Source organism: Apteryx mantelli, chromosome 3, assembly GCF_036417845.1.
Source record: "Apteryx mantelli isolate bAptMan1 chromosome 3, bAptMan1.hap1, whole genome shotgun sequence".
Lineage (NCBI taxonomy): Eukaryota > Metazoa > Chordata > Aves > Apterygiformes > Apterygidae > Apteryx > Apteryx mantelli.
The window spans coordinates 23,581,293-23,725,471 of NC_089980.1; the positions used below are offsets into that span (position 1 = coordinate 23,581,293).

The following is a 144,179-nucleotide window of genomic DNA, read 5'->3' on the forward strand; positions in this document are numbered from 1 at the left end:
ATCAGTAAATGACAATTTACATGGTCTGCATGACATGCTGAAGTGGGCGAGCTGTAGATTTGGTGACCTCATCTCCACAAACTTTTCAAAAAATATAAGCAATAGCTCCATTAAAGTTTTCAGTGCCTACACAGGCAAAAACAGTTTTCGGTCTTGAAGGGCGCCCTCTCGTGGCCTCAAATGAGACCGACATTGCGGGATGGTCCCAGGCAAGCGAGCCCTCAAGGCGCAATGGCGCCAGGAAAGGGGCTGCTCCGGCTTCGCCAGTGCGAGGTGCTCTGCTCTCTCCAAAGCTCTCAGGCTGCATTTTAGAAGTTCCCTCCGCAGCCTAACAACGAGGTCCTGCGCAACAAGAAGCCGTTTCAAAGAAGAGCTGGCCCATCAACCAACCACATCCATTCTGTTTTCCGTTGCTTGACACAATTAGGGAATTGAGAAAAAGGACCAAATTCCACCTGTGGTCTAACACTGCTCAAGATCAGTAGCAAAACTTTGTCCTTGTTCACTTACAAAATGAAGGAAACCGAGGTGCCACGAGAGCGTGGCACGCCGTGGCTTTGGGGAAGGCGTGCTAAGCTGACCCAGCCATGAGGAGGACCCAGTCCTTCCGTACGAGCAGCCCAAGCTGTGTCTATGATGCGATACCGTCTTCCGGATGAGGTCAGCCAACCTCTGCCCTCCGCTCTGATTTAAATTTCTAAAGTCACTACTGACTTCATACTAGCAGGCACCTTCTAGCTTAACTGGTAGCATGCCTTAGACCTACTGGTTTATTCTTTGCAGCTGACCTAAACAGGGCTTTGTTACAACTAGCTATGCTGTTTCTAACTCCTAGCCAACAGTTTGCTCAGAGCCAAGAGAAAAGCAGTCTGAACTCCCAATCCCCAGCGCTCTGATGTTACCTCAAGCACTCACTGTGATTTCAAGTCCCAGCTGCTGCAAGAAAAACAACCTATGAGTTCAGTGTGGCAGCACTGGAATGACCTTCATAATTAATTGCTATTGCAATCTACCCAGAAATTAATTTGAATAGCAGTATTTTTATGTTCTTATTTTGGTTAAAATTGAGTTGCACCTTTGGTAGCATGGGCAAATAGATTTTAAGAAAATTTAACTTACATGATGAATATTCATGAGAAAGGGTGTAAAAGCCTAAAAGTTCACATATGAAGGAAAGTATCTTCTACATTTAGCATTTAACCAAGGATCCAGAGGCATAAGGTAGGAATATTAAGGTTTTCTTCAGGGTGATTTTTGTCCACCCATAATTCCCACACTACTATCAATACCAGACTAGCTAGCAGAAACAACGTAATAAAAATAAATAAATAAATAAGATAGAGAAACTAAAATGCCTTGTTCTTGCCTCAACATACAGATCAATCACTGCTATGCCAGGCCAAGCCCAGGTAGGTTCTCTGGGCAGAGAGACTTAGAAGAAAGGCTCCTAGTCTGCTGTCCCACTTCTCCTGGAGCAAGATGGGAGAGAAAAGGCAATTGAGTATTCCCGTTCTTCCTTCCAGGCTTCCCAAATCCCTTTTGACTCGGCAACCTCTCATTTGCTGGTGGTCTCAAGGTTGTCCTCTCCTACCACAGTATCGCATAACATAGTCCTGGTCTGTTAAGCTCTCCATGTAAAAGGCAAGACCAATGTGAGCTTGCCATATCCCAGGTCCCAGGAGCAAAGTCTCTTCACAGGAACACTGAGATGCCATATTTGTGTGTCCACATTTAAAGCTAAATTTAAGCCTAAAAAGACTGTCTTTTCTGAAGCTATTTTGAGACCAAAAAACATCCAGAGAAAGTCATTATCCAGATTTTGAAGGAAACAGTTCAATTAATAGTTCAGTGACACTTCAACTGCACTGTAAAGTCTCTAGGCCAAAACTACAATTACTGTAAAACAGACCTGGTTTGATTTTCCTCATGGTTCTACATTTTGAGCATCTAAACCCTTTTGTTAAAAGCAAACCATCACACAGATTAGAAACTTTTCCTGTTCCTGCCCCCTGCCAAGCACTTGAATTTCCTTTCCATAGCACAGATAATCGATCCCCCATACAACCCATCTTATATTCATCTCAAATAATCAGCATTTATTTCAAAGAGAAAACTGATACTGAGCTGTATCAAAACAGAGCCTCTGAAAACCAGCAAAGCATGGTTATGAGGAGCAAAAGGAAAGAAAACTTAGTTATCCCCAAGACAAATGTCATGCAATATTACCTTCTTTTCCAAGTTAACATATTTTCAAGAGGAAAGATTGAAAGTAATGGAAACATGAAATCTGCATGCAGTTCATGTAATATAAAGGGACCATTTTTAAGGCACTGTTTTTGCACATAGATGCTCAAAACAGCTCTGATGCATCTTCACAACACTGCAATTAAGTTTTCCTTTGTGAGCATTAGTTTTGGCAGCCAGATTACACCTAAAAACCTTCCGACATAGCCACATTATTGGAGCAGTCTCTTTTTATTAATTTTAAAGCACCATCAAGCCATTTCTGAATTATTAGTGAGAAAATTCTCCATTAAAAGTTGTATTTTCCTTACCTCCGCTAACCAAATTTAGTACTATTGACGTGGTAACAAAGATCACAAATACTGTAACAGTTGTGCTATTCTTCGACAACTGCTCCAAGCTGTACTATTTACAAATGCTACGTTTCCTTACTCAAAAAGGATAAAAGTTACCATGCCAGCAATTGCTATTTACTTCACAATCATGACCTATATTTGCAATAATTAGCAATCAATTTTAGTTTAGAAATACTATCAAATATCTTTATTGTCTACTCATAGCATACTACAGTTGCTATATTATAGCAATATTCATAGTATTTGAAGTTATTAGGACACTTGTAACATGCAACACTGTACATAAAAAGCATGCAAGTCCAGAGCATATTGATTGTAATTAACCAAGTGAAAACATTTTGAGTCATTATATCTCACCCCAAGGGTATTAGAAGCAGGGTACCCAACTTTCAGTAAAAACACAGTTTTCTGTAATTCAAGTTATATTTTATTGCTTACATTTTTTCATAGATGCATAAAAACAAGAGATGCAGTATTTACTTGATTGTATAAATACAAGACCACTAACATTGAAAGACAGTTACATCTGATGGCCAGAAACATTTCAGGCTAATAATCAAATTATGTAATACAATGCATACCAACTTCAGAGAAGCTGAGAAGATTCAGGGTTTGAAGATGCAACACTTTTTATTCATTGTAGCTGAAAACATATATAGGAACACTGATGATCTGGGTTCCATTAAACACACCATGAAATCTATTGCCTTTATGACACTGTAAAGGCTTGATGACCTATTTGCTCTAAAGGTTGCAGACTGAACTAATCTCACTAAAAAGGCAATTGTTTTTCCCCCCTGAATACTGGTGACTTCATGGCAAATAAAGTCAAACTTCAGCAGATATAAAATGTAATTATTACACAATGTTATTACACAATGAAAAATCCAAAACTTCACCACTAGAGCAGTCCCTACTTGTGCAAGCACATCCATATAGTCTCCACATAGTCTCCCTATGAATTCTCGACCACAAGATTCAAACCTTAAACTGTAATACTGAAAGGCTCTGCAGTTAGGTAACTAGGTTTTGGAATTTAACTCCTTTTCCTTTATATTAGTCAAATATATAAAATGCAAGGCCTAGGACCCTACATTCCTATGCTGTAAGTGAAAAATAAAAGCATACAAGTGAAAAGTAACATAGGAAGAAATTTCGGTATTTTATGAAGTGCTCATCTCCTGCTTGAGGGTGTCTAGAAGAATGTCAAAACTGTATCTGCCCAGAAAGGGAAATACGCCACTTTTGAGATTTTTCCTACTTTTTTGCTCATTCTCCTCCTCTCCTGTTATTAATATAGTCTTCTCTGGCTTCCATAACACAATGCTTGAGAACACACGAAATGCAGATGCTCCCAGGACATTCATTATTTTGAACATGCTAAATGGGCAACCATCTTCAAAGCCTTTTACAACTCTTCCAAGCTTTGCATTTGCAGCTGTCAGAAACCTTCTATTCTGAAGTCCTTACATGTGCCTACCACTGCAATAGACTCCTATCTTCTTTACCTGTTTTCCCTGAAGGTACACTACCCAATTCCCATTCCTGAGCTCATTTATAAGATCTCCACGGTATACCTTTAAACTGCTTTTGGACACACTTCCATTACACTAAGTCAAATAGTTTACACATGCATTTTTTCTTTACAACTACCCTGTGCAGCTAACAGCAAGTGTTACTGAACCCAACCATTTAACAGAACTTAAAGATACTGAGGGGACATTTTTGTCCTTACACTTTGAGTATCACGCTATGAGCCATTCTTTCTCGAATGAAAACACAGGGCACCTTGTCTTTTCTACTGTAAATTATTATAGCAATTAGAAGGTCATCAACTATTATGCAAGTGAAACAAAGATGAAAACACATTTGAAAAGCAATACAAACAATTAGATTGAGTAAAGGACTGAAAACTATCATTTTAGCAGTTGGTTCTATCAGCAAATAATAAAACACTATGACTCAAAATACAACAAAACTCCAAATACAGAAACTGAATATTTTCAGCTTGCAAATTAACATTTAAAAAAAAATCCTCTTTTAAGAATGCTTTACTTTTCTCCTTTTTCTTTTTATTTAAAGAGAACTTGAAAGCTGTTGCTAGTGTACAACCCTTATGTTCATCTTTCACGTCGTTTGAACTCTGCATCACATTTGCAGGAATGTGACCTTGTGAAGACTAGGTATGCCAATTTGTCATTGGATCACAACTACTTGCTTGACTGCAGAATATTTGAGAACAGGACTCCAATTTTTTAAGGAATTTTTATCCAGGAACAAAGACTAAAGCAGACCTGGGGGCACAGTCACACTGCCTCTCAGAACAACTCAATCACACATTAACTGGCCATGTTAGAGAGATACGCTGTTCTCCTACTTTGCCATAGTGTTTTGACTCTTTTTAATATAAAGAATTAAAACAAAGAAAAAAAAAAGAAAGCATTTTATCTCCTTTTACTGTTGGAATAAGGCCTCCCAGTAATCAGACAAAAGCTGAACCTATGCATCCGTAGCTAATTATAGCCTCCCTTTGGGTGCACAGTATTTAGGTACAGCAGCTCTGTTGCATCTGAATTTCGAGTGACCGACAGGATTGCATTCATCAGCAAGCATAATCCCCACTGCTACTGAGCGCTGTGGTCATCTCATCCCTGTGCACACTCAAATCACATTAACAGTGTTAATTTCAAATTTCTAAGTGACTGATTCCTACTTAAAAGGTAACACGTTTGGCAGGAGGAACAAACAAACTGGCTTCTGCTCATCTTCCACAGCTAAGAAATATAATTCTACAACAACTAACAACAAATAGCAAAGGTTCTTACCTTTTTATATCCTAGTGTTACCTTTGACAAACCAAAAACTCTGGCAAATATTTGAGTTAAAGAAATACAGTTTAAGCCAAATCCTCTTGAAGACTTAACACACTTTTTTTTCCCCCCTCTTCTGAACAGTTCACAACACCAGCTCACAGACACCAACCGACAAAAGCTTGGATTTACACATACAGCTGAAGACTTAGATAGCAGGTTAAGAGTTGAAGAACTGAATCCAGATGATGGCTAGCACATAGTCCCAAAGCCTTACCGACCAGATTCTCTATCACCACAAGGAACCAAAGACATTCCTCACTCACTCACATTTCTTTCTAAATTTAAAAGTTTTCTACTTTCACTGGCAAAAAACTAAAGATTTCCCACAAAGATAGGTAGTTTTGATGAATAATGCTGAAAGACTAAGCTTTGCCCTTCAGGTCAGGCCAATAGGAGAGTTGCACTAAAGCAGATTGTTCTAGTAACTTAAAGATAATCTGTTAACAAAACCAGCGTATGTGCTAACAGCCCTTTAGGATTGCCAATGTCTTTCTAGCATCACTGGCGTCCTGCACTACCAGCTAGTCCTTAGGACTATAATTCTGTAATCAGAAATCATTCTGAAGAACGGAAAGGATTTTCACTTACCCCATGAAATCCCATGACGGAAGAACTTCATAGGGACTGGAGTCCTCCTGAGCCCCTCTGTGCTTCTTACACTTTAGCATGTTGTCAGCCTGTGGGACTGAGAGGGGTGGAAAGCTTTTTTCATTAGTAAAGCAAAGGTTACTGGGCAGAGATTAAGGCACGTTCTTGGCCACCTTTGTCTCAAATACAAGCATCATTCACCGGCAGAGATAAACTTCCCAGCCTAAGAGCCAAATACAATTGTGTTTCTCATCTGCTGCAGCCTCAGAGCTTCATGGTAGCGAGAGACTTCTCTAGATCCAAGGTCCCAGCAAAAGGAGAGAAGGAAAATAAGAGCATTGCACAAACCCCAAGACACTAGAGAACCTCTGTAAATATTCTTTTTGCAGAGAAGAGAAGGCAAAAAAGGTATTCCATCCCTCAAATTAACAAAATATATCATTACCTTTCAAAGGTGACTTAAGTCTTCATTTTTTTGGGACAGATGTTTGGAATATTTATCCATGATTTACATCAGGAGGAGGAGTGCCTGCATTCCTCCTTTCCTCAGGGATTCATTTCAGTACCTGGGACTGGGGAGAGACACGAAGAAAGGCCTTTCATGAAGTTTTGTCTGCTGGTCCTGCAGCATCACAGAACTTACTCCTGAAACATGTAGAGTCTCACTGGTTTCACACAGCAGTCCAGTGTGCTACCAACTGGGGAAAAAAAGTGTCAGGGAGGACAACCCTCAACAATCAGGTCATGCTTGTCTGCACTAGGCCTACAGTATTGGACAAGCAGCCTAAAGATCTCCCAGAGGGCCACCTCTGCTGACCATTTAAATTTGCAAATTACAAGTGTCCTGCCTCAGTCTGAAAGCTCTGCTGACTGCGAGTTTCCAGGACTCTTATGGGACTGCTCAGCTCTAGCTGCATCCTTCCCCTGTGGGCATCTCCTACAGGGAGACTCTGAATTTCAAACATAACAAAACTCCCTTCTAATTTGAGTCTTGTACCCTCTTCCTCACTAGTGTTTTCTCTGGCTGTGTCAGTAGCTTGCAGACTAATTCCTAGAGCCTCTGTAAAGAAAACCAGGATATAATTCAGCACATTGATAGTATAGTTAGCATGGATTACTTTTATTGCTAAATTGGCAGTTACTCAAGGAGTAGGGGCTTAGGTGGGTCCAGTTGACTGATGATACTGATAAAAAAATTACTCTTAGGATTTAAGATGGTAAACATAGGATTATCATGGGATATCACTTCCAGTTCCACATGCTCGAGTATTTGCAGAAGAGACCTGCGGTAGTAAAGGCAAGAGAAAGTATCACACTGACAACAGCTCTAATATAGATTAGGAAGGGAGGAGGAGGAGAAGCTCTACATAACAAAAATGATGGTAAAAATAAGCATATCAACAGAAGAAACTACCAGCTTGTTGCATTTTAGGAAGATCATCAGTCCTTAACTGAGAGGCAAAGCTTATTCTCAGAGTCTTCAATAACATTGGCCTATCTCCAAATTTCACTAGTTTACTAGCAATAAAGAGCCAGAGCAGCAACACAATTCATCCCCAGCAGTTGCTCAGTATTTTTGTCCCATAACAGTTTATCAAGATGGGGCACCAGCTGCAGAATATTCAGTGAGTAAGATTCAGGACATCGGTCATCAAAACAAACCTTGGAAAAGACATTTCTGTAAGGACCAGGAGTACTGCCAGTATCCATAAACAAAATGGAGGTTATTTACAAAGCTCCTTGACTTTTCAGCATCACTGTGATGACCAACCATCTGCAGAAAAATGAACGAAGGTGCTGATTACCAGATAACATGCAGATACTGTTTCTGCGACTTTAAGGTTTTGCTGAGCTTTCCTAAGATGTGGGACTACACAACCATTTCCATACCTGAGACAGTTACACCAAGTTATATTAATATGTTTTTATTATGATTTTAAACCCAAATCAAGACTAATATATTTCCTGATACTACATATCAGTTTCAACAGTCTTAGATGACCTTTGCCAAAGAATTAAAGTGATTACTTAATTCCTGTCAGGCATTCATATGGACTGATTTAAAGAAATACTCTTTAATATGTAAGAGCAATGCATATTGTGGCTGTTGTTTTAACACTCACTTCTCTCTTCATTAAGGCTCTCCTGGATTGTATGTAAATTAAGATTACTTAATCCTCAGTGATTCCCCTCAAGACAAATGATTTGCATGAAATTTAGTTTGTTCTTTAAGTACTGTGCACTGGCCCCAGTTCCACTGAATTTATTTGCTCTTTTCCTTTTCACCTACTCTGTCAAAACAAAAAAACACCCAAACCAACCAACAACAACAACAAAAAACCCAACCAAACCCAAACCACAAACAAGAACAAGCAAAAAAACCCCAACACCAAACCAAAACCAAAACAGACCCCAAAACACCACAACAATGACAGACTACATTTAAAATAATGGCCAGGAAGATGAAGTCCCCCAAAGAACTGTCAGTCTCAGGTGCACAGCCAGTGTTTTAAACTTTCTACTTGCTCCCCACAGCCTGGTTTTGTTCACCTTCTGAAAACAGAGAACATCATCTCTTGATTTTGCAAGCTTTTTATGTGCTTAGTTGTAAAAGACACCCTGGCAGGCAATATTTAGCACAGCAGTTGAGACTATTTAAACATTTTCAGAAGAGAGTATTTAATGTTTTGATATTCACAAGTTTGATCAGCCATAGATGCCACTTTCCTACTTTTATAATACACAATTTGAAAAAATAGATATCCTACCTCTTGACACTGATGCACAGATTTCGTAACACTGCTCAGAAATTTAAATCAACAATCGTTATACTTGCCACCGAAATACTATCCCAGTGATAGGAACCCATTTGGAATCTAGCGACAATTTTATTTAAGAAGAAGAAGAAAAAAAAGAAAACTTTATAACTCATTATGGTTGGTGCCAAACTTGGCACTGGTGTGAATGGTTTGCCAAAACTGAATTATTCAATTAATTCTGAAAAAAGTCAGTTTGAGGGGTCTTCAGACAAGATTGCATAAAACAGATAAATGATATAGAAGGTTGTATTATATACTCAGTTTTTTGGGGTTTTTTTCAAATCTTGATTTTCCCAACAGCCAAAAAAATGCTTAACATTCTCCATGTATATCTGAAACCTTCAGAACATATGCTTTACCAATACTGTCTTGGAACTGCATTTTGATTTCAATTCATGGTCAAAAAAGATGACATAAAAACTAACATAAAGAACAAAAAAAAAAAATTGAGCAACTGAAATAGCTTTGTAACCTGAACTCCAAAAAAATTAAATCCCTCCTATAGAGTAACTAGCCCTTGAATTATTAGAGGCAGAACAACCAAGACCTAACACTGTATAACCTTACCTTCAGGAAAGGTATTCTAGACTTTTCACTGAAGAAAAAATTGAAATGGCCAAAGCTCACCTGGAAGAAACTGTTAAAAAAAAAAGTAGTGCCCTTTTTGTAGACAGGAGAGAAGTTCCTTTCCTTGTTAATGACTTAAAAGACTTCTCTATAGCTATAGAAACTAAATACATGCTTTAGTATTGCACATTAGCATCACTGTAAAATTAAGTCTCATTTCTCCTGCAAGACCGGCTTCGAAACACCAAGAGACAGACCCTGGCTCCCCCAGAGCCAGGGAACAGGCAGCAAAGTTCAGCAGCAGCAGAGAGGCTAGGCATCTTCCTGGGCGGTTTGAAGCACAGCTTCAAGCACTGCTCTGGACGTGGGCCAAATGCTCTGAACTGATACTTGGTCACTTTGGCTGGAGTCAGAAATGATTCAGTATGGTGCTGGTCCACATCATTACTTTGCAGGCTACAGAAACGGGCATGCGTTACTCATACTAGTCTGGTTGGTTACACTGACATTGCTGGCTGCAGTAACAGTTTTTGATAGCCACTGGTTAAGAGCTGCCACAGTTTATATGTGATCATGCAATAGTTGTACGCTGAAGCGCAAGAACCTGTCCTAGGGAACACAAGCTGACTCATCTTCAGGGACAGGGCAGAAATATCAAGCCTATAAAGCAAGGCAAGAGAGCAAGAAATGGGAGTACAAAGCAACACAGATTGAGACGTACTGGGCAAATTAGAAGAGGATTAAAAAAAGTGTCTTCTAAATAAAAAAGCAATAGTAGGGAAGTACAGCTTTCTGGATTCTAATGTCAAGAATATTTAAATTGCTACTTTCCATATTCTGCTTGAAAATAAACTGAGCAAAACTGTTCTTGGTGTACAGAAAGCTACATTCATCTCTCATGGTAGGTTTTATTACTAGCATTGAAAATAGGTTATTAACATAGAGGCAGCAAGAAGAAAAGCTGGACTAACTGTAATTATTCCCCACCCCCACCCCACTCTTTCCCTCACTTCTAAATTCTCCATGGACACACAGACCAAAGTGTATGACACATTAGAAAGTAAACAAAATCATACATTTAAAATGTATTTGAATTTATGTACAGTAGTTAGCGTTCATGACTGTTTCATACTCCCTGCAATTATGTTCTTTGTAAGGTGAGCATTTAATTTTTTCTACCAAATCTTCCAAAGAAAAACCAAAAAATGAGTGGTGGAATCAAGGATTAAGAAGTTATCACATTCATTAAAACTTTGAGAGTTTTAGTAGTAAACCTAGGAGATTCTTCTATGAAGTTCCATAAATAAATGGTGGCAACATGTATATATTGCAATTTTATTTCATTCGCTCAAACAAAACGTTAGCATGTAAGAAATTTAAAAGGACAATATGGTAAAAATAGCAGAGAATGAACTGAGAAACTAAAAAGAAGGTAAACCTAAATGCATGAAAATTCAACATTCATTAGTGATCATCTTCAGTTTTGATTGACACTTGATGCTTGATAACTTTTCAAAACAATGAACTGGAAATCATTATGACTATCTGAAGAGATTTCAGCACCAGCACTAAGATTTTTACATTCAGTTTGTTTGCAGTTGACTTGTTAGCCACTTGTGTATAGTACAGGTTTATCACAGATCAGATCACAGTGTTGAGGAAAGCAGTGCCTTCCTGGAATTAGAAAGGATCCCCTAGACTGTACTCAGCTTAAGACATCCGTTGTACAAAAGCACAGAACCACCACGATATGGTTTTTAAAGAACTTAGTTACCAGTAAGCAAAATAATCTTAGCTTCTGTAGTTCATTTTAAATACTGAAATCTCTGGAAATGGTGCAACTGTCAGTATGACAGGAAATGTTTACCGTAATCTTTAATTCAATCAGATATTCTGGAAAGAACCAATTCAGCAATTTGGGATTACAGAAAGTATGTATGTAGAAGCAGCACAAAAGAAGACATCTGATCCGTTTTCTTTTAAACAGAAATCATGTTAATTTTAGACCAAGGCACGAAACGTTTAGTGCATAAGCCAGTTCCTTGCACAATCTAGTAGTTCATCATTTAATTTTGGACCACTGATACCCATCACACTATTCCACTATACTACTCCTGAACTTTCCTAACAAACAAATGAAACATGATTTCTGACAAGGGTAAACTTCCTTAATGTTGAAAATGTCCTTGTAAAACAAAACGTTATATCAACAAAGATGAAAATGCCTCCTCTTATTTTGAGAAAAACAGTACTTTACAAGCTTACTACAGATTTTTTTTAATGCCTTCAACAAATGCATGCAGAAAAGTGGTTTTTTTGTTTTTTGTTTTTAAAAAAGGATTAATAAATTGAGTTAGGCAATATTTCCACTGTAGTCTTGTCTTAGAATTTGAATCTATAGAAACAGGAAATATTTGAACTGGAGAAAAAATTCTGATTCAAGCCTTTTCGAAGCAGTAAGTGCTGTTTTGCTTTGGTGTTCAGCACTTAAGAGGGTATGTTATTGAAAGCATTTGTTCTAGTGGAGCTGCATATACTTTTAAGCTGAAACATTAATCTCCAAAAGTCGTAAGTAAACTTTTCTTTTGGATCAGCACAGATCACAAAGCAAACATGGCACTGTTACAGCTCAGAAAAATTGACAGTGCAAAGGAAAAGGGAAGATTTACCTCCGCATTTTTTTTTTCCAAAGCACTACAGATCCAGTTTACCGGATTTCTATCTACTGAACTGTACCACATCAAAAAAATTTCTACAAGTGTTAAATATGAAAACCCTGGGAAGAAGAAGGGTTTCATCTCCCCTGAAAATGATTCTCAAATTATTGACTGAAGCCAATGGCAGACCACTGTTATTTTTCAGGGTTTGGGTTATGCGTGGGGTTGGGGCTTTTTTGTTTATTTATTTATTTTGAAAGGAGGGTGGCAGATTGGTTGGAGGGAAAAGGGGACAATTACTGTGACCTGATGCTCCATTGTTCTAATGTAACTGCTGTCCTGTTTCATCAGGCAATCAAAAAAGGACTCTCAGAAAACAGTGAAGCAAGGGGGCATGGCAAAAAGGTAGTGGACAGTGCACTTACACAGGTGCATCCTTAGTAATTTAAAGGTCCAAATGTTTGTTTTCTCACCTAGAAATGAGTTAGATTCACATGGGAGTTCCAGAACCTTTATGGAAGTATTAGTGAATTTCAAATATAAAACTGAAAAAAATGATACAAAAAGGATTAAGTACCTGGTTCCATTAACATGGTTACTGATAAAAGTCACGTTTTCCTCATTACTACACATGCATGTAATATGAAGAAAAAGTGTAGAAAGTAATAAAAATGTGTCACCTTCCCCCTCCCTTACCCCGCATTTTTCTGGGCATAAATTAAGCCTTAAAAATGAAAAGGCTACTTAATATTTGTGACATGCAATTTTTCTTTTAATTAAAAAGCTGACTCTGTTGTGTTACATTACAAAAATGTCCACATGCATAAATCTAAAAAAAGCCCAAAAATCTACTGTAAATCTACAACATACTAATGATTTACATTTGACTGCTGATTCGCATTATGTAGAAGTCTTAGATTTGGTAAAGCATTGTAACAATGTAGGAAGGCATCTACATCTTTAATCTCTGAACTGTATTTGCTTTTTTTTTTTCCTATAAAATTGCATGAAGGCTAACTAGAGAGGCTTCCTATCATAAATTCCAAAATCTTGATATGTCATCACTGTCTAGGTCATTCACTTACAAATATTGCCCTTTAAAAGCACACATTTCTAATTGTTCCATATTTTTTGATCTGAACTTATACATGTCTGATCTTTCAAATTGTTCACAGAAATACCAGATATGATAGGAAGACAAACCTGAGATACACTTGAAGTACAACAGTATAACTTGCTAAATCCTTCATTAATAAAGAAAACCTCTCTGAAAAGCCTTCCCAAGCTTTTCCCTGTTTTTTTTTTTAAACAACAAATTCTGAAACATGTGCAATTTTATCTTGACATGAGAATATTTCAAAGCACTGTGATCTTGTCTGATAGGTGTAGGAATTTCTGCATATTCGTTACAGTAACTTTAAGACTCTTTTCCACCCTGCTGTAAAGGTCAGAAAAAAGCTGCAAACTAGGAGGGAAATAGCATGTCATCAGAGTGATGCGTCTGAAGCTTTTCAGAATATGTTGTTTCTCCCTCCTTCCAAGTGTCTGTCTCCATTTTCTTTTAACAGCTCACAAAATGTAGTCGGTTTTATACCAAGTTAAAGAGTCACATCAGCTTAGTACTAGTCTTTCTATGCGGTATTCGACTTGCTCAGTTCCTGCCTGATAGCTGGAGAGAAAGAGAGATAAAATAATAAATCAAACATCCTAAGTCAAGGAAGAAAGCCAGAATACACAGTAACCTTTTAAAGAAAACTCATCTTGCTAAAAACTATCTCATAAAAGGAATAAGCTATATGTAAAATAGCTTGATGTGATTTAACACAGTGTCATTCTCAACCAGGCAGAACCTCTTTTCCTACAGTAAAGTTTTTGTTTTTAGTTCTGCATCTCCAACAAAGCCAGTATCTTACTTGATGACAATCATTACTCATTGAGATATCGTCATTTTTGTTTTTTGTTGGTGTGGGTCTTTTTCTTTTTTAAAGAGAGCCTCAGGGCCCTATGTTGTTTGCATCATGATGTTCTAAAGGGCTGTGGTACACAGCACAGTCCAAATATTAATAAAAAAGAAACCGCTTATATTAAACATACAGTTATTGATCAAAGTATGGGAAAAAAGCACTGTATTCTCTGTAATGCAAGACCAGTCGGCTCTTTCTACCGTATCAGTTGATCACATCAGCTATTTTACCAGTAGCAGTAAGTTTCAACATGGCCTTTTTTCATACTTCATTTTGGCCTCTTCCATAAAGACAAAAAAACCCACACACGTCATCTTGGCTTCTTCCACAGGGACCAAAAAAACCCCAAACAAAAAACATCACCACACCAAGGTAGCGGTAAACAAAACAAACAGCTCTACACACACATTATATATAGATGTATGTATGTATGTATGTATGTATAGCGTGTTTTATTTACTTCCTTTTATGTTAAAATGAAGAAAATTATATTGTGTTAAGAATTGTGGAAAATCTTTTTCTGTGAATCTTATGCTTGAGACCAAATATGAGAAGACCGAAAGCTGGAAGCAACAAGCATAGTCTGAACATTAATAGTTTAGAAATATGCATCCTAACAACTCTGGATTAATTACAAAAACAACCCACCTACAACCCCATGATATTAAGGATAACTGTAAATCACTCAACCAGCATACAGCCAACCACTTGTAGAAGACACTACTCAGTGTCAGTGTGCTACTAAAAAAAACCCCAAACCAAAAAAAAACCAAACAAAAACACCCCAAACACACCCCCCCACCACCACCACACACAACACAAGAGAGGAAGTAAAACATACTTACACAAGCACACCAATTAGAATGGATTTGGCACAAATGAAAATATGCTGACAAGCAAAACTACTTTTACCAGTCTATCATTCTCAGACTAGAAATATTAAGTTTACATTTTTTGTGCAACTTTAGCTACTTTAAAAACTACTTATTCTAAGACTCAACAACAGCAAACAAATTTATACTTACCATCAATGAGTTCTTCCTTTAATTTCGTTAACTCCTTTCTCATTTCATCTAAAATATCCTATGGTGTCAGAGTGCAAGTAATAAATTAGTTTTGCAACATCTAGTTTTCATCTAAGAGAAATCCAAAATTACTCCAACTTTTAAATAACTTTTAACCCTTCTGAAATTTATAACCCACTCTATCTTCAAAATTAATCCTCAAGATCTAAAACATCCTTACTGCAGGCACAATTTAAAAAAGATAAATATCCTGTAGAAGTCCTATAAATTGATTCCTGCAGTATTTATTACAGGCGAAGAGACATACTTAAGTTAGAATATCGCACTAATGCAATTGTTAAATACAGAGGACAGAGCCACACAGACAAGTAAGTGAAATTTGACCTAATGAAAATGACCAAGTTAAATGCTATCACACACATACTGTTTTCTACAGCCTTTCCTATCACTGATTTGGTATTTTAGATAATTATTTTCTAAAAATGTATTTAAAATCAGAGTGGGGAAAAGTACTGTCTGTTCCTGAAAAGTACACTGTCACATCCTAGCACAATTGCAATCAGTGAAAGCAATAAACTCAGCCAGAAGATTGCACTCTTGATAAAGACATTTAGCTTTTTTAGCTTTTCAGTTCAATTGCTATTAGAACATTAATGTGCAGGTTATCTACTCTACTATTAGATTTCCACACACCCCCTTTTTTTTTTTGGTAAGAGCATCTGTGAAAGCTTAAGCGTCCTCTCCCAAATTATATTCCTGCTTGACAGAGCAGGAACAGATGCGATGCTCCCCTCAGAGCACAGACATGCAAGAAGTCCCTGTGAAACACACCAACCATGAACTTGCGGCATGTCACATACTTCACAGCAGCTGCCCGTTTTGTCCTAAGACAAGACCATCCACACAGAGGGCTAGACTCAGCTTGCTGGAAACTTGGAACTGCCAAGTTTTGTGTGCTTATAGGAGCTACGCAGACTTCAATTCAAAAGGACCACAAACAACATAGTAAAATCATCCAAACAGGCATCTGCGAGCTGTAGCATCACTACCAAAAAACCTTCCAAGATCACAAAAAGTGAGGAGTACCTGCTGTATCTCCTCAATAGATACTAGAATCGCACACTCAGGGTCTGAGCTGGCAGGCAAAGCCCAGGTCTGCAGGTTAGCTGCTCAACCCCAGCAAGCACTATGCTTTCTTGCAGAATTCAAGTACTTGCCCAGTTTTTAAATAGGCAAAGGGTATTGTAGAGACTTTGGAAGTCAGTGGAAAAGATACAGTTCATCCAATGAGCAAGAATACACTGCATTATCTATGTTGATATTCTCTGCAATAAAGTAACTGGGACATTGAAATGGCCAAATGTATGCCCAAAACAGTATGTAGAAGCCAAATATATCTTTCTGCGTAACAGCACAAATCAAAGAATGCACTGAGTGTGTGCAGGCCTTTTTCCCCTCTGAAAGGAATAGAGACAGGAAAATAGAGAACTGGATTACTTTGCAGAGCATTCAAAAATTGTCAGGGCAATAATCAGGAATAGTTTTTCTGACCCAGAAAGAATATATGTAGTAAACCATCAGAAACAGTTATTGTAATGAGACAAAACACAAGTATCAGTGATATCAGTATTGCTTTTGGCTGTAATACTTTCTTGGTGCAAGTTTCCCTCTCATTTCCTGAGCACCCTAAATATTAGTAGAGGCGGTATGAAGCATGATAGGAAGCAAAAATATCCCACAGTATTATCTGAGATGGAGAACATAAGAACACCTTACACAAACGTTCTGGGATCAACACCATCTCAATGTCCCAGGTATCAACTACTCTCAAAAGCACACCTTGAGAGACTAAAATCACCTAGATTCAGCATCAAGATCCTATCAGAGCCTCACCAAAGGCAGACTTTTTAGTAGCCTGGGAGAGAACAATGAATTATATCCATTTGCTAATGAGAGGCTCCTTCCCTTCTCACAAAGAAGGTCAGGTTCCTAAATATCAGTGATGCTGTTAACTGAAATCTCCTGCCTCGATACAAGTGACAGGAGATCTGTTCCTGAGCCTGTTGGCACACAGATTATGGCACACTTGCCAACTGCCAGTCATGTATAGGTAATTGTTACCAAAAAAAAAAAAGTTCCAAAGCATCCTGTAACATTTTTTTCTACTCTAACAGGAGAAGGCTTCCTAATTCACAAAAATCTCTACCGATAGCCAGGGTCATCTCCAGAAAAGGTGGCATCACCAGATGCTGTTTTGCCACCAAACTCATGACCGCAAGTGTCCAAGTCTGATATAAAAAAATAGTGATTCTTATTCTGCTCAAACTGTTCTGTTGGATATTTATTTGTTTTGGGAGAGAAGGAAAGGCTTTCCAAACGAAATAATTTCCCAAATCATTTCATGGTACCATCTTTTGCATGTTGTGTAATACAAAAGCAGGAACAAGCATCTGGGAGAAAGTAATAGGGCAGTGTAGGCAGAATACAGTTACAGCTCCTAAGAATATTGAAATAACTTTGAGGAAAAATTACTAATAACTACTAAATAATAATCTAAATTTAGAACTAGTTAATAAAACAGTTCAAAACTCGTATTTAACAGCTACAAGTCCTAATGCCCAGGTTTTCTATTCAAAGTATATATGTACCTGCTTCAATCTGTCATAATCTAGACCTTCTGACTGTACTCCGTTGGCACTGGGTTGCCCCGTTGGTGTAGATTTTGGTCTGCAGTACAAAAACAAATCAATGAATTACTGGTCACTTGTTATTACAGCACACACAGACTTCTCCAAACTTGCTACTATTCATCAAAACTATATTAAAGAATCAGAATGATAATAAAAAAACTGAAAAAAAAATCAGTCAGATCCCAAATACCACACAGAATGGAAACCAACAACCAAGAACATTTTCCACACATGTAAAATATTAATTACCATGAGTTATTAGTTCAAAACAAGAACTATTCAGCTAGCAGACATATTTCAGTCAGTGGTTTCTACTATTTTTCATAAAGTTCACAGAAAACTAAACTCCTTCAAATGTCAAATATTTTCCCTCTTAAACTACTTGCTCATTTTAAAAGAGGTTCTCTCAAAGAATCACTCCCTCTGACTAATGACTACACTCATCCTGCAACTAAAAAGAATGCTGAAGAATCATCCTGGGAGATTTTCAAAATTTGACAGGACAAGACTAAGTAACCCTCCCTAACTCCTGCTTTGAGACGGAGGTTGGAATAGACTGCCCCCAGAGGTCCCTTCCAATGCAAATTATTCCATGAATTGTTTCCTAAACCTACTGAAAGCATAAATACTGTAACAATAGAAAGATTTATAGGTAACACTTGAGTGGAAGTTCTACTGTTTTGGACCACGTAGTGTCCAATGTTCTGGTTACGGAATACTCTAAGACACCTAAGATGTGCTTACGAATAGGTTGTCTTGTATTTCTTAAAAACTTCCCAGAATAAGCAGGTTTTCAACCTTCTCGTTTCTCTTTTCTGACCTTTGCTATTTATTTAATGCATAACTCTGTCTCATATATTTACTGCACTTCCACAGAGCCTTACATATGCACCGCTATAAGCACAGAGAGAAGCTAAACACTAACAACAGGAAGGCAAAAACGCAGGGAAGGATGGGCGGTGTGGAACAACGAGTAAAAGGGGATAGTAAGTTATATGAAAAATATTTTGGAGAATGAAACTCTTGAGAGCATCCATGCCAGTTACGTGGCACCTACGTTAGTTATGCATCTAACTTACAAAACTCCATGCACATTGGAGCCTTGAAGATAACTGCGAGGTAACAACATACCTCATACTGCAAGCTCTGCAGGCCCTGAAATAAAGTTGGTTCACAGAGGCCTTCAAATACATCATATCATTTCAAAGGGCTCTAAGAGGAGGCTGACACTCATAAGGATTTGTCTGATCACCTGGTTCTAAGTCTTTACGCTTATCCACCATAGTTCAAATATCCACACTGTGTTCTTAATTACTTTGCATATCTTGCCTAACATTCTCTCTCGATGTTTCAACAAAATGTTAAAACAACAAAAAAATTGTTTATAAAATTGCTGACAGTTAATTTCAAGATGAATTCCTCTTACATAAGAATTTCTAACTGAGAAACTAAATTTTGGCCAGGCTTTTTGTTGAGTGATGCCACACGCAGGAACAAAGAAGTAGGACCCAGTTTATTCTACTGCTACCCTACCCTTCCTTAAAGTTAACGTACCGCAATAATTCTAACATAGGGGAAACACTGCATTTTTTCTAGATTTTTTTTACCTTAAGGTGTGCAATCTTACTTATTAAGATGGGAGGTGACCAGGAACGGGAAAAGGGTAAATCAGCTGGAAAGGCACAGCTCTGCAGTTTATGTTCTGTCATATATATATCTCATAAAACTGTCTTTGTTCAGAATAAAGCAGAATATGTGAGGGACATGGTTAAGTCTATCACTTGAATTTTTCCGTTTATTTAGATATTTTCAATTTAGCTAACCCGAGCTGTGTTTTCACTCACAAGAATAATGACCCCCCCCTTTTTAAAAAAAACAAGAACCACTATCTTCAGATTTAATCCATCTTTCCTTACGAGATAGCAGTTCATCCATGAAGAAACTAAGATTTGTCTGATTCAGCTAGTACTGAACAAATAGTGTAATGAGCCTCATACTTCATTGTCCTGAAGGAGTTTATAAATTGACGGAACTATTTTCTTATTTTCTAACTGAGGGGAAAAAACACCTGAAATGTGCATCCCCTTTCCTGTTGAGAGTCACATTAAACTGTCTTTTTGATACTACAAAAAAAATTTCTTAGGTTTGTACTCTCAGGCAGCTACTTCTACCTATTTCTCAGTGTGAAAAATGTTATTAAGAAACAGCATGGGACACAAAATTTGCATATTTTTCCACCCAACCTGCACAGGCCACGTTTGTCTCACTTGAAAGCCTGCAGCATTCTAATACACATTTACAGCTACCAAGTAATTCTGGTGACAAAACATTTTAATTGATACGCCTGAATCCAGTCCTCTTTTTTAAAAGGCAAGAACTCCAGTGTAGGTGGTAGAAGCCATTCTTTTTAATATCTCACAATTATTTCTGGGCACAGACAAGTTAATTCTGCAAGTCTAGCTGCAGCAATTTCGGAAAAACTGCCAGCAGTTAAGTATGCAAAACAGAGTCAGCCGACAGGAACGTATAATTGAGCCTTTGCTGCTGGACTTTGCATCAGAGCAGGCAGGTGCAGGAGCATCCTGTATTCTAGCAGCTCTGTTACTCGCATGGGATCAGAAGGACAGTGCTGCTACAGCTGGTTAGACAAGCTAAATACAAGTTCTGAAAGTGACATTTCTAACATTATTTGACCTGAAACACACTGAAATGAAATATATGATCCATTGATTTTAAGACAGAACATGAAATATTGAATAGCTTCATAGTGGAAGCAGCTGGAAAATAGAGTTCACCTTGTAACCCACAGAAGAACTATAGTATGCGCTCATGCTATGAAGACAAACCACAATTTGGGATCCTCTGTAAAAACCTTTAGATACTGATCTACTAAGTTCTAGTACTAAGTTTCTTATGAAAGAATTCTTTGCTCAAAAACGTATCAAGCTGTGATCTTCAACAATTACTGCTTCATCAAATATCTGATATTAAAAAATGCTGTTTGCAGTTCTCACCTTAAAGTATAAACACTGACTTCTTTCCAAGCAAAGCAGCAAGAGGTTTTCCAGAGTCTCCATACACAGTTTCATTCTGATCTCTTCCATTAACTATCACTTTGGTCCCATATACCACAGCATTATGGCATTTACCCAACGTGACTGAAAAAAAGGGATCGATCTCCCAAATGTGATTGCTAACAAGTTATAAGAGGAACCAACTATATGCTGTAATGGAAGAACTCAAACAAGTATATACTTACATGTCTTAATAAAAGAACTTACATTTTAAAGAACTGATCCCTACAAACAACCTACTTCTTGCTTCTTTTGTTTCAGATCTTTAAAATAAGAAGACAGCACTGCCAATCATATGCTATACTCTCCACCAGTATAATTATCTGTCAAAGTTCAATAGGAAAGCCTCTTTATGAACTCTCCCACTTGGTCTTAAGAACGTATTCAACTTTTTCTTTCAGAAATGTCTTGCAAGAAATGCTTCTTTCAGCCAAATCCAAAACACCATAATTTGCAGAGGGGGCAATGTCTTATCTCAGTCAAATCTAGCTTTCTCCCCTCCTAAATTGTCCTTTTTTCCTTTTTCAGTTTGCTCAGAAAAAAGATTAAAGGTGACTGCAGTTGCCATTAAAGAGATTAGCTATTGAAAAAACAGCCAGTAAAACAACCCAGCCGTTAGGGGTCCTGAGATGGCTACAGAGCTCTCCCATGTGGTTTTTCATAGCATTGCCTACTAGGACAGTGAGGCAACGTTGATACTCCCATAAAGAGCTTAAATCAAACATGCAATATAAAGATTTTATTCGTGCCAACATGCAAAATACACCACCCAAGATAAGTAGCTAATAGGGGAACTTTTTATACAAAAGAATAAGTAGTCACCACAGTGAGTGCTTTGATGAAAAATAAAGCTGGAATTTGAAAGCCCTTTTAAAACCTGAAGGCTTTGAATGTCAGTATTTTATGACTACTGCTACAGAGTGAAACTGAAACCTGCAGCTTAAAATACAGTGTTAATCCTGAATTTGCAAATTTGTCCAACAAAAACATTAATTTTTGTGTTTAACAAGTCCTTTTTTTTTTCTTTTGCATGTTTAAGTCAGGCAAAATCTACTTGTTATCTTGTGGCAAAAGTGAAAACTCAGCTGGACAGATAATTGCTATTCCTATGTGTCTAAACTTACACCTTCGAAGGACTGCTTCTCAAGACACTGCAGATAGTTCAGTAAATCCTGGCAGATCCAAGGGGAATTTGTACCTTTGCAGGTGATGATTATCAAAAATCCAGTATTTAATATCAATTCAAAGCTGGTTCTTTAACCATCTCAGTTTGCCAGTGGAACCATATGCTCTTAACCGTTCCAAAAACGGGCTCAACTGGACAAATAAAATGTTATGAGGAACCTGATCATCTGTGTGTGGTGATTACTAATCCATGTAGAAAAAGTCCAACCCTGAACTGGTCAAAATGGTTATTACAAAGTCTCAAATTCCAACAGGATGATACCTGTTTAATGAATCATAGAACCTGTTTTCAGAAACAATCAGATTTTTCCATGGAGATTCCCGTCTATGAAGGGGAGGAAACACTACCTTAACAAGCTACAATAGAGCTTAATTATATTCAGTTTTAGAACCTTAAATACATTAGTTTCACTAATTCTGTTCCAAGAGTTTTATTAGTGAGCCTATCAGGAAATACTAAAAGCAAGGAGCTCAAGTCTTTTAAAGTCTATGCTGTACAAGAAAGATCTTTTAAATAGGACAGTAGTTATCTTAAAATATTTTTTGAACTTCATTCTGAACAACACATCCTTTATTGTGTCCTTGTCTGGAAGCTCTAAAGAGTTCTGCTTACTTGCTTACATGCTTTTCTACAGCATGCTTTGTTTAATTCCTGTAAGTGACTCACATCCTCTCTGCACAGGTCAGAGGCAGGTTCTCCAGGCTTAGCAGATGAAAGATCTCCTCTGACTGATGAATAATGAGCAAGTCTCAATGTCTGCACCTTTTAGAAAATCTTTTTTAAACACACCTCAGTAACCTCTGAATTTACCTAGTTGAAACAGTATCAGTGAAGAAGTATGTTTAAGAGGAATCATGGGTGCAGAGACAGACAGAACCAAGACTTAAGGACAACCTAGATGCCACAAAGGAGTCTGATAAGCAAAGCTGCCCATTATTTATCCCTTCATTTTTCCTTCTATATCCAAAGGGCCAATTCAGTGAATATGAAATCTGAAGCTCACTTTAGGATTCCCCGTATAAATTATTTCTGTGAGAAGTTTCCCCTCAATGCCATGTATTAATACCTTGATCTGCCTGAAAACAAGAGACTGCTGTTAAAGCATGTAAGATCTACTTGGGGGAGGAGGTAAAGAAGGAGGGGAAGGAAAAACAAAAAAGAAAAAAAAATTCAAGTCAAGACTGGCAAAGCAGTATTTTCCTAAAAACTTTGTGACACTGACAATATTGCAGAGAGGACATGACCACCGATGTCACTAGGTTTTTGATGGGGTGGGGGGGAGTGGGAAGCAGTCAGAATCCAAGCTAGAGAAATTTTAAGCTATTGACCTGGTTATTTTTGAAAGTAAGACAAGGATATCAATAGGCTGATGGTGTTCAGTGCTACATTTTAAGACTGAAAGACCTCAACAACCACCACAACCACAAGTAATGCCACTTGCAGAATGGTTTTCTTCTTCTCTAATCAAACCTCACATAGCTGTTTCGAAAATGCCAGAATTTTAATGAAAAATCAGTTACTTCAAACAAAATATTCTCTTTTTTTTTTGTCTTTCAAGAAATTAGATAACTTTTTCAGATTATCACAGGTCAGAATCCCTTAAACTCTGTACGCAGAATATACAGGAACTCTAAAATGAGCCACAAGCCTTCTCCTTAATATAAACGGTAATTAAATATACCTCAAAATGAAAAAAACTGATAAAGCAGCCATTTTGCTCCTTTGTATTATCTACTGAAATTCTGGCTGGCAAGTTACACATCTTGCACTGCACTAACCAATCTTTGGTGTAATGTTTCTATACTTCTTTAGGATGGACTTCTTTGGATTGGTTGGAAAACTGTCACAGAATCAAGTTTCACCAAGATGGCTTAAATATCTACAAATACATTCTGTAATTAGCATAGTAATACAATGGAGAAGAGACTTCTAAATTTAGAGAAATACGTATTGAGAGAATTAAATCCTGCTGTAGCCAAAAATACACAACAATTATTTAAGTTATACACAAACAATTGTTAAGGAATCTTTTTGCTTTGTACTTTTAGTATCAAAATTTCATTTATTAGTCCCCTTCAAAAAACAAAAATTCATTCTTAATAAAATCTGCCAAAAACAGTTTCACAACAGCACTTAAAAGAACAAAGTTAAAATTTTGCTTTTACAACTGTTTAGATAATTTTGCTATTTTAGGCCAATATCTTTAGCAGCATGAGGAACAGCAGCAAACATTTGGCAAAGAAAGTTAATAGTACTAAAGGGAGTACCTGGAGATAACAGGTGATTTGCTTCCATTCACTGTATTTGTTCTTTCCCAAGGCTTTCTCGTTAGTTCTGTCAAACATAACAAAAAGATTAAAACCTTTCCTTTTCTATTCATTGTATAATTACGTGAGGAAACTTCAAGTAGCTGGGAACTTAAGTCAGCTATTTTTTCACTACCTTGCATTAGGCTCTTTCATAGTAAACCACCTCTTGTAGTGTTCATCTTATTTTTAGTCATGCAATCATTTATGTTGTGATAGCATCTAAAAGTCTCAGGTTTTCATAAATGCCATTCTATTCTTAAACCAGCCGGGAAAAGGTCTGCCTATACCTTAGGTATTTTATTCCTTCAGTTGTGAACTACAGAATTCTGAAACCAGAGAGTCAACTTCAAATAGCGGGGGATATGTTTTTAAGCTGTTAAAGAATTACGTAAAAATAATTTGATGTCAATTTTCATGAAGCAACAGTAGGGACGACATGACTTCACACAACTAAAATATTTTTCAGCAACAAAACATTTGTCTTCCAAAGTTCTTTCCCCTAAAAGATGCTTCTAAAGCTGCCAAATATCTCTTCCCCTTTCAAAACAATACAGACTAAAGACTAACGGTAAATAGCATTTGGATCCAAGAGATTCTAGTTTACCTGCTACAGCATGATACTAGACAAAATTTTACCATGTGTCTCGTCTCTTCTGCTTAGTTAGCTTATAATCTGAAGGGCAAGCACTGTAGAAGGCAACTTTGGGGCCTAGCTTACACAGATAAGTTTAATTTGTATTCAAATTTAAAAATAAATCCAAACCTACCTTTATACAATGTTCATGCCTCACTTTCCATTGTGGAGCATGTTTTCAGTTCTGCTTAGAATCTCCTCCAAGCTCTGACTCAGAATCCTGAGTTTATTACAGCAATCTAAAGTAGTGAAAGCTAGCTTTATTGTGCACCTCTGTCTGTCTGCTAAAGGTAGACATAAATCATTGCCAAAACAGGGCAAACAATTCAGTTAAGGACTGTAGGTTTTGTGTTCTTGCATGGTGAATGAATTTTTTCCTCTTGTGGTCTCTCCTAGCCCTTCCTCATGACATACCTATCGCCACAAAGTTTTCATTCCTTACGGGTCAAATTTTCATTCCTTACAACCTGCACAAGTTAAAATATTCTTTTTATACTGCAAATTGTTATTGTTACTCACTTTTCCCCTCAGGACTTACTTTATTTATGAGTGATCTTATTTGCTTTTATTTCTGTGTTTTGGTTTTGTTCCCTTTTTATTGCCCAACTCTGAGCTGGGTAAGCTGAGAGGCAGAAATGTTCTTCCAGACCCTCACAGTAACCAGGAAGTTCTATGACATGCAGCAAGATACCGAGATGAACCTGTGAATTCCAGGAGTTTACTAGTATGGCCTATGACCCAGCCAATTTCATGTTGCCAGTGCTAGTAACAGGTCTCAGCTTTATTACAGTAATTAGCTACACCAGGCTTCAGAACTTTTCCAGCCTTGGAGGGTTTTTTTAGCATGATTTTAGCTGTACCTGCAAAATTATTTAAGAAATTATTGCTATCGCTGCAACTTACTCAGGGATCCCATGACTATCATCTAGCTGAAACAGCAAAATCACACAAGAGTTAGGTGTCTGTTGCCTATCCTATGGTTTTGAGTATTACCTAACATGTTTTAACTTAGATTTTACTTAGCTTTATACAACTATGTATTTCTTTCCCTAAAAGGAATATACATTATACAGAGAAGGACTAATAAGTCATAAGTAATCATGGTGTAACTCTCTCTGTAAGCCAACAGGGCAGGAAAAGAGTGCAGCCCCTTAACAGAGTTGAAATACGTAAAAATAAGCCTAAGCAGACCCCAAGCCCAAGAAGGAAGAAATGCCCCCCATCGACATCATACTCCTCCTAGCAAAGAACTTGGAACACTGATGACTCACCATAATAGTACATAGGAAGGGTAAGAGCAACACCAAAGTAGAGGTACACACTAGCAAGTTTGCATAAAACAATTTAAATTATATTACTAATGAGAATTAGCCTTAATTACACAAAGTGGACTAAGTGTAATAGACTGTAACTGAGCAAAAAGTAACTGTTTAATATTTTAGCAGCTTGATCAAAATAAAACGATTAGGCAAATAAGGGAATTTACTGTTTATAAGGTGTGTTCTTTTTGTTGCCAAAATTGTGCCCATAACACTAGAAGTGCTGTCATGACAGATCCACCATCCAGATTGCTCAGCATACTTTGGACACAACCAACCACCAGAAGCCTAACCACAGAAGTAACCCTATGCAACAGCCTCTGAAAAACAGCATAGTTTGCAGCTAATCACTTCTCATTCAAATATACAGAATTCAAAAGAGAATGCCACTCCACCAAAATATCAAACAGTGCTGAGAAAGGATTCATCTTCATTTCAGTGTTTTTATATATCAGATTCACTATCTGAATCCTAACAATTCCATTATTCCTCACTTGTTAAGTTCTGACCACTACATTTTGACCAGTCCTTCTCAAGTCTCTAGAAAGTCAAACGGAAAAAACACTTTTCTTCCTTATATGTATTACCTCTTATTAAATTCCTACTTTGACAGCAACCTGGCTAGGCCTTTCCATTCCTGGTCTGTCATCACCTCAGACAACTGGTTCCTCCAAAAGGTAACTTGTAACACCATCAAGTTTGCCACTACAACATTTTCATCCCTTCATCCACTCCCAGCTCTGCTGCTCAACCCCTTTTCCAAAGGGACCTCTCCCAAGAGTAATCTACGTTGGTAGCATGACAAGCGAATGGGGACAGACAGATGACAAAGTCCTCACATTCAGGTTTATGACAGCAACAATGTATCTATCATTCTAATAGGCAGATTAATTTCTCTCTAAAAACTCAGGATTCTTACATCCGAGTATCTCATGGAAAGTTTCTGCATTTCATGCGTCTGGTATCATTAGTCTCTTCACAGTATCAGTTTCTTCTAGGTCCCTTATATAATAGCATGGTGCTTCAGAAAAAGACCACCTGCTTATCATACATGCTGCATTATATTGCTGCAAGGATTTTTAACATTTCAGCACAGGCCAGGTGAAAATATGTCAAATATTCCTCTAAAACATCTTAAAACATGTTCCAATGATGCTGCACAGCATTACTAGAGCATTTTACATCAACAAGAAACAAACTATAAGCTCTCCTCTGTTAGGAGACGGCCAATCTCTGGGTGAACTTGACATTAGAAAAAGTTCAAAGAGGCTTCTTATCATGACGACTGATTAAAGGAACCATTTCACTTTGATTGTTCCTGCTTTCCCATTTTTGGCCTACGTTATTAGGACAGGTGTTCCAAAAGCAGTCATTTCCTCGAGGTGAACATCTCTGTGGTTATGAAACCAAGCAAACTCAGAAGATAATGTAAACCAAGTTTTCCATCTTTTTTAAGCCATTTATTGCCTTGCAGTCTAGTTTCTTTAGAATACCTACTGTATCTCAATGGTAGCAGTTTTTCCATTATTTCCAACAAGACACATTGAGCTCCTATCTCTCTTTTTCATACAGTAGCCTGTGGACTGGAAATTTCATGGCACATCCTCAACCTCATACAAAAGTATGCACACAGGGTGAGGTAGCCAGGGAAGCTAAGGCTGTAAGGAAGGCACTACTAAAGATGAGGAAAAAAGTCTCTTACTCAAGTCCTTGTAATACAAGCATTTACTGCATGAATATACATACTGATAATTGCATCTTCACCAACTACAGAGCTGGTGATATGTAAGCTTTCCTTACCAACTGCAAAGAAACGTCTGTTACAGTCATATATCAGCAGAAGAACTATGCTTGAAGAATTTCTACTCCATATACTTATAAACTGAAACAGACGCTTGTATTTGAGTAAACTTTACTGAAGTACCTGCAAACGATAGCCTTGTATGTCAGCCCTGAAGGAAAACAAACTACTGTCCCAACTCATGTCCTGTAATGACTGAAAGACAACTTGTTTGCACATTCCCTGCCAATCACTTTCTGTGCATTAGCCCCACAGGTTCAACACAGGAGGTCCCCATACTATTACTATACCAATACTACGCTAGTATTCTAGTGGGAGTTCTTTTATCTGCTTTCTTCTGAGACACTTCTGAGCCAGGAACCATTGGAAAGCAAAATGCCAGGTTGTAATTACGTGATAAGAGCCAAACCCCAAAAATTCAGCACAGCTGACTGAGATTCATCATCAGATTTCAGCATTAATATAAAGGGATTTAAAGAGTCACACAGTTCAGAAACATATGCTACTTACCAGGTGTGCTTGTTGAAGAAACCTTAGAAGTTGAAGACTCTGATTCTTCCTGATTAAAAGGGAGGAAGGGAGAAAAGGGGAGAGAGGAAAAAACAAAAAAAAATAATGTATCATTTGCACCATTAGAATCATTTGCATGAGCTACTATTGAATAATTTGAAACAGATAATTTGTCAACTCACAGTTTTATCTTCTTTCTGCTCTGGTTCTGTTGATCCCTTTTCAGCAATTCTTCTCCTATAAGCAGAGGAAAAAAAAGTTACCAAGATCATGGCCTTAAGATGGAAAGCTGCTGTTCAGTGTAATTAAAGATATACTCAGCTCAATATCTGGATAATAGAAAATTAGTATTAAAAAGTGTAAAAAAAAAATTAGTGTTAAAATACACTTCCAAGGACAAAGCCCCTATTGTATCCTCTACTGCTGCACCAAGGCTTGCACAGAAGTACTCAATTATACTTTAGTGAAAATGGCTACTGATAAAACATTATCAACTTCCCAAAGCAACCACATGAGAAAGCAGATGTTTAGCTGATCTTTAGCCAGCTGCAAACAGATGCCAAAAACCATACCTCTATGACAACCATGCTGGCTATAACACAGAAATAGCTACTTACCTCCTGGCCAGCAGGGCACTCATTTCTTCCATTAATCCACTGCCTCCCAAGGGAAGCGGCCCATTTCCACGGCCACTGTCTGTTTTAGATGAAGCAGAGCTTCCACCTCCACTTGAACTGGAGGAGTCTTCACCCTTTGTAATACACAAAACAACAGTATATATGCAAATAAATTTATAACTGGCTTAAAGAAACTAGTTCACATATTAGGAAGGAAAAAAAATTATGTAAAGAATGTGGTGGGCTAGTAGTACAGTACATCCTATAATGCTTTAATAATGAATTATGTCTATGCAAAATGTCTTTTATACTGCTGTTTATCTTAAATAAAAAATTACAACCAGTTCAGGGGCACAGAATTTACAAATATGAATCAGAAAGGAAAAAAACAGCTGCATTTACCCGTGACACTTTCCTAAGTTTGGCTCCAGCAAGTGCAGCAGCTAGTCCAGTTAAAGGGCGATTTTCTTCAGACATAAATCCCACTGAAAATCCAGAGGCAGGGAGGGGTGGGGCAGGAGGTGGAAGAGGAACAGGAGGAACTTGGCTAGGAAGCGGAGGAGGTGGTGGTGGTGGCGGCGGCCCTGAGGGTGGAAGTGGAGGTGGTGGTGGTGGGCCAGGAGGAGGTGGGACTGCTACTGAAGACTGAGCTGGGCCAGGGGGCAGTGGGGGTGGGGGAGGAGGTGCAGGTGGTCCTTGGACAACACCTAATGTCAAAGAGAAAAAAAAAACAGACTACATTAATTATTTAGAATAAAAAGATCTCATTATTTCCATTTAAATACTGGCTCTTTTTTTTCAGTGTATGAGAAGTTTACTAGTATTAATGTTTGCCTTTTTATATGCAAGAAAACACTGCAGTTTTCAGCAGGGGAGAACATTCTTACTAAAAGTGTTCCACCACACACTAGGAGAGAACAGGCAATTGCAGAGATATTTGAATACAATAACCCTCCCGTCAGGTTCTGTGCTGCAACCAAGAAGGTGGTTACACAGAGGAACAGGCAAAGCTTTCAGGAAGTGTCACGTAAAGTTTGAGTATCATAGCGCATAGGAAAAAACTATTAGTCAAAACTTCGCGGAACAGAAGAGACTTCTCATTGTAAAACGAGCATTTAAAACAACAGCCAAACATTTGAACCCTTGAAATGTTTGAGTTCCAACGTCAATTTCTAAGCTTGTGTATATTAAAAAAAAAAAAAAAAAAAAAAGAGAGAGTCATCTGGAAACATTTCAGGAATCGATTTCAATAATCAAACACAAACATTAATTAGTGAGTTAGAAGACTGACATATTTAAGCTAACAGGGACAAGCTCTTCCAGCCTTTGATTTATGATTCCTTTAATTCTTTAAATTCACATTAACATGCAATATAAAGCATTTTTTGAAGAAAGAGTATTCTGATTACTGCAGCTTAGAAGTGTTTATATGATAGCAACAGTTTAAGAAATCGTGACTAAAAAACATCCCCACATATCCTTCCCCCACCCACCTGTGATTACAGATCAGCTTTAAGCTACTAAGAGTGGTGAGAAACCACCTGAAGCTCTCTCTAAAGGTCTGGACTTCACACACACGTCTTCCTGGTTTGCTACAATGCTAATGCCACTGTGTAAAGGTAAAAGCATTTTAAACTCTCTAGTGGTCATTCGGCATCCACGTGCATACTCCTGTTCCATAATAAAAATGAGGTCACTCACCCTGTTTCCACCCAGAGCAGCTCACACCTCAAAGCACCAGAAGAGCGTATACACAGGATCTGCTCTGCATGGCTTGTGCACTATGAATTCATATTCTACCTTATCCCCTACTAACCCTCTGCAAGCCCATACCCTCAGCAGAGCTAGTTCATGCTTACATACAAGGAGCTAAAACTACTAAAATCAATATAAAACAGATGATTCAGATTAGCAGACATGAACATCCCTGTAAAATACATCTATATAACACTGGTAGAGTGTCCATCAGGACTGCCATCTGTTTAACCAAACTTTTTTCCAAAACGTTTTTAACTTAACTGGTAGAATACCACAGGAAGACCCGGTCTTAAATATGTGTGCATATATCCATACACTGAAATATAAGCATTATCCAGAAAGAAATGCTGTAGTAGTTTCATACTGCTTTCTAAATTTTTAAACTACATGAGTACCAAAGTCATTCAGGTTATTCCTCACTAAGGTCATTCACACGTCCAAAGCTGCATATATGTTCTTCCACTTCTGCTGCCATTAGGAAACCATTGATGCTGCCTATTAATACAACGTTCCAAACAAATTAACAGGGCAAGATTTATCAAGCATGTATCTGACAAGCTCTGGTCTTGATAAATGAGAACTTAATAAACGAGAATTTTATTTATGACGGATTGCCATGAAAACCAACTCCTCTCCAGGGAGCTTTAAGTTTCCCTTACCATAGTTTCCAAACTGTATTTCGTTGTGGTATTAAGATCACTGCAACTTTTGAAGCATTTTATTAATTCTTCAGGGGCAGTTAAGGGGTTTGATACAAATTGGTTTTGACTGCATTCCTGATTAGTGAATTAGTAGCAATAACAGAAAGCCTTACCCTGCTGGGTCGTAGGTTCAATCGGCTGAGAGGCTGCCTGCAAGACTGGCTCAGAAGCAGAGGAGTCTCCCAGCACAGAGTTTAGAGAGTTCTCAACAGAGGCAGGGGTAGCTGCAGAGGGAGAAGGGAGAACACTAGGCTTGGATGAGGGAGTCGAGGCATTAGGGGAGTTTGGAGAAGGAGAAGCTTGAGGTCCAGAGAGTGAGAGAGGTGGAAAGGAAGGCAGTGGGGGAGGAGGGGGGGGTGGAGGCGGAGTTGGACCTGAGGTAGAAGGCGAAGGAACTGGATGAGTCACGCTTTCAGGAAGCCCATTTGGAGCAGTAGGAGACGCAGGCATTTGGGGCACTGGATTCGAAGCCGACACTGGGAGGACAGGTCTTGGACCAGTAGCTTTGCCTGGTGGACTGCTTATCATTACTGGAGGAGATGGGGGAAGGGGCGCAAAACTGGGTGCAGACCAGGCAACAGGCTTCGTATTGGGGGGCAAAGTTGCTGGGGCATTCACAGGAGAAGGGGGCCGAGAACTTTTGTTCAGCTGACGAGGAACTGTAGCATAATGGGGAAGAACAGGGTGGAAAGCTGAGCCTAAAGATGTAGCAAAACGTGATGCAGAGTGCCTTAGAGGCGGTGTAGGGGGAGTGGAAGTCGGTGGTGCAGAAGTCACTACAGCATACTCCGGTGTGGCCTCTGCCATTGGTGCTGAGACTGCTTTTGCATATGATGGAGGAGGTGCTGAAGGAGGCTGGCAACTGGAGTATTCAGGAAGTGGAGTGCTATACGGGGAGCTGTCGAAAGATGGAGCTGGACAGAAGATGGAAAGCAGCAGCAAAGGCAGGATAAAAAAAGGAGAAAGAGAAAAAGGGAGCTAATGAAGCAACAAAACCAGCATTCAAACAAAATGTATAAATGTAGACTACAGTTAGTACCAGAGGATTAGGCACAAGTGAAAATACTGTTAGGAAAGTTTTACATATTATCAACAGCTGCTTTTAATTTCACCAACTATTTTTGTGCCAACAATTGAATTTACAAGTATGTTCTGGAATAAGTTTTTTTCCAATCCCATCTATGAGATTGATTAGACAGAGGGTTGATTAATCAGTCCTTTATCAGCTTTTATCTTCTTGTTTGGTTGCAAATTGCAAGCAAGTGTAGTGATCTTAACATTTGTTTCAGTTCTACTAATAAAACTCGTAACATAGGCAGCAAGTAAATATCAACTTTCTCTTCCCCAGAAAAAGCTCCATCACAAACTGGAAAGTACGTGGAATAAAACCCTCAGCAAAATCCTTCTCTCTAAAGTGCCTGATCTTACATAGCATACCCCAACTTCTACCACATGCTGACTTCTTTTGTGCATTGAGTTTGTTACTAAAGAACAAACAGGAAGTGCTTGACTAACGTTTCATTATATTATGAAAGTGAGAAAGCTCTTGCTTATCTCTGGATGCACCTTATATACAAATACATTTGACTGAAACGTTACTACCAACAAATTAAGCAAGACTTGATACAAAAGGCATTCCTCTTGCTATGAATTTGCCTTATGTAGCTACATACCCTTTACATTTAAAGGCTCTCAAACTTAATTCTTTTTCTTTTCCAACTTACATAAACAGAATGCATCTTGTGTAATAGAGAAAACAATGATAAGGTATTAAGAAATTTTAAATCATCACATTTCAACCAATATTGGAGATGCCCAATAAGCTCCAAGTTCTTCATGCAAGCAGAAGATACAGCAGTGCAGTAAGCAAATAATTTTAAATATTTTCTTTCACAGTTAATAGAAAATTATGACAGAAAAGTCAAAGATCTCAGACTTCTTGCCATAAAAAAGGAAGTAATTCCAGCAAACTGAAGATTGAAATGCTGATTGTTGTTGCACAAGTATACTCACTGCCCATGCTTTTTCTATCCCACTCCATCGCCCAAACACATAACACAGAATCTGGTACTCGAATACACTCAGTTTTGAAATTCTTACCAGCATTTGAAATCCTTCTCTCTCTTTCCCATTCCAATTGTTCCCTTTCCAACTGTTCTTGCCGCTCTCTTTCTTGCCTTTCCCTTTCAAGTCGTTCAAGTCTTTCTCGATCCTGCCTCTCCTTTTCTTGTCTCTCCCTTTCCAGGCGTTCTTGCCGTTCCCTTTCTTGCCGTTCTCTCTCCAGTTGCTCCTGTTCTAGGCGTTCTCTTTCAAGTCTTTCCCTTTCCAGTCTCTCTCTCTCCAGCCTCTCCCGTTCCATTCGTTCACGATCCAGCCTCTCCCGTTCCAGCTCCTTCTGCCTTTGTTGCTCTTGCAACTGTCTGCAATCATGAAAACAAGGGAAAGATTAAGCTGCAAAGTGAGAACCAAAAATATATCAAATAACTGTTAGGGGAAGGAAAAAAAAGAAAGAAAGAAAGAAAATGATCAAAAATCTTTGTACCAGTGAGAACAAAAGCACAGCATTTGCACCTACATAAAATTCTTATTTCTACATGTTACTCTTCTGAGTTGGATAATAGACTTATTATGTTTACAGTAAAAAGAATCATATATCCAGTTTCCTCTTAACTAATTTAACATTCTGAGAGACAGCTTTCAAGAGGTAAAAATAGAAAGCTGCTGATAATTCACTAACTGATGTAATCTTCCGTGTTTGGGATATGGAGTTACATTTGTTCTCTGCATGGTATTTTATACTTGTATTCTTGAATACAAGAACAGTGAATTAGCATTATCACAAATGGTCATCCAAGAAAAACCACATTATGTATTCCAGATAAACTAGTTAGCTATTCTTTATCCAAATTTTACAGAAACATCCAAATGCATACTTACAGCTATGTAAAACCAGCCTGGAAGTGAATGGAACTTCAGCTAGTTCACTTCTATTCATGCTCAACAAATACTGGCAGAAATGGGAACACCAGCCCAGTTTTAATGCACTGTTACTATTCAAGTCCATTCTCTTTCAGACCAATGTTTTTCCTTAGAAAACACTGCAAAATGCTGAATAAGATTCGATAATTGCTGCAAGCAATTACCTCCCAGTTATGTACAGCAAAAGGACTTTTCCCTGCTGAAATTGTTACCCAAGGCCCTCAGAAGCTGCAGAATAATTCTGCTACTGTATCAGGTCTTCCCTCAGCTCCCGCTCTCACACACAACATTTAGCAAAGTTATAGTGGAAGTCTCTCAGACATCAGGGCTGCAATGTAACTTGTTACATACTTTATTTTTAGCCTCTAAATTCCATCAAAAAGTCTTCTAACTTATTTGGAACCAGTAGAGAATTTTTTTTTTTTTTAAGCTAAAACGTAAGAAGTATTTTCTAAATCTAACTGCTATTTGGGGATGACAAGTCCCTCAAGTATTTATGAGCATGTTCCTGAGGCCTGCTTTTCTCCTTTTCAGAGAGCTATAAAGACACAGAATGATCACGCTTATTACACAGAAGCAGCCCACTTTAAAAAAGTACCCAAATGTTCATATGCTTTAGCCTTAATCTGAAGGGACAAAGCACTTGGGTCAACAAATAATACCTAACTGTATTGGCTGTCTACTAAGATACAGATAAAAGTCAATGAGATGGATATCTGGTATTTCTAATTTCATCTAGACAGGACCTGAATAAAAAAGAGTTCTCATCATTAAATAAATACTGAGTGATCCTGTATTTAACAGGAGCATTTAACATTTTATTTTATTTTTCTAACATATTTCTCATTTGCCATTTCTTCAGCACATAAAGGAATGAATAGATTTTTTTTTTTAAATGTACAAAAAACCTTTGAACAAATTGAACACTTGGCTGATGATACAAATGCTCTACCAAGAGAGGGCAGCAAAATACCTTGCAAACATTTTCTGTCTATTTATATGAAGTTCCCATACAGTAATATATATGGGACAAAATATACCATCCTTGACAGTAACTTAACAACTTAAAATTATTCTCATTATATATCTCTGAATCCTCCCCTCCTCATTAAAACAATATCATTATTCAGTAAAATAAGTAAAAAGCTTATTCTTTGTGCTCATCTTTTTAACAAAGCACTAAGAAAAGAAATCTACATTTTTGCAGTAGCTTTAACAGTTTTTATAAACCTTTCAGACAGACAAATGGAAGTGGCACAGGACAAAAGAGCAGCATGTCCGTAATGGAATCGCATTGCTTCGGTACAACACAACGAGCAAGGATGAGTTTAGTAAACTAAGAAAAGAACTACAGTTCAAAAGTGCAGCAGTTGTAGTTAAAAAGATTAAGAACTCACTTTGACTATGTAAAAAACAGGATAAAAATGTTTTTACTAAAACTCCATATAATTGTTTAGCTATCATTTGATAACATAAAGTAAAAAGTTTGTCAGGACAGTCTACACATCAATTCAAGTACTTTCTGAAATGTAAACACTGGTTACTTCTAAAACACTGCACGAGCACCATAAAACAATGCATGAAAATTCTTCAGCCTTGGTAAGCATATTTGTCTAATTTTGTCTCCATAAAGATTATTAGCTGCTACAAGCTAAACATTGCACTTGACATGCATATGTTGAAGTACAAACTTGTGTGGACAAGGCAAGTTTAGAACAAGTCTGGAAGAAGCTAGAAGCCTGGAAAACCCCTAGAGTTTCAAGAAAAGTTCTTGTATTCTGTGCTATATTTTTATAAAAAAATAATAGTTTGCATACCATCTAAACTGTGTTTAAGTTTATAGGTCCCAAAATGCAGCCAAAGGCACAGTTTAAAGAAAAATTCTTTCCTGCCTTTAAGACAAGACAAAGTGGTCTATACAAGACAAAGTGGTCTATACTTCTCAGCAGTAAACATAGTACAATATCATTTACTAAAACATTACAATGAATAACTATTTGATAGTTACTGGATAACTGGACTATTAGCAATGAGTAGACTAGATGACAGAAATCACCATTCGATTTTGTAATTGAAATTGTCAAGTACATAACTCCGATCATGCTTCCAATTGCAAAATAGAACTTGTTCTTATTACCTGACAAATTATCAAATACTGTTATTCCAACCACCCTCTTGACTAGAAAGGTATTCTGTTCTCTGTTTCTAGGAAGAATCTTTGGCAAGGTTATTTTTACTGCAGTAATGGTCGAATCTGACTGGCTATTTCACTATTAAATAGAATACTTTACCTACTCATAAATTAGCTAGCAGGACACATCTTTAGACGAAGCTGAAGTGCTACAAATGTCCCCGAACACTATCCCATAGTGAAATGCTAATTATACTGAGGCAAAGTGATTCAAATTATTTTCAAAGCGTGAATTATTAGAAATTAAGAGATAATTTACATTGAATAGTTGAGACTGTGCTATAAAACTGAACAGCACGTCAGTCATATGCAACGTATGTAACTACACCTTGTTTTAGATTCAACGAACTAGCTTGCGAATGCCAAAATAGCTACCAGCTTTATCATGCATCCTACTCAGGATTTTTTTTTTTTTTTGGATCTTAATTAGCTTCATAACAAAAGTATCTTCGGGGAATTCAATTTTAGATGTATTTTAGTTTTTAGGTTGTTGGTTTTTTTTTTTAAATATTCTAACAGCTTTTTAAGTTTATTTAAAGCAAGTACTTCCCCTTTTTTTCTCGCCAGTATACTTTTGTCCAGTTAAGGAGATATGAGGAGGCATGGTCAGAGAATCAGAGAAGCATATTTATAACACTAATTTGCAACTTTGATCCCCTAGCAGCATTAATCCTGCAGTTCTTTGGGAAACTAAGAATCAGGGGTGGAACTACATTCTTGAAATATCACTGGGGGGGGGGAGTGTTTAGAATATTTCCTAAATGAAAACTGCAAAACAGAACTGCTGTTAATTTACCCAGGTACATCCACAACCTTCTTGGTTTGTACTGGGAAACAAAATAATAATATTATATTATAATATTATATTATATATATTATATTGATAATATTATAAATAATAAAAAATAAAACAAAAAAAATACCAGGGAACACAAATTAAGTAAGTAGTGCTACTATCTCAGCTTTTATTTTATATAAAATGAGCCAATACCTCATGTACATACACTTCGACCACTTTCTGTCATTCCTTTAGTAAGTAGCATTGCTACATTTAACGTATCATCACACATGGCAACTAGGCAGCTGTTCCAAAGAAATATTATCCACTATCTTGAGATCTGAATTTTTGACAAAAATAGGTTGTTTTCGCTTCTACTCCTAGAGGTGAACGACTGACAGGAGTCATCTGAGCCCTCTCTAGCAGAGAGCAGACTTTGCTGGGAGCACTTTCCACATTTGAGTCAATGTCTTGGTCATCTGCCAGAAGCGTTACTGAAAGCATCTCACTTTGTGGAAACACTTTCCACCAGAGGAAGCATGCCTGAGCACTAAGTGATTCGCACCCTGTCAAAACTCAGAGCTGTTGTCACAAGGGCACCAAGAGGAAAAAAAAAGCACCTGCGGTTAACAAATCCACTGCTGAAACTGTTTGTGAAGGCAAATAGCTGTCCGCTCTGCCAGCTCACCTGGTTTCCTCACACAGCAGGTTTTCTGTACATTCACATAAATCTTCATGATTCTACCACTGGCTTGTTCTGCTCTTGAACATGAGATTGAGCTATTAAAATTTTTACTAAAAAGATCATAAACTGTGCTGAGAAGACCATATATCAATCTGAATAACAGGATTCAGCCATGAACCTGAAGGGCTTCTTATCGTGAAGCCTGGGACATTAAAAGCAGAGGTATTTCCAAGAACACTACAGACAAAGAAGTATCTTTGTATTACACCCAAATTCAACAGGCACCGAGTTGACAGACATTCAAAGATGAACAGAAACTGTTTTGAAGTATTTAAAATTTTAAAACTCACTGTAGAAAACAAGGATCCAAGACAAAGTCCGCAGAAAGCAAAATACCTTGAGGAGCAGACCTGATTAAAGTAATCGTAACACTGAGAGAACAGGTCAACTGCATACAGATAATACACAGTATTTGACAGCTGTTAGTGATAATTTACGAACACAGCAATAATTTCATATTCCAATCTTCCTTGTCTGAATAACTCCTAGTGTCAAAACTGGCCATTAAATCACTCAGGAGGGTGAACAGCAATACCGTCTCCATTTGGGCTGCTTAAAGCTACAACAACAACAAAAAGGAAAACAAATAAAAATTACTAATAAAATGAAAGTATTGAAAGAGGGACCCCCCCAAAACATAGCCTGATGCATTTAAAAATGTTGTGTGAATTAAAAATCATGAAATAAGTTCTGTTGGGGGGGGGGTGTCCAGGTCTATGCCCCAGATGACTGTTTTTCATTTTTTAAGAACAGTTTCTTGCTTGTGCAATTACCTATTGTAAAACCAAAAAAAAAGGGAGGGGGTAAGGGGAAGGAGAGTAGCAGCACAAGGATGACACCCAAAAGGCAAAAATCAAGGTCGACTATATCACTAACTTTAAAACATTGCAGTACTGTATGCTGTATTTAACTATTCTGAAAGTCAGCGTTAAGACAATCTGCATAAGAATCCCAATGTGATCATACAGAAGTATTCAACCACGTATGCATCTTACACTCTGGGCCTGCCTAGTTTTGAAAAGTGTAAATTTTATAACCCAACATAAACAAGAAATCTAGGAAGAATGCTATTACGTCAGATTTCAAAAACAGTATGCAATACCAACCATAAATAACGACCAAAACTTAGATTCATCAAAGCAATGCAGTTGCTCAAAACATGTTGGTGATCTGGCTGTTAAACATCAAATACATTTATAGATGTAAAAAGTTGCACTGCAATGCCTAGCACTCTGAGGATGTCAGCAGCGCTCAGCCCTGGCGCCTCAGCCTGCCTGCGCTTTCAGGACTCTGAGCTCCCGCACTGGCTCCTCTAGCCCTGCCTCAATACACGGAGCACTGCACAAGAGACAGCAACGTTGGAGTTTTATTCTGAAATGCCGAAAGCCCAAGCACACGGGCAGGGATGCCGTTATCTAATCCAGGCAGTGCCTGCTAGAACACTCTCACATGATTGTTCTCTTCCTCCCACCGCTGAGTCACCACAGCAAATAAAGCAGCTGGCTGCAAACAGGCTCCCCAAGGCTGCGCTGAGCTGGACGCCGCTACCACCACATGCCTAAGTGACCTCAGTTGCTAACCGAAGCCTTCTGCAGTCTACAGAAAAGCACCTACCTAGCAACTAAAAATAACTGCATACAATCTACGAACATCAATGCTGACTAGATACAGATAAGCCAATTTCATCCTTATTACAACTAATCATAGAAAGGGATCAAGAAGCAAGTGCTTTAACACGTTGATTATTTTGAACTAAGCTGCTAGTTTTGAGTTTTAATAGCTTAAGCCTCTAATCTTCTTTTACACAAATCTGCAAAAGCAAAAGGTGTTTCTTCTTGCAAATTAGAATGGCCGCAGCACTTATCTGAATAATAAAAACTGAACATTAAATTTGCTTTTCCATATTTAATATTAAATACTTATTCAGCATTCCAAAATTCAGCATTTGCCCCCAGAGCTCACTCTCCAGTATGGTCAAGAGAAGCCACTGACTATGTATCTCAAGGTCTACACGTTAAAGCTTATGTACTGTGGAATGAACACACCTCACCCCCAAATTTCACACAACTCATTTACAAAGAAAAAAGATGCTCTAGATCACATCAACACAGCCTGCAAGTTTCCACCGTAAACACAGCGAGCCTCTGCCAAACCAACCGCACCGCGGTGCGCTAACAGCGGACCTTGGCACAGCAGCCGCGATCCTGACCTCTTCCCCAGCCACCTCTGCCCATCTGCCTAACCTCTCTCAGGTAAACCTCACTGTTCCCAATCTAGACTGAACTCCTGTTATACACCCTCACTAAACAAACTCCCAGCAAGTTAGCTATGGCTTTTAAGGCATTGGGTGGTTGGTTTATAGTTTTTCCAAGTGCCAGGCGGTCTGGGCAACTCTTACTCAAGTGTGCTGTACACTGTTCCAGAGGAACCCAGCCAGGGCCATGCAGAATGCTAAAGCAAGCAACGAACGGACACTCGGAAGATCTATTGCTCGGCCATGGATACTGCAAAGTTTGCCTGCTCAAAGCCAGGATGTTCATGTAGCGAGTTTATACTCATGTTCCTGGAACTGACAATTATTTCTGATTTTCAGCAGTGGTGGACCTCTAGTTCTTTAAACAGTAGTGAGAGATGAGGCTGTTTCAATGATGTATTTTAAGAGTTTGTATCAAAGAACACTTTACACTTAATTTAAAGCAAAATTAAGAAGGCATTTTAGTTGTAGGCTTGTATCCTGATTTTAAAACACTAAACAAATCTAGAGGTCATTATCCGATAGTCATTTCCTAAGTTTAAGAAGCTTTGCCCTGAAGTTGATCACCACTGTATGCAACACCGCCGCTGTCAATCTGATTTTCCTATACACTAGTATTAAGACATCTGAAACACTAATATTTGGTTTACAGTTCCCCCCCCCCCTTAAAAATGTCTAAAACAGGGTCTCAGATGTACATTATTTCGCATCCCATTTTTATTGTCCAAATCTGCAATGACATCCAATTCTTCCTCCATAAATTCACCTTTGTATTGACATATCTCAATGTGCATCATCAGCCAGGCTCCTCTGCTATCTATTTTGTTCAGCAAAACACCAAGTAAGATCTGACTGGTTCCAATCCAATCCAGGAAGAGCTGCCTGTCCTTATTATCCTTGCACTTCCATACTAATCCTCTTCTCTTCCCCCTTAACCAGTAACTTCCCGCGTGGTATCTCTCAAATTCCTCCCTAAAGGTCCAGCAACACTGGATCAACTACCTCTCTTCTTTCTTACAAGAAAACATTATCTGGCCACAGACTACTGTGCTGCATTTTATCTCACATGATTAATTATTCTTTTCTTCAAAAGTAGTTCTAAAGCTTTTCACATTACCAAGGTCAAACTAATAGGCTTTCATTTCCTTGATCAAAAGGGATTTAAGGACTAACAACAAGCTTTTATGTTACAAGCTCAAAGCGCATTAGTTGGAAATAGGAGAATAAGAGAACAAACTAGGTTTTATCAGTCAATCAAAAACTGGTAACTAACCACTGCAATAAAGACATGAAAAGGCAACTATAAACCTGAAGGTTATTAACATACAGGATTTCCAATAAAGAAAGGGATCTATTAATGCTCTTTGATCAAACCTCAGGTAGAAATATTACATATTTTTCTTGTTTTGGATGTTTTGAGTTGTATTTTTAAGCTGGAATAGGCGCAGAGAATAACCATTAGTATGATTAGAGAAATGCATAACCTCTGACTTGAAAAAAATTTGCCTTGTTCAACATACTAATATAGATTCAGAGTAGAAACAATTGTTGTCTATGAACAAGACTAGATGAAGAGGAGCTACTAAAACTAGACAATGAATGTACAAATACCAACCTGAATAAATTGCCTAGAAATTACTTTTAGGCTAAGAAAAATTGTAGAAGATTGCAGCACTGTCAAGAAATGTACCTGGACTTAAGAAAGAGCATCATAAGAGTATGTGCATAATTGTATATTTAACGGTATAGCTACCAGAGGCCTAGAGCTGACCATGACACTACTTCCAGGCCTCCATTCCAAATTCAACGCTGCCCGGCTTTTGCCTTGGAATATTAACACAAAGCCGATGGGTGCAGAGGAAACATCTAGGCATTTTTTCTTTTGGGTCTCTTGGCCTTGATCTTTTTAACCTCTTATGCAAATCAACAAGGCAACACCTGAACTTATCTGGCAGAAACAAGACTGCAGAAAGTCATCTGTGCTCTTCAGATTTTAACAAAATTAAGAATCCCAGTATTAGAAAAAATCTGCCTTTGTGGACAAGCCCCTCTCAGTGCTATTCTACTAAGTACAGTAGGGACAGAACTAATTCCATGAAATGGAACCACAATAATCAAAAATCTTGAAAAACGTAGAACTGTTTCTGATCCCAATTTTGTATTAAACAGAAAAATACACAGAACTGAAAATTCTCTAGAAAGGGTAAGATTTCAAAGAGATATTTTCAAAAAATGGCAGCTAAGATGCTTGTCAGAACCATCCTTCAAGCAACACACACATCATTAGATTGCAGCAGTCGAGGCAGCAGTTTTGCAAATGTAATGAAAAGATTGCTTAACTGAAGACAGAATGCAGTCCCACCTCTTCTCAATCTGCTAAGCATTTGTTACCCAACATCTACAGTTATTCTGTATTGTAAACACAATGAACCCATTACCTCTACATAAAGCCAGTTATTAAGTCCCTGAAAGCCAGACTTGACAGAACTAAAGAAATCTTTACTGCAAATAGAAAGTAGCCATGCATGAAAAGGAAATGAAAGAAGAGGCACAAACCCAAAACTTAGAAAAACACATTATCATACCATAACTCTTTGTTATCCAGAAACTCTAAACGGAAGAAAAAAAATATATGCAATACCGATGGGCCTTTTCCCTTTCTTCCTTTTTCCCAAAAGGAGATGTTTTGCCACACATTTTATTACGCAAGGTGGAAATCAGGAAGACTGGAGTTTCAAATGGCTATGGGCTATCTGCCGAAACTACCTCGGCAAGCTCAACCTGAAACCTAAATTATGCTGGTTTAACTCTGGCCTGATGGAAACCCCTAGATTGGGCATGAAAAACAAAACAAAAAACACACACACCCCTTTGATTCCATCTAAACCGTATCTCTGGGATGTAAACTTCATGTAGAGTTTGTAATATCCACAGCACATAATACAATCATATTACAGGATTCTACTGACCACTGCTACATCCTAACCAAAAAAGCTAACTACTGTATATTCACATGCCCACCTCAGATTATACTTATTTGCTTAGTTACAATTTAATCAATTCATACACCTTTAAAGAAATACTACTTCCTCAAAATAAGTCCTCAGATAAACAGCACAATTTCAAAAGCAAAGGAGAATCGGAAACAGCATGGCTGGCTATTGACTAGGGAAAGGTCACAGGCTCTGGTAAATCAGAAGAAAGCAGGCTACCAGAGAAAGAAAATAATGGGCAAACTTTCCTGTACACTGTAACAAAATTGCTATTGAATTGCAGGATAGGATTTTTATTTTTCTTTCACTATTTCCACAAATAGTTTTAAAACAGCTCAGGAATTATATGAAATATATACTAAGCTATTGAAAAAAATATAAATTCTTGGAAGGTAGTTATAATTTAAGATAAGCAGAAACTCAGCAAAAATACTTTTTATCATTTATTGAAAGGCTTAAAGGAATGCATTTTATTTTAAAGATTAAAAGACTGCTACCCTTCTCAGCCTCTGAACTAGCACTAACTAAAACTAAGAAGCCTCCCAAAAGATGTTATGAGAACTACGCCATATTGCAGTACTGTTTTCTAGCCTAGCCACACACCACGTCTTATTCATTCTACTACAAGTTTCAACCCAATCCATGTAAGCAAACTTGAAGCATTTAACAATGAGGGGAGGGAAAAAGAAAAGAAAAAAAAATCTACTATTGAGTTTTGAGGTCTTCTAACATTGAGTACTTACGACAGAAGTCGGTCAACTTTTGGTCCATTACGTCCCTGAAGGACAGCAGGAGGCTTATACACTTTCATTATTCCTTACAATCTACACTTTCTCTGTTTGTGGGGTTCTTGGTCTCTTTATTTATGAAGCGGTGATGATTTTGAAGTTATTTATAAACTTTAACTCAATAAATTCCTGAGTGTCATATTAGATACCAACTCAGTGACTCATATTCCTGACAACATATTTAACGTGGCTGGAAGAGAAGGTAAATTTACATGCACGAGTAGCACACAGAGGCATGCCATGAACTAATCATATATTTTAAAATGGTATTTAACATTAAGTAACTCCAAAGTTATTAGCAAATACATATGTCATCTGAAGTTGCTCATGAACAATCAGTGGAATTTAAAAACACTGCCTGACTACCACTGACAAAATGAAAAATAATCTATGTACTATAAAAACACTTAGTTTCTGAGGATCAAAATCAAAAGCTGAAGTAGTGCATTTTTTCCTTATGTTTTAAGGCTGATAACTGAAATTTTCCTTAATTTGTACTCATTTAAATATAACAGTAATCTTCAAGTACTCCACAGTTAGTTTGATAAGGAAAGCACATACCATGTATTAAGGTTTCATGAAAAAAAGGTAACAAAGTTGTCAACTGGCCAGACTAAATGATTTCATTGACCACCTGATTCATAAACATTGCCTTATAAGAAACTCAGTGTTTTGAATTGTACTTCCGGTCCTAGTGGCTTTATAGACTGTCATTCAATGCACTGTAAACAATGTAAACGGACAGCTAATAGGCTCAGCAGTAAAATGAACAAAGTAACTATTTTTACATTTACACTTCTATTCAGATTGTAAAACATCTAAATCTTTTCTAAAAGAGAGAGAAAAATCTTTGAACCAAAATAAGACACTTTTGTTGATAACAAGCTAACTCAATTCTTCAGTTCCAATTTCTCCAAGACCCTTGAACACCAGTTGTGAGAGTGAAGGAAAACTTCACATCAGTAGACATTAGCAAAGCCTGCCTTTTTATTGATGCATCACAAATCCCTCCATGGTCCTGCACACCACCAACAGCCTTTATTCCCTCCTCTTGCATTCCCTAGTCTTATTATGCTCCCCACAGGTTGTTTCTGCCCCAACTGCCTTTACCTTTTATTGAGACTGGAAATGTCATTTATTTGTAGATATATTAAAAGTAATATAAACATACATAAACCTCTTTCTTCCCAACTATTTACTACTCCCTAAATTATAGTAGTAAGATTATTATTTTCATCATGATATGGCAGTCTAGAAGTTGAAAGACAGTTGCTAAAAACACAAAAGTTCTGGCATACAGCTAACTGAACTGCATTGTAAACAATAGAGTTATAATAATAAAAAGACTGGAGAAGCATTTGACATTTTTATCAAAACTACAGGTTCTGCCTAGGCACTATGGCACAAGTGCAACATTCTTTCCCCAGACAATCCAGCGGCCAACATGAGTAAACGCTAATTCCAGTGTGTCCCCTCCCCCCCTTTTTTTTTTAAGAAAAAGGGAAAAATAGATCAAGAACAGGACCAGAGTTCAAAGAGTACATTACATTAGATGCAAACAAGTAGAGCACACTGATCAAGTGAGAAGTGAAGCCAAAAGAATGCCATCAGATAATGTGTCCTCTATGTGTAAAGGATTCCAAAAGAGACTTTCACAGCTCTTAATATGGGGCAGCACTTTTTTCTGAAGAGATATCTACAGTGTTTCTTTAAAAAGTATTTCACATGACTAATTCTGATGTTAATACTTTGTTCAACATGTATTGCTGATTTATCAAATATGTTTTATGAATTATTTTCAAATGATCAACCTGTCTCACTACTGCATAAATAGGTTAAATGTAAAATAGCAAAAAAATTTAATGCCATTGTCAATTAGACCCAGTATATTAAAATATTTTTCCAGTTTCCACAGACAACCATTAAGTGCATTTGCACTATAAATCTGGACCACTTCATATTCATTCAAGAATCTTGTTCCCTGCATCTGTGCTGTGTGTGACCTAAATTGCTCCCAGCATCCCTTCTGGAAGGGAACAGCTAATCTCTTGGGAGCATTTTGATGGGAAGCTTGCACAGGCAGTATGGTTGAGACAACCCAAGATCTTGCTCTTTTCCTTCAGCTCAGTTCTCTACCGCTATCCTAGACAACTGCGCAGTTTCATACACCCATACCCTAAACACTTCACCTACACCATTCCCCCTTATACTTTTTAGTGTGCGTGTGTGTGTATACGTGTGCGTGTGCGTGCGCATGTGTGTGTGTATGTGTGCATGGATGCGTGTGTGTATGCGTGCGTGTATGCGTGCGTGCGTGTATGCGTGCGTGTGTGGATGCGTGCATGTATGCGTGCGTGTGTATGCGTGTGTATACACGTGCATGTACGTGTGCATGTACGTGCGTGTACGTGTGCATGTACATGTGCGTGTGCATGTGATGTGTGCGTGTGTGTGCATGCGTGTGTGCGTGTGTGCGCGTGTGTGCATGTATGCATGTGCGTGTGCGTATGTGCGTGTGTGCATGCGTGTGTGTGCGTGTGTGCATGTGCGTGTGCGTGTGCACATGCGCACGCATGTGTGCGTATATGTGTGTGGGCGTGAGTGTGTGCGTGTGCGCGTTGTGCGTATATGCTTGTGTGCGTGCGTGTGTGTGCACGCGTGCGTGTGCGTATATGTGTGTGTGCGTGTGTGCATGTGTGCGCGTACATGCTTGTGTGCGCGTATATGCATGTGTGTGCGTACACACGTGTCTATGCGTGTGTGCGTGCATGTATATGCGTGTGTGCGCGTATGCATGTGTGCGCGTGTGCGTGCGCGTGTGCATATATGTGTGCATGTGCATATATGTGTGCGTGTGCATATATGTGTGTGCGTGTGTGTGCGTGCATGTGCATGCATGCGCGCGTGCGTGCGTGCGCGTGTGCATGCGGGTGCGCGCACATGTGCGCATGTCTGTGCATGTGTGCGCAAGCACATGTGCACGTATATGTGTGTGTGCGTGTATATATGTGTGTGCGTGTGAGTGCGTATGTGTGTGTGCGTATATGTGTGTGCGCGTGTGTGCGTGGGTATATGTGTGTGCGCGTGTGTGCATGCACGTGTGTGTGCATGTGTGTGTACGTGTGTGCATATGTGCGCACGTACGCACTTGCGCACGTACACACATGCGTACATGTACACATGTGTGTACACGTGCGTGTGCGTACACATGCGTGCGTGTGTACATGTGTGTGTGCGTACACGTACGTGCGTGTGTACACGTGCGTGTGTAAACGTGTGTGTAAACGTGTGTGCGCACGTGTGTGCGCACGTGTGTGCGCACGTGTGTGCGTGCGCGCGTGTAGACGTGCGTGTGTAGACGTGCGTGTGTAGACGTGCGTGTATGTACGCACACATGCGTGTACACGTGTACGCACACGTGCGTGTGTGCATACACGTGTACGCACGCATGTACACACGCATGTACGCACACAGGCACGCGTGTACGCACGCACGCACACGTGTACGTACACGCGTACACACACGCATACGTACACGCGTACACACACACGTACACACATACGTACGTGTACACACACGCGTACGTGTGTGTACGTGTACGTGTGTGTATGTGTGTACACGTGTACGTGTGTACGTGTGTGTACATGTGTATGTGTGTACACATGTATGTGTGTATACATGTGTACACATGTGCGTGTACATGTGTGTGTGTACATGTGCGCGTGTGTACGTGTGCGTGTACGTGTGCATGTGTACGTGTGTGTACATGTGTGCATGTGTACATGTACCTGTGTGTGTACGTGTACATGTGCACGTGTGTGTGCATGTGTGTACCTGTGTGTGTACGTTTGTACGTGTATGTGTGTGCGTACGCACGTGTGTACGTGTACGTGTGTGCGTACGCACGTGTGTTCGTGTACGTGTGCGTACGTACGTGTGTGTACGTGTGTACGTGTGTGTACGTGTGTACGTGTACACGTGTGTACGTGTACACGTGTGTACGTGTACACGTGTGTACGTGTACACGTGTGTACACATGTCTATGTGTGTGCATGTGTGTGTACACGTGTGTGTACACGTGTGTGTACGTGTGTGTACACGTGTGTATGTGTGTGTACATGTATGTGTGTACACGTGTGTACATGTGTGTACGTATGTGTGTGTATGTACATGTGTGTGTACATGTGTATGTGTGTGTACATATGTGTACATGTGTGTGCGTACGTGTGTGCGTACGTGTGTGTACATGTGTATGTGTGTGTACATATGTGTACATGTGTGTGCATACGTGTGTGCGTACGTGCGTGTACATGTGTACCTGTGTGTACATGTGTACCTGTGTGTACATGTGTACCTGTGTGTACATGTGTGTATACGTGTGTACGTGTGTACGTGTGTACATGTACATGTGTACCTGTGTGTGTACATGTGTACATGTATGTGCACACGTGTACGTGTGTACGTGCGCACGTGTATATGTGTACATGCGCACATGCGCACATGTATGTGTACGTGCACATGTGTACGTGTGTATGTGCACACATGCGCACATGTACATGTACGTGTGCGTGTGCATGTGTGTACGTATGTGTGCACATGTGTACGTGTACCTATGTGTACCTACGTGTACCCACGTGTGTGTATACACATGTGTGTGTGTACATGTGTATGTGTGTACATGTACGCATACATGTGCATACACGTATGTGTGTATACATGTACATGTGCATACATGTACATGTGTACGTGTGCGTGCGCATGGGTGTACGTGCGTGTGCACATGTGCATGCACACATGTGCGTGCATGTACGTGCATGTGTGTACATGTGTGCATGTGCGTGCATGTACGTGCGTGTGCGTGCATGCGCGTGCATGCGCGTGCATACATGCGCGTGCGCATGCGCGTGTGTGCACGTGTATATATATGAAAACACACACAAAAAACACCCACAGATGGAGCTTAGCCTGGAGGAGTGCCACAAAAAAGTCGTATAGCTCTAAGTGGCTTATATGAAGGCCTTTTGATGAGATCAAGCATGCTCCTGTGGCAGCCTTGTACCAGAACAGCAGAGCACACAGTGCGCTAAAGAAATCAAGCTGGATCTCTGTCAAAGCCATTGGGGGACAACTGCTCAGGGGAAGTGGGATTGCTCCCTGAGGGCCACATGTACATAACCAAAATTGCTACAACTGAAAGTTAAACTACTAAAGGTTATATGAGTTTTTATTCTGAAAATGGAGCACTTTTTTGCTAAAAGGACTAATATAATGTAAAGGAGAACAAATTTTCCCTGTACATTGTTTTCATCTAGAGCACCCACATTCAGTAATAAAAATTGTCATTCCCCTTGAAAATTCAGTTCTCTACTTTTGAAGGTGAGAAGAAAGTTCCCTCCTCGCTTGCTGCTCTGTCTTCCTTCTTTATAAGCAGCTGTCAAACTGAAGGTGCAACAGAGCAACTGGAAACCAGTTAGTCTGGTTGAAAATAACAGAACTGAAGTCTTCAAATCTTTTCATCTGATCTTCAGCTCTCATGACTGGCTGATAGCAAGAAGCCCTGCATTGTTCAAATGGGTGCAGATCAAGAGTTTACAATCAAAGTTTTTGCACAGGAAAGCTGCAATAATGAAAACTTCAAATATACAAATACTGTCCTAGTGCAAGAGAGTACATGCAAGTCCTTGAAATTTAGTTTGTCATCATTTAATGAAGAGTTACTACATTTAAGTGAATAGCTGTTCACTTACAGCACCATACCTTCTCTGGATTTCCAATTCTTCTTGTGATGGACCATTTTGTACTTGAGAGGGAAGCTGTGAATTTTGTCGAGGCAATGTTGGACCTGAAAGAAGACAGACCATAAATTAACCACTTGAACATTTACTTTGCAGAAAAGCACAAAACCAAGGAAACAGAATAGCTGTCACATGATGTTATAGAAACTGTCCATTTCTGCTTTTTAAGCCAAAAAAGCTCAACAACATAATACAGCAAATAAAAACTGCAGCAAATGTTACCTTACATATTTGCAAAATGGATTTACTTCACATGAATGAAAAGGTTTCACAGAAACGCAAAATAATTTTACATAGGACAGGACAAAAAAAAAAAAAAGGCTTTGAAAAGCACTCCCCGTTTGAGATTTTCTTAAAACAATGAACAAATACTCTTCAAGGAACAGAAAAGGCTCGAAAAATTAAAACACTCACCTAAATAGAACACTGGAAATGGAAAAGAACAGGAGAAAAAAATATATATCAGAAGCTTATCACCATACCAAGAGTAGGAAGATAGAGTCTGTTTCCACAAGTCAGGCCAAAATTTACTACAAGATTTTAGCTTGTCAACTTGTATTAAAGAATGTCTTTGAACACATTACTTGCTTATCCCACAAAGGAACGAGGCATCTAACAAATAAGGAACAAAACATGCAGAAAGGGTGCGTTCTGCTCAACACCAGAGATGTAAAAGAGAAGGACATGCAAATTAATCTTTGACTTTTTACTGATGAGCAATTCTGTACTATACATCTTCCAAATAATTGAATATGCTGGATCTTTCTTCTAAAAATAAAAAGACATTTCTATTTTACTCACCAATCTTTTTACACAAGAGAAATTATTTAAAAAGAATTAACAGAAGTGAAGGACAGAGAAATCTGGAATGGAATACTGTACATTGTGAATAGTTTGTTGTATGTAAAACTGGGCAGTAAAAAAGGAAATTTAGACTACAGCTACATGTAAGATTCTGGAATTTATGAGCAAAGACAAAGAAGTTAAAACACAAGAAAACTGTATCCAGGCCTGAAAAGGTCCCAAAGCCAAAGCAAAACAATAGTTTCTTGTCTACATTCCATCAAACTAGTTAGAGTGTGGAAGAGTTGTAATGAGATCTCACCCATCTCAAATATCAAAATGTAGATGCTTGTTGCCTGAACTTGTGAAAGTCATCCAAAACCACGAAAAGACTGTATGTGAGATATTGAGGCATCGAGGGCAGATACCTGCCTCAGATTCAGCAAACATTAGTGCCCTGTTTAAAGCTTATATAAAAATATTAATTTACTCAAAATGGCATAGTATGTTTCCACTATGGTCAAAGAGACAATGATTCCTGAAAATCATAAGAGCATATACTGACTTTCTACCCTACCCTGCAGTTAGAAAGTAACATAAGAACTTACTTCTAATAGAAGAAAAGCAGAAAGTGCATTACAAGGGTTATGCCTTTCTTGTGTGTTCTCTTCTGTAAGCATTAGGTCCTCACGTCCAAACAAGTTATGCTGCTCTGGACGTACTTTTGCTTGTAATATCTCCAAGAGATACCAACTGATAAGTTTATATTTTTAATGTAAAGATTTAACTGTGATCATAGTAAATACTAAAGTTATCAGTAAATAGAAAAATCCGTCATGAGCAGTAGCTCATCTGGAAAATTGTTCTAACTTTGGAGGTCATAAACAACTCCTTTCTCTTCTCTTTCCATGGCAGGTGTGAGGCTTTTACAGCCATTAGGCAACAACTGCAGCTCCCAAGCAGCCAGGGAAGCAGGCTGCCTCTTCGCTGCCCGAACCACGTGGCAGCCTTTCGTGGGCGTTCAGAATCAGCCACAGTCTAGGAGCAGACCTGTCCCTACTTAACGGTGCTACATACCAGTATTGTTTGCCTTGTCCAACACTCTCCATTCCCTCAGATCTCCCATTTCTCACCATGAAGCACATTTAATCTAAGCATGAAGAACCAAAAATAATCTTGTGGACATACTATGGCCATTTACCAACTAGAACCCTTTTGTACTGAAAAATCACAGTAGAAACGAAAACTTTAAACTTTCCCCCATTTAATCTGGAGGAGTAATGAACAGCCTTTTTGAACAAGATACTATCAGGAGATCTCAGGATACCATTCGGCAGCAGCTCAGTTTGAACTGCCACTCTACAGCCCTTCAGCCAATGTTCCCATTCTCTTCCTGCTGCTAACCCCAGTCCTCATTTAAATATAACTCAGTCCTCATTTAAATATACCGAGCCAATTTGTAGAATGGATCCTCCCAAAAACTAATGAAGCAGCTTCACTTGCCCTGGCTGTTCAAGCCAGCCCGTCACAGTCCCAAGCATTCTTAGAGCCTTGTGAACACCTCAAGATACTAAAGAAACATCAAGCTCCAAAATAAGTTTTCACAGATACTACCTGGAAAAAAGTCTGATCTATCTAAAGATCATTTTTATCTTCAGAGAACATTGCAAGCCAAGTAAGAGACGAGGCTGAACGGTCTATTATTCTAGGTTTTGTTTAAGAAAAAGCTAGCATCTTTCTTTTTCTAAGGAAAGTACAGACTGTGTACTCCATGTTGTACCCTGAGAGACGGAGAATGGGATATTAATTTCTTCAGCAGCCATTCCTGCTTTTCGGCTTATTCTTACTTTGCATGACCTTCTTCTATGATAGTTCAAGCAATTATATAGTAAGAGCTGGACTGGAAACCAATCTATTTAAAATACCCTCAGGGAAAAACCTCGCAAGAAGTGACTTCACCAGCTAGATCAAGCATTTGTTCTGGTTCTTCATGCAGCCACACAGACAACTATTCTGGTGTAGCACAGAACAGCAACAGGCTGCTGGAGGCTGCCTGAGCCAAATTAAGTATCCCCAACATCACATTTTTAAACCACAACTAGAGCTGTAGTTTATCAAGTTCCTGATGTTCATTTTCACCACAAATTGGCATAACTCTACAGCTCTCTCCATTCGAGAGCTGTATTCATTGATCCCAGTTACATACCTTATGAAAGTATAATTAGCAGCTGGAGAGAGAAAACACATGGCTTCTCCTCCCTCCATGCCCTTCAGTTCATTAGTTGCTTCACTCTCTGCAATACATTGTCTGCTTTGGAGTTTCACACCAAACTCTTCCCCCTCTCTTCTTTCAATGTCACCTGGCTTATATTAGCAGTGTTGACATGGCACCTGCCTGACACTGAAGACATCACATTCCTATGAGATAAAGACCCTAAAAAACCCAGAGTATCTACTGTTCAAGACGGAAACAATATATATACTATGAGTTATACAACCACCTACAACGTATATTTTCATTTAGCTTGACAGGCTTGCTTGGGAGCTGGTAATGTAATGACCAGTGAAGTGTCTTTTGGGAGCCACTAGCAGTCAGACTGCCAAAAGTTTTCCTCATAACACTATTTCCTATGGTTTGAGAAAGCAAACAAACAAGAATACTCCTACAGTTATTGCACTGTTCAAAGTACAGCATTAAAACACAGAAGACACTTTTTCAAAAAGAAAACATTTAATAACTTTAGACAAACTTTGTCAACTATATCACTTTTGAGAAATCCAGCTTGAGAGGTGAAGCTCTCAATTCCCCTCCCCCTAGAGAAACAGTTTATAAGCAACTCAGTATTTAATAATCCCGTTTCATTTCTGACTAAATTAGTATCAAAGCTAAGCAGCACTCCAATTGCAGAGTCTTATATTCAAAGTGTGAATGACTGAAAGCAAACAGCAAATTGATTTATATAGGCACATGAGCTATACAGATAAGAGTATCCAGCTGTTACAAAGCTAGCACAGAATAGTATTCTGAGAAATTAAAACATCACCATGCTTTGTCTTTAAATCAGAATCAAGAGCTCAGACTTGCAAAAAAGTTCTTTAAATAGAGGACCTCAGAATTTGCAGGCTAAAGACATTATCAAAATTTCACAGAAATAGATCTTCCATCTAGCTGATCTTTTTGCACAGCAAGTTATAGGTAGGATTTTGTGTAGTGAAAAAAAAAGCAAGGCCTGAGATACTTTGTTCAAGAGTAATAAAGAAAAACTTTTCTAACGATTATAAAGGACTGCTCAAGCACATCTACTAAGAATACATTCCAGTCAACAAAACAACAGCAAACAGCATTTCTGATGTAGAATGTAAGAATAACTTACTTTTTTAAAAATATATATATTAATAAGCTTTTAAAAATTCTAAATAAAAGGAAACCAGACTCTTTTTCAGAGAGCTATACTAAGAAATAATAGGCAAAAATCTCCTGCTCGGAAGCTGACCTGCTCTAGAACATTACATTACAGAACAGAAAGCCTGGGGAGGCTTGCTAGCCAGCCTTCAGGAGAAGCAAACTGGTACCGCTCATCCAGACCTGGACCTGGGTTATGGGTATATAGGCATGACCTAGCAAAACTAGGAAGGGCATTAAGGAGCAACAAAACTATTCTAGTACTTCTCTTCCAGCTGATCATCTTCCAGCTAATACTTCTCATTCCTCTAAACATTCACTTCCTCATATGTACCTTTTTTTTTTTTTTTTTTTTTTTTAAGTACTGCCAGTTGAGTCAGTATACTCATCACCCATTTATTTTAGTAGAATGGTAACAATGTTGCATTTTGTTCTGAAAGTAAAGACTTTTCATTTCACTTCACAAGTAGCATGCAATACTTTTAGCTGATCAACTTAATAAAAATAAGGGCCCAAGAATAACAAAAACATTCATTAAAATGCATTTGAATTTGAGTAGAAGCAAGCCTGCTACCAATGCCAGCACAGCCAACAGAGCACAGCCCAGGGAACAGTGCTGGGGTTCCACACTTGGCTCAGGCACTAGCTTGTGGGGTGACCTTGAGCAAGCACACAGCTTCCCACTCTACCAACCCTTTCCCTAAAGGGGAAACCGAGACAAAGTTTCTACAGAAGAGTATGTATTAAGGTCTCTCGATAAAAAGCAAGTATCAAAAGTTAAATATAATCAACATCATCTACCACAAGACTTCTGTTACCCTCCCCCCCCAATTCTATCAAAGTTTGTGAATAGCAGTATTATAGAGAACTGTCACTTTTCAGTATTAAAAAGTGAGCCTTTATAGCATATCTGCCTTAATATTTCTGTAGTTATGCTCATGGTTGTATGACGATACCCTGTTTACAAAGCCAGAAGATTTAATATAGCTGCAACTTCCACTGGAAATATTTTTAAGACAACAGTATGAACCCTCAAGAGCAAAATGTATTAACATGCCCCATTGTTTATTAAACAAAACTTTACCCACAAAATTAATATATTACACTTCTGTGGCTGCTCTGCAGTTAGGCCAAATGTCAAACTTTAATGAAATTCTTTGACTCACTCACCCAAACTTTAAAACTTTCACTTGCTACAACACTAATCTTTAGAATGACATAAATCAGAAACACCACACAGGCAATACTTAGAAGTGAGTATAACTGAAAGCTTAGCAATCCTCCATATGCCTATTAAAATTAATGACGCTTTCAGAAAACTTGCATGAAATTAAAATCAAGCAGAAATATTTTGTCCTATAAACAGTTGAAGCTTCTTTTAGATTAGTATTTTGGCACATAGATCAGGACTAGTTGGAAAGAAACAGCTATTGCAGAATCTAGTAACTACAGAGTTTTTCTTTACTCAATCACACATTTAAAACAACAACAAGAAGAAACCTTACAAGAGAAAATTGAGATATTATCCCAACAGCACAAGTAACACTACACCCCATCATTACCATTCTGGCAGGGAGCGCTGCCAGTCTCCTCCAGACGGCTGTCAGAGTACAGGTACACCAGCATTACCTCCTTGCAGCAGGATCAGTTTTCCCCTCAAAACAAACTGTAAGCGTGATGTGAAGTACAACAGGACGAGGAGAAGCAGTTGAGACTCCCTCACCCTTTTCTATGTAGAGTTCTCATTTCAGTCTCATATAGTCTCTACACATAACCTGATCAGGCAACTCCAGGTTTCACTGCAGTTTGCATTTTGCAAAGATACTAAATTATTCAGTCTATGATATGAATAAGGGCATTCCCCTAACAGCAAGGATTTAATGAGCTGTCTTCACTGTAAGAGAAAGGACTGCACATCAACATACTTCCTAAATCTCTGGATAAAGCAGGCACCTTTTCTCAAAGACGTGATTATTTAACAACTGAACAGCCTAACCTCAAGCATTCCTAACAATATCAAAGAAAATAAACCTCAAGTTTGCTTCCAAGATTAGATTAACAAAATAAACAGGACCTAGAAATAAAAACCTAAGCTTCTTTTTCCTGCCCCCCATTTTCCTGAGAATTAAAGTGTCATCTGAGTATTAGCAAAGCGTTTTGTTTGCTTCATTCTAAGCTGTTCCTGTCCTCATCTTTCTATCCAGAACATCCCAAAACCATTTTAACAAACAACAAACGTACAGTTGTTGAAGACATGTTAAATATCAACATGAACCCTCCATGCATGTAATTATATTAGAAAGAATCAAAACAGGCTTCGTTACAGTTGTATGAGATCTTTCAGTTATTCTTTCGATGCTTTCACCTTCTGCAATCAACAACTCAAAGAACCTCCCTAAGTGCAAATTACAAATTTAAAAATCTCGGACTTGTTTTCTTATTCTCTTAGCAAGGCTTTCCTGGGACTGCAGACAGACGTCAGACAAAACATTCGATCATTCCAGCTGCACCACAAGGTTTGTTTTGCGCATGCAATACAATAACCCTTTCTTCCTCCCATCTCCCAGCACACGCTTCCCTTATTTGCCCTTTCTCCTTTAAGGGAAAAATCCACTTTCTTCAGCATTAGAGAAAATTCTCTCAACTATCTAATTTCTCTTCATGGAGGTTTCTCTCTCTCATTCCAGCATCACTGTGATTGTCATGCTGAACTCGACCTAATGCAGATAAGAAAGTTTTCCCTGTAATGTGATGCAAAAACCTTCAGAGAAAGCAGTCATCTTTACTCTAGACCATTAAGACCAATTACTGAATATCCAGACCACACTGAACAAGACAAAGTCGGATATTATCTTCAAATGAGCTCTCAAAGTGGGGACACATTCTTGTCATCTGATTAAGGGGCAGTAACTTCTGACCATCTCAGACTATTATTTAATGAAATGAGAAAGTCTGTCAAAATTTTCCAAAGTGAGTGCCAAAAACAAGTTTGGCAACACATCTAAACAGTATGGAGCAGAAATCTGTAGCTTTAGTAGTCTGCTTAACCTTAAAATTCATGACTAAAGTAGAGTCCTGAATGAAGTCTCTTCTGTTCTGGATTTGCCAGCAGTCTATGATCTGCTCAACCAGCTAGCAGTAAAATAGGGTCTAGCTGAACAGCTAACTGCTAGTGCAATCATTCAAACCAGAACCAAGTGAAAACCCTTTGACTTCTATATTGATTTAAATAAACTGAGTTCAAGAAGAAGAGAAATTATGATAATCGCGTAATGTCACAGCACTGTAAATCACCTAGGGAGGGAGAAAACTGGTTTTAAACATACAGCGTACTTCCAGCAATTTCACTGACAAGGCAGACATCACTTCAGAGGCCTTTGGGACAAATATGTACTTTTTTTTTAAAAGGAAAGCTGCCAGTCACATTAAAGCCTTTGTTCCGCTACAACTCAAACACTTTACTCCGCATTCTAAACGTATTAGAATGACAAAAAGCCTGGCACTGTATACTCAGTGGATACCTACGTCAAACATCTTTGCTTTTGCTTGTGTAGATCCACTAGAGGGAGATCCTAATTAAACAATGTCAAATTAGGGCAGTACAGAACAGATGAAGATCCCAACTGCAAGTGGAAATCAATGCCATTTTCCAAATACATGCAAGAGATGGGGACTTCACTAGTGTGTGTGTGCGGAATATATAAGAGCTGTAACACCTGACCTTTAAACCAAAACAATGTCAACAAAATAATCTTTAATATTCCTCAGAAGTCATTTAGATTTCTGTGAACCTTGACACAAAGTTTTAAATTCATCTACTGCTTTATAAATTTCGGAACAGTATGCTAAGCTAAGATTAAAACTGTTTTTCCTTTTATGAATAAAAACCAACTATTAAAATAAGCAAACTAATAAAAAAAATTACCAAAATGAGAAAATGTAGCAGAAAACAAGGATACTGGAAGAATCTTCAACTTCAGTTGTAAGCAATTTTTGAATCACAAGTGAAGTTAGCTATATTGGATTTCTGTTTGACTAGAGGTGGAGATTTTAAATGCTGTTTTAGACAGGCCAAGAAACATAGCAGTTTACATAGATTATTACAGAGAAGTTACCCTCTTTAAATGTGGATTTCTGAAGCAGTATCATCAGAACACCACATGAGACTGCATATATTTGTAATTTTTAAAAAAATCTAGCAGATAAATCAGAAGAAACAATGATCAACATATAATGTATTGATCTTCACATATTAGCACAAATTCCTACGGTAACATACACTCCCCTAGGACTTTTAACAGACCTTTTTTCAAAAGACAAATTTGTTTTTAGAAACTGACGGGTTTAGCACAGGGCAGTTTCAGCACACTTCCTAAAATGAACAGCTAATATTAGACCTTCTGAGGCAGTGACCTGTTGACTTAAATATTCAGTGATGTCAGAGGTGCTAGAAAAAAGCATTTTTGAAGGGCCCTGCACATCAAGCTCCTATGTACTTTGTGTAGCTGGAGAGTACAGAAATCCCTACACGAGACGACTAAACAGAATGAGGCATCAGGAAGAGTGTTGCCAGCAGGTCGAGGGAGGTGATCCTCCCCCTCTGCTCAGCCCTGGTGAGGCCACATCTGGAGTCCTGTGTCCAGTTCTGGGCTTCCCAGTACAAGAGGGATGTGGCACTACTGGAGCAAGTCCAGCGAAGGGCTACAAAGATGATTAGGGGATTGGAGCATCTCTCTTATGAGGAAAGGCTGCTGAGAGAGCTGGGCCTGTTTAGCTTGGAGAAGAGAAGGCTGAGAGGAGATCTTATCAACGTGTACAAGTATCTGAAGGGAGGGTGTCGAGAGGATGGGGCCAGACTCTTTTCAGTGGTGCCCAGTGACAGGACGCGAGGCAACGGGCACAAACTGAAACACAGACAGTTCCATCTGAACATGAGGAAATACTTTTTCACTGTGAGGGTGACAGAGCACTGGAACAGGTTGCCCAGAGAGGTTGTGGAGTCTCCTTCTCTGGAGATAGTCGAAACACGCCTGGATGCAATCCTGTGCAATGTGCTCTAGGTGACCCTGCCTGAGCAGGGGGTTTGGACTAGATGATCTCCAGAGGTCCCTTCCAACCTCAGCAATTCTGTGATTCTATGGCACTCTAGCCAGTAACTGGGACATGTTATTATGCTCACACTCGGCTTCCATTTCATGAACTACACAAAAATCCATCTTTGAACTTAAAGGGGAAAAAAAAAAAAAAGTCAAGTCAGACCAAAACAACAAACATCAGGGTTTAACTGGTGTTAAATTGAAGGAAGCAGAGAAGCAAACTGAAATACCACTTCAGGCACCAATGAAAAGTCTTCTAGCAGAGTGACCTGGACAAATTCATCGTCTGGGGCAAACAAAGGACTAGAGAGGGAAAGATGAGCTTTGCAATGTGTCTAAAATCATTGTATTTAACGATTTTAGACACATTGTAAAGCTCATCTTTCCCTCTCTCCAACTCTCCACCTACTTAAGAAATTACTTAAGTGATGCAATAAAAATGGAGTTATTTTCATCTTGAGTTGTTTGCTCTTGTGGAATTACACTGACTGGGCTACTGTGTTTTTATGACTTTTTGGTATTCTTAAAATTACATTCAAAAAAATCCCCATAAAATGGTTTTAATTTTGTCCAAGTCTAAATAACGAATCTTTATAAGTTGAAGTGAAGTCTTAGTTCACTAGAATTTCTACTGCAAAAGAGCATAAAAAATGTACTTGGTTAGTTCAAGTATACTTTGTGTAAAGCATAATCATTGATAATCATCAGTGAAATGAAAAACAGGCACACTAATTAAAACATGAGCACCATCATGTCCGTACATGTCATTTCAGTGTTTGTAGTAGCTGAATTTTAATGATAGGAGAAGAGGGAATAAAATTAGATGAAGAGAAAAAAATATTTATACACATTTATACACATACACACATAATACATACTATATACATATGTATATATTTTGTGTGTATATTACACACACACACACTATACACACACAGAGGTAATGGGAAACTACATAAAGCTCCGAGACTGGGGTGATTACCATAAATCAGACTTAGTCAGATTTTACATGAAATGATTAGAAATCAATGCTTAGTGTGTTCTCAAGTGCTGGCTCCTGAGATAATAAACACCTGGAGTACGTGAAATGTTTACAGTCAAGTAACCCTTAGGGAAAGAAGAATTGAGGGGTTTAGAGGAGAAAACACCCAACTGGGAAATGGGAGAATGGGATACTCAACTGGATTATTTTAACTGGCAAAGACACCTTATTCTTTTAACTATCTTTTATTTTTTGGCCCTCTGCACTGCGTAACAGCATAAGCATTGCAGAATGTATCACCCTTCATTTTCTAGATAGCTTATTTTCAAAAATTAAGTCCTGAAGCAAGCATCAGAATGAAGAGAGACTTGATAAAAATCACCCTTTGCTGTTGTAGAGTCACCTCTAGTAAGGTCATCCACAGGCTCCCTTCTACATAAGGGAAATAAAATTGGCATCTCCTGTTACAGGGGCAATTTTTAAAGTTTAATGAGGACAAAAGAATTCTATTTGGTTACAGGAAGACAAAAGTTTATTGGAAGTTGTGCAAGTTAAAAACTCCCCGTCTGTGTGTCACAGCATTATGCTGATCAATTTGGGCTAATGCCCATCTGCAGTACGTTATGGACACCACCTGAGGACTGAAAGCCACCAAGTTCTCCACCAACGATTTGAGTATTGTATGTTATCTTGCTTGTTATCTAAAAGAGCACAAACGAAATGGAGAATGAAATATCTGTTGTCTAAATCCTATGTGATCATTTGAATACAACTCCTGGCTCCAAGGTCTCCAAGTTAGAAAACTACTGCCAAAAAAAGGGTTCTAAATTCTAAAATTTGGGGAGGAAAAAAAAAAACCTTTTCATTTTATCTGTTGTTTTCATAACAAACACTACTCATTGAGAAGAAAAAATACCAACATACATTAAGAACACTTTGCCCAAAAGATCTGTCTAGAAATCCTGCAAAGTACCCTGATTAAGTGTTAGGCATTTCTTGGTCATGGGTGCGCATGTGCATTTTAAAAGCAAAAGTCAGGAAGTTTCTACCTACAACAGATGAAAGGAAGAAAAAATGAAAATAGATTTGCCTGTAGGAACTGTAATTACATGGATGGCAGTCAGTTGAAAGTCACAGCTGAGCAGCAGCAATTAGTTAGACAAAATGGCCTAATAATTTAAGTGGCTAGAGGCTGAAGATACAGCATCATTAGAAACAAGTCTGAACTACCTCACTTTTTTGCACAAACATTTACAATTTTTCATCTTTACATTTAAACAGTCTTCCAAAAAAATTAAAATATCTTTACCAGCTTCCTGTGAATTTAATACTTCTAAGGCATGCATCATGGCACTTGCGAACACATTGGCATCTTCTTTGCTGCCAAAATTCAGACCGTACACCTGTCTAGCATCGCGCCACTGGTGGAAGGTCTGTGTAGCTTGATTGTACTTCAGCCCTTTTGGAATGGCACAATTTATTACCACCTATGATAAAAACAAACGAACAAAAGGGAATATTAATTATGTTTAAAACTACTGTTTCATCACCCATTTCACCTTAGTTGTGTGGGTTCACTTCATTCTCACAACCTACAAGATCACAATGTTCAAGCAAATAGCTGTTTTAATTCCAATACTGCACAAAATCAGTTATGAGAATAGACAAGGGGAAAAATGAAATACTTCTGAACTTCGTAGTTTAAACAGTCTCATCTCAAATGATGCAGTAAAGTTTCACAACAGCAATTTAATAATATTAATATTTCTGACTTCTAGTAGCAAAGTACTTATGAGGTGAATATACCGAAGATGAATACGTAGTTAGATTTCAGGAACTGTCTTAATTTTCCATTAACAGCAGAGAATACTCATTAGAATTATTTTGTTTTACCGAATTATTACCTTGCCACTGCAGCTGCTGCACCCCTTGGCTGATACAGTGCTTTCAGTAGCAGTTTACGTGGACCTCTACTGTGCATCACAAGGTATCGGCATCTTGCAAAACTGTTATACCTCAGACAAAAGGTGAGGAACTCTAGGTAGTCGGACAATCATTTATTAAAAGCTCTCCACTAAGAGGATCTCACTGCACCTTGGATAACTATATCCTCTCACCTTTTTCCACGGAATAACGGGGGGGGGGGGGGACACTGTACATTACTTTGAATAAGGAGTTAGTGACAGATCACATGGGAGATTATCAATTATGCTTCAGGTGCCTGATAAAAAAAATAAAAAACAAAAAAAACACCCACGAACACAACACACAAGAACAGACCAAAAGAAATTTGGGAGAGGGAGATGGAGTTATAAGTTTACTTAAACAAGTGTAGATCTCTAACACCACGCCAGCTATCACAAGACAGAGCATATTTCAAGATAAAGTACTGAGTTTGCCATTTAATCAAGATCTATTAAATTTTTCATCAAGGAAATTAAGACACGATCATTGTTGCTCCCTTTCCAGCCTCTCAAAGTGGTAGATCATCAGTATTACAAAATGCCGAAAGTTCATTCATAAAAATCATGCATCCAACCTTTCATAATATAGGAAGAACTAGAGAAGACTGTTGGCATCTTAAAGATGGTAGAGAAGATGTTCAAGAGAGAGAGAAGTTGGTACTTATGCAGATTGCAGCCAATAGCACAGAGTAGCGTAGAATAAAAGTTCTTAGGTTGAGACTTTGGCTTAAGGAGGGTCAGCTGAATTGTACGTACACTGTCTATCGTCTTTCCTCCTCTAGCCTATATATCTGTCTGTAGGAAAGAATGGTAAAGAGTGCACAAGGAATGTCCTCTGAAGGTTTGTGAAGTGATTAGCAGTTTATGGGGAAAAAAAGCCATAATACAGTTTTGCTAGTTCAATTTAAAAAAGAAAAGTAAATTAACTACTTACAGTTCCTATTACTTTACTGAAAACATATTTAATATTAAAAACAATCAGTAAGATAGCTTAAGTTTCCTATTAAAAAACTTTCAGAGACTCACTTACCTGATGATCCTGAATCTTCCTGCCCACTACTCTAAATGTGTTGTTGCCTGTGTGATGATATATATGAACTCTGCTGAATCCAGTTGATCCACCAGCTGGTACCCATTTCTTATTGGCGTCATCATAGACCATTACTGCAGCCCGTGCTTGGCAGATACTCTGCTCACTGTTAAAATTGAAGTATTTTAGATTAGAACATAAAATTACTTATAACAAATGATTGTATTTTGGTTAATTTTCTTTTATTTATTTGAAATGTTAAAGTCACCTTCCGGGAAATTCACCTTTCATAAACACAAAATTGCAAGCACTTTGGCATTTCGCTTATAGATGTTTGTTCTGAAAAGTTTTGTCAAAACAGACGTAACTTTTAATGAAGAGATTGTGATTCCCCTCACCACCAACCGTGAATTTTAGTTAAACTCTAAAACTATATATAAAATTTTCTGCAAAGACTATAGAACAAAGAATCTAGAGTTGCACTGGCTTTATACAATTTACATTTTCCAGGGGCAATTTATTCAACAAAAAATGAGGATACCAAGGCCCTTGCTCCTTTCAACATCTATAGGAGAACGCACACCACATATTCAGCAATAAAGCTCAGCACAGAAAAAGTTTATCTGCTCATAAATGAAATGCTTTTCGTTTCTGACATATTTTACATCGGTTTGCATCTAGAGTTACATGATCTCCCTCAGAAAAGATTCTATTGATTACTATAAGCCTCAGTTTCATCAAGAGACTTTGCTGCTATCATCAGTTAACCTATGGCAGTCACCTGGAGGGTAAAGTACAGTCTCAAGTTAAAAGGAAGCATATCAGGAATGTCATCATATAAGAAATCCAAGAAAGCAGAACATACCAGAAACACACTATTAGGAGGGGAAGAAGGTGGGACTACACAAGTTGTCTTTACTGGAAATGTCCAGATGCAGACAGAAAATAAAAATAGAAAGGAATGGTTTCTTATCAGTGAGTAAAGTTCTCTGAACATACCAACCACTCCAACAGATGCAACATTAGAGAAGGCACATGAGATGCCTGGCTTGCGAGGAATGTGGCCTGCCATTTGGAGAACTGGAAAGAGGGATGAAGAGACTGCTTTTGTAATTCATTAAAAAAGTGTAAGTAATGAAAAATTTATTCATAACATACAAAGGTGGAGGAAGAAGATTTTCTTCACAGCCTTTTTTTTTTTTTTTTTTTTTTTTAAGATTGGGATGAGTTTCCCAAGCTATTTCCATCTCCCAGCAGAAGAAAATACAGCAGTGTATCCAGTTGTTTTTATTAACTTTCAGTACCGAGGTTCTTGACAGAACATAGCATCAGTTTCTATCAGACTTTCCGTGGCACTGTAATAGCCAGAGAAGCACTCAGCACTAGAATGACTTTCAAGGCTAGGGGAGAAGAGAGAAGATAGATCATGCCTCCTATGGAAGCAAGAGATCGAAGATCAGATCAGGAAACAGATTCTCTATTCAGAAGTCACACATATTCTAGTCTCATCACCTATTTAGCAACCATATCAGAATGGAACTACTACCTCTAATTATCCCTTCTTATTCCTAACCAGAAATTAGTTCAATATAGGTATCATAAAGTTATAATATACATATCTTCCTGTCTACAATTAAGACCCCAAAGACCATATCTAATCCAAGGAGACAGGTTAGATGCAAAGGCCCTAGCTCTTCTGAAAATAGTAAGCTGCAAATTTTAGGTGTTTCACAGTCCCATTAAAAAACATGCCACAGGTTGATACAAAGGTTCCCCATCAGAGAGGAGAGCCCTGCAAACACACACTGGAACATACCATCTTTCTCTGCTTAGAGTATTTTGGAGCACAACCACCTTGCATGAGCCCAAGCCTAGAAACGGTCTGTACCATTCACACAGGACAGAACATGCCCAAGCACTAGTGGCTTTCTAAAAAGTGTAACAGGATTACACAAAACTTGGAAAATGTCTGAACCCGAAACAGGGTTTTGCTGTGTCTGAATTCAGATTCAGCACAGGCACGCTAAATCATAGGTGAGAGGACCTAGATACTGATTTGGAAGCAGAGCCATGAGGTTTGTAGAGTTCTTGCCTAAAATGACTTCATCTGAGATTCACAATCACATGGCAGTGTGATTAAAAAAGTAATTTAGAGCTCTATTAAAAATTGAAAATATGAGTGCAAGCTAATATGCTACAATTACAATGACGGTAAAACTGGAGAATGACCGGCTAACGGCACAGTGATCAGAAGACTTAACCAGTAGAACAGATGATCAAATTCAGAGGTCCTTATTCGGAGCACTCTTATTCTCCGTCTTGCCGCAGTCCTTCGACAGGCTAAAGCATTGATAAAAGCTCATTTTCGCAAGTTCTTATTTAACAACAAGAAAAAAAAATACAAATTTTACAACTATTTGGTGTTCAAGGGGCATGATTTGTAAGCACAAACAAGCTGACCTTGTGTACCATTTCAAGCTTTTCTTTAACCAGCGTTAAACTATTTTTGGTTGCATTTCATAGACTCTTTATGCCTTATAACTGGAACTACTAGACAAAAGTCTAGACCTCAAATATTTCATGCCCCATTTAAAATAAAAGCATTTTCTTAACAGCATTGGATTATTCTTACTCATCTAAAGATACAAGATGATTTAAATACTTCAGAAAATGACAAATACAATTTCCAGTTGACCTATTCAATCATTACACTTTTGCCCTTATCTCATACAAATCCTAAAACTAAAATTTTAATGTTCCAAATACGTAATTTTCATATAAGGGTACCAATTTGAAGGTGACATACTTCGCTCCTGCTAAAAGTCCCCACCACATATCACTGTTTACCAGAATACAGTAGTGTGTTAGAAAAATTAAACTATGATTATCAGAAATAAATTAAACTCTCACAGTCTGTTAGCCTTTTTCGAGGGTTCAATAATCCCATGTTACTAATGCTGGGAAGATGAACGCAATTTCTTTCTCTTGGCAAAACTCCTGCACTCTAAAATGATTACTTATTTTGAAAAAAAGCGTGAAGGCATGAATTTTAGTAAAAACAAGAATCTTTAGGACTGCTCTCAAATGCTAACTGGATAAATATTTAAATAGAGCATGTTATTTTTATATTAATATACTAATTATAATTTTGAATAGTTATTTTATAATGTCTAATTGCAAGTCTCAAAGTTTTGTGTTTTCTTTTTTAATATTAAAATATAATAAAAATATTCGACATTAAAATAATTATTATTAAATAATTATTCGATAAATATTTAATATTGAAAAATATTATTAAATAATTAGTTAAAATATTTAATATTAAAATATTTTAATATTAAAAGATGCACACCTCAACTCCACTACACTTGAAGGGCTATACCACACTACCACACAATGTTGTTAACTCATGACTATTTCATTGATAGGCTTAACAAAAAACCCCAAAAAACAAAAAAAAACCCCAAACAAACAAAAAAGAAATCACACACCAAGGTTCAGTCTTCTTTTCTTGATCCACTTTTTCCTAGGAAAAATGCCAAATTTAACACACAGACTGTTACTAGTAGCTGGCCCAGCACCCTCTGCCTTCCTCTGCTGTACATAAACTTAACCATCAGTTCAAAGCCAGCCAAATCAGAACAGTCTTTCATCACTGTTCCTCGCTCTCCTGGTTTAATACATTTCCCTGCCGTACTTCCACAGGAGACGGGTCTTCACTGACCTCAGTGTTCAGAAGTGAACTCTTCACTCTCCCCAGCTTCTTATGCTCATGTCCCTCAGACTGCAGCAGCAGCCAGGAGGATGTTAGAAGGCTGCTTACTTAACATCCACTTTGGTCTGATCACCAAATGCACTTTTTCAGACAGATTACTTTAGCATTATTGAGGAAGAAAAAGAAATACTCTATAGTATTAACAGTCATGTTGCAACAGATAAGAAAAAGATTGTTCATCTCTTTCCCATGCTATTAGGCCTTCAAAAACATCCCACAAAGTTTACTTGCCCATCTGCAGTTTTTCCTTTTGCTGGTGTACTGTACCGGTATAAAAATTCCAGGAACCATTATGCTTGGATTAGTCCGCGCTTTCCCAATACAAGAGCTCAGTGGGGGTCAGGGAGGATAGAGGGTAAAGGGATCCATCTCCAACCTCAAACCCTACTGCCAAAACACACAGCCATCCAAAGAACTGATTGCCAACTTATTTAGGGGGGGTAGGCTGGGGAACTACAGAAACAAACTAAATACTAAGAAAAAATTAGAGATGATCTATTCCTAAGTAAACTAACCAAAGCTAGTAGATGAAGCTAAATCCAGAAAAGGGAAGATTCAGAAAAAGGAAGGCTTATGCAAAACAGCACTTTCCAAATTTCACGAAGCAAAGAATAAAAGTTCTCTGCCCCAAATTTAAAGCTTGACAAATAGCTGAATAAATATATGTTAGGAGGAGTTCTTTAGATGTAGATGTAAGACTCCAAGTGTTAAAGTCAGTCACTATTCTGGATAAGACCACCAGCCTTACAAGGCCAAAGACAGATTTTTTTTTTTTTTTGGGGGGGGGGGGAGAAGAGAGGAGTCTGGCACTTAAAAGGCCCACAGAAAAAAAACAACATAGTAGTAATGAATCATAAGCATAAGATTATTCATATGGGAGACTGTACTTTCCTCCTCCAGTGATGAGATCATACTGAAAGCTCAAACACCCTGGCAAACTCAACCCTAACAGACATAATTCTTTAGCTCAAATGGAATGTGTTCATTCTTTCACATCCCCAGTGCTTAGGCTCAATGCACAGCGACACCACTACACAATCTGCCATCCTAAGCTTTATTTATTTATTTATTTATTAAGTGGATGCTTCTTTTTTTTCTATTAAAGGATAGATCCCTCTACTAAAAAAGGATAAAATGACTTAGACAATCAAACCCAAGAGGAAAACTGCAGGACTGCAGCCATGGAGAAGATAACTCAAATAGACTAACAAGAGCAAGGAAAACCTAAGATCGCATACATTCTCAACCCTTTGTATTGCTGCCTGTGATCTAACAATTAGGATTTTTGAAGATACATGATGCTACTGCTTCTTCTGGTGATTCGGGTTATTTGGAACAGAAAGTACCAATGGCTGATACTTTCTCAATTTACAGAAACCTAACAAGATGTTCTTAAATGTGTAGTCTTTGAGGCGCAGGAAGGAGCGGGAAGAGAGACTGAGATTCATCATATGCCTGCTTTGGATTTTCAAACTGCGTGGCACAATGCTAGAAAGAAACTCTAAACATTTCTAATACTAACGTCTTAAAACACACATTTTCCACAAAGCAGCAGAATCCTGGTTCAGATACCAAGTTTTATGTCATTTTGGTGGCGTTTTGTGACACAACTTTCTCTGCTTGTCCCTGAAACTCTATTGATATATCACAATTAAAACATGGGTTCTCCACTTCACTATAAAAAACACACTTGCTACTATATCACTACTTTCTATTAACCAAAACAGACACTTCAGAGACAAAGCTAGCAAGTTTATATAAACACATCACTTGATATCCTCCAGCTCATTTGGCTTAACTCAATAGTTAAGCTATTTGCTAACATCTTAATGTAAAAGGTTTCCAGCATCCTCAAATAAGCTGCACACACTATGGTCTACTGAGAATCGGACTGAACCTGATCAGTTGTGTAGATTAATTCTTTTGTTTGGAAGTAGGGGAAGGGTTTGGGTTTGCTGTTGCTGCGTTTGGAGGGTTTTGAGGGGGGGATGGGGAGAACTTTAGGTCACTTAAAATTTAACTCACACTCCACTGCTCCAGTTCTACCCCTTTTTGGAGCTTCTCTTTAGCGCTGCCAAAAGCAGATCTCGGAGGGAGTTGAGCATAACAGCTTTGTCTCTGCTTGCCAACTAGACTGGAATATACACCACCAACCGGACAGCATGAAACAACATAATCCATTTAGGCTCAGCAAGAATTAACATACTAGTTCTTACAACAAAATACTTTACTCTAATTTATCAGTTGAAAGATAGGGACTTCAACTTTGTCTGCGTTACCAGAGTCTAGCTAAATGATGATGCTGTATGGAAACATTTGGCACTTTGCGCAGCATGTGTCATGCTGTTACTTGCATCCAACTTCAAACGATGTGGCCTGCCCACATCCAATGCTTCAGCTAATACAGCATCTACTTTCTATTTAGTTTGTGCACTAAGACTAATTTGAGACCATCAGATGTATATGATGACTAAGAAAATCATGCAAACTATTCTTCTGAAACTGTGACATGAGGACAAGTGTGATTGTTGATTTCTCACAGCAGGTCACACTGAAACAAGAGTTGGCATTCAAATGCAAGGTGAACTTGGAGGAAGTAGCTCTAAATTATTTCTCCGACATACCTCTTCTAAGAAGTTGGTACTCGCCTTTGCCTAGAAAACTCCTCATTGATCACAGAGATTCATTCATCTCCCCACCATGTCTTCTTCTCATTAATTACATGGAACACAGACTAGCTGTAACATCAGAAACCAGAGGGAAATCTGGATGCGAAAGTCCCTGCTAGAAATAAAACTACTACTGTTGAGGAGCAAGAGGAGCAGAATCCAATGCTGGGAGCAAAAGGAGTGGTACCTGGCTTTCAGCACAGTGTTCTGCAACAGCTCAGTCAGGAATTTTAGTTAGTATACAGTTTATTGAAGCTAAACTTTCTTTGTTCAATGAACACTTTCCATTGAAAGAAAATTGCTTTTCATTACATGTATAAAGCTGTTTAACATTAACTTAAGAGCTGTTTGCTCTTGTAGCAACAGTGTAATTTACAGAATAAATTTCCCTTCTTGCTAGAAAACTGTTGTTCTTTCACGGTTTTGCACTCCTGGCAGCACTCAATTCCATGGCAGCAGGGAGATATCAAAACGATGAAGGAAATCATTGCAGGACAGAAAAAAGTTGTTACTCAGAATAACAGCTTCATCTCAAATGAAGGTCTGTATTTTTCACATGGAATTACTAACTTACAACCTCAGGATTTTAAATGTTGTTGCACATACCGTACTCAGTATTTTATAAAATGGACATACAGTCACATTTTGAGTTGGCAGTTCAATATTGTCTCTGGGTCTGCCATATGCTGATTCACATAAAAATTCATGTCTTACTCTTTTTAACAAATGCTATTTAAGTTTGAAAACACATGCTAGAGTCAGACTGAAATGCTCAAAATCTAGAATAATATTCTAAAGGAAGTTTTAAAAACTAAATTAAAATTTCACTACAAGTTATTCTTCAAATGGACAATAACACTTAGAGAAAGCATGAAATAACCTGGAACAGACACCTGAAAAATTGGAACAGAGAAAGTGTTCTAGCTACAGAAACCACAAAGAAGGACAAAAAGAACACAAAGCGGTATGAAAGAGGTTTGAATAAAGGAAGAGTACTATGAAATTCAAAAAACATTGAGTTTAAATATTAACTGGTATTTTTTCATGGTCCATTTTAACACAAAATAATACATGGACTTTTGAGTAATTTGATGTAAGTGCTTATCCTTCATCTATTCCAACTCAAACTGGAATTAGGGAAATACAAGAGAAAATATGATGACAGTCAAACCGAGAAATTGTTAGGTTATGGAGATGAACCTTAATAAGAACAAAGAATTGGTGGCAATTAACAATAGCAGACTGAAAGCCCTGTGTTTTTCACTAGCATGAAATTAATTTTATTATTTACATTGATTATATTACATTATAATCTCCACCCCAAACTTATATTCATAAATACCATGAAGTCAATCTTCCAATTTTCATCTCAAATGAAAGATGAATTTAGGAGAACTAGCACATATACACTCCAAAAATGACTATTTATCCACTAAGGACAGATTAAACAAAGTTTAAAAACAAAGGTTTCACGTCCAAAGCACATATACTGGGGGGAGAAGGAGGTGGTGGTAGAAATAGCATAAAGAAAGCCAGGGGATTCATCTATTTCTGTAAAACAAATATTATTTTTAAAGCTCTAGTCTGCACATTGGAAGCACACTGAAAGGATAGTTAGCTATAAGACTTGTCTTATTTGCAGGGCAACAAAACAAATAATTTGAAGACAGCAAATTTCTTCACATAAGCAGTAGTATGTTTGGGATTTTACATACAGAAGTAGCAGAAGGCAATTTGACTTTCACATGAGACTGAACAAACCTACTGTTCAGTTCAAAGCAAGTTTTTTTTCCTAAAAGGAACGTATTGCAAGCAAAGTCTTCCAGTGGTTTAGAATGACCCCTTGTACGCCTGCTTCGTACCGACTTTACCTGGAACCCCTCTGATGAGGGCTGCCTTCAGTAGCCTTCAGGACTGAGGACACCTTCCAGGTCCCTGCCCATCTTGAGGCAGGGCCCCAGCCCCCAGTGTGTGGAGCACGCCACACGGGCTGGTCACGCGAGCCACGTACCAAGCGCGTTTTAAGCACACGCGTACTTCACTGCACTACCCTGCTACTCTATGGAATTTCACAAGGGTATTCTTGCACTGTCATTCCGGTATATGAAAATAGAAAAGGCTATGAAAAACGCATATTAATTTTAGACGCATATTTTGATTTCATGGGGCATTCAGTATGTTCAAGTAAGTGTTAATATATGGTCTCTCTGTAAAAAGCCATTTAAAGTCACTATAATCAGCTTATGAAAAAGGTGGTCATGTCAATGAAATGTTTCAGGTAAGGAACTGTTTAACTAGCGTAACAAGTCACTTCTCAAACTCAAAAGATTGTTCAATTCCCCAAAAAAGGCATCAGTTTTCAAACTGTAACAGAAATTACAACTGTTTAATACACAACAGAGATTAAAAAATATACGCATTTCAGTAGCCAAAAGGAATGACCATTTGCTGTCTTGTTTTTAAAAGCAGAAGAACAAATCTTTAACTTTTATCATACACAGTATGCATTGATAAATGCATAAAACCTGAGATGCTCAAAACTATATTCTAGAAAACGTGATCCAACTCAGGACTTGCAGAGCTTCATTTTCCATAGGTTACCTACTAGTTTTTGTTTTTTTTTAAAAAAAAAAAACTTTGCTTGTCTGTATTACTGCAGTATGCAGACATTTATCTGTTTTTTCGTGTCTGTTTAAAAAACAGAAGAACAGTTTTGCTACAGTTTTTACTTCAGGTTCAAGATTTTCCTTATAAATCATTTGAATTGAAAAAAAATGTAGCACTGGAATATATTATTTATGTTCCAAAAGCATGCTCATTCTCGACATTTAAAATGCTTAAAGATTCTTAAAACAGAAGGTGAGGTTTTAAATTGCAGTGAAGAATTTACTTTGAGCTATCAGACATTATAAAGTTTGTCCAAACTTCAATCTGAAAATACTACCATGCTTACTTAAAATTCAAAATTATGAGATGGAGGAATAAGAGCTTGAGCGTATTAGAAGTTTATTCAATAGATTTGGTTCTGGCCTTGTACGTAAACCAAGTGATAACTTCACAGAAATACTGTGTTAATAAGCCTTCATCATCTGCCTTTGGTGTAAGATTTCAATGAAGCAACCAGCAAAGTTACAAGTGCAACACTTTTCTAGTTTTTTCTAGAATTTTCTACATTTCAGCCTACAAAGAACCATAAAAATGTTTTACTAAAGGTTTTGAACAGATGCTTTGAAAAACATCCGACCTAAACATTGGCTGGATATTTCATTACAATGGATTTGCAGTGGGGAGAGGGAAAGAATCTTTCTAGCCATTTTTTTTTATACTGGTAAAATAAAAAACGTAAGTTTAGACAGATAGAACCATGAAACAGGATAATTCGGTTTACACTTCCTCAATGCATCCATCCGTATTCTTATTTTCTTTTATCCTCTTACACAGGATGTTCTCTTAGACATGGTATTTTTGGTAAATTATCCAGATATTTTTCCTGAGAAATATTGTATTGTTACAATCAAATCAATTTTTTCACTCATTCGTCAAACATATTTCTGAAGGGCATTTCCTACTTTAATTATACTAAAAGGTTATGCAGGATCTGTGCAGTCATTTAACTAAATTAAGTTTCCTCAAAGCAGATTCGAGGCAGTGGCACGGCAAGCCAGAGGTTCTGCCCCAAGAGGACAAATAATACTGCCAACACAGCAAGTTTGCTCAGGACAAATGGAGATGGAGCAGAAGAATGCTAGCATGACCTTTCGTCCATCTCAAGACAGATTTTCATCAAATATATATATTTGATACACACACACAGTCATAACATCCTGAACAATCAGCATCTGCATACTTTTTGACAAAGCTAATTGGGGGAAAAAAAAAACCCTCTCCAGAGCGCAGTCTGTGTACGAACCTCTTTGTAAGCACCAGAGGACACTGTAATTGAAGGAAGTTAACAGGCACCCAATCAATACCTTTACTGAATAGAAACAATAATGACAGATTTTACAGTTCAAATCTTTTAATTTAAGGATCTTAAAGACCAGGGCCGAAACCTAGCCAGACGCATTACTTCCTTCCTATACGTAATTATTTTTGATGGTGTGTGTTTTCCTTGCTTCAATTGCATGAAGCTGAGTCCATCATACAGTGGGAAACCTTCAGGTGGGCAAGAAAATCAACATCATCTTCAGTAACTAGACTGACAGTTGATGATTTCCCATGAAAACCCACTTAACATGCATTTCCTATTGTCTATAGATATTTTAACAAAAAGTGACCTTAATATGTTATTTCTCAAGCTTTCAACACATGGTGTAAATCACAGCTTTCAGAGTCTAGATTCCCAGGGCAATCTGAGTTCTTGAACATACACACTGCAACAGAATCTGTCTTTACATTACCACTGCTGTGGATCATGTAACTTATTTTACTTACAGATAATGAATGCCCAGCTCCTCCTGGAATGATGAAACAGTAGCAATTTTACATTACTTGGTTAATCTAATGGATGCCTCTAGTATAGAGATCTACATAAAGGGAACATGGCTAGTCTTTGATTGAGACATTATAGCCCCAGCGTTAATATATGAGTATGTAATTCACACCTTATTACAAGAAAGTCTTGTAAAAAGGATCATTCTAAAATTTACAAAATGTGTTTTTATTTATTTTTTAGGCAAAATTTAATCAAGCACTTGTTTTTAAAAACGGAGTGGACATTAACAAGATTTAATCAAGGAAAAAGTGGGTCCACTCTAAAACGAGGTAGAGTATTCAGCAACAAAGGGCACAGAGGCTACATTTACCTCAGCCTTCTTCACCTCAGTCTCCACTAAGAAGTTTCACCTAGGCTTCCCCGGTCCACATGCCTAGTGGCAGAGTCTGGGGGAGCGGAGAATCACCCACAATAGAGGAGGATTTACTTAGGGACCATATGGGCAAATTGGGGATACAGAAGTCCAAATTGAATGGCATGCACCTGCAAGGGTGGAGGTAAAGAGCAGGTGACACTGTGAGGCCACTCTAACATCTTTAAAAGGTCATGGTGATTAAGAGAAGTTTCTGACAATGGGAAAAAGGCAGATGTCATGACCATCTTCAAGCAGGGTGAGAACAAAGATCCAGGGAACCACAGGCCAGCCAGCTTAACCTCTGTTAGGTTATAGGGCAAATACTCCTAGAAACCACGCCCAACCATCTGGAAGTCAAGAAGGTGGCTAGGGGCAGCTAACAAGGATTTACCAATGGCAAACCATATCTGACCAACTGGACTGATATCTATGGTGCGATGACCTGCTTTACAGACTGGAGGAAGACAGGCATCATTTAACTTGACTTTAGCAATGCTTTTGGCACAGTCTCCCACAGTACTCAAAGTTAAATTGAAGAGCCACGGATTGAATGCATAGACTACAAAGTAGACGAAAAATTGGCCAGACTATCAGGTAAGCAGCTTGATGTCTAATAGGTGAAGCATTTCTTGGGGTAAACATTGGAGCTGAAACTGTTTAATGTCTTTAATAAAGACCAGGCCAACGGGATGGAATGCAACCTCAGCAAGCCCGCAGATGACTATCCCCAAACTGGGATAGATTGATATGCTGGACAGTAAAGCTACTGTTCAAAAGAATCTCTGCAAGTTGGAGAAATGGGCTGATAGAAACCTCATACAATTCAAAGGCAAGCCCAAAAACTTGCACTTGGACAAAATAACCACCAGGCTGTAAAAGGTGATTACTCCCCTCTATTCAGCACTTCTGAGAATGTATCTGGAGTACAGTGCCCAGTTTCAGGCTCTCCAGTACAAGAAAGACTTTGACCAATTGGAGCAGGGGGTTAGAGTACAAGATGTATGAGAAGAGGCTAGGATAGTTGTGTCTGCTCAGCCTTAAGAGAAGCTAAGGCAGGAACCTCACTACCATTCTCATCTACCCCATGGGTCATTACAGAGAATACTGAGTCACTCATCTCAAAAGCACACAAGGATGAGAGGTAACAGTCAAAAGTTGCAGAAAAGGAACTTTCAAGTGGATATATGGAAAAAAAATCACCAAGAGAGCAGTTAAGCACTGGAACAGGTTGCCCAGAGGAGCTGTGGAATCTCCATCTCCGACGACTTCAAAATTCAACTGGACAAGGCCCCAAGCAACCTGATCTAACTTACATGACGGCCCCCTGTTTTTGAGCAGGGGACTGGACAAGATGAACTCCCAGAACCCGCATTCTCCCTAAATTATTTTATGTTTCTACAGCAAATTAAATTCCTCAGAGAAGGCCCCACTGATCTGCAGATATATAAGTACCACCTTACGTATCACAGTTCCCTCCTTAGCACCTCATTCTATTGGAATGTTCTTCCCAAAAATAACAGTATGCATTTCACACTTGAAGTTTGAACCAGCCCCCTCTTCTTCAGCCTATACATAGAAGAACACTAGTATATAGGATCTTTAATACTCAAAGTAACAGATTTAAATAAAGTATATATTTTATCATCAATCTGTACTACAAAAAAAGTGTCTGGACATTTACAATAGTGTTTTACTATGCTATTTTAGATTGTTATGATTAGTAGAGAGTAACTGACTGAATCTGAAAGGGAAACAAAACACTATAGTTCTCAACTACAGACAGAACAAGTGAGAACAAAACAAAAACCACTGCACTCAAGGATTTAGTAAGTAAGGATGCAAGGGAAAGGAAATCCCCTTATACTTTCTTTTCTAGACCAAATGAACCAAGTTCTTTCAGGCCTTAGCAATTACCATCTCTTCCTAAACTTCTGATAACTATCTCTGCTCCCCGAAAAGAGAGGAAAAAGCCCATGAAACTATTAAAGGTATAATGAAGTGATAGACACAAATCTGGGCACATTACTTCAAGTGAGACATGGCTAATCAAAAATAAAGTGAAAAGATTACTCCAAACATCTTATATTCAATATTCATATAATCCTAATGTGCCCCCGCCTTTTTAAAAAAAACACACAAAAGGTGCAAATAAGAAGGAAAACAAACCACTACTCCCACTGGAGTAAGCAGGAAAATTTCAGCCAGTATTTGGGGAGAAGGGGAGAAACTGGGGTTACTGTCAAAGAAGAAAGGGATTGGATTTGCATCCCTTTGCTCCTGCAGCAAGTCATGCTTAAATTGTTCTGTGAAATAGCAGTTGTTCTCCATCCCCAGTAAAAGGAGAAAGAAAAAACTTTAAGCAGTTACAAGAAAAGAAGTTTTGATTAGAACAAATTAATTAGAACTGTAGTTCTACTCCAGAACAGTTAGCAAAGGAGTTGCTAGAGTCCCCTCTCATTTGAGATTCTTTTTCAAAAAAGATTAGACAACACTTGTCAAGGTTGATCTCAGTATTCTCCATCCCTTTGCTCCAAGGGAAGACTGATTAGATCAGTCCAGCTTTACTGAATGCCAAAGCTCTTTGCCACTCCTTCCTCTGTCCTCATCCAAAACCTCCCCTTTTCATCTCTGCTTGCTGCAGCCCCCCTACTCTCGTATTTCTTCTCTCCCTCCCACCTCAAAACTGTATCTTCCTGCCTCAGCAATTGGTTTTGCTTTGCTCACTCTGCAGTTCTTGGTTAACATAACACAAAGAGCGGTTGCGTCCATACTACTATCCCGAACTGGCCCTGACTCAAGCCACCACTGGTCAAGCAGACCTTCAGGGCACAGATCCCAAAGAAATGTTGCGCCTCATTTGCAAGGAGCATATTTTCACCAGAGGGATGCCTCACCGGCTTAGAGACAACAGACAAGACAAGGCCCATTTCAAAACAGTGTTCTTTTTCTGGAGGCTTCAAACACACACCCAGTTACGGCTAGCCAGAAAAAAGAGCTATAAAAACTGACAATGAAGCAGTCTGCATTTTCACATAGAAGTATCTGAGATGGCCCAGAAGTTACTTATCTATGTTCACAAGAAATCCACGGAAGAATTCAAAACTGAACAAGCTTATTACTGCCTTACACAATTGGCAGTTTCTCTGACACAGCAGTCAATATTTACTAGACATTGCAGAAGAAAGGTGTCAGCGCGCCTTTTTACAACACTGAGATGCTGAAAAGTAAGTAATTTTTGTAGCAAAACACTCCTGTATCTCCAATTAAAAAATTCCTGTCTTTGTCATCATAGGCCTAAGTGAATTCTACAGTACTCAAAAATATTGAGCCTAGTAAATCAGCACAGATGCATCATCTTGCTCACCCAGGAGGCCATCTTCTACAAAATAAAGTGAACCGAAGTTTCCAGTTTGAACTGCAGTGCCTGGGGAGCGCCTGCTCTCCTTCGTACCACACAGCCAACCGGCACACTGAATACCTCCAAAGTACAGCACAAGTATCCAACTCAAAATGATTTAATTTCCAAGCAATGAAGCTAGATGATACTTACTGAATGTTACAGATGTGCTTATGACTGTGACAAAGAGTCTTCCTACAGACTATTACCATTTTCTGAAAACATTACAAAATTAAATGAACCACCTTGGTAGTTTCAAGTTACTGACAAAAAATTACATTTTTATAGGCAATTGAAAAAATGGAGAAGGAGCCATCATATTAGTGCTCCTGATGTACTCTAAAGGTGTACCGCATCTAGCAAGAAGTTTTTTTCTATTTTTCACAAAAAGTGGCAATGACAAAGACAAAGCAACACCTCAATTTTTTTAAAGTCAATCTTGAAATATTTTGGTCTCCAAAATAACTGCACAGCTAAAAGCATAGTCTTCTGCCATATTTATTCTACTTCTCCATCTCGGTCTTCTTTAGAAAGCAATACAGGTATGTTAAAGTGGGTGCAAGAGTCAACAATTTTCTCTACTAGAAAGAATCAAGACAAGGCAGCTTCTTAACTTGGCATTTCATCACTGCAGCACAGCAAACTTATAACAATCATGCCAGTCCCTTATCCCACTCACATTATAAAAATATGCGCACTTCACAGTTTTAGATTTGATACCATATTATACACATAAATCAATCATCTAAAAACACTGAGGAAAATATTAGAAGGGAGATTAATCTATAGTCCTAAATTAGCAAGTTGTAGAAATCTCTTCAACCTAAAAATTGAGGCTGAATTAATGCAAAACAGCACCTCACCATTTTCAATACTTATTTCCTAGACAGCTAAAAGTGAAAAACGCCACAGCAAAATTACCTGTGTCAGTCAGCTAAACAAACTATCCTACACCTTCCAAAGACAGACCCAGGCTGTTTAAGTCTTGCTCCTTGCACTCCCCCCACAAGCATGTAATATTGGCATATGAACTGTTAAAATCTCTTAGCAACTCTATTACAGAATATTTCAAATATAAACACACCGCTTGACAAACTTGTCCATATTTCCTGATAACGAGTGCTCCAGGATAAGGCAAAGTTACCAGCCTCATTCAAGCTGCTCTAACAACAAACTGAATTCTTAAGCAATACAACACCAGTTGAAGTGGAGTAGGCAAACACAGAAAACTGCTCTGGCTACAATCACTTTCTAGTACAGGAAGATCTAGTGAGCATTTTCATGCTACCCATTCAGTATAGATATTTATGACAATCTATATAAACCCACAAATACTACTCCTGATTTCAGCATGGGAGTTCATGTACAAATCCACCACAATTCAAGGAGAGAGGTTATATATTTATTTCAGAAGCCCTTCCTCCAAATTTGACTTCAAGTCAGTCAAGATTTTGTTCTCTGACTTGAAGAAACTCCTGATTTTTCCCCCACTGAATTCCTTAGTTCCTTCAGCATATTTTACTAATGCACCTCCTTCAAGGTACAAAAGCTTGTCTTTTTGAAATCCAAAGCCTTAGGTATAAATCCACTTTCATACACTCTATTTAACGCAACTTAAATTAACCCACAATCATTTAGACCTGTGATTATTTTCCTCTGAGTAACCTTCCTAGAATGTTACTTAACAACAAAACGTAAAAATTTTAGCCTTTTCTACAGTCTGAACTTTGGCTTCATCAGTTAATGATTTTGAAGAGAAAGTAGTAGAGGTGATTTTGTTCTAAAAATTCTGCTACTGTTTCAATAGCAGTCAGGCTTCATTTAAAAAGAAAATTCCCTTTTCAGGAGCTGTTGGAGGAATTACACGATTCTGTTCTGTGATATAGCTGCTACATTAGAAGGGACCAGGTTACTTTTACCTAAATAAGGCTGTAAGAAAAATGGTGGAAGTAATGTTCTACTTTTTCCTCTCCAAACTACCAGCCAAATCACATAAGCAGAAATACAAAAAAATCAATGCTAGAACTCATAAGTATTTTGAGTCTGTGACCCATTTTTAACTTTGAACACCAACAGACGATTGCAGTAACTAATTCAGTCTAGTTAATAATTAACATTTCATCTAATGAATGCACAAATGTTAATGTGCTGATCTAGATGCACTATGAACTAATTTTCCTCACAATGTCAGCTATTTCTTGCATCTCTTGCAACAAAAATTAAGCAGCTAGAGTGAAGTAGCAGTATCTATACAGCCCTTGGAAAAAGTGTATCAGTGCAGATGTGTGTTCTAACACCTGTTTAAAGTTTTTTTTCCTATACATATGTACAGTAGCTAGTATGAATTGAAATTTGAATTGTCCTTTTGATGAGTAAAACAAAAAATATTTTTCCTGCCTTTCTTGTAAATAGGACTGTAATAAAAACTCTACCGAAATGGTTACCCTGTGAAAAAGGAAAGAAACACCTAAGAAATTACTAAAATATGATGTGTGTTCAGAAAAGTTTTAAAATTGATCAACATCTTTATTGTGATATTATCCACAGCCTTTCCAGAGGGCAGCTTTTTAATAGTTCAAACCTTTTTGCAAAATAATTATTTTGAAAGATTTAAATACTTCATTTCCTCCCTTCTGGTAAAAATTCAGTTTAAAGGGGAATTTTAGGACTTTTTTTTGTTAGCTTCTTAAACATTGTCATTTAGACCTACCTTCTCACTAAAAAAGTAGCTACCAAATTAAAAAAAAAAAAAGAGAGAGAGAGAGAGAGAGAGAAACTGTTTGCCTGGGTTTCCTGGTCTTAACTCCTACGTATTCATCCGTCTCTCCAGTTGTTGTCTTCATATTGCAAGTGTTCCTGCTTGGAGACAAACCTGAGATTTACGACTGCAAAGTTAACTTCATTTCACATTCAGAATACTAAGCTCAAATGTTTGAGACTGAACAATAAGATCTACAGTAACACAGAGATACATCCATGTTCTACTGAAGAATTCCTGTATAAGACCCACAGACACATTACAATACCTACTTCTACCCTCAAAGTTTGTTTTAAACTGCATCACACCTACTGGTGATAGAAGCAACAGAATATTGTATTTCCCGAAAGTCCTTTCAATTTAAAACATTTACAGACAGGATAATTCACACCTTCATTAAGTATATCTGCATGAACAAGCACAAATCCAAATCTCCGTATGAAAATTTCTATTTCTGTTCGGCCACAATATTTGATTCCAGAGGAGGCTGACTGTGGACCACGTTGCAAAAAGTGTGTCTATGCGCACACACATGCACACATACATATATACACACACGAAATTTTGTGTGTGTGTGTGTGTGTGTGTGTGTGTGTGTGTGTGTACCTGCATGTATATGGATCTTTTTACACAATGGTATATGAATGCTATTCGGGAAGTCCCTTAAAGTGTGGTTTTGGTTTTTTTTTTTTTTTAGAGGCTTAATTAGGCTTAAAGCCCCCACCCAAGGCAGAGATAAAACTAGTTACTGGCTTCCCTTACTAGAAAAGCAGGAACAAAGTTTTCAGAAGAGCAAACAGTAAGATCCAGAAAACCAGACCTAATAAAAGAGTGTGCTTAATACATTACTACTTAATACATTACTATCAAAACTGGAACAAGTGTTTAGACACTCCTTTCCAATATTATAATCAGATGTCAAGTATTCTATCTTCTCATGTTTAAGCTGCATAACTCACTAGAAATGCCTAATCTCACATTTAAAGCACACTGCTTAAACCAAAAGTAGTGAATAGGTTAATCCTACTTTGTAGGTAATTTTTCTGCTAATCCTTTCTTACCTCACTTTCTCCAGTGAATAATTACATAAGAAAATATCTTCTCATTAAATTGAAAATATAAATTCAGTCCGAAAAACACCAATACAAACAGCCCCCAAAAAACAGCAGCTGTAGCCAAATAAGGCTTTTATTCTGGGGTTTTTAAAAGTACTAAAAATACAGGAGTAGGACAGAAGGATACAGACCTATACTAATCAATACTTTCCAACAGCAAACAAAAGAGAAATCAGTTGTAAGCTACAAGGCGAAAAAAGTGGAACATTTTAAAGCACAGCTATGTGTTCATGGATGATTTCTGCTAATAAAGCATTCGGTGCAGTAGCTACGGTACAAAGGCAAGTTAGAGGGTTACCTTTTGTTCACACTAGAAAATTAAGACTCCTGATCAACCTATCCATTGTTTCACTTTGTCTTAATTAAAAGTGCCATAAAGCTTTATCTAAACAAGGATTTTCACCAGTTCAGCTAATCTGAATCAGAAATAATTATCGGAAAACACTACTTAAAGTATAAAAGTGGCACAATGCAGCTGGCATCCCATAGGCCTCTTTCATCGTACAGGAAGGCCATTCCGGAGCAAGAAGTTTAATGTGGCTTTCATAAATTCTAGATCAACAGACCAACCATTATATTATCTTACCTCCACAGCTGTAACTTCATTTAAAAAACTACCTTTTCCGGGCAACCTTACATTATTTTAATGAGAATTTAAATTTATAATTGTATTCTCTATAAGAGTCATTTAGGCGCTAAGATACTTTTAAAGCTCCACGCTACAGGACAAAGTTCTACTATTTACAGCTTTTACTAATAGGCTGGTTTTCTCCAGTGTCATAACACCCTTCTAATAAGGGCATTCAGAATCTTAATCTTTAAATCACACAAGGACTGTCTTGCATTCCCCCCCCCCGCCAACCGAAGCTTTGGGAGTCCCGGTCTCTAAACAGGACAAACCTGGGAGGTCCTAGTTTATTCACCACCGATACCACCGGCATTAGCAGGTCCTGCCTGCACGCAAAGTTGGGGCGGGGAGGAAGGGCAAGTTGTGTGTTTTAAAAACAAAAACAAAACACACCCTCAGGCTACAGCCACGCACTCCTAAGCTGCAATGCACACATCAGTTTGAGAACACCAGCTGCAGACTTGACAAGACTCGGTTATCTTCGGTTGTTGCCTGTCCCCTGAAAGCTCTCTTTTAGGTAAGCAATGCACAGGACAAGGGGTTTAACCCGATTTTGCGTTTTTCAGACTAGCTAAACACCTCATATTCCAGACCATATTATGTGATCAGCTGCTAACCGAAGACCAGGTGAGCAACACAAACAGGCACACTGCACTACCGCTCTAATACTTACATTGTGGGGAAACAGAGACAACAGAAGAAAGTTTTTACATCTGTTTTGTGTCGTATGTGGGTACATGCTACAACCAGAGCTCAGTTAGCTGGTCGCTGATATTTTATGATCCATTTTCCATTTAGGTATACCTAATTGTTCAACACCACTTCTTCTCATGTCATTTCACCACAAGTTTTTAAAAGATCCAGATAATATAACATTAAATTGAAAGTCAGCGGAACTTAGTTTACACATCTGAGGATGCATAAAATGAAATGGTGATGCTTCCATAAATCACGGACAAATTTACTATAAATAGACTTTCAAAAACGATGTTTGTTAAACTTTTTTCCTCCTACATTAGCACATCAGTTGCTTTTCAAATAACTTTATCATTGGCTTTAGAAGCAAAGAAGTAAACTGATCGTTCTCCCTCCTCCTCCCCCGCACAAAGGCAGGCATTCAGGGCCTGTATGAAGTACCTAAGGGCTCTGAGTCATTTGTTTTGGAAAAAAGCGCCCAAAGAGTAGCAACCAAGCCTGCTGAGATAAAGCCTTTCAATCAAGACTTACATTAGGGTTTCTCAGACACTATGTGTACCAGTAAGTGCAGACAAATCATATTTTTCAGATTCTACTTTCTTCTGAATAAATCTAGCAGGACACCAGTTAGGATAATGTAGCTCTTCTGCTCCTCATCCTCACACACCTTACATCAGAGGTGCTTCATGGCTTTTTACAAAATTAAAATTAAGACAAGCAGGTGCATACCATGAAAAAAGGGGATAAGGGGTTCAAATTACCAGAAGAGAATCAACAAAGCAGAAACCCACAGAAAGGCTGTTCCAGACAGGAGGAGAAAAGATGCTCCAACTAAAACTGGGGCTAGCTACACTGTCAGCAAAACCCAATGGATTATCCAGAGCCAAAATTCTGATGTAGAAATCCATTACTTCAGCTTTTATTCTAGTGATCAAAGGCTGCCAGTGACCTAGGCAGACTGATCAAATCCAGGCCTTGTTAAAAACAGTAGTCTGAATGTCAGTAGCTGTTCTCCTTACGGTAGTTGGTGATACTAACAGCATGGTCCCTACTCAAAGTGGGATGCTTCACGTCTGTTTAAATACACAGATACAGCAACACAACTCCACTAGCAGGGACGTCGGACAGTGTTCTTTAACAATAAATATTTGTTGAAGTAGTGACACACACAGACATTTGCAAGTTTCAACAGCAAGAACTTTATTTATTTATTAAGGAAAAAGCTTAAGTATTGCTTTAGCTTTGGTGGAATCAGTCCTGACAAGACATTAAGATGGACACCCTTGGAGATGACACGATTAATCCCTTTTGTTCTTTCCACAAAACCCCCAAAACCTTAGCAGCCACCTGAAAGAAAATTCTATTGAAGTGAAAAGATATAATAATAAGCACCAGCATGCAATCCTACCTCTCCCTGCTTAATGGTGATCAGAAAAGAAAATGAGTAAATATAGTTTGTTTAGGTGACCATTTGAAGGGATTGAAAAACTCTGGGCACTGAAATGCTATTCAAATGCTAGAAAAGCCTTCACAGAGGTGAAGCAGCGTCCTGAACTATACAGAAAAACTGTTCCATCAAGTGAAGAACTTCAGTTTATGGAGAAGACTGATGGAAATACAAAAAAACCCTCTCTTATTTGGCAGCATAAGTCAGAGATCATCTTTATACAAAATAAAAAAAAAAAAGGAATTTGCAAGAGATGAACAAAATAAGAGTTTGTTCAACTCCATTAAGTAGCTAGCATTCATACTGTAAGGTCTAGAAACATTAACACAGCTTGTCCAAGACAACTCAAATATTATCATTGCTGCCACCTGAGGAAGAATTTGCTATTGAGAGGTAAATCTACCCCAAAAACAAAGTATGAAAAGTGTGTTTATAAAAACACCTAGACGCCCAGTTCCTTGTGGAATATAAGATTTAGCATTCCACATTCTTTTCTATGATGAGTCTATTGATGAGTGGCTTGTCACGAAATTATCTTTGCAAAAAAAAAAGTTTTAACTGCTAGTGGTCCTACAGGAACTGTCTGTAGGAATTTGGCTCAGGTAACGCAGACACATGCAGAACATGCAAAGAAGCATCTTACTATTAAGAAGGACAAGAGATCACATAAAAGATTGGCACTATCTTCCATTATTACCCAACCTACTCTGGAAAAAAAACAAAAGAGAAGAAAAGAAAACAAGCATGCACATTAAGTACATGTTTTTGATATCTAAAACATTACCACGTAAACAATTAGCAAGATAGAGACTGATTTAAAATCAAAAGCATAAGGAACAATTAACTTCAACTAGTTTTCTAAAGAGTACCCTTTGGCCTGAAAAATCAACTGCAGACATACAAACCGTGAAACACTTGGCAAGACAACAGTGCACCAAGAGACGTGTGTGCATGCATGCATGTTACAAAAACAGCAAAACAGGCAATATAGAGGAAAAAATGGGAACAAACTAACAACATCACCCATAAGCAAGACTGAATAACAAGAATTCCTCTAATAATAATAGAAATGTAATACTAGAAAGATACTACTTAGAAATATTGTGAAATCTTCTCACAGAAGATTCTGAAAAAATAGACATGTCAAGGTAAGTTTGACTCTTGCTTCTCAGTTCCATATTTTAGGAGCATCCCTGCATATTTGTAGCCCTTGAGCCTTGCAACAGTCAGAGCATACTTTCAGTCCCAAGTTGCAAGCACCCCTTCCTGACATCTTTGCAGGACCAGACAAATACTTGGGTAGGGAATAATTCACCAGTCAATGATGCAAGTCCATGAGTTTAATCACTGAGGTATCAGGGTAGTGGATGAATCATGCTATACAAGAGACAGACACCAGCCCCATGCAAAGTAAGGTCAAGATCTAGCAGTTATTAGCTGTCCCACAGCATTTAATAGCTGTCGGTTATACTGTTTGCAGGCCAGCAGGGTACAGTTTCAGAAGATACAGAGCAAGAGCCAATTTGTCATCTGAACTTGGCTCAGGCATCTCCATACCATGGCTCCAAGGGTGAGAAATACCCAAGAAGCAGACGTAACTTCATTAGGATCTGAAGCTACAGCTGAGCTAATATGCCGTTACAGCACCAGTGGGTGGCCCAAAACACTGCACTGCATCATTTGAGTCTCTGATATTGAGGACTGTGATAGAAAATGCGATGCAGTGGCAGTAGAAAGAGAGATGACCAGAATATCTTGACTTCCTTTAACACCTGAGAAAACAAGTTAAACGTAAGAGATCAACTGAACAAGAACCTAAACAGTCACATGCATGTTAATTACTTAGGAAATAAGAGAAAAACAAAACAAACAAACAAAAAACAAAACAAAAAACAAAAAACCCTTCAAAAAGCACAGATGGAATCCAGAAAAACTTGTCAACATGCTTAAAAACCACATAGCCTTATATCGTCAGAAGCATTCCTACTCTTGTCTCTCACATTTCAATTGATTTAATATTTGATATATCTGTCCAGGATAAACAGTCCCTCACTGCAATCATGTCTAGAAATGTTCCTGGCAAATTATGAGTTTGCACTTGATTAATCTCGAGTCCCAGGATAACAAATTATAGAACAAGCTCTTCATGCTTAAAGAAACTAGAATGCTCTGCTACCTTAGATATGCTACTGCCACAACAAGATACACTGAAAACTTTCAGGGCTGATGACAAACTAAAAAAAGGACTGTACTGGCAACATAATGCTGCTAATTAAGTATCCCCCATATTCTGATGGGGGGGCTAAAATGTACGTCTTCAAGGTCAAAAAGCAGCATATGAGTCTTAAAAGATTTAGGACAAGTTATCAAAGATACATGTTATCATTCCAAGTTTCAATGATTACTTATACAAGTAGAGAAGATGACTCTTCCTTTCAGAAGAGAAACAAATAGAAATCCTTCCTTTACCTTCAGAGAAGATACTTGTATTACTGTTCTGAAAACAAGGAGATATTCCACATGACATTATAGTATTTTCTTATGGATGGCCCTCACAAATGACTGGGGATTGGGAAAGGAGAAGACTGAAGATGAACAAGCGTGATCTGCCTTAGTCATTTCTAGAATCCATTAGCCTTTAGCAAAAACAAACAAACAAAAAGAAACCCCAACCCCCCACCACACCTGAATGGTCTGAGATTCTTAGGTACAATTCCTGACAATTTTTAATATATAATCAAACTGATAATTTTGTTCTCGGTATTATCCCACTTAAGTTTCAGTTGTTTCAAATGATAAAGGTCTCCTGTGAAACTTATTCATCTGTGGCTACTCAAATGATCTTTGTTCTAGCTGGTAAGAAAATGCAAGTTTTTGCATCAAGTATTCTGGATCTTCATCTGATTCTTTTAAAGCTACCAAAATTCCAGAGGGTGTACAGCTTCTTTTCACATGTAGCGCACTGTCAACTTTGCTACTAAAGTGCTCAAAATGCTCTCTTGTGCTTGAGTTGTTCTGGCTAAGATCCTAGGTTTCCAAAACAAATATCTGTCAGAACTTGGCAATTTAATACCTGTTCACCACCTTGCCAAAGGTTCGGTGCAACCGCAAAAGCATACATGCATTAGCTTCCCAGACGCTGCAGTTCACATTTAAGTTTCATTTAACTTCAGTTGTCAATAACTTCATTTGATTACCCTCTAGCTGTTATTATTGCAATAGCTATTTTAAGTAACAACCAGTGCTCAAGCAATCCAACTTACCATTATACTTGAGAAACTGCTTATCAGTTCTCTGAAATCCTGAAGTATTCGATAAATCCTAATGCCTTGCAGCACCTCTGATAATTAGGAGTCCAACAACTGACCACTGAGTAACTATTAACTAGCTCTTCCTAAAAAAAGTTCCTAGCATTTTTGGTCTATGGTAATTGGTGTTGATTTTTAAGTCTGCTTTATGCTCTTCAACACTACAGCCACCGTGATTCACCTTGCGTGCTAGGTGCGTATAATATATACAGGCACCTAGCACACAAGGATGAAAAGGAAATGCGGAACCTTCTCTTTTACTTTTGATAATAGATTAGTCTGAATCTGTCTGCAAGAGACTAAGGGATAAAATTGTGGAGGAAAGTTTGCATAGAAGTCCTTTATCCCAGGACCTGGTTGATACTATCCATGCCAACCTTTTGTATACAAAGTCAAGTTTTCAGAAATACTGGCTAATCTGAGTTTAGACAGACTTAAAACTTGTATGCATCAGCAGCACCTGCAGTCATCAGGATGCATAATGCAAGCAGATATTGTTTAAAGCTTTGACTACAACATAAATGGAAATGTTACATTTTCAACAAACTAAAGAGAAAAAAAAACCTGTCAGAAGGGGCACAAAGTCTGTTTTCAGAATGCCCGCACAAATCACTGTCCTGTGCATATCATTTGACTTGAAGCACAGTTTGAAAGATAACAGATCCTTGGTTTTAGCATACTGATTTTTTAATCTAGATCACTGAATGGCATTGCCCAAGTTTGTATGAGCAAAGCTGTAACAGAGGAAAAAAACCTCTTATTTAAAGAAATATACAAAAAAGATTCTCTATCCTGAAAGCTTTAGAAGTACTTAAAATATTTTTTGGTATTATAACATTGCTTGTTATTCTGAAGCAGTCTCCAGTGTTAAAAAATATATCAGTTTGACGAAGCAAAACTGGCATACCCAAAGTGTTGGGTTTGAGGGTGTTAAAAATAACGCCATAAATTCCTCTAGCTTAAAAAAAGCTGCACTCAGTTTCTGATATCTCTGAGCCTTCTTTATAATTAGAAGCCAAAGTAAACATTGACTTCTATTGTTTTACCACGTTTTGTATAGTTTTAAAAAGGTGTCTATTTAAATAGTGAGTTATTGAAGAATCTACTAAAAACTTTTTCCAACAGTTATGCCAAGCAGCCTGGCTGTGGCAGAATGTGACAGAAAGCACCCTCTACACCCATTCTCTGGGTGAGAAGTTTGCCAACAGCTAAGAACTCCTACAAAGAAGGATTTCAATATACCAGCACTTTCTCTAAACAGAAAGCCATAGTAATAAGTATGAAATTAGTATGTATTGTAAACTGTAGTTAAACTTAAGCATAGTGATTTCAGGTAAACTAACTATTCTAGAAGCTTGATTTTTATGGAAAGTGTATTTTAACTCCTTTGTTAAGGCTTTTTGTTCAGTTTGTTTTCTTTACACCAATGTATAATCATGATCATGTCAACTACTGTTGTTCTCTGCAAGATTTAAGGGACAACTGCTCCAATCATGTCCATCCTCCATCAATACTCAGTCTTAGTACTCCAGTGATAAAAACACAACCCAAATGGTTCAGTAATATATGAAGTTGCTATAAACAGAACTTCACTACCAATATAACTTTAGTAGGAATTTTGATTTATTGCAATTTTTATATTTTATTCTAGGTTATGATATTATAAATGTCTATGAAAAAAATCATCACACGTATTTCTCTAGAAAAGTGCATCCATTTCTAAAAAAAACTTGAACCCAAAACACCCAAGTATACACCCAAGTAATTTTTGTTATTTTACATGACAGCTAACTGCAAAGGGGAAAATAGTTGAATGCAAATTAGACATTTTAATTGGATCAAAGAGATAATTTTTAAGTTTACAACAATTCTTAAAGGAAAGAAAAGGCAGTTTTTATTTATTAAAAAAGTCATTCACCTTAAAATACAGTTCTGCTCAAGTTATTTATAAAGGCATCCATTGGGTTCAGCATATATTCTCACTAGCTGCTACCTCTTCATAATTCTGGTAAGCAAGTAAGGCTATTCCTGCATGATTCACTGTTCCAGAACATCCGGTAGAGCATATTTCGGCCTGAATTTGAATTATATAACCTCCACTTTTTTCAACAGCAGCTTTACAGGTGTAAATAAAGACTACTTTTGGCCCTGAAATGGGAACTTAATTGAATTTTGAAGGAACTAGAGCACAACTGTTTGACTACCCGCAGCTACACTCTTTACAACTAACAACTCTCAAACAAAAATAAGAATTTTACTGTAAGTAAAAACACCTTATGTATATAAACTAGATGTGATTTTTTTAAACAGTATTTAAGAATCTCCAGAACAAAGCAGGAAGAGTTACTCATCAGTTTCTTGCCTACACTTCAATATTACTGTTACCTCTCAAATACCCACAGCCTAGCAACAAAATCACCACCTTTCCATCACTGAAGTACTATTCCTGTTTATGGCAACAGAGGATGTAAAAGAGAAATCAAGCCAAAAAACCTTCATTAATGCCAGTAAGACTTTTAAACATTCAGAAATTCATGTTAAAAATCCCTAGAATAATCCTAACTGTCATAATACACAAACTGTGCCAACCCATGAATGTAAGCAACACGAAAAGCAATAGCTACCATTCAGTTTACAAAATGGGCAAGAAGAATAATTTCAAGCATTTAATTAGATTTTTAACTGTGATATTATACACACTATTGTTTTTTTTCCAGGCATTTTTTTTTAAACACAGAAAACAAAGGGTCAAGTAAAAAATTATCAAAAATCACACTATATCAAAATCACACTATACAGAGTACTGTCACCATAACTATCTTCTGATGTCATCATTATTTGTCCAACTGGGTTTTACAGCTCTCAATGATGAGATAGAGGAAATGAATACAGAAGAGTCAACTAATATTACTACATGATAAATCTACTGGTTTTTTTCTGATATTCAAAAAAAAAATCTATGAATTTTAAGTTTAGAGAAGATTTAGTATTAGCAATTCCTGGATTATGGGTTCTAAACCTGCAAACTGAGTATTACTCTATGATAGGATTTCTACTTCAATTTTCTATGTTTTGTTCTAAACACAGCTACCTCGTTAAAATAAATAGTTAAAAATAAAAAAGGCAAAAACTATACTGACCTGCAATATGAGTAATGAAGAAAGCACCTCTGTTCCTGCAAAATATAAATCATTCACAGTAGCTGTAGAAAGTTGAAAGTTTGGGCTTTTCCCTCCAGTCATTAAAATTATATAATACATACTGCCTCTGTGCTACATACACAAAGAATACTTTTATACAAATGGTTTCATAAAAATACTACAAACTGCTGGAACAATCATTAAAGTAGGCTGTCAAAAAATAGCCAAAACATTTAGAAAGATTTTTCCTTACCAGTGTGGACCCTTATTTGCTACAGGGAATAAATTAGACTATTCAAATAGCTCTTTCCAGACTATTTAATCCACACATCCACTTAATCCAGACTGAGTGAAACTAACAACGGCTGTTTGGCCTTACAGTATTACAAACTGCATGACAACCCTTCCTTTTTGTTGCACTAGCAAAGAAATGAATTCAGTGCATTGCACCACAGATCATAAAACAGACTAACAGAATTAGAACTCATGATGAGGTGAACTAAAGTGAAACTAGTCGCAAAACTGGAATTTTCGATTTCATTCAAGACTGACATCTACCTACCCCTACAGGTGAAAAATGAGATAGTGAATTTCTGGAATTTGTTGCTACAGGAAGTTATGAAGGCAGAGAGTATCAGCAAGCTAAAAGGGATTAGAAGAATTCATAGGCAACATGCTCTTAAAAAATACTGAAAGGAATCAACAGGCATGTCCATAACATCTCAAATGCAACCATGTATTCTAGGATGCAGGGAGAGTAAGAGGGAAAGTGGTCACTAAGTGGCTGGAGACTCACTCTCCAAAAGAGTGTCTCATACTGCTGCTCTCAGGGACAGAGCACTAGGCTACATTGACTGTTGGTCGACTCCCATAGGGCATTTTTTTCATTTTTAAATGTCACTATAATATTGAAATCTCTCTGCTTCACACAAAACTTAACCTCTTCCACAGGGAATCCTACAACACTGAAACTTGTTTTGTTTGAATTATGCATCCTGTTTTCTTTGATTTGTTATCAGGGGAGTTGTATCTAAGATAGGAAGCCAAGTCTTTTAGATTAAGAGTTTTTTGCTATTGTTTAAAACAGCCAGAAGGAAGTTCCATTTTAAATAAAGAAAACAGTTGCACTGCCCAAAAATATCAACACCGGGAAAACCCTAGCAAGCCCTTTTGTTTTTTTAATCTCTGACATTAATTTTAAATATAACAGCTTTCTAACCTATTTGCATGATTTAAAAGTAATATATTACTACACTAGATATATTCTTATTTAATACCTTATAACAAACCAACTAGCCTGAATCAAGCCCCTGAAACCACTGTTTTCTAGCTATCACACAACATCAGAAAACCATGGCTACATGCCTCTCCAATAACATGTTATCAAAGAAATTTAAAAACAAGACAACATGAAGTGCAGCACAGACTAATACTGAATTTTAGGCAATGAACAGATCTGTGAACTCTGTGATAAAGTTGTGCGGAATTCAGTGCTCAGAGCATATAGTAAATAAAAAAGAAAAGATATCTTCTGCAACAGACAACAGCAAAGAAGCATACATATTTGGTTTAGTAACCTTTTTGTATTTACAGGCTAGATGTGAACAATCTTTCTCCTCATTACTAACACACACATAGTTTAAGCTTGGTGGTATGGAATTATCCAAGATGAATGCTTATACTTCCAAAAGCCTCTAAACTGAAGAGGAAAACTAAACGCAGTGAGCTTTATACGTTTCTAGAGATATCATCTATAGCCATGTTAAGGATTTAAAAGTAAAACCAACCACATAAGTCATGGTGTCCCATATCTCAGCTACCCCACAGCTATGAAAACAATGGCAAGTTTGCCAATACTATCACCTCCGACTACTCAAGAACTTCCCAGCAGTGCAGCAGGTCCGTCTAGACAGTGTGGAAAGGGAAAAACCGCTCCTGCCCCTGCTTCAGCTGGGGACTAACAATAGATGCAGCACATTCCACAGACCAACAGAGCTGCAAATAAGCCCTGGTCACATGAAGTGCACAGCCTGTGTCACTGAGATCTTCCTCAAACTGGATCTGAAGGGACATAAAACTTCTGTCTAGAGTCTTCTGTACCCCGAAGCCATTTTTAAAAATGGCTTTTTAAATTAAAATCTCTGAAGACAAGTTTAAGCAAATCAGCGCTAAAGTGGTTTGAGCTGACAAAGTCTCACCTAAACTGCAAATCAAGACATTTTAAAAACCAGGAAAGAAGAGCACTGTTAGACAAGAACCTGGTTTGTAAATGAGACACATCAAGAAATATACAAATTAAATTTAGGATTGATATTTCAGCTGACATTTCTTCAGTTAACCCCAATCACACACAAGTTACTATTTTGCATATTTTTAATTGGCATTCCATAAAAGAGTATTCTTTTAAATACTCTATTCAATTAACTTCAAAACTTAAGAATAACAGGAAAACACCAGATACGTGCACTTTTAGACGAAAAAAAATTCTGATTTTGCTTCCAATTTCCACAAAACTAGTTTTGCAATAAATAAGCTGCAATTTTAACAAATGCTAGACATCACTCATCAGCATTTACTGAGATGTAGACAAAGCACAGATCAGAGAGTGATATCACAGAGCTTCATAAACATTGTTTATCTTGGCTGAACATAATTCAGTTCCAAAACCCTAAACTGAGCTAAACTACTGAGCTAAAACACAAAAGTAGAACAGCTATACACACTAACACCAGCTTAAAAAAAAAACCCACTAACAAACAAGTTTGCTTTATACTATTTCTTGGTAGCTCCTCCATGACCTGCGAGCTACAAAGCCAAGTTATATAGATAGCCTCAAGTACGTTCTCCAGAGCATCCCACTTACAGACGTTTGTAAGCTAGAATAATCATCTGGAAAGCACACTTGGCAGGTCGAGCTAACAGAAGGACGTTAACTGCCAAGTGAACAGACAGAGTCATTGTTTCATTAAGAATTCCACTGACAGTTTTAAAATGCAAGTACCTATTTCAAATTTGAGTTTGTCCTTTTGCTTGGCCTGCTAGTTAGGAGGTACAGTTGGGAGTGAAAAGCAGCACTCATTTTTGAAGCAAAAGTGATGCTACTGCTATGGAAAATTATCACTTACCTCACACCTCTGGATTTTACTTGGGACAGTAAGTTAATTGTTTCTGTACATGCATTTGCTAGAGCTGGATAAAAAGACTGGGCACCCCCCATACTCCCCTTCCCTTTTTGATCTACTCTTCCTTGTTTTCAAAGAAGTGTTAAGCGTAACATGTGATAGGGAGATAAGCAGCATAGAGTTACTCATTTGATTCTAAAGATATTCAGCAGTACACAGTAGGTAAAATAACTCCATGAAACAACTAACTACAAATAGTAGCTTGTACTAGCACCTATATTCCCTTATTTCTGCCACATAGCAGCACAAAAGGAAAACAAACCTAAAAGCTTTACATGTTTTTTCAAGCCATTTTGCAAAAAGAACTTAAGCAAAGATACTGTGAAGACTTAAGAAAATGGCAGAAAAAAAATCAGCTACAACAAAGAAAAAAAAATAGATTACTCAACATACTGACCATTTTTAGTGAAAATTCAGCAAGTTCCCAAAAGCAAGTAATCCATGATTACCAGTTTAATGGCTTATTCACTCTCTAAAGTACCAACTAGCTACACAGAAAATTAACATTCAGTAATACTGCGTAGCAGCACTTTTAACACTTTTCAGGCTGCTATGAAATGCAAATAAGCCACATACAAAGACGGCAAACTGCACCTATCTTTTCAGGTAGTATTTTTGCTAGATGCAGAAGCTATGAGTACTGCTAATTACATCAGAGGGAAATTAACTCTCACCGTGCAAAACAAAGGAGCTTCAATTACAGAATTATTTTTTCAAGTAAAATATTTTGCTCTAGAAATAATTAGTGTATACTGTATGAAAAGAATACACTGACTAGAAGTCACAGAACATTCTCTAAAATATTAGACTTCCTTTAGATTATTGCTAAGATGATACACATTATTCTAATGAAATTCTGAAGTTTCTCCTGGAAGTCAGAGCAAGTTCAAGCATCGTAGATTCAGTACAGAACACAACTACATTCCACTGCAGTACGTAACAGTCTGGATCAAACTGAAAGGATTTTATCAGAAGTATGCAACAAACAGGTATGGAGAAGAAAGATGTGAAGTGTACTGTAGCTATATTACTGTAGCAAGAGAGGAGCTGAAGGTAGAAAGGGTGTTATTTTTACAAAACCCAATCTTGTTCCCTCTTAAGTTGTTTTCATTAGGCTGTAACCTGACACGACATCCTACCCCATTAACTTAGACCCACTTGGATCCCAAAAGGGTAATCTTTCTCAACCTGATACCTCAAATATTACCATGGAATCTAGTATCACTCTTGCTCTTTATGGCTTAGTCTCTTCCCTACAATACTATTAGTGATGCTAGCAACACTACCCCTTCTAGAGGTTACTCCACCCTGCTTTTTATAAAGCTCGTTTCCAATTGCTTAAAAATTTGCAAGCTTCAACCATGACATGACTTTTTGTAGGCTTTGTGTCTGCATGCATGATGGTTTCCCTCCCCCGCCCCCCCCCGTGAGAAAATCCTGAATACAATAGGTATAAGCCTCAGTTTTCAGAAGACTGAAGTTGTTCAGCTCATACTGTACAGATTCTATTCCAAAGTAGTAGAGACTCAGCAAAAGTTTCCTTGAAATGATCGCTAGTGTATTTTAGGTTCATGTTCAGAGCCCAGGACCAAGGAGGCATGCTGGTAAGGTGCAGAAGTATCAAAACCGCTAGCAGGGACCTCTCGCGTCAGAGAGGATGCGAGGTTCTAAAAGAGGAAGCAAGGATCTTTATAAACCTGATAATTCTCTATGTTTAACTTCAATTCCAAGAAAAACAGCAGCACAAGCTATTTGTAAAAACAGATAATAAATAACAGATAATAAATATATGTTCAATATTACTTAAGAACAAATACGTCAAATCAGTCTAATCTCCTCTAAGACTTTTAGGGACCTATGCTAGTCATTGTAGAGAAACAGTAGATGCCATATTATAGCTTGGTTCTTGACAGTATTTTACATGGTATTTCTACAAGAAAGACAGATCTAGACAAAAATTTCTATACAGAAAGTAGAAAGCAGTTTTGAAAACTATGCTTAGATAGCATCTATCAGTCCTGCACTCAGACCAAATACATCACATGCAGTTTTGCAAGGCCTGTGCTGCATCAGAAACATACAGAAGTGGAATAGAGCATGCCTACTATATCCAGAGAAGACACCAACCTGGAAGTAGATGCAAACATAAGGAAGGACAGGATAAGAATTCTGAATAATAGAGGCATACCAGAAAAGTGACTGGGTTGCACAGAGGGGGAAGCAGGATGCAAATAGAGAAAAGATCAGTCTTCACTTTGAAGTATTCCAGTGAAAAACTGTAGGCTAGTACATGACAGACTAGATGACAGTGAGCCTTGTCTCAGGCAGTACCCTTCAAAAAGAGGTCAGTAACAGGAGGTCTTAGAAACAAACAAACAAAAAAAAAAAACCCAGCCCACAATGAAAGACTAAAGAAATTGTTGGGTTTAATCTAGAAAAGACTTCGGGGAAGCATTAGCCTTCACATACACTAGAGGGAGCTTCAAAGAGAAGAATAAACTGTTCTCTATGTCCACAGTTAGTGCCACTTAGTATAGCTGGCTTAACTTATAGAGAGATTTAAATCAGATAGCGAGACAGAAACTCCCAAGATAATTAAGAAAGGGAGTAAGTCTCCTGGTAAAGACAACACCATCTCAGACCAGAGAGATGTATTCAACTGAGGTGCCCAAACTACAGTCTACAGACCAGACACAGCCTACAGGAAAAATCTGTCAGCCCACAGACTTCTACCTGGCATCATTTTTCCTCAGACAGCACCTACAAGATATCACCAGAGAACATGGCAAGTTATTATGAAAACCAACTCCTTGCTGCTCTCAGAGGGCACCACAACACCTCCCTCCTTAATAACCAGATCTGCATCTGCCATCTAGCCAAAACAGATACAAAGCAACACATCCCATCCTTAATTATAGAGCTGAACCTTTAAGTATCTAATAGGAGTAGCCTAAACAGACCACCCCATTACAGAAGTCAGGTGAACACTATCTGACAAGAGATGCCTGAACTCTGTTCATAAAGTTGATGGTTTTCAGCTATATAGTAAAGTAGAGATCAAGATACATGAATTCAAAGTGTTTCAATAAAAAGCTACATGGTTTGCTACACACAAAGGCTGGGAACAACGAATTAAGTGTTAAGGTTCTTCCCAGTCTTATCATAAACACTGACAAATAAATATTGATGGATCTTAGTTTGGATGAAGTTAGTAACTGATTAGATGCAGAGCATGGAGCAAAGCCTATTTCCTCTAGCTTCAATACTCCTCTCTGGTAAGTACAGTGCCCCAGTCACCGTTTCCAGTTTCCTTCAAGTGCACGGTCCACAAACAGGACAAGAACTATAAGAGTTACTCTTACTTCAGATAGCACAAGCTGTTGTGATTCTAGATGTTCCAAGTCTCTTGGTAACCTATGTATATTTCAGATGTCATGTCACACTGTATTTGGCTCATTATTTCCATTTTTAATGAACAAGAGAAATTACACCATAATATGGTAAAAAAAATTAACTTTCAAAGTGAAAAAACACAAGAGTTAAGAATTACCAGAATTCTGGTTGCTTATATATGAAAGGAAGGAGTCATTTACAGTTGTAAAATATTTCTAAAAAGCATTAGTTATAGAATTACTCCTATTCCCCCCCGCCCCATCTCTTTTCAGACAGTACCTCTGGTTTCGGATGGATGGGCTGATGACCGAGTGAACAACTAGTCAGTATTTGCCTTCTCTTCATTATTCAATGTGTAGTGACTTTTTCTTGTGCGTTAATCAAACCTTGTTCTGAATACCAAATTCAGGATTTCCTCACTGTTTATGCACAGTGTCAAATATAGCATTTGAGAGCTTCAAATTTGAACTTGTTTATTTTTACAAAGCTACTAAAAGTTGGAAATCAAAAGGGGAAACAGAGGTGAAGTTTGTTCCTCCACTGACAACGTGAAGCACAATTTGTGTGCTGTCTTCTAATCTTGATCATTCAATCCAAGATAATCTAGGATCCTTTGTCTCCAGTCGCCATACAACACACACTGTGTTTTGAAGGATTAAGGTATATGCTGAATAATATCATGTTTAAAGATTAGGCCACGGTGTCAAATCAGTCAATAAGAAAACCAGTCAGGACATAACTAGTGACAACTTTGAACAATTTTACCAGTGCCAAAGGACAGGAACTCTTTGACAAAGAAAAGCGGTCCGTTCTTACAGAACACACTCAGCTGAGACCATGAAACCACCCTCCCTTCCAGTAGTTTCCTACCTCATTCATTAGAGACTTTATAACCTCTGCAACATAGGAAGACAAAAAAAAAGAAAAGAAAAGAAAAAAATCCTTCACATCACAGTTTATTTCTTTCTGCAAGCCAGAATCCATTCTGGCGGGGAGGGGGGGGGGGGAGCGCATGATCACTTACATGCTTGACTGTGTAACTTCAACATTCTTTTTACCTACTTCTGTGTGTAAAATATACATACAGTCATTCATGACCAAGAGCTGGTAGACTAGTGTGATTCAGCACACATAAGAAACGTGTTATCTTATTTTCAACAGCTGAAATAAACATTAGACTACTTGTATCAAGTCTACAAAATTTGTCTTGACTTCAGGACTTTGGGGTAAGAGGGATACTAAAAACTGACTGTTTTGTAACACCCCTATTTCTAAGCAGCATAGCACCTGAGCTGCAAGAAAATATCAGAATAGTATATATTGTCCATGCATTGACTGCTTTCAGCTCGCGACCACTGGAAATGAACTGTTGAGTTGCTTTACTTCTGGATCCTTTTGTTCATTTTGAATTCTTACTCCATTCTACTGTGACGTATGATACTATAAATCTTTCAAAAAAAAATAGGAAGGGAGAAAAGATTGAAGACAGCAGAAAGAAAAAAGATTAAATACTGTTTGTTCTTTGTTGTTAATTTTTGCTCTCAGTTGTTTGCCTCTCCATTCTGAAGTTCAACTTGGACAATTTCTGTGGAATTTTTCTTTAGCCTTGACTTGCTGTGAGGAAAGCCATAGCTGCTACCAGACTGAAACAGAGGAAAAAGGGGATGGGGTGGGCTATGCGACAACAGAAATTAAGAGATTTCCAGCAACATGACAGTTGGATCTAGGTCAAATTAGATAAAAGTGGAGGAATATTTTAGATACCTAAAAATAAAAATCAATGAATTTGTATTTAAGCATTTAATTTTTTTAATACTGTTTATCCTACAACCAGAGTGTTTTTTTAAGACATCCAGTTTCTACTCTGAGTTCTCTTAAGATTTATCTAAGTAGCCCAGCAAAGCACTACTTGCAACTTACGTTTCAATTTTCCCAGTTTCCTGTGCACATTCTAGGATTTTTCAGTTTCACACAATAAAATAGAATAAGTTAATTTCATTAAAATTACAGATAAAATGGTCACTTTCACATTTAAACTACTTCTCCTCACACAGACCCATGCTCAAGAAGATCAGGCAGTTTTAGGAATCCCTACCATTTCTTGTGCCAAAAGACAACATTAAAATGTGTAATTGTAACATTAAGAGCCATAGGAAGTACTCTCATTCTCTCCAAACAGTTCTGAAACAGAAGCAAGGATTTACCCTTCCAAAAAAGAAACCAACCCCCCCCAAACATTCCCCTCTATGTCTTTACATCACTTCTCTGTAATAGAGCTCAGTTTTGATCCCACCAGACACAGAATGGCTAAGTTGCTTCTAGTTATTTTAAATGTTCTTTAAGTACACAAAGAAACAGTTTTTATTTGTTCTGCCCTGGAACGTGCATACAGACCTCAGGAACTGGGCTCTGCATTAAGCAGTAGACTATGTGAAAATGGTATTATTAAAGGTTGCTTGTGCCTTTAATGACACTTTATACATTAGATGCATTTCCTTGGCAAAACAAGAGCAAGAAAACCATACGGCAAGATGTTTCTAATCTTTCCTAATTTCCCTTTGACTCTTCCACTTCTGCTCTATTAAACAGCCACACATAAAAATAAGTTTACAATAAGATAAGCAAAACAGATACATACAAATCTGCCTCAGACTCAGGACTGTAAAAAATGTTAGACGATGCCACATTCCAATTCCAAGAGCAGAAAAAAATGACAATATTTCACCTGCTAATTTCAGCATCCAACTCAACTTCAGGTTCAATTTTGTAAGTTAGGTTTCAGAATCCAAAATAAAATTCACAGTATTGTTTAAAATAAGATTGCTATACAAAATAACCCTCCTATCACATAATATACAATGCATGCATTTTATTCTTGAAAGCATAGTGTTAAAAACGTGAAGCTTTCAAGTTTCCACGTTTCAGTCATCTAAATAGTATGACATCCTTTGAAGCAAAGATCAAATTAACATCCTTAAAGCTTTCAAGTATTATTTTTGCCTCCTTAGCCACTATGGAACTCAATTTTGATTATGAAATACTGCCTTACCAGATGTTGTTATTTGTCCATTACTTAATTATTGGTTTCACAGTCAGAGAACACAATTTTCCCAAACACACACACTAAACATTTATTCCAGAATCCATTTAGAGTGAATGTAAAGAGTTTGGGTGTTGGGATTGGTTGTTTTTGTGGTTTTGTTTGGGGGGGTGGGGGGAAGAGAAGGGGAAGGTCGTAAATAAATTAAAATATCAGTTAATTACAGTCATTAAAAATTAATCCGATCTTTTAGTTCAAAGTTTCAAGAAGTGCCACCTGAACTAACTTTCTCTGCATTGCATTTAAAGGTTTTCAGAATTCATAACCTAAGATTTTTCTATACAAGAAATTTCTCCCTTTTTGAAGTCTTAACATGTTGCTCGGCAATAGCATCCCACCTCCAGGAACATAACCACAACCCCTTTTTGTCTGGCTAGAAGTCTGATTATATTGCACAGGTGTCCTATACATCTGAAAACAAAGAAAGGCTATGCAAGTACGTTCATGTAACCACAGTTACAGCAAGTATCAGAATAGAAACTAAAATGTACACTTCATACTATAGTCCTACAGGAAGTCAAAACCATACCCTCCTGTTAAAGTATAAAATGAACGTGCAGAGATATGTGCAGGGAATACAAATTTAATATATCCTGTACTAAGTGACATTCTGTTTGTTGCATAGCAACAGGAATCTACTGCAGAAAAACAATATGGAACTTTTTTTTTTTTTTACTTGCCAAGCTACAATTAACCCCAGTCTTTCTGAGAAAGAAAACATCCACAGCATAAACAATTACCCTTATCATCAATCTAACCAAGGATACTAGATCCAGCATTTATTCTGTTTTAGGTTAAAAAGATTCTGTACATTTAAGTGGTTGGGGGATATGGTACTTCTGAGAGAAGATTCATTGCTACAATGTACTTATTTACGGCCACTAATAGGGAATCTTAATTCAATAGTAATGTCCATGACAAAGTTCTTTAGATGCATAATACTTCAATTCTTAAGTGCACAATGCTTTCATCATTTTATGCCTGATTGTCAGACTATACACTACAGGAAAATATAAAGCTCTTGAAAAAAAATAGAAGAAAAGTCTGTAGGACAGCCTTTATTTCTGAATAGTTTTGTTTCATTTTGTTCATATTTTTACAAAAAAAATTAAAAATGTGCTTCAGCTCACACTTTGAATCAGAGCCTGCTAAGAATTTTGAAGCTCACATGTTTGAAAACTTTGGACAAAATGTGTTCCTCTTCATGGGGCAAAAGTTCTTTGATAAGCCAATATGAATTGCAAAAAATCCCTTCCTCCCTCTCCCCCAAGGATGGGAAAATTATAGTCACTCTCTTAGTTGTGTTTTTAACTCTCCACTACAGAGCGAGTGCTACAAAAGAGATTTCCACTTTTATTTTACTCTTCCTTTGCAACCATAGACTTTGTTAAGATAAATCAACAATTATTTTTAACCACTCAACTGTCGGCAAAACAATACATCATATGGATCTGAAAAAAAATGAAACACTGAATTTTTGTTTGTTTTGTTTTAAACACCCTCACCATTCTCAGAAAAGACAATGGTAAACTCCAAGAGTCGCAACCGAAATACCAAATGACTGAGCTTTGGGGCGAGTCTGCTCCCTACACCCACCCCAGTGGCAGGCACGCTTCATGATAGGGAGCTAAGTTCAATTTAGAGGGAAAAAAAGCAAGATGAAGTGCATGGATGCTGAATACAGAAACTGCCACAATACAAGTCATCTAACCTGAAACGCTTCCTAGAAGTTACACCAACAGTTCAGTCTTCATCCTCACAGTGTTTACAAAATAAGTACATGAAAAGCATGATAAATTTAGAAAAAAAAAAAAAAAAATGAAGGCAGCATATACCATGAACATACAAGCATACAAGCTTACTCTGCAATTCAAAACAGCGAGGAATTTTCTCTAAAACAGAATCACTTCATCTCCCCTTGTATTCATAACTAGTGAGCCACAGAACAGACTTGTTAGAAATCAGACACCTGATAGAAGGTGAAAACTGTGTGTCAAATACAGGAAATCCTAAACAAGTCAACTCCTTCATATACGGGCACCATACAGAGGTTAACAGTATGTATCAGAAAGTGTGTTTTGTTTATTGCTGGGGCAGGAAAGAGTGCAAGGGATGGTTTGCCTCCACTTTTCCAAGTAAAATGACACACATGAATTGAAGGCAAGATATTCAAGGTGCTCAGAGCTGGTTTGACTGTACACTCTTCTGTCCTGTGGTGACTAACTAGGGACTTCCAACAGGGCAAGAATCAAATCCTACTATTAAGTATTATTAAGCATTAGTCATGTCTAAGGATGCAACTCTTTTATCGAGATCCACTTTTGTTTGTATCTTACCTGTACACAGCTGCACTAGCAACCAACACAGCCCCTCCAGAACAATTCCACAGTTGGGCTCCTCAAACAAGGCACTCCCCTGAGCACTTTTTCCAGTGATTTCCAAAAGTCAGATACTTCAAAAGAATATATACCTTCACACTTTACACAGGAACAGTAACATTTGAAATCTATTTTCACAGTTTCCCTACAATGCAATCTTCCCTTCCTTTATGCAGGCATCATGTTTGCAGAGTAATATAAAAACAAATGGCAGTTTTAATAGTATCCTGAAGCTACTTAACTGTTTCCAAGCATCTAACTCATTTTTTAAATAAGAATTCTACCAAATATTGTTACTAGGTCAGATATGAAAACTATGAGCTACCTATTAAAAAAAAAAAAGTGTCTCTGCAAAGTGCCTGCAACAATCCAAGCAGTACAAATTCTCCACATGGTGTCTCCAAAGAATTTAATAACTTTCTCAAGAACCGAAGGCCTGAAAAACTAAAAGCTTGCCTGTGTCCTGTTCCCCACCAATATGGGGGATGATCTAATAAAAGATATTACCTCTCCTTATAAAATTGTTGCCTCGTTTATATCCTTAGAGTAACACAGCTACAATAACAGTATTCATAAGCTACAAGACAACCTTTGTGTTTATCTTATTGCTACCCATTTGGGCACTTACCCATTTTTGGAAACAGTGGCAAATACAGAAACATAGAACTGTTCTATAATAACAAACGTAGAGCAAATAACCAATATACAGGAGTATCCACTGGTTTTAAAATTGCTTTTAGAGTATGTCAAATCAGGAAGTCCAAGATGCACTCTTCTTCCAAACTTTATACAAAGACTTCTCTAAGACATCAGCAAAATACAAAATAAAGCCCTAGAACCCATCAATATAAACCTCCTCCCCTTACAACTTAGTTTTAAGTTCAAATATGTAAGTTCAGCAATACCAATTTTGAAGAAGATTCATATATGTTGCAGTTAACTAAGTTGATTGCTAAAATAAAGGCTACTATATCATCACATTATACTGTGGAAATTAGAACAAACAATGGTTCTACCACATTCCTTGAGATTACAACAGAAGTTATTTAAGTTGCAATAGGCTTAATACACTTCTTGTATGCATCTGATGCTCGAGTGTCTTCCCTCAATCTCAAGTCAGAATTTCCATCTAAACCCCACTACTGCATTTCAAGTCAGCCTAAATGTATCACTGACCTGAAAACACAGTGCATATAAACGGTAGCTAAAAGTCCAATGAGAACACTGGAGTGCTATGAGACTCTTCATTCTTAAATATTCTCCAAAACATGTAACACTGAAAAAGAAACTGAAGTGCTGGATTCAACTTCTGCTTAATTTATCAGCAACAGCTTATTTCTCAAGTGCTCTAGGTATTCATCTGCTCTTCCTTCTACTCTTGATTAGACATGGATCCCCAGCTACCTTTCTCAGGTTAATCCCCTAATGAATTTCCTTGGCCGTCTCTTAGCCAAAAGGACAGTGAACAGGATAGTCTTTAATGTTTTCACTTTCCCCTCAAACAGGAAAAAGAAAAATAGAAGGAAAAAAATGAAAGAAAAATAGTGACAACTGTATAGTTTAATCGTGCTACTACTCTTGCATGTGGAATCCAGTTCAATCCAGGAAGTTTATTTCTTTTTTCTATTTCTTTTCTGCCAAAACACACCCTGATGTTTAGTTGTAATTTAACTACATTTAGTTCTAATTTAACTAACGAGGACCTAGTATTCACAGTTTATCTGCAATACTACTTCAGTAGCCATTAAAGTTGAAATGAACTCAAACAGCCAACAGCAACATAATTCTGACTTTCCACATTAACCTAGAGCACAGCACACAGTCACTGCTAAGAGGAATTTGGTTATTTTTTTCCTCCTTAGTATCAGTTATGTCTAGAACAGTGCCCATTGCCTTTCTAGGGAGTCTTGCGTGACTGTGTGTATGAAGAATCCAACTTGAAGCATTAAGAACACCTAGAGCTAGAAGCTACTATCAGAATAATTATTTCCAGATTTGCTGTTGTTCTCAGTATTAGATACATATTGAAAGTTAGTGGTCCTATGCAACCATTTCCAGCCAAACCACAGAACACCAGAATTCAGTAGCATGTGCCTCATGCTCTGCTTCAAACTAGATGCTTCATATCTGACAAGTAAAGCAGTTCCGTTTAAAATGCATTTATTCCATATATTCGCACACTGAATGGAGATGCAAAGCACCAAATACTTCCTGTGCCACCCTCACATTCCACTTGCACTAAAGTGATTAGACCAAGTGCATCAACGTACAATGCCCAATTAAAATATGATCTGCTGTACAGTCTAGAACTTCAAAGCAACAATTGATCAGTGTTTTTATGAAAATTTAACATACTAGTAACTTGAGTTCTGACTGTATTCCAGGATTTCTATCAAATCAGAAGCATTCTGAACAACAACAAAAAAGTACCTCCAAATGTCATTTCCTAAAAAATTGTTTTTGCTAGAGTATACAACTACAATGAAAATATATATGCTCTAAAGTAATATGTTCACCCACTACAACAGCAGAGTAAAGCTAAGATTGAGCAGTGACCATTTTCATAACAGTGCTGCCATTGACTCCTTTGATTTATCATCTCTGCCAAGATGAGGTTCATCTAGATTCATTTTTACTGTTTGGTCAGTCTGGCCACACCATCTATTTCAGACATTAGATAACAATACTTATTCTGAAATCGTAAAGTTAAATTAACTTAATCCACAGTAGTCAATTGTAGTTTTCTAAAAATATGCTTTACAAATGCATTGAAGAGCACAGCACAACAATGTTTCCTAGTAAAGCTTCACTGCATTCAATTTTAAGTTCAAATCCCTCAAAAAAAAAAAAAAATCTATTTCATTAACTTAGACTGAGTAGTTCTACAGAAAATTCAGCATTTTTTAAAGGACTAATGTCTGCCAAAGGATCCTGTACTCCCCCCCATCACCACAAATATCAAAAAGAATTCAGCACAGAAGAGGAAATAAAAGATGTACACGCTCCTATGCACTGTTTATAAGAGACTCCACTCTTTGAAAAGAAAGCAAAGAAGGGGAAAATGATTTTTATAGAATAGGAAAATATACCAAGAAAACAAGTCTTCAGGATAACTATCTGCATATATTCTTCATTGTAACCCATTAGCGACATGATTGCCTATATTTGTTGGAAAAATTTTTTGCCTAGGCTAGAGTTTGAAGTTTGGTGCCCCCCAAAAAATCCACTTGTTATTTAACAGTAGCTATTTCTAAAGCTAACAAATTTAAGAAGCAACACTATTAAGATTCCAGGCGCAGAGTTACTCAGTGTATATGTCGACATCAGATTTGCAAAGCCAAAGAGAAACTTGAATGTAACCTAAAAGTACCAATTGCCTCTTCTCATCAATGACAGTAAAAATACTGCAAGTACAACAGTACTGAAAGTTATGCTGAAAAAGCATGAGACAGAACAGAACCCTAATCACCTTTCCATTTACTGTTTGCATTTTCAACCCCACACAGTAAGAAAAATGCAGCTTAAATGAAATCCCCCACAAGACATACAGTGATATTAGCGAATATGACCCTATACCAAAACATACACTGGTCTATACAACTGAAATATAAAAGCATTTAATAGTAGTTCCTTTGCTGTGATGAGACCACAATAAAAGATTCCCTTAACTACATAAAAATGAATCATTTAAAAGTCTGGTATCAGTGCAAGATAACCTACAAAAAAAGTGAGGGATGACAACAGTCAGGGGACTAAAAAAAATTTAAGAGCTAAACTATATTTTATATATTTTATTATATACTTAAGGAAAGTGACATATCTACATATATATAAATATATATGTATGTGTAAATGTTGATTTCTTCTTGAAAGAAAATTAGAATATTTCTCTAGCCATTATAAAGCTGCAACTAAGGAATAATAGACTTTAGCTATATCAATGACTACTCTTGGTTCCTTCAGCTTTCTGCTAAATTTAAGGGTTAACTTTTTTTTTTTTTTAAACTAGATGGCTAGTATGCTCAAAACACACAACAGTCAGATCTCACCTTTGTAATGGAATTTGCAATAAGTATAGATTACTTCATAATCCAATTCAGCAAACTGAAAAGCAATTTCAAATTTGTGAAGAATAACAGCAGAATAAGAGAATGCGAAACAAAATCTTTCCAATTTTGTTCGCACTGCAAACTAGAAGTTTATAGAGTTATTTCTGGCAGCACACCAGTCCAGCAAAGTAGCATTTTTGTATCATCCTCTAGAGTGCTATCAGTTTTCAGTTCTCTCCCCCATGCTTCACTGGGTGTCAGCGCTGAGGAGAGAGAAGAAAAAACAACAACAACAACAAAAAAACACACAGATACACACACCCTACCCAAAATACCCGCACACATCACCAGAGAAGAAGCATACTAGTTTGGAACTCGTTTTGGACTAAACTGAAATAGTTTTTACTAATCTTTCTTTATATAAGCCAGCTTTGCCTGGAGAATTTTCAGTATATGAAACTAAAGAGAGCAGATTTTTTTGCCTGAATATTGATCATGTTTTCTTTTAATCAATTCTATCTAAAGATTATTCATGCAAGAATAAGAGAATCTTATTTTAACTCCTTGCATTCATTTTGTGCATCAATTCCCAAAACATATACTTACTACTAGCAGTTCAACTGCAAAGACTAATCCAAAGTCTTTTGACAATTCATCTAACATGGCATTGAACAGTCCCATTTTCTCCACAGGGCTGTCTAGAAGTTGGGTAGTAAAACAGACCGGTGCAGAAAATGTCACATTTTCTCACAGGGATCAGGTCTGTAAGTTGTCCATAGACGTCCACAGAACGGTAACATAAGGATTATTAGATGCATAACACTATGTCGAAAGGTGATAAGCACAATTTCCACATTCTTTTTAAGAACTATTTAAACATTAGTTGGGAAACAGCTACAATGAAGCAAGACTTGTAATGGGTGATAGAAGGGGGGCTTATAAATTCTTATAACAATAAATTTATTAGAAGTATTTAAAAGAAAACTGAACATTTTCCTCTAAAACCTGTATTTGTACAGAACATTTTAAAACAAGGCAAAACTACTTCAAACTCAGTCACTTATGCATATGGTTTTAAGTTAGAAATTCTAAGGTGCTGCAGCCATTTCTATAAGGGGAAAAAAGATTCTGTATGTTATTCAACAGAAAAAAAATTATCTACATATATCTCCTTGTTATTTTTCAAATTTATGAAAACACATGGAAATTAAGGTGGGGGAGGGACACAGCACTGGCTTTTCATCTGGCAGGTTTTAGTCCTGACAGATACAAAAGTGGCCTTGCTCTCATATTAGTCCTAAAAGAGATGCCAATGGCCAAAGAACACAAGGTAGTTTTACACAATTCACAAGGACTGGCATGGCAGGGAAAGGAAAGGGGGGCTGGGGAAGGGAGGTAAGCATCTTCAAAAATTTCTTAAATATATTTAAGTTGTTCAGCTAGGCTTGTATCACTTTTGTCTCTGCTACATTTACTTTTAGCCTCTTCTAAAATTAAATTTTTGAATCAAATCACAAAAAGCACATATTTGTTTTCTCTAAGCACTACAGCACTCTTAAAACTTAAACATGTCTAATGTTTAGAGAGTTTGCATATTTATTTCTACACTGCTGAGTGGAAGCAGGCATGAACTGTCAAGAGCAATTCTAGATGAAAGGTCAAAGTAAAGAAGAAACTAATATCTGTTTTACAAAACACATTTTGCTCTCTAGTAATGAAACCACATGACTCTATCCAATGGTTCAATAACTCACTTCTATAACAGTTCTGCATGAAACGCACTGGCATGGCAGGAAGCAGAGCCTTCATTACAAAGTATTTCAAATCATATGCCTAAGGCAGGGCTGAGATATTTCACTTATGCCCTGCCTAAGCGTATTAGGAAAGCATCCACTGAAACAGGTGCTGAAAGAATTCCTCTCCTTTTTATGGAAGTGTAGAAAAAGGGCTTTCACACTATAACAGTCTGAAGTAGGAAGCTAAATAACTTGGTCTTGTTTTCTGAACTCCAACAATAAACGTGAAGCCCTGAATCAGAGTCAAGAAAAAACTTGCACAGAGTCTCAGAGAGCATTCCTGAATTACACATACTCTTAGACCGTTTCTAATTTTTAGAGGCTGACAGCATAATTGGTAAGATGGTCATAAATAGCTCTTTCTAAACAATTTGTATTCTGATTCATGCACACTCCATTCACACAGTAATCTTTAAAAGACTTATACTTTTACTATCAAATTAATTCACTAAATTCTATCCAGAGACCTTGAGGGCAAAACAGTTGTCAGATTCCGTATCAGGTGGGTAGAAACAACCAGTCCAAGAATTACTTGCAACTGTCACAAATAAAGTGCTAGCTAAAGTCTGCACTTCTATCAGACAGATGACTCAGTCCATCTGTTAGTTTACTTAAGAACAAGGAAAGTAACCTGAATTCTTGTGCCCACCTGAGAAGAAGAAGAAGAAGAAGAAAAAAGAAAAAGCTGCCTACACCTCCAATTTTACTCAAGATATGAGCATTTTTAGGAGCTGTATTGGTTGCAGTTGTGTGTACCCAGTCTAATTTAACTGCCTGCTTGCACTCCTAATATTTTGTCAAATATTTTACTAACTTAAGCTTTCTACTTCAAATGTTATTTGTACAAGTATTAAGAGCTAAAACAAAAGCAAAATTCCAAAGTGTTACCCTATATATTGATGTATCATGTATTGAAACATGGTAGTAGTATCTCAACAGCCCCATTGAAATGAATGGCTTCTTCTACTCTGATATTTTACCTTAAATAACTACAGTTATTGCAGTAGACTGATACTACTGTCACTAGAAGCATAGCATTCTTGTACCCCATCTTTTCTAGAAACCCTAGGACATGCATGTGGGATCCTTCAAGAATTCCTAGTGCTAAGGAAGGTACATGTATTGCTGTTACTGCCTTGGGCTTTCACTAATGTATTAAGTAAAAAAAGCAGTAAGTATGATACCAGATATCTTAGCACAACATTCAAAATATAATGAAGTCTTACTAACCAAGGCAAAAAATTCACTCACTTTTAAATAATAACATGACTTATGTTCTAAAGCAACATATTTGAGCAGAATAGCTGTTGAATGTAAGCAAGTAGAACTTTTAACATGGCTTAAAGAGACCACAAAATTTTGAAATCATCAATGAGGATGTGGCATGATTTTCAAGAAACAAAAAAATAATTTCAATAATTTAGCTGCTTGCCCTATCTAAATATAGAATCAACATTCATGCTTATGATATGCGGTAGTAGCCCATTATGAACACAAATGAATATAACGGGCTCTGGAAGTATTAGAATTTAAAATTCTCAAAAACAGTGTTTCTTTTCCAGTTCCAGTTGCAACTTGGGTAAAGAAGCCAGAATAAATAGCCTGGTTTCTGACTAGCACACTAATGAAAAACAATTCTTTCCACACACAAAGAAATGGATGTAGAAATCCTAAGAGAAAGTCGTACTGTTTGATTTAAAAAAAACAAAAGAAACCCCACAGTATCTTGGAAATCTCATTCATTTTTATTGGAGCTCATAGGCAAGAGCTAGGTATCAAAAACAAAACAAAACAAAAAAAACAAACAAACAGCATTCCGTTAACCATTACTGCTAGAGCTGGGTTCTACAGTGGAGTTGTAAGATGCTGAGCAGCTTCTGTAACACAGATCTCAACATATTATTCAAAAAAATTCTGCTTACACGTGTTCTTCTGATATAACTACAAAAGGAAGTTGTATTATTACTAGAACCAGGACACCAAATTGTGCTGTTATCTATATTTTAACTACTTTTTCCTACCACATCCAGTTGGCTAGTAAATGGAAACCTCGCTGCATATACCTAATTCCTGGATACCTATTATGAGATAAGTGCATTCAGGCATCTATATTAAGAACAGTACTTAGTCAGCTAGCCACAATACAGTAAGGGCAACAGGTGTTCCTGGGAATCAACTGTTTACCTAAGGGGGAGGGGGGAGAAGAGAGATACACACAAGCCCTATTCATCTTGTCTCCTGAAAGAAGTAACTTCATACATAGGCTAGATATTTAAACTGGGACATTTAAGATTCAAAGTTCATCTGCAACCTATAACGCCTAATACATGCTACCCAAATATCACATAATTTTCATTCAAATTCAGAACAGATCACTGCAAAAATTAACTGTTGTGGTCAATTTTTACCGCTGATGCTTGTGTGTTACTGAATTGTTGGTTATTTTATAATATTTAGATGCTCTTTATAATAGTATTTAATCTGACAAAAGAAAAACTAATTAGCTATTTGGTAGCTGATCAGCTAATCATCCCAGACAAGGGGTGAGATCTTAACAAGAGGTCATCGAACTTATTTCAGGCTTTGGATGGCTGAAGAATGGTCTCTCTCATGTGTATGTTTGGAAGGACATTATAGAAACAGAAGACTTTTTTTCAGCTCATTTCAGAATGACTTATAGTATTTATTCCTTTTTGTATTCATCAGAGCACCAACTGTATACTTGACTAGAAAACAGTTTTAACACCGCTTGCAAATAGACAAGCTATATATTAAACACTGACTGGTCATTTATTCTACCCACCTTTTCACTCCTCCTCCACCATCATGACTTGCCTCAACCAGTAAATACCCAATAAAAGACATTGCCCAAACATAATACAGTGTGAAGATACTGGTTTAAACATGTTTCAGATACACCATCAATCCTGGTCTAAACAAGTCCAAAGAGAGCGTGTTCAGTGAAAGCTTGCCCTTACACTGAAGTTGGACCAATTAAGCAACACTGAGTCAATTTAATAGCGCCTATATAGAGAGAAAATACTGTTCAACCACATCATTTTCTTAACTTGTTTAATTGGTACCATTTGCTTTTTTTTAATTTATTTTTTCTTTCTTTTTTGCAGGGCTTGGAAGCAGAGTGCTTGAAGTTAATTTCTTTGAATTACTCAATGACCACTCAGAGCAACTACTCAACTTGACACCACATTTCCCTCTCAACAGCTTGACATTCTGCACAAGCAGGCAGAAATTTCAGATGCATTATACGATCATTTGCCCATATATACCTATTGTTTAAAGCCAACTATTCAAACATCTGAATAGGCAACCTAAGGGCAGGTCCAACCTAGACACTTTCCTGTTACTCTACTTAAAAGAAATATTTGCGCTCTGAAGCTGGCAGAAGTCCTAGCACACATACATCAGCAAAAGGACACTTTTGCTGGTATAACTTATTTCACTCAGCCTCAGTCATACAATTAAAGTACTTTTTGCCAGTATAAAAGCCCAATTTATACAAGAAGAGTTTCTCAAAACATTTATACCAACTTTTGCTGGATTAACAGCATTCGTTGTGTTAAAGACTGTCAAAAAAAAAAACAAAAAACAAAACTCAGTTTAAAGAATCTACGAACTGTAAGCTTTTTAAGTTGAAAGTTTTTACTCTCACAGGGCATCTGACTTCTACACAGTAACACGAATAAGTGAAAATAAGTTACCATAATACAAAACAAAGCTCAAAATAATGCAGTACATAAATACCTACAGTCTAAGAAAAACAGAGAGAAATACAGGACTACATTTTAAATAGAAAAGCAGGGAGAAAATCCCCATGCTTCCCACTGCAAAGTTACTGCTTGCATTTAAGGCGCGCACACGCACACAAACCCTTAAAAATACAGTTCAAAAATGTAATTAGAATTTTACTTGAATTTATGGAGAATTCTAACGGTTGACACTTTTTTGCAGCAAAGGAATTTGTTGATTTTCATCAAACAAATCTTACTGCATTATACTCCAAAGGACCTGACAACTTTTGATCATTAATCTTTAACACAAAGAAGATTCAAATCCAACTGCAAGTAAGACAATATCTTTGAGGGGAAGGACGGTAACTCACTTTCCCCAACTGTTTAACTAAAGGATAGGCCTACACGGAGCACAACGTCCCCCCGCCCCAAATATATCAGCATTGAGGCTATCAAGCCACATTTCTCACGAAGTCTTGCACCAATCCAGAAAAATGATTATGGAAACAAAATAGGCACAAAATAGGCAGAAACAGGGCAGGCGGGGGGGGAGGTACGGGGACGGGCCACGGACGCAGAAAATTATCTTCAAATGAATGAGATCGCACCAAGCTTAAGTCCCTCATTCAAATGAAGACGGAAACCTACGTCTGCCTTCCCCCAGACCCCTAAAAAGGAAATTAGTAACGTCCACCTCAGTGTTTACATCTGAAATCTCCAAACGCAACACTTCCACGGCTGCCGAAAGGGGGATTCCTCCCCCCCCTCCCCGACTTCTATTTATTGATTACACAGGGAAAAGCCCAGCTGCTGCTGCAATGCAACACCCGCCGGTTAAGAGGCGAGAAAAAAAAAAAAGGAGAGAGAGCGAGAAAGAAAGAAAGAAAGAAAGAGAGAGAGGAGGCAGGCAGGCAGGCGATTCCCCCTCGCGCCGTGGCGGGGCACACCTCCGAGGCGATCCCAGCCGCAGCACGGGGGTGACCATAGGGGACGCGCCGGCAGCTCCGCGCCGGCCGGGCCCCCCCCGCCGCAGGGCCCCCCTCCCGCCCGCCGCCCCCCCCCGGCGAGCAACTTCGCCGCCGCCGCGGGGGACGGGGACGGCCGGGCCGCCCCTCCCCTCCCCCACCCGCCGCTAACAATGGGCCCCTCCCCCACCGCGGGGCTCCCCTCAGCCCAGCCCCCTCCGCGCGCCGAACCCCCCCGCCCCGGCCGCTGGGGACCGTTAGGGGCGGGAGGGGGAAAGGAGACGTTAACCGCCGCACCCCCCCCCGTCCCTCCCTCCGTTCCCCGGGGCCGGCTCCTCACCTCATGGTGCTGCCCGGGGTCGGGGAGCCGCTCCCGCTTCCTCGCTCGCTCCGCTCGCTCCGCCGTCCCGCTCCGCCGCTCTTCGCCTCGCAGGGGCCGGCGCGTCAACGGACAGCGAGACCCCCGGCCGCCAGCGCCGCCCTGCCCGTCTCCTCGCTCCCTCAGCCGCCGGGCCGGGCCAGACCACCGCGGGGAGCCGGGGGGGCGGGGAGGGGAAGGCAGAGGTGGGGGAGAAGGGGCGGGGAAGAGCGAACCAACGCGCGGGAAGGGCGGGGGGGGGGAGCAGAGACAGAGAATGGGCAGGACCGGGGATAGCGCGAGGGAGGCTCGAGACACCGGCTGGGCTGGGAGGGGGGGCGGGGGGCGCCGCGGCGCGGCGCGCGGGGGACGCGCAGGGAGGGGGAGGAGCGGGCAGCGGAGGCCACGCCCCCGCCGCGCCACCTCCCTCCCCCCCGCGGCGTCACCCCCCGGAGCGGGGGGGGCGGAGGGGCGCCGCGCGGCGACCGTTGGCAGCGGCGGCGGCGCCGGGAACGGGCGTTACAGCCCGCGGCTTGACGGGGGGGTCCCGCAGCGGGGGGGCGCCCCGCGGCCGTCGCCTGGCGCGTTTCGCTTCCCCGGGAGCCGCCGCGGCGTCGTCCCCCTCGTGAGGGTACGCAGGGCGGGCAGGGCAGAGCGCGGCAGGCGCCGGCTGCGCTGGCGCTGCGGCCGCGGCCGTCGGCGGCAGCCCCGGGGCGGCCGGGCCGGGGCCGGGGCCGGGGCCAGGCCCGCCCGCCCGCCGCCCTCCCGGGAGGCCCCGGCCCTGCCCCTCGCACTAGGGAGGCGACGGCGGATGCCCGAGGAGGCCTCTGCCTGGCTCCGGGCGCGGTTTGGTGCCCTGATCCAGGAAATGCCCGGGCGCGGGCTGCCCGCGGAGCTGTAACCAGCGTTACGCGAGTGACTCCCGCGTCCCTTCCGTCCCAGAAGTGAAATCCAAGTGTTTTTCAAAGATCCACACTTGCTAGCCCCAGCTTTGAACGCTTCTGCCACCAGACTCCGTTCTTGCCCCACAACGTTTTTCTCCCCGCTTTCTGCATTGCCTTACTTTGCAAGTAATCAACACATGAGTAAAGTGGTAGAATTAGATTCTTAATTTTTAGGCAAATATATAATCAATGTAGCCCACTAAATGAACTCTACAGGTAAATTACTTGCGGGTTCTGTAACTCTTCCAATTGCCTTTCTGTGCTCTTGGAATCATGAGGCCTAGATGTGTTTTTGGAAATACGGGAATGTTATTTCAGCTTCATGCACATTTGCCATTACATCTTTCACTAACCCCATGTCAGTACTAAATACAGATTTATGTTTTGCTTTTAGTACTCCCAGTGGATCAGACACATGGTATACGTAACTTTAACCCAGTTCATGTTCAGTTAATTTCTGTCAAACACTGAATACCCATTCTCTTTGGTCTCAACGGAAATGATGAGCAAGTATCTTTGCAGTCTTCATGGACATGATGGCATCTCAGTGCTTTTGCATCTCTGACTTCATTTTTCCTTAAAAATTACCATTGTTTTCTAGGGTTTAGATATTAAAAATTTATAGGATTTTAGAAATAAATGTATATATACCTCCTTTTTGAATTTCTAGAATTTAGATGTAAAAATGGAATAGGATTTTAGAAATAATATATATATATCTTATTTATAAATTTCTGATCTAGGTTTCACAAATTTAGTTATTTACTTTGAATCTCGTTTATTCAACAATGCATATAACCTCTTCTTTGATCAGCATGGTATCTGAGACAGGGTCAACCACTGTCATTTAATGGTTTCAATAACACAATGAGAGAAGAGCTAGTCAAAAAAAAACCAAACAGTTGTTAGAAAATACTAATTCAAAAAAGAGGATAGGCTCTGAAACAGAAGCCAATGAATACCAATTTAGTAAGAAAACTAACATGTTTTTACTGGCATAGGGATGATGTCAATGAAAATGTTGCTATAGAGGTGAATCACAAAATGCAGATGAGTAATCAGAAGAAAAGCAGCATCATACTCTTAACAATTAAGTGGGTACCTTTGACAACAACGTAAATGCAATCTGAAATGGGAGACTTAATTGAATCTAATAAACAAATTTGTCTTAATTGCTTCCATTGAATACTCAGGGCTCTAATGATTGACAATGGACTTCAGTTCTTAAAGAATCACAAATTCTTCACAAAAAGATCGGAGCTTATCATCACCAGAAAATCCTCCATATAAGAGGTTTGAAAAGAAAGCCATTCGGACTGTGAAAAATATTTTAAAGGCAGCCCAATATAAACAGTAAGATCTAACTGAACTGGCTCTCAGAGATACATCAGTAGAAGGAATGGCACAGAGAGTCAGATGAACAAGGATTCTGTTCTAAGACCCCAGTTATTCTATGCTAGACAAAAATCAGGATGCTAATGTGACTGTTCTGATATGACTGTTCAGTCATATTAGTCAAGCCTAAAAGATGTTTGGCTATAGCAAGTATATAAAAAACACTGAAAGTGTGCCTGGGCAACAAGTCTGCCTGAGAGGAAATGAAAATAGCCAGAAGCTTTTACTCCAGAAAAAAACTATTATCATTACTTGTATTATATTACTTGATATTCTTAGCCAAATCAGATATGGTCATAGCTTGATTTCTCAAGACATACTGTGGGGTACAAGAGAATCTGTAAAAATGCCAGAAGAATCATTTTGCATGCTGGTATCACAGATGTCACCAAGTGCAAAGTCATTCTGGACACAGCTTAGTCAAAAATACCATTGAATTAATCTGTAACAAAATATTAAATCTGCAATAACTCATGCTAGTATTACATGAGAAGGCAAGGAGCCAATATGATATAGGGCAGAAATCAATTATAAATGTTAAGTGTCTTTTTTTCCCCCAGGTCAATTTAGCACTGTTATTGTCAAGGAATTAAAGTAGTCTAGCAGAAGAAGTTTGTACCATGTATGCATTTATGAAACTGAATTATTCATTGAGTAATCTGTAATCTCCTGTAACTGGCCTGTATGTTCTCAAGCTGTAATCATTAGATGTGTCTGAGTCACTCTGCAGTTCTGCTGTTATCTTTCTAGCTGATGGGATCCTCGAGTGGTGCAGCATTGGTGGTACTGCCCTCCCTATCACCTCCCACCTCTCTCCCTTCTTCTTGCAATGACAAACAGAATGTGGCAAAAAGCTTTTGGAGATGATGGTGTCACACTAATAAGCTGGGGCCACTGACAGCTTATGATGCGATGCAGAGCTATCTAAAGGCTCGTGTAATTGGTGTCAAAGAACAGCATCAGTGTCCTCCTTCCTCAGGACCCAAGCAGCTCAGAATACCCAAAAGTGACTTTGCATCCCTCTCTCTTGCCTTTTGCGCTGCTCAGCTGCAACTGAGGGTTGGAGTTCAGATGTTTCCAAAGGCTAAGCTAATTCAGTTTGAGTGGTATGGTGTGCCTCCTCTCCAAATGGCCTGCCTAGTGAAGAGTTTAAATACGAGAGAAATGGCTCACCCAGGCATAAAACTGAATCAAATGTGTTTTTGTTTAGTATCAGCCAGATGCAAGAGGCTTGGCAGTCTACTCCTGAGCAAACCCAGCTGAGTCCATCTCGTATCATCAGCATGGATCAACCTCAATATAGGGTCATGAGGAGGATGCATGACTAATGTTCTGGAGACACTGGGGGAATCCAAAAGCTTCAAAAGGCAGCCTAGTCCAACCTCTCTCAGTGAGGTTTTCCCATTTTCTCTGAAACAGTCTTCCATTTTGCAGTCTTTGCAGTTTTGGAAAGTCTGTTTGTATTTAAGACAGAAAAGTAGCTGAGATCTTCACATGTCTTACTATAATCAGTGTCCCAGGACAGCAGCAGTTATGCAAGACCATTTTTGCCATCTTTAATGCTCTGTAAATAGCATAATGCAGGATACACAGAGAGGTTTCTGGAGTGGGGGAAGTGGTTTTTCTGGTGGTTTTTGTTTTCCTGAAGGTTATTATTTTTACTTAATGTGTCTAGAGTTTGGTTTCTGCATATGTAGAAAGAGATTTTTTCACTTATTTGGATTCTTTTCTGTAGAATAGTAACATAGAAAGAAAACACAAATTGAAATATAATAGAAGTGAGAGAATTGCAACAAAAAACAGTTTCAGAGAGAAAGCTGATGCTTTCTTTCTGGTGATAGTGAAGGGCTTTCCAAAAATAAATGGCAGACTGAAAAAAAAAGGCTCTGTCAGTGTGTTCCTATTAACATCTAAGATTATCAAAACAGAAATGAATTAAGTAATTTAATATATTATTTTCATCACTGATTATGTTAATCTAATTCGCAAATATATCTTTTGATCTGGACCAGGCACAGGGCTGATGTCCGTACCAATTCCATGAGGTCATGGTTAGTTGACCAAGATGAGATTCAGACTTTTATATAGGTAGTTAAAATATACTGGCTAGTATAATTCTCTCACTCTTCTTTCCTTCCCTCACCCCCAAGTCATTTTCAATTTCAGGTTGCCATGAGTCAGCCGACTGCTGGAGTGTTGCAGAGCACACTGTTAAAGGAAATGCTTTGAACCAAGAACTCTTTAGCTGTATTTTACTTATGAAATTATGCAGAATTCCTCAACCATCCTTGGGATGGAGGGTTTACTATCTGTAAAAATCTTTAAGAATGCTAAAATAAACATTTATAATTACTGGAATGACTCGGCAGAAAAATACAGGAATAGTCAGCAAGGTCTTTTCTTAATGGAATAATATTTTTGTTTTGTTTCAAAAAGGCAAAATAACATCCCCAGAAAAGAAAGCAAATTTCCTTTTGCCATCAAACACAGTCCTTTGACTCCTGAATGTGAAGCTCACTCTTCCTACCAGCATACCCTGACCCTTGTTATACAAGTAAACAATTTATAGATCTTCCATCAAGCACCTCCAAAGAGGAATGAAAACAACAGCTGAAGCTTTCCACTGAATGTCTTTCCACCAAGGTTCCTAATAGTGCCCCTCATACTGTCAAATGGCATGAGAAAATCTAACCACAAACCTCTGTAGACATGAGTCTGGAGTACAGTATGTGTCTTTCAGTCTGTTCCCAATGGACTCAAATATTTAAGCAAAAATTCTTTGAGTAAAAAGGGATTGTTTTTTCCCCCTAGGATTATCACAAAAGGAATTTGTATTGTGCTGTAGGCTATTCTGTGAGGGCTGAAGTCTCTTTTTGTGTAACTACTGTCTATCAAATGTAAATCAATTCATTGTGTACTAAGTGTAAAAATGCTTTTCTGGCAGTCAGATAAATTATGATTGTTGTTTTGACCCTTGTCTTTCATTCACCTCTACTCAGTTGCTGACTTTGGTGGTTTCTGAGACGACATGTTGATTTAGGACCGCTGTGATACACCAATCTTACTTTCCATCTAATTTTATACTCTTATCCCCTAATGGTCTTATTTGCCACCAGTCTGCGTTCTTCTTATGCATTACCAATAAAATTTATTCATTATGTTCTTTGCTCTCCCTTGCTAATGTCTTAGAACAAATTGTACTCTGCTGCTTTATCTTATGCTGGAGAAAAGTCCAGGCACAAAGCTGGCTCACAATTTGGATAAGACTGTTTCAAGCCGTTTTTTCTTACACCTCCATATGAGTTGCAAGTTCCTCAGTCACTGCCAAGGATTTGGTCCATTATTAATTGGATTTGGTCCATTATTATTTAGTTATTATTAATAACTGTTAAGTGCCTACAGTGCACTTGGAGCTTTAAAAAAATAGAGGCTTCTTGCCTAAAAGAGCTATTACTCTAAGGAGATGTCTACACTACAGTCTCTGATATCCAAGCTAGCTTTAAAATACTTAGTTAACTGGTATTAGCTATCTGGTACATTCTAGCTGAGACAGCACTGAGCTCTGCACACAGCTGCACATCTTGCTTCTTGGCCCCAACACCAGCAGAGATTTGACTTCAGCAGATTGTAGTTTATTGTACCATATCCCTTCTTTTCTGTCAGTTTAGGTAGAGAGATGCCAAAGGAGATGGTTTAGACTTCTTTCACCTGGAAGGCTGTACAAAGTCTCACCACCTGATTTGAAGTTACCTTGCTCTTTGCAATTTATCCTTAATGGACAAAAAAAGCCATGGCAAAATGTGCTGTGGAACCCTGGGAATATTCTACTGTGACTCCACTGGGAATGTGTTCAGTCTTTTGACCATCTTTCTCTTTTCTGTCTTCTATTTTAGATGACTGACAACACTCTTACTATTGCTGGTTAGTTTCCATTGACTGCAAAGTTGGAATAACTTACAATAAAAGTCCTGTCCCACTTATAGATGAATGACAGCACTTTTACTATAGCTGGTTAGTTTCCACTGACTGCAAAGTTGGAATAACTTGCAATAAAAATAATGTCCCGATTATAGATGAATGACAGCACTTTTTCTATTGTGGGTTAGCATCTGTTGACTGCAAAGTTGGAAGTAACTTACAATACAAATATTGTTCCAATAAAGGTAGAAACTTAAGAGATGATAAGGTAAAAACTTAAAAAGATGATGATAACCTCTTCACTCCTTTCCAGCACTGCAGATTTTGCTTTCTGGCAATAGCTATAGCCAACTCCATAATTTGGATTTCAAATTTAGTAAGTGATAAATCATGCATGAGACCCAAAATATACAAAGCAGCAGTTGCAAAAATATTCTTCTTCGGTATTTTAGAAAGAACATCACAAAAATGTTTGCCAAATGAATTAATATTTCTAAAAAAAGATGTGAAGAAATGAACTCTTAAGAGATTACAACACTAACACATGCCATTATTATTACTATAACTAGTTAGCAACAATTTCAAACCTAAGATATACTCTGTAAAATCAATGAGAAGGAATTCCTTTCAACTGGTCCTAAGTCACACTTTCAAGACTATGGATCTGTATCTCAACAGTTAACCAGCCTTTCTGTTGAGTATTTATTCCCTGCTTCCTCTGTTAGTTCCTCTCCCATGTTTCAATACAATCACATAAACAGTGATGGACGTTTTCCTGCTCCTTCCAGCCTTAGACAGAGCAGAACTGTCTGATACTGTATTTCCTATTTCACAGCTTTTTTTCTAAACAACTTATGCTGATTGTTTGCCATTGACTATACGGTTCAGTCAGGGATTTAGACACTACAGTCAACTGACTGGTTTCTGAGCATACTTCTTACCAGAGAATACTGCTGGAGAGCCTATATTCAAAAAATAAAGGTTTTCATAGGAATATGGCCTTTTCACATGCTTGCTGAAAGCAGGAGTTTCTAACTGGCTAGTAAGAAAGCATTGCCCTTCTCTCAGAAAATGTCAAAGTAAAGAAATTAGAAGTAGAAAACGACCAATAAAGGAACGTTCCTCCCTAGACTGTTTCCAGCATTTTGTTTAAGGAATAACTTTATATTATCTGTTATACATTTCACTGTCAGGAAGTTCTTCCTTGTAAAATTTTCCTTGTTTCTCTTATAGCCTATCATGCTCAGATAAATTCCTCCCTCCCTGTGTTTTATCCTCTGAAGAGCTGTAAATTTTATCATGTGCTTCTTCAGACATCAGCTATTCCTAGAACATCAACTACTCGAAGTCACTAAACAGGATTTTTGAATGTTCCTATTGCTCAGTTTCTCTAAAGCCTCCACTATCGCTTTGTTGCTTTGTTGTAAACTCCTAGTACTGGGTGCAAGTAATTGAGCTCTTTATTCAAGGTGCAGCCAATTGCTCTTTGCTTCTGAATATGCAGACAGAAATCACATTTCACTAGAATATTTCCACTAGGGGTGTTGTCACTCTAAAAGATTTTGTGGATATATAATAAAAACAGGTAGCACCAACTGTGTGAAGAAAGACTATTTATAACAAAGCCCTTAGGGATGCTCAGATAATCATTTTATTTAATTTTCATGATTGGCTGAACATTTCTAACACTCTAATTGTGAATAGAGGTTGCCTTGTGCAGCGAAATGACTCTTATAACAATGAACCATTCATTCTGCTGTGACTGCGCTAGTGGGTGGAGGGGAATTGCCAGCTTTGTAATGTGAAATTATTATTATTAAAACAACCTTACAACTTGGGTACTGGCATATCTGCAAAGAAATAAAAAGCCTTCCATCTCTTAGCTGCTGGTGGTTTAGAGCCACCCTAAGTTGGTAGCAACCATACTCATGGGTATCTGATAGGGATGGTGTATTCATAAAATAATGAGTAATATGAACTGATGTGATATAGAGAGAACACGCACAAACAAAGTATGCTGGAAAGATGAGAAGCCCATCCCATTCCAAGAGAGGTGACTGATAGGGTGAAACCAATGCAGAACTGAATGAGAAGAGATGCAAGATTTGCAAGTTCCTAGAACCTGGCAGCAAGGAGAAAACTTATATGCTCCTTTGAAGCAATGGCTGAGAACAAGAGCAGGACAAGAACTGTTACTATAGCAAAAAGGTGGTGAGGTTATAATGATACAAACAATGTTAAAACACTATAGGAATTAATCACCCTTTTTTCTGAAGAAAAGAATGATCTACAAATGGGCCTGCAAATACGTGTAATTATTTTTAAGATATACCATGTAATACTGTTTCATAGATCATTATTCTAAGTTTGATCCCAGGAAAATATAATGCCAAAGTCATTCTGCATGTGTGGATGTGGGCTTTGCATTTATTATTTTAACTTATGTTTTAAAAACAAATAAAGGCCAGCTATTTATTCTGACGAAGTTGCTATGCATCACCCTTTCATCTCTTAGTTTCATCACAGAAGCTCAAAAGAAGTTTCAAGAGAGACATGATGAAAGGTTCAGTTGACAGAAATCATCATTCACTTTAGGCACGTCTCTACATTCTGGAATAGATAGCATGTTTGGAGGACAGCTGAAAAGGGGGATGTGGCTCCCCTCCCACCAAAGTGCAGGAATTCCTGGTTAAAATGGTCCATTAAGGTTGACTGTGCTTGTGATACCTTAGAGCAAGCTGGAAGCTGCTGCAGGCTATGCTTGGGAAGGGGGAGGACTAGCTAAAACACAGAACATGTGCTAGCCCAACGAATCCTAGGTACATTTTATATATGAATCATATTTGGTCTAAACTTGAAGTGATGCTTTGAAACTAGAATGAAATGAGACTCAAAAATGATGCTACGGAATCCATGCCTGGGATCTGCAGGGAAAAGTGTGAAATTTCACCCTAGTAAACAATGGTTATGGTGGCACTCATATGTTAACTGAAAAGAGACATTCTATTCTCCATTTACATATGGATCCCTGAGCAGAGCCTGAAGCAGTTTATTGGAGTTGCTCTTTATGTGAGAGAGCAAAACTGGAATGTATCGGGCTCTGCCTAGGGGTGGATGAAGAGCGAGTCAAGAGCTTACGGGTAAGGATTAAAGGGCAGGCTAACGGGCGACACTGTTGTGGGTGTTTACTACAGGCCACCTGATCAGGAAGTCGATGAGGCCTTCTACAGACAACTGCAAGTAGCCTCACGATCACAGGCCCTGGTTCTCATGGGGGACTTCAACCACCCTGATATCTGCTGGAAAGACAACACAGCTAGGCACAAAGAGTCCCAGAGGTTCCTGCAGAGCACTGATGATAACTTTCTGACACAGGTGGTGGAGGAGCCAACAAGAAGAGGTGTGCTGCTGGACCTCGTACTAACAAACAAAGAAGGACTGGTGGAAGATGTGAAGGTCTGGGGCAGCCTTGGCTGCAGTGACCATGAGATGGTGGAGTTCAGGATCCTGTGAGGAGGAGGCAGGGCACTAAGTAAGATCGCAACCCTTGACTTCAGGAGAGCAAACTTTGGCCTCTTCTGGGAGCTATTTGGAGGAATCCCATGGGTTAGGGCCCTAGAAGGAAGGGGCGTTCAAGAGAGCTGGTTAATATTCAAGCATCACTTCCTCCAAGCTCAAGATTGGAGCATCCCTATGAGTCAAGCAAAGGAGGCAGGAGACCTGCATGGATGAACAAGGAGCTCCTGGCAAAACTCAACCAGAAGAAGGAAGCATACAGAATGTGGAAAGGGGGACAAGCCACTTGGGAGGAATATAGGAACATTGTCAGAGTATGCAGGGATGCGACGAGGAAGGCTAAGGCCCATTTGGAATTAAATCTGGTGAGAGATGTCAAGGACAACAAGAAGGGCTTCTTCAAATACATCAGTAGCAAGAGGAAGATTAGGGAAAATGTGGGCCCTTTGCTGACTGGGGTGGGTGCCCTGGTGACGAAGGACGCAGAGAAGGCAGAGTTACTGAATGCCTTCTTTGCTTCAGTCTTTACTGCTCAGGCCAGCCCTCAGGAACCCCAGACCCTGGAGGCAAGAGAGAAAGTCTGGAGAAAGGAAGACTTTTCCTTGGTCAAGGAGGATTGGGTTAAAGATCATTTAAGCAAACTTGACACCCACAAATCCATGGGCCCTGATGGGATGCACCCACGAGTGCTGAGGGAGCTGGTGGATGTTACTGCTAGGCCACTCTCCATCATCTTTGAAAGGTCATGGAGAACAGGAGAGGTGCCTGAAGACTGGAAGAAAGCCAATGTCACTCCAGTCTTCAAAAAGGGCAAGAAGGAGGACCCAGGAAACTACAGGCCAGTCAGCCTTACCTCCATCCCTGGAAAGGTGATGGAGCAGCTCATCCTGGAGGTCATCTCCAAGCATGTGGAGAAAAAGAAGGTGATCAGTAGTCAGCATGGCTTCACCAAGGGGAAATCATGCTTAACCAATCTGATAGCCTTCTCTGATGGAATGACTGGCTGGGTAGATGAGGGGAGAGCAGTGGATGTTGTCTACCTTGACTTCAGCAAGGCTTTTGACACTGTCTCCCATAACATCCTCATAGACAAGCTCAGGAAGTGTGGGTTAGATGAGTGGACAGTGAGGTGGATTGAGAACTGGCTGAATGGCAGAGCTCAGAGGGTTGTGATCAGCAGTGCAGTCTAGTTGGAGGCCTGTAGCTAGTGGTGTCCCCCAGGGGTCAGTCCTGGGTCCAGTCTTGTTCAACTTCTTCATCAATGACCTGGATGAAGGGACAGAGTGCACCCTCAGCAAGTTTGCTGATGATACCAAACTGGGAGGAGTGGCTGATACCCCAGAGGGCTGTGCTGCCATTCAGAGAGACCTGGACAGGCTGGAGAGGTGGGCGGAGAGGAACCTCATGAAGTTCAACAAAGGCAAGTGCAGAGTCCTGCACCTGGGGAGGAATAACCCCATGCACCAGTACAGGTTGGGGGCTGACCTGCTGGAAAGCAGCTCTGCGGAGAAGGACCTGGGAGTCCTGGTGAACACCAAGTTGACCATGAGGCAGCAATGTGCCTTTGTGGCCAAGAAGGCCAATGGTATCCTGGGGTGCATCAGGAAGAGTGTTGCCAGCAGGTCGAGGGAGGTGATCCTCCCCCTCTGCTCAGCTCTGGTGAGGCCGCATCTGGAGTACTGCGTCCAGTTCTGGGCTCCCCAGTACAAGAAGGATGTGGTACTACTGGAGCAAGTCCAGCGAAGGGCCACAAAGATGATTAGGGGACTGGAGCATCTCTCTTATGAGGAAAGGCTGCTGAGAGAGCTGGGCCTGTTTAGTCTGGAGAAGAGAAGGCTGAGAGGAGATCTTATCAATGTGTACAAATATCTTAAGGGAGGGTGTCAAGAGGATGGAGCCAGACTCTTTTCAGTGATGCCCAGTGACAGGACGCGAGGCAACGGGCACAAACTGAAACACGGACAGTTCCATCTGAATATGAGAAAAAACTTCTTCACTGTGAGGGTGACAGAGCACTGGAACAGGTTGCCCAGAGAGGTTGTGGAGTGTCCTTCTGGAGATATTCAAAACCCGCCTGGACGCGGTCCTGTGCAATGTGCTCTAGGTGACCCTGCTTGAGCAGGGGGGTTGGACTAGATGATCTCCAGAGGTCCCTTCCAACCTCAGCCATTCTGCGATTCTGTGATTTCCTCAGTAAGATCAAGCTCATAGAGACTGCAGGAGAGTCTCAGACACAGCACTTCCATTTCGGCATTTGAATGATCTTACTCTGTCAGGTTTTTCATTTGTAATATTTTCAGGTAAATTTTGGAATGGATCTTCAAGCTCCTAAAACCAAACAAATTATCCTTATTATTCTCTACAGTATGGTCTCACCCATGACAATGTAACTCCAATTTACGTGCTACACACAATATGCAAGCATGTTGCTTTCTGTGTAAGGCAGACCTTTAGCACACCAAGGCAGATGCAAGTGACCCATATAAGCTCTGACCTTACAACAACGTATTTCTTTTTCCGTTGGTTTCAAACATAACAGCTCACATTTTAATTTACATGAATCTCTTTTACATTAATTACATCTGTTTTTTATGCTATAATTAACATCCCTTTGCACAGAAAAAGTAGTGTGAAATGCATTAATTAATTACATTAAATAAGCACACAAGAGACTGCCTTGGAGTTTTTGTTCCTCCTCTAAGATTTTTATGAAGTGAGCTGCAATTCACAAAATTGCTGAGCTTAGAAAACATTTCTCCCTCAAATTTTCTGACTTTCACCTTTGCAGGCCTCACTGGTTTCTGTGAGGGCTCTCAAGTAGCCACAAGCATATTACCATTCCTATATGCTACTATGTAAATTTGCTAAAACCTTTACAAACAGGTTTTCCTCAAAAGCTAAGAACTTTCCATAACCTAGTTTTTACCTATCGAGTTCTGTAGACATACTCTCCTGAGATTCTGACCTCACTTGTTTAATGATTTCTATCCAGCTACTGCATGCTCACAGCAGCTATGTGAATGAGGAATGACGGGCTGTAAGAATCAGGGAAAGGCTCGTGTAAGTGTATTCAGAGGACATGAATGTAGAAGCAGAGCATCCACAAGGCAATGCAAAGAGATTTGGCTTATTTCACTATCCGTTATAGCATCTTCATCATCTCTTCTCCTGTTACTACACACACACATACAAAAAAAAAAAAAGTTTAATATTAAATCTATTATTACAGTTACGAAATTGGATAAGGCAGTTTTAGAAGGGAACAGAAACTACAGAGTAATTGAACGGCATTGGTCATTAGTAGAGGAAGGCAGAAAGGAATGTTTCGTTGGGAACAGCTTTCTTCCAGGTCCTATGACTGAATTCATCAAACTGCCAAGATTTCAGAATCTCCACCTTAAAAGAGAGAACTTTAATTCACTTTACTGTGACTTCCTCCTAATGGGAGTATCACACAGAATTCTGCTTTGCTAGTTTCTAAGTTTCTAGTATCTCTAGCACAATGGAAATAACTGATGAAGAATCTCTGTGCTCACAAAAAATAGATCGTTTGCAAAGCTGATCGAGAATCTTGGTATGGAGAAGGGTCAGAAACTACAATCACACAAAACACAAATTATAATCCATGTTCAAAATACATGGCTAATAGAGTTCACACAGAAGGCTGGAAGGGCAGGTTTGATAAGGCTCTGTTTTGCGTTCTCTCTCTACACGGCCTGTTAAGCTTGTCTATGATGGATAGAAAGACCTTGGCACTCTTTGGTTTCATGCCTGTCATTGCCATGACACAGCCATACGTTCCCTTCAGCATTGTATATGTCTTCTTTTACCTCTCAGCAGCAGCAACATCAGTTACTCAACAGGAAATGTCTGGTAGTAAGCCTTTCATTTGAGGAATCTGCCAAAAATGAAAACACTGTCAGAAATAGACAACTGATCTCATAAACAGAAATAAATCTAAAATTAACTGAAACCAAAATCTCATGCCTCCCCCCTATACAGGTCTCTGGGTGTTTGGAATCTTAAATTGTAGTCTCAATTTTAAAACTAAATTAGACTAGCCACCTGAAAACAATCATCAAATTCAAACTTTGGTGTAGGGGGTTGAAATGATAAGTACTATACTTAGATATAATATACAACTTTAGACTCATCCGTACTCATAAGTTGTTTCCTAGAAACAAAATCTTATCATTTTGGTTCAATTAGATTGTGTATTTAATTAATTCTCTAATCTTTCTCTGGAAGCAAATCATCAAACAGAAGAGGCATCTGCACAGTTCTAATTGACTTAAATAGAAATAATGAATGCATTACCTTTGGGTTGATTTGACACCTGGATTATTTCTCACTGAGAAAAATAATACATCTGTCCACAAGCAAATTTTGGGAAGAGAGAGAGTGGTAATTTCATCAACAAAGCATTAGGAAAAAAAGAGGGCTAAAATTACATACATTTATTAGGTAGAACCTCTACTGTAACGATCCGCACTTAATCCACTGTTAGGACTTCACTTTGAAGACTGAAATGAAACAGCAAAAGTTTGTTTCTTTCAGAGATTTCTGTAATAGAGGAGAAGGTAGGAGTCATCCCATGTATCTAGCTACAGAGCAGCTGGGGATCCTTCTGAATGAAATACATCAAGAACTGGATTTGCCACATTTATTCCTCTGGACTGAAATAATCCCACTGAAATCTATTTCTTTTTTTCCCAGAGGGAATGGTTTTACATTTTATTAAAAGGATGATACTATTGCTACATCTAGAAAGCAACAAGCCTTTCAAAAAAAAAAACCCAAACCAGTACCTTGAACTGGTCTTACAGAATACAGACCGATTACTTTACAAAATTAATCTTGTGTACTTGGAATTTCATGTACAAAACACAAACCTCATGAATGATTCCCATAAGGATTCATTTAACAGGCCTCATTATGTGGAAATGGTATAAAGCAACCAAAGACCTAAAATGGCTGCCGGCAGTATATTGTTTAGTGGCTGCTAGCGTGATTTACAACTACGCATTTTCTGCTCTTGTTTCTTTAGCTCAGTCCTGAATTATAAATGAACAACTGGATCCTGGGATTCTTCGTCTATTTGAAAATAAAATTAGTCTGATTGGGGGTCAGTTTTCTAATGTGACAAGTCAATGAATTCTTTATAAGGAATATGCATTATTTGGGGGGGGAAAAACCCTAACTCAGACTCTAAGACCTTTCAGTCTCATTCGTAAGAGCAGAGAATGCTAGATGCAAAAACAGACCACACAATTACATGTAAGCTAGTTTGATGCAGTTCAAGTAATTGGATGGATGAGCAATTCACAATGCTTTGTGAAAACAGATATTTAAGCAACTAAAAGGTGACTAGTATGCTTTGGCTTGATCCGAAAGTACATGTGCAGTAAATTTGTCTACTGATGTAGGTATTTGACGACACATGCAATTTGCAGAATGACCTTCAGCCTTCCTGACAATATGGCTCTTTCTGTCTGCTTAACAATCGTGGTCCATATTTGTTATTTAATAATACACACAAATGCTGCAATCCCATCTCATAAACAAATCATAAATAATTACTGAGCATTTTGCTTAATAGATGACGCAAACCCCTGCCTCAGGGGCTTGCAGTCTACCTCAATAACGGGCTGAAAAGATTGCAGATAATACACAATGCTAGAAAGTAGGGGGAATCTGGCACTGTTGAATATTAAAAGCTTGAGAGAAGACATTCGTATGGAGGAGGGGGAGACAACTTTGAAGTTCAAAGTCATGAGGACATTCAAAAGCCATGTAAGTTTTGCTTGCACACATATGCAATCTCAAGACCTATTGGAGGCAATATCACCTATGTGCATGTAGTCACTCCTTACTGCATATCTAGCTCTGTTGTAGGGGCGCCTGCATTTTTTAAATTTTTTCTTTAACAGGTGCATATCTAGGCAGGTCCTACTAATCTAAGAAATTATATTGAGCTTGGTGGTTGTAGCTCACAACAGGGTAGCAGAGATACAGCACTCTAACGAGAGATTATTGCAATAACAGGAGACCGAGAGCCCAGGCCCCCAGACGGGGGATGACTGCTGCTGTGCTGCTCTGAAACTCCAGCATGTGGCTGTGCTTGTCTCTGTAGGCCAGTCCTACCAGCTAGGGCAGGCCGGGGGAGCTGTTTGTACTGGCCCTTTTCGTTCTGTTTTTGATTTCTAGTGTTGGCAGACCACAACTGCCAAAATAGCACTTGGCCTGCCAACCAAGGTACTGGGGAACAGGGATGGTTCTTCAGCTCTCTGCTTGTATTACAGGCCTGGATTAGGCTGATGTAGCCTTATTTTTTGTAAATAAGGCACCAGTATCTGCCAGCAACATTCCTCTCATTTTATCTGATCTCATAAGAATTATTTTTAGTAAGAACTAGTTTGCCCTGAAAGAAAGCTATTCTCTAAAAAAAGCTTTGTACACTTAAGACATATGGGACAGAAGGAAGCCTGGTTCTAGCATTACATTTTTTTCCACAGTCACCAGAAAAACCCTGCCATTGCCCTTTTTAGCAAACAGAGAAGATAGATGGATTGCTTCTAAATTGAAAATAATCGATGCGTCTTGTGCCATTCTTGACAACCTCTTCTGAAGTCTCATTAGCTCCTAGGGTTTGCACAATTCCTATCTCCTTTTATAACAAAGTTACACAGATATAATTCCACTGAAATAACAGTTATATAGTGTAATAGAATGGGAGATATTCCTATCACTTCCTATTACAAAAATTAATTGATTTACTTTAATTGAAACAAATGCTTTACAGCAGCAGCAACATGAGGCAGTTCCCCTTTCTGACAAGCTTATGAGCACTAAGGACATTGCTTAGGGTCATACTCAGTATTTTTGTACACAGACTTAGTGAATGGAATGTACGATATGCTTACTAAGCTACTTTGGATAAACATGGAAAAAATCTAGTGGTGTAGTTGTCACAGACCAGAATGGTTTCATGTGCTATGTGATTTGAAGGGAGATTCCTTTGCTCTGTGTCATTTACCTTTTATACATTGCTTTTGCCCAGTATTTCATAACCATTAATTCTTTAGATGCCCACACAGAGATTCTTATATACATATCCGCATAAAAAAATGAGAACTGTGCATTCTTACATGATGTCACATTATATTCCACAAACAGCTTTATTGCTCTTTACCATGTTTGGAAACAAAGGGAAAGGGATGCCAATGACGTATGCTTCAAGTTACAACCATTTCCCTTTCACGCTTGGAAAACACAGCTCCTCTACTTTACACATATATACATTTTATGTACACATGCATAGCCTTGGGATCTCAGGACAGCAGGAAAAAAAAGTCTCTTATGTATCATACGAAAACCAAGGCAGCCACAGTCATGTGCTAAAAGACCCATTGGCCAAATCTTGGCAGTGGATAAATCTGTGAGGTGAACTCAGAAAAAACTGGTCATGAAGCTTAATCTTCTAAGCAGTGATCCTGCGGTCATAAGGATCTTTGAGTAGGTTGGGTTCTGTGTCAAGCATAAATTAATTGTTGGCATAACCGATACAACAATAAACAGAATCTTAGACTGTAAGATCTTTGGGGAAAGAACTGCATGTGTCTGTACAATATCTGTCACAAGGAAACCTCACTGATGGTTGCATTTCCTGGCACAACCGTCATGTACACATTATACTTCAATCATTGTTAATTCATTAAATCAGTTGACACCGTGAGGGGGGACTGATGGTATTAAGCCTAAGATTAGAATTCAAGACAATGTGGGATCTATTACTCCCTCCTGTTTTTGCTGTGGAACTGAGAAACAGACCTTTGATGCCTCAGTGCCTCTGTTTCTGCACGTGTGATAATCATTTCATCTTCCTGGGAAGGCTGCAAGACAGTAAATATTTTTAAGGTGAACTGAGGTCTTTGGTTGGAATTTGCAATGTAAATATAGCTATTTTATAAAGTACTTTATGACATTATTGATAATGAATATAAGGCTTCCTACAGGTGAGGTTTTCAACGCTTTCCATTTAAGTCCCTGTTTTCAGCTACTTCCAATATTGCCAATATTAACTGACGGCTGAAATACTATTCTAGGTATCTAACTCACCTGAATATTTTTGGAAAATTCTAGCCAAATTAATCCAGTCAAGAGAGAATAATATAATTTTGCCTTTAAAATGTTCATAAACATTCATTTAAAAAAATTCTAACACAATTCTTACTCTGAAGTAGGAGGGGATCAGGTATTAAGGAGGTACCTTTCACTGTTCATATGACAAGCCTTTCAATTTGACCAGTCTTCTGAAAGTTGTTTTGCACATATTCAGTCAAGAATGGACAGAGTTGGATTAAAATTGTGATACATGACAAAGAGCTGGTTAGGAGAATATGGGGAGCAGCCCCATGACATGGTACCAGAGAGCAAGGGAAACTAGGACTAATATATAGAGCTTGGAAGCAGGGGAGTCTAGGATGAGGACTGGGAGAAGGGGCTCCTGGCAGCTGGAACATGGCAATGGTGAGGACTAAAATTTGAAAGGAGACCATGAAACAGGTACTGAGACAAGGAGATGTGAGGGTAGGAAGGGGAGAAATTGCCATTGAGTAGAATAGTTCAAAGTTGCATTAGGTAAGAGCTGAATATGTCCCCAGATACATTCTTCTCAGAGTCTCAAATAGAATGCAGAATTTCTGACTTTCAATACCTTTCTATTCTTCCTACTGACATCCACCAAAAAGGTAAATGCCTTGCCTCCTTGCAGCCCACACAGAGGGTGATACACTTCTACATAGTAAGAAAGGCCCATAGACCTCTGCGTGGATCTGTAGATCTGGAATTCCACTCCTTCTAATGAAACAGAGGGAACTAAATATGGTAACATACATCAACTTTCTTTTCTTAAAAAGCTAAGAAGTTCTTATATTAAAAAAATAGTTTGAAAGTACTTTGATTGTATAGTAAAAGCATTCAGAAAATAGGAAGTACAAGAATTAATGTTGACTTTGCAACCATTACTCATCTGTTTTGACCACTTGCTTTATTATGCAGCCTTTAATTGTCACCTCATGCTATAGCTCCTCCAAGTTGTTTGGTCCATAGGAATTACTTCAATTTTTTATTAGTATTAGTGGTAGTATTTGCACCATAAGATGGTGGGTGTTGTGTAAGCACAGAAGAGACACAGTCTCTTCTTTTACAACTTTGCAATCTAAAGAATCTTGACTCTAATTCAATAGCTAGGAATTTTCACTGCAAAAATTCAAATGGAATTTGACCAATCCCCAGCTTATTTCTCTAGTCTTCCTTCTCTTCCTCCTTTTATTTTTCTTTCACTCCTTAGGCTTTTGTTTCATCTTTTCTTTTTTTTGCTTCCCATGTTTTCGATAAAAATGAGAGCATTTTATATTTTTCCCTCTTCCCCGTACATGTTTTCCTTTCTACCTCCTCCATTTCTGTGCTTCTTTCCCAAACTTAGCTCACTTTTTTTTTCTTCATTTTTATTTCCTTCTTCTGCCACAAGAAATGAAGCATGAGCCTGGATCTTGCACTATCTTTGTAATTATTTGAACCTGTATTACATATTCAGACCACCTCTATAGCCACAAGAGCTAAAATTTGATTTTTTTTATTTTTTTGATAAAAACTGATGCTGGGCAACCTTCCAACTATGATATCAGTTTTATGTCATTTGCCTGTGTTTGCCGACAACCCAAAAGAATGATCTCAAGAGATGTATTCTCCTGCCTGCAAGGGCCAAAAATGGTACCTCACAGTCAGTAATTAGCTAGTTCTCAGCTGATTATTTTGAGGGTTGGAATGGTGCAAAGGGAGAGAATGAAGCCCCCCAGGAGCCAGGATCTACAAATGGCTGAAAGAAAGAACTGCAGGGGGGGGATGATGGCTAAGCAAAAGAAAATCTAAGGAGGAGGAGGAGGAATGTAAGAATCCAGAGACAGAGGTAGCAGTAGCCTCGAGGGGACAAGATTTTCTCAGTGTGATGGAGAACGTGAAAATAGGTACTGATCAAATTTTAGTTGCGACATAGTTTTAATCTATAAACAAACCTCCTGGTGATATCAGTATGGGATCCAATGATAACTGGAGAGATTATAATGAAACACGATAGCCTGCCTTCTCCTTTTCTTGACAACTCTGTTCTCTCATCTTCCTTATCCATCCCCATTTTCTCTGCCTCGGCCTGCCCAGCTCCTACTGAAGTTACTGGAAGTTTTGCCATGGACTTCGGAAGCAGTCAGGCCTCATTTGAGGATTACTGTAAATTGAGGCCAGCCTTGGCAATGTGCTCATTGAAGAGCCAGTTCCACTTCCTGAAGTAGGGATGTTTCACTGACAGTGTTAATGCACTGCAGAGCAATAGAACTACTGGGTTCTGGCATATGATGGAGCAAGATGATGAAAACTGCAGAATCCACAATATTATCCTACCCACAGTTTTCCATTGGCCCTAATTATAGTTCTGTTGCTAAACCTATATAATTTGATTTTCAACAGCACACCAAAAAGGCAGGAGCTCAGCAGTTCCCAGAGCAATTGCACACAATTTACTGGACAAATGTATTCTGCTTGTAGCCAGGCTTAAGGTGACTAACGAATTAAGAAATTAAACGTCTAAACATTGGGCCTCCAGTTGGATTAAGGGACAAGAACTAACATTAGTTAGTTAGGGCTGTCATAGCCATATCTTTGAACTCCAAAATTTTTAAAGTTGATGATTGCTTTTTAGCTCTGATGGCAGCTGGTAGATTCAGTCAAGGGCATAGTGTTCTTGTACTTTTATTCCAAGTGTAATTCTCATATTTTCAGAGATCATTAAAAGGCCTAAGCATCACTGATGTGGCATTTGGGCCTCATGCATGTGACAATAAAAGCACATACCTTTTTCTTTTTATCCCTGTTATTTGTCCCACCTGATTTATCTACTCCCATTTTAAAAGTGGCTTAATAGCTACGTCCAATGGCTGTTCAGCCTCCTTCTTTCTGCTCTTACTGCCCAATTAGTGGCAAAGCAGCATTAACTGTCACTGGATCTGGTCTGAAAACAGTAAGTCATTTCACAGAAGATACTAAACTGCATTAGATGGTAACAGCTCACAATCAAAACCAATTGAGACAGCACTGCAGCTAGTGACACAAGAGGCAAAAGTCTCCATTTCCTATTACCAATTCCTCAACTCATCCAGTTCCTATCTCTATTTTTTCCTCTTTTTTTAATTTGCAGAAAACAGACTGTAGCCTGAAGTGAGAGAAAAATATTTGTTAGAAAAGGAAGATGCTGAATTGTAGCTCTTCAATAAATTATCATTTTACTCACCTTGTGAATTCTTGTTTGGATCTTAAAGCATTTAGTCCTTCTCTTATTTCTATATATACATTTCTGTTTATTTAGCTATTCAAGTCCCTGATCTCTTTCTTGCCTAATGTACTGTTGCCATGCAGTTCTCATACACCAGTGAGCTGACACCTCCCCTCACACTGACAGATGAGTATTGCGGTGGTAGCATCAAGAGTTACCACCCTCAGCTACCCCGTCCTTCTAATGGAGGCTTTCACCCGATGGCAGAGGAGACAGGAGGAAACCTCTGCTTCCACCTCTGTGGAGGAATCTGCGCAAATGCAACTTAAAATCTAACTGAGGTGAATTTAAGCAGGCAACCAGGCTTTTCATGAAGAAACTGAGGTGTGACGTATTTTCTGCCAACGTTGCTTGGTGGCGATAACCTCTAGCGAAGCGGCAGCGTCGGAAGCCTTGGGGCAGCAACTTCTGTAGCTGCTGCAGCAACGTTCACTAGGGCTCATCTCTCGACACTGAGTAACGCTTATGGTGTTAGTGGGAACTGGGCTTCCTCTGACTAAAGGGAAAGGTGGCAAGGGACACGATTTCAGCTTGTTACTGATTTTGTTTTGTTTTCAAAGGCATCATGATTAAAATTTGGATTCTAATTATCTGCCTCTTCTTTTTAAGCAATACCTAACTAATTCCTCTCAGTGCTTTTCCTAAGATCAAGACCAAAGCTGTCTTTAACATCCGTTTTAGATTCCTAGCCAGTCATATACGAGCAGTGACCCAAGATGAATCAGTTCTATTGTGCTCTCATTCTGCGTTCAATAATAAAATGAAAATGAAAAGTCGCATAATAATGAAATGCCAAATCCTACAAGGTGCCGAGAATTACAGCCAATTCTCTGAACTTGCACTCTGACCCCTGCTTACACATATCCACTAAACCACAGTAAGCACCACATGGTATTATAGAAACCAATAAAATACAATGAAAACAATACATTCAGACAGATAAAACAAATGAAAGGGTTACCACTTCTGGAAAGTAATGTGTTCAGAAGAAGACAATCTCTTGAAGTGTGATATGTGTTAACACAATACATTTGCACGCTTAGATTTTCAAAACTGAAAAATACAGACATTTATAGGTATATGTTTCAAAATTAAAATAACCTCTCTGGAAAGAGCAGACAATTTCTTCAGCTGACACACTTAAGGGGAATAATGTTCATTATTCATGCATTTGCTCAAGCAGGGGAATTTTACATGACTAAACTTTACTTCATTGGATGTACATCAGTTTAAATTAGCTCAAAATCCATCCCAACATTCATTTTTAGATCACAGTCTTCATAGGAGCCGATTTACCAGGATGCTTAAATCCAGATGCACTACAAATAAGCCAGGGAAGACAAATAAGCATCTTGGCATAAAACGAATCAGCTGGGAGAAAAGGAATGTGAAAAAAGAAAGAGCTAAGAGAAAGGAAGAAGAAAAAAAAAAACCTGCCAGTGAGAAGAATGCAGTTTCAAATCCCTTACGCTACCCCGCTTGGATTTCCTCATGTTCCACCTTCCCCCAGCCCCTGCTTTTTTTTTTTTTTTTAACACTGCCTTCTGGACCGCCTTCCCTGCTCTCATCCACCAGCTCTCTGCTTTTTCACTCAGATTCCTTTTTAAACGACTTCTCTTTGACAAACCTTATAAACTATTTAGAGTGCCTGAATGAGAAAAGTTCAGAAGCCCTAAAGAGCTTTGTGCATCCTCTGATCAATGGTAGCTGTACCAGTACACTTTTAGCCCCCAGCAAATAACAAACAAAAATGGAACAGGACCTTAAAATGAGAGATCCTTGATAGCAGACCCCTTATCATCCTTCTGTTTGGGTGTATCAGTTGGATTCTATTGCTGGGAAGACTTTATAAATGAGTATGAGTGAAGGAAAATTGAAGTGCTTGTTTGATACCTGTGCTGGCAAGAAACTATGGCCAAGAGTCAGAGGAACTACCCTTTAAGGAATTTCGGACTTAAGGTAAAATTCTTCTGGGTTGAAACCAGGTTTTGTTACCTGGGGAGCAGCCCAACAAAGAGAAACCTTTCTTCCTCCACAAGCTTTCCTTTAATGGGGGCTAATTAACCTGGTGTTATGTTAAAGATTTGCCGTATTTATCAGGTCTGACTCAGTTCTTATTCATCACTAATTAAGAACACATCAAAGATAATTTGTCTCATTTTCATCCTTGTTCATGTAGCTTGGCTTGGGTTGAGTGCTAAAAGAACTAAGAGAACTTAGTTCCCTTAGATCATGCACAAGATACTTAAGAGTTTTACCGAGTAGCATTGACTGACTGTACCAACAGTCAGTGCCGTGTAAACCACCATTATACTCCTCTCTTCTTGATCTTGCTCTGCTTGTTTCACATCACAGTCCTTAGAGGCCTGAGTTTGTATTCACTCACTCTCTCAAATGTCTTCCCAGATGCTGAAATCCCACTTCTGTTATTGTAGTTTCTTTTCAATTTGTCTTGATCCCTTGTGCAGAGTCAGGACTTTACTGTTCCTTAGCTCAGCACTCTCCTGGCTGAATTCCAGCTCAGGTAATTATATCCAGGTCTCTCTAAAACTTCTCCGCTCTAGCTGCATTTGGAGAAGTTATTCTTCACTTTCTTCTCCAAACTGCTTCATAATGTCGTGGATGCTGAGATGCTATGGGACGTATATCTCAGAGAGCTGTGCATTATGAATGAACCAACAATTTCTGAAAGGTGACTGAAAGCACTCTTAGGAGGGCAGCTTCCTTTTTTTCATTTAAACACTATTTTCAGCGTACAGTTGTCACACAAAGTAGAAGCTGAAGGACAAAAATTTGGTCCAGATTAATCTGTTATTGCCATTTGAATGCAGAGACTTCTCTTCCTAAATTACTATTCTGAATCCAGCCTAGACTTGTTAGATAATCAATAGCTGTTCTGTGGCTCCTATTAACTTGAGCTGGTTGTCACAAGATGCTCACAAAAACAGATTTCTCACTAACTGGCAGCGATATCAATACAGAGGCTAAAGATGAAATGAGGTATGCTAGCACTGTTTAGAGGTAATGCCTCTACATCTACCATGAGGCAAACTATGAAGCAACAGTAATAGAAAACTTAGTTTTGCAGTGCTCATGCTGAATCTGCTTGCTAATTAGCAGTTCTCTGATTCTGATGCTTCTCCAGCGCTAGACCAAACACAGCTTAGAGTATCCTTTCCAATGAATGAGGATTCAGATAGAATCACGAGTCTGAAACATTTAAGAGAGAAAAGAAGTTATTTTCCTTCTTAATTGAGAAGTACAAACTATAAACTTAGCTAAATTATAGAAAGGAAAAAAAAGTGTAAAAGCAAAACAGAGAACACTAATTAATCTACTTGCTAGATGCTGCTCATTTCCTCCAGCATGTGGGCATGAGAACTGGCTGAGAGCACTTACGCAAACTGAGGAACATTTAACTGCTCACTGCAATGCAGTTCTCCCAAGGCACAGAAATGGATATTCACACTTCAAGCGAGTAAAGTATAACCAATTCTCACTCCTTCACCTTGGAGGAACTTGAGCTGTTGCTATGAGTTCGAGGTAGGTAGCTGTTCCCTAGGCTGGGGAGAAGTGCTGCACCCAGGAAAACCTTGGGAAGACAAATGAACCAGGAGAGGGCTATGCTCCCAAGAAGTTGAAGAAATGCTTTCCTAATCTAAACTTGAAGGTTTTATTCTCTCCATGAGCCACCTACGCAGAGAAGGTTTACCAGGAAACAAACTGATCTAACTGGCCCTGCTTCGAACAGAGGTTGGACCAGGCAACCTGCGGAGGTCCCTTCAAACCTAAGTTACTCTATGATTATTCTCCAGGCTCCATACTAGAATGATAGCCTATTCCTGGAAAGAAGGCAGTCATGCCTGCTCTGCACCCACAGGGGAATCCATGGCTCTGGGGAAATTCCTACTAGGGAAAAGCAAAAAACAAACATCTACCTGATGCAAGAGAAATAAAGACTATATTTAATATTTGTTATTTTTCCCTTCCCTGCAACTCTTCCAGATTTTAAAAGCTATCAGGTCCAGCTCAGCTTTAATGTAAAAAAACTTCTAATTTATACCCAGCTAGGCCATGACTGAACTTGAATCACTTGCTGAATCAGGTTCTCCAGAGCAGTCACAGATCTCACCTGACGGAGTCAGCCTGGCTGAGACGGCCTCTTGCACTTGTCCCAGAAGGGGCTGAGGGGAGGGAGCCAAGGGAGGAAGGGCCGGTGAGGAGGGAGAAGGGGAGGGAAGGACCAGGGGTCTGGAGAAGCATAGGTCTGGAAGCTTAGCAAATCTCACTCTACTGGAGGGTAAAGTTAGCACAGCCCCCGTGCCGTTTTGACGACAGGACTTGACTAATGCAAAAATAGCTGGCTCCAGGTTTAGCTCCTTCCCCTTCTGCTGAACAGTGCTTTCATACAAAAAGAAATATACCCCACTGTACTCAGTAACATTTTTATCCTCCCTCCCCTGCAGTTCAGTGGTACGTAAGCAGTAATAAATCTGTTTTTAAAATATTGTTGACTGCTTTGGAACTTAAGCAGTAAAGGAAATAAAGTAAGCACATAAGCATGTCTGTCTTACACAGTTAAATGTGGCTTCTAATGCTAGATATAACAAAAGCCTGGTTGACTAAGAAACTAAACAAATCAGTTACACACTTCTAAAAAGCTGGATGTTTTATATCACATGTTTTTTTGTAATCTTTATAAGTGGAAGTTGGGGGGGGGGGTGCATGCATGCACAAGACAAACTATAGGACTAATCTTATTTTAGGTTTCTTACCAGAATCAAAGCATTGTGAACTACAGACAAAAGAAAAGTAATGTTTACAAGATAATCTTACCATTCAAACAGATATCAGATAACAGATACAGGGAATGTATCACAAAAACATAATTTTAAAAAGACGTAGTGAACTAAATTCAGATGTAGCACTCAGCATATAATGAAAATGGAAAGAGACGATATGAATTTATAAGAAGATATAAGGAGAGAGTTGAAGTATAGCAGCTCTGTAATGATATCCATGCAGAACAGATGCATTTAGTCTACACTGTACCAACTCAGATGAGTTTGATGATGATGATGCCACTACATGAATAGCTAATAAGAAATGTAACTTGTATTATTTCATGCTGCTATATTTTCAAAAAGGGTGATACTACATTAGAATTAGGCTTCATAAACTTCAGAATCCATTTCTTTTTTCTGTTTGAAAACTCTGAATTTCAAACAGATTTTGATGCCAGTTAGGAGGTAAGTAAAAGTTGCTTTATCATAGCCAGCTCAGGATCTTCTTATTAATTATTATGGATAAAGATGTATAGTATAAAAATACTAACAGTCTGAACTTCTACAGTACTCATCACCCAAATATTTCAAGTACCTTACTAATATTACTAGGTTAATTGCATTCAGCAATGATTTCCATCTTATTAAAGGCACATCTTATTAACGGCAAAGGCACTGCTATTTTGGATCAAATTTTCAACAGCATTGCCAGTCTTAGGCTCTGATGAGTCTTTACATGCTGAAGGGCTCATCATGACATAATCCTTACCTTACTTTTGTCACTTAGTAAAAGAAGCTCGAACTGCTCACATACGTTTTTGTGAATGCTGTAACAACCTCCTATTCTCAAAATTAATTAAGGCAACTATATATTTTCTTTAAAAAAAATTCAGAGAAACAAAGTGAATGCTTGACTTTGCACTTTTCAAGGGAGTTGTTTTGGGCTGCATGATCATTAACATTTGTAGATGAGTGAAAATGTTTTGAGTCAAACTTAAAAAAGTAATTAATTAAAAAAATGTGGAACTAGCCATTAGCGAGCAAGAGAAGCCTGTGAAGATCATAGAGGATATAGTGAGGGATATTAAGAGAGTGCTGTGATTCAGCTGGGAAAGATCAAAGGGAGCCAAATAACAGCCAGGGGACATCAGAGAAGCATGAAAAGATATAGGAAAAGGCTGAGGATGTAGGAATGGGCTGTGTAGTGCTGTAGGACATCAGGGAAGTTGAAGAAGATATATATGTCAAGGTCTCGCGGTGATACAGAAAAGCAGAGGAGGCCTCACCATGACAGAGCTGCCAGAGAAAGCCTCACAATACCATAAGATGCCAGAATGGCCTCAGGGAGACAAAGAAAACCGCAGAAGGCTGAGAACTGCTGGGGACACAAGAGACAGTTGGCTAACACAAAGGTACGTTACTGAATGCAATCACATCAAGAAAGGCTACAACTGCAGGGTATAACCGCAAGGATGTTTGGAATAATAAAGTCACACAGTGTCCAGATTTAATGGGAAACAACAGATGCTGCTGGAGATCAGGGACTGTTAAAGGAAAATGCAGAAGCAACTAGAAATATGCCAAGGAAAACTGTACTATACTAAGAAATAGAAAAAGTCCTGAGTAACTAATGACAATCATCGCCAGACAGCATGAGGGAGAATCTGAAGAGTTTTCAGTGAGAAGCTCCCAGCCCTAGGAGCCTTTCCCTGAGCTGCTGCTGAGCTTGAAGAAGGTTATAGCATGTTAGGGAACAAAAGAGCAACAGTAAGATGCCAGAAACAGTGAAACAGATTGTGAGTTGAATGATAAATGCGCATACTGCTGGTTGCTCTAAAGGGCCACAATGACAGAAAACATTGGAGACTGCTGTTCTGCTTCCGGACGCTTCCAGGAAGAATGCAAGTTGAATGTAATGCTGTATAGGTTGAACAGTGTCAAGAAACATTGCAGAAGGCCATGAATACCTTCAGGCCTGTTCAGTGGAGGAGGGATCCAGATGAAGGCAGTGAATTACTGGAGTGGTTCACTATGCAGCCACATAGAAACCGAGGCGAGGCTGTGATCTCCCAAGGGCCCAAGATACTAGGAAAAAGCTCAAGAAAGAACGCAGATTGCCAGAGGGACTGGAGAATCCTGCATCTAAACTAGGGACAACAGAAAAGCTGCGAGATCTGTCAGGAAACACAGGGGAAGGTCACAGGCTGAAACAACTCAGATGTCTGGTTTCGCCATCTAACTAACAGAAGAAGGATGTGATCCAAGATAACCCTGCGTGCTTCTCTTCTGGAGTGCAGACCAGAATCCCCTTCAGCACTGTCTTAAAGCAATGAATACTTCCTGCTGAACAACCAATGCCATGTATGGAAAATAGTTATCTATCCTATGTCATTGTATGCATCTAAACTGAGCCTTGGAAACCACATGAGAACAGGAGAGGAAAATAATCTCTTTGGGACTAGGGAAACTCTTTAAGGGCTAAGTTGTGCTTGCTTTTGTGTGCTTGTAGAGAACATAAAGGGAGCCCGTTTGTCCCTCACAGCACATTTACACTGGTCTTTCATCGCAAGTTTATAAAATACTGATAGAGAAGGAGTATATTGAAAATATGTTTTATTCATGCAACATCTAACTCCAGAGCACTGGTCATAAATAGAGTAACATGCCGAATGTATTTACAATTTGCAGTGCCAGCTGGCTCTGGAGCGGTGCCCTTGCTGGAGTCTGGGCAGAATGAGGGCCTCAGCCCCTACCTGGCAGCCCAGTTTTGGTGAGACACTTAACTCTGTTTGAAACCTGCTCTTTGCTGCATGTCTTCCCCAGGGAGCGACGCTCGGCACTAGCACTTCAGCAGCCCATCTCCTCCTTCCCTCCAGCACAGCCCAGCCTCAGGAGAGGCAGTCTGCAGTCTACGGTGCAGAGGGGAAGAAGGCAAAGAGTTATTTTTTGTAAGATCTGCTGCGGAGGGCAGCAAACAGTAAGAAGGTTTCCAACCTCTTTCCTTTGTTTGCCTTAGGTCACGTCTCTCAATTTCTGTATCAGGCTCTAGTTCAGCTTCCATTAGTGCTTCCTCATCAACATCGTTAACAATGGTTTCCTCACTGAGGGTATCACTAGGATTATACTTACTGCCAGAATCCTCTGGCACAAAATCACTGTCTGAGTCAGAGCAGGGAAATAATTAACCCTCATGATATTTCTCTGACGAATGAACAGAATACATAATAAGATTTATGGGGCACTGAGTTGATCCTGCTCCTAAGGAGAAGAGCTTACACACTGAAGTTAGCATCTCCACTAAGGAGTAAGGAGGTTGCTGTGTCAATGCAGGAAAAGCCTTCACTTCCCCTATGAGTGGCCTGTGTTATGTTAATTGTGTTAGCTACCTTACATGTCTATACAGCTAACCACATGTTTACACTCTGGTCCTGGATTAGATCATGGTTTCATTACCCAAGAAAACTATCAGTGACAGTGAATTCTCAGCTACTCTGAAACTAAGGAGGCTGGAGTCGGGCAGGAGAAGACTTTCTTACCTGAATTACTAGCACTTGATTTGCACACAGCCTTCAAATACTCCTGATCATATTCTCAGTCAATAAGACTAGACTTGTGATTCAGTCTACAACTCCAGAAACTAAAGTGGAACGCCTGGAAAATTTGCCCTGCGTATGGAGAATAGTGATGCCCCACAGAAGAGAAATAAACATCAAGATTTATACAAATCAGCATGTTGTCACTGTTTTTAACTCTAAAGAGAGTTTCTCTTCCCTCCAAAAAATAATCAGTTATTTCAGCGGTAGGCATTCCCAAGCAAAGCTAATTAACTTTCCTGGTCCAGAAGGATCCCCTCCCATAAGCTGATAATATGTCTCAGTAGTGTTGAAGAAGGATAGTACAGTCCTAGCTGGCTGGGAGCAATCTCTAGAGAAGTAAATATCATACAGATTTCTATCCACAGAAAACAGCAGTCTGCTAGGAACTGCAAGCCTCAAAATCCTTTGCGCTTC

The 144,179-nt window shown here is 38.5% G+C and overlaps 1 protein-coding gene across 4 annotated transcripts; it reads right to left on the reverse strand.

Moving 5' to 3' along the window:
* Positions 1–10,768: 10,768 nt before the first annotated feature.
* ENAH (ENAH actin regulator) lies at positions 10,769–114,395 on the reverse strand. 4 transcript variants are annotated; one of them, XM_067292928.1, is made up of 14 exons: positions 114,209–114,395; positions 63,474–63,639; positions 61,789–61,966; positions 50,178–50,262; positions 33,793–34,112; positions 31,806–31,916; positions 29,636–29,940; positions 29,234–29,367; positions 28,799–28,853; positions 28,617–28,665; positions 24,311–24,377; positions 17,742–17,820; positions 15,094–15,151; positions 10,769–13,773 (listed from the first exon to the last, which is right to left on the reverse strand). In XM_067292928.1, the coding sequence occupies exons 1-14, from the start codon at positions 114,211–114,213 to the stop codon at positions 13,736–13,738; spliced, it is 1,650 nt and encodes a 549-aa protein (XP_067149029.1). In that variant the 5' UTR covers positions 114,214–114,395; the 3' UTR covers positions 10,769–13,735. The 4 variants fall into 4 exon arrangements, with proteins under 4 accessions (XP_067149029.1, XP_067149027.1, XP_067149030.1 ...); XM_067292926.1 differs by having other exon boundaries at positions 31,806–32,606; XM_067292929.1 differs by lacking the exon at positions 31,806–31,916.
* Positions 114,396–144,179: the final 29,784 nt, after the last annotated feature.

Excerpts from the sequence above, each read along its gene's own strand:
- ENAH (XM_067292926.1), bottom strand. Across the intron at positions 29,941-31,805 it reads TGAACCTACGACCCAGCAGG|GTGTTGTCCAAGGACCACCT; the intron begins GTAAGGCTTTCT and ends CTTTGACATTAG. Across the intron at positions 29,368-29,635 it reads AACTTAGGAAAGTGTCACGG|GGTGAAGACTCCTCCAGTTC; the intron begins GTAAATGCAGCT and ends TGTATTACAAAG.